Below are 140027 nucleotides of genomic sequence, written 5' to 3'. Positions count from 1 at the left end.
CTTTGCTATGGACAGACTTGATTATTCCCAAAATCATGTGATGCACTTACAGACTTAATGTAATATGTAAAGTATGAAAACTCTGCAAGAAGGGAGGGATCGGAGACTCCTGATAAGCCTCCAGGATTTGATATGACTTAGAGTTGATCTTCAGGTTTAACCTAAAAAGCCTCAGGCTCAGACCCGGCAGACTCAAGAAACAGGCTCCAGGCAAAGGCCTTTATCATTCAATTCTCCAATATTTAGCAGACGGCGTGTTTCCAGAGAGGGCATGTGGCGGGGATGAGGTCCCAGGTCAAGAGGGGCTTCAAAGATCAGCCCCAGCTCGGTTGGTGATGGAGCACTTGGGCACGGAGGAGGCTCCCTGACAGATGCACACCCAGGCACATGGGCTGGGTCGTTATTTTTCTATCAGTGGTCCATGAAACAATTAAGCCAGATGACTGAGGGCATTTTAGAGAAGCCATCCATGCTCATATAAGCCAGATACAGCCACAAACAAGAACAAGGGAAAAATAAGAGTAATAACAACCATAAATATAACCTGGTTTTAGTGAACGGTAAACAAAAGCCATCAACATAATGATTTTTTCCCCTGAACAGAGCAGTTAGGTGGTCTCTCAATTAAGTGACAAACCACTGAGAAATGCTGCTTGAGAATAAGTAATATTCAATTATCTGACAGCGGCGTTTCTCAGAGTGCCTCGCAATCTCGTTCATTTATTTACAGAGCCTAAAAAGGGCAGTAGGTACTTGAACAGTAATCGATCATTTCAAGTAGGACACTGAAACCCAGCTCGCTCGGGCATCTCTGAAACCCTGCCTGAACGGCTCAGCCGCCCCAGGGCTCCCGGGGGGGGGTTATCCAAGAAAAAGCCCCATGATGGGACCTGGAGCACATGAAATGGAGGTGGCATCGCAGCCCCCTGGCTCGGCAGATGCCACGGTTCCCCGGGCACACACTTACCCACACCACGTTGTTATTTACAGAGGAGCTGGGCCCAAACATGCTGTTATCTAAGTGTGGGGAGTTTGCGCTGCTGGTCAGGGGCGATTTGGCAGGATCTTCTAAATCCAGCAAGTTCCCTGTAGCTGCTGCTGTGAACAGAGCGGAGAGGGAATGAGGCAGGGGAGGGGAAAACAGAGATGACACAAAACCAAGCCTTTTTGCAGTAATCGCTTCCCCTCAAGAGGGGAATCAAAGGGTTGCATCAAATTCCTTCAGAATGGCCCCAAACCTTACCATGGAGGAGCTGCGTTCACCCCAGCGGGGGCCATGGTTTCAGCCTGAATAATTCGTGATGCTCAGATCAGGCACCCGAGACCCTCTCGACAGGGACGCAAGGGAGGATCGGCCGGCTCGTCCCTCCAGCAGCCATCAGGGGAGGCTCCTGGGTACCCGCTTACATTCAGGATGAGTCAGGATCAGGCCCAGGCAGAGCTGACCGGGACATCCCAACCCCACGGTGGGAACAGAACCCGGGCGGTATCCTCAGCTCAGCCCACGGCATCGATTCAGCGTCTTACAAAGATGCGTTATTATTTTACAGGACCGAGGGCAAATCCTGCACTGGGTGAAGAGCAGTTTGTAGCTGGGGGGCTGCCGGTACACCGCAGGCTGGGTTGTTTCAGGGAAGCCTCAAATCCTCCCCGTCACCCTGCAGTAAGGGTGGATGCAGAAGCGCCTCAGCTGCGGAGCATCCCCCAGGCAGACGCCGGAGCCCATTCCTACACCCGCGGCAGCCCTGGGCCTCACTTATCCCGGTGTGCCACCATTTGCGACAGATTCCTCCAGTCCTGGGCCTTCACATGAAGAAATGAGACGTGCCGGCCTGGAGGGAAGCCCAGTTGAATGCTATTTTCCTCTGTGCCAAATCCTCTTATCTCCGTGGCCAGCATGGAAGAGATTAGCCTTTTGTGCCACTTCTCCCTGGCTACACGTCTTGCATTTCAGAGGCAGCAGAGGACCCACAGCCAGGCACTGAATTATGAGGGGCTTTACTATTTAATTGCTTTATTTTCACGCACCTCTCCTTCCTTAGGGGAGCCGGAGGCAGAGCGGCACCTGGACGTCCATCTCCTTCAGCCAATGGGATGGCAAGTGTTTTGGGTCCGAGACAAACCCAAAATCAAACTTGGGATGTGGGGGGTCCACGCTAAGCTCACAAGGACATTACGGCCAATTTGCCTGGGGCAGAATTAAACAGATTTGGGGTGGCAGCAGCTGTGTACGAGGGGCTGCACAAGATATTTAAGGGGGAGAAGGAAGGACTCGGCAGGCGGCCGCTGCATCCCAAACGCTCTGCCGAGGGCAACATCTCCGCTACGACAAAAGCGTTTGCTCCTTACTGGTCTTCAAAGCCCTCCCAGGAGCCTGCCCCGTTCAGGGAAAACCCCGCAGACCTCAGGCTGTTCCCTGTCCCCGAGCCCGAAGCAAAGCTCTGCTGTTGGTGACTTACGTGCGTCGGGGTGGGCAGGGGCTTCCGAGCTGGGGCTGCTCGTCCCTTCTCCTTCCAAGACGGACCTTTCCCGCTTCTCCTTCTCTGCAAAAGAAGGAGACCCCGTCACTGCCCGCAGAGCGCTTCCCCACAAGCATTTAGGGAGGAGGGACAGCTAGGAGAGGCCACCAGGTCTCCTCTGCCCACAGCAGCCCACGCTCTGGGTGCATTTTATAATCTCGTGGAAGGTGAAAGCAAAAATCCCAACAGCGGCAGGGCTCTGAGGCACCACAGACAAGCACCAGGTCCTTCACACCCCACCTGCAAGAAAGGAGCGCAGCCAAAATTTGGCTGGATTTACAAGGCCGTCGAGCGAAACCTGGAAGATGCCTTAAATCACACCAGAGGTTGGACCAACCTTAACAGCAGCCTGGAAATTTGGAGGGCAAGGGGAAAAAGCACTTGAAAGCTGGAAAAAACCCAAAGTCATCCCTTGAACTTTCACGTGAAGAGTGGGAAGAGGAGGAAAAAACTCACCTTCCTTAGCCGCTTGCCAGAACTCAAATGCGATTTTGAAGGCCTGGGCAACGGTGAGGGTGACCGCTTGCGCCTGGAAGGACAGTGGTGAGGCAGCATGTTAATCGACGGGTCCTCGTGTAGCTTTAAATCATTTGGAGGTTTTGCTTTGCAGATTCATGTTAACCCGGATCCAACCAGTCCTCCGCTCTGCGCTCCCCGTCTGGCTGGGGAGGGGTAATCAAATATTGATGGAAGCAGAGACTTGCTCCGTGTAGGACACGCAGCTCATTATAGATACGTCTTCAGGTGTAATGGGAAGGTGGAGGAGGCAGGGACATGGCTGTCACAGCCATCGCGCTGACCGATGGGGAGAGAAGAGCTGCTCCTGACCGTGGGGCATGCGCAGCTTTTCCTGCACCCCACACCTAAGTGTGATCTAAACAAGTGCAAGTGCTACACGGCCCCGGGCTCGTCCTTGCAGCTCCCTGAGGGATCTGGCTCCCCGCTCCAGGGCTCGGCTGTGCTGCACCCGCCGCAGAGCATCACCCACCAGAACGACCAACATCTCAAAGGGAATCAGCGCCCGGGGCCGAGCCCTGGACCACGCCGCTGCAGGCCATACCAGTGCTGGGGAGGGATGCGCAGAGCCGCGGTCCATCCCTCCCCAGCACCGTGCACGACCGCATGCACGAGGACGCTCCGAGAGCGACAGGGTAAAACGCCACAACTTTGCAGCTCTCTCCAACGGGGAGCAATCTTAGAGGCAGGACAAGAGAGATCCCAGGGTCTTCCCCTGGTTCTCCCGAGCTAAGCTGGGGTCTCGCTGGCTTAGACCAACAGCGTGGGTTTGTTTTGCAACAGCCAGGGCCGCAGCAGGAGCAGGGACACCTTCCCCTTCAGCCCCTCCGTTCCTCACCAAGCCAAGAGCTTGAGCAGCATTAAAAAACCCCACCACCTTAAATAGCCCGAGTTGCTGGAGATGTATAAATAGTGACATAAATGCCAGTTTCATTAGGAGAAGGCAGAGCTCACGAGCAGTTTAAGTGCAAGGAGATAACGAGTAACACCCTGCAAGGCTGGCGCGCTGCAGGAGCCCTGAGGCGCGAGTTCGTTTTACTAAGTTGCAAACTAAACAAACCCAGATCCGGGTCCGTAACCCGCAGCCCCCCGGTAGCTCGGAGGATGGAGACGTGGCGGGGGGGGGGGGGCACGAACGGGGCACTGGCGTCCCCCAAAAGCCAGGCGCTCCTGTGCGGGAGGGGCAAGGAGACCTATCGGTGCCAATTAAGCCTCGCAAAGCAGGAGAGCTCATTTGAATGTCGGAGCTATTTACATCTTTGATGGAAGTGCAAATGCTTTATGGCAAAAACTTAAATATGGTAATTAAGTATGAAACTCCTCACAGCTGTTTACAATTTAAGCTGTCACATCTGAATCAAGTTTAATAGACCCAGCTACCGTTGAGAATTACCCATGAACTAAAAATATGGACTAATTATATGCCCGTGACTGGTAGCTGTGCGCACATTCAGGGACCCTGCCCTGGGGGCAGGGACAGTCCCTGGTCTGGGAGCAGGGCATCACCTCACCAGCATAACGTGCACGCGTTTTAAAGGGAAAAAAAATATATATATATTCCTAGTTTTTGCCACAAAAGGCCTTGTGGAGAACTTTATTTGGAGGGAGACACACTGAGCTGATGTACCACTGAGATAATTCTTTTAGCACTGGAGAGATTTAAATTTTAATTTGCAGAGCGAGGCTTATCTTCGCCGTGCAAGGATGGGAGCGCACGCTGCAGAAAGGAGAGACAACTTGTAGCTTCCATTATTCTCTCCCCGGAAAAAAAAAGTCAGGAGAAGCGCAGAATATTAACAGAGCTGCGGTGGCCGCGTCCCGAGCACAGGGATGCTCGCAAGGACCCAGGAGTCACCACGCCGGGATGCACCGGCTGGGAATGGCTCTCGGGAGGTTTGTTTCCCTGCGGATTTGGGAGATCCTGTTCTCGGCTCGGGCCCCGCAACGGGCACCAGGGGAAGGATTTCTGGGGGCAGAGGGGTCTGACCTGCCCTTCCTCTCCCCTAAAGCCCCTTCCTGCCACAGGGAGGGGGCTCAGCCCCAGCCCTGGCTCCACTGGAGAGACCCCCAGGGCTCTCCTTGCCCAGCTTGCAGCCAGTGCCCACTTCTCTCCCTCGCCAGCTCGTCGGTGCTGGGTCCCTGCCCATCCTGATGCACTGAATCAGCAGGGAAAAAATCCCACAAGCGGGTTCAAAGCAAGAGCCAGAGACCGTTTTCTACACACAGGTCTCTGCTCCAAGCCCCATCCTTGGCATGCAGCGGGGTCTCCTGCGCTGCTCCCGCGGGGAGGACATGGCCCTGTCTGCAAAGACGCTGCTAAAAATTGGACAAGGAGCTTCAAGGGCAAGAAATGTGAGGAAGGCAGGGCAGCGAGCCCAGAACCACTGGCTAAATACTTCCCATCAAGGAGGCCGCCCCTGGGCACCTCGCTGCCAGCCTCCCCGGAGACCTCCCTGCCTGCCAAAGCCTCTCCGCACGCCGGGCTCAGACCGGCTCCAGCAGCCCAGGGAAGTGGATGCTGAGCGGGGAAGAGTCCCAGCAGCTGGGACCGCAGCACGGCAGGGGTGTTTCAGGTGCCGGTGCAGGGCCAGGTCCTCTCACCCCTGGCCCAGACCTTGGGGCAGAAAGGCTTTTACCTGCCAAGATGGGCTGAATCCAGCCCGGAGTTACGCCTGCTCAAGAGTGATGGCCAGGCACTGGGCAGCATCGCCAGGATTAACTGCCTGTGGGCAGGCGGAGGGTGGGTGCTCTCCCGTGGCCGTTCGCTGGGGCAGGGCCCCCCCTCGCTCTAACTAGGGGCAGAGCTGTTATCTCACCGGCGCAGCCCCTCTCTGCTTCCTCCTCCTACAGCCACATCCCCATTTCTTCCTCTGGACTGACCATTTTCCGTTTGGTACAGAGGAAGGCATGGCACTCCAGGTTCTCATTGAGCTGGTTCTGGGCAATGTAGGCAAACACTTTATCGTGGATCTTGTCTGCCGTGCAGTAGGATATCCTGAAAGACAGAACGAAACGTCTTGTCCGGGGCACTGTGTGCAAGGGAGATCAACCAACCCCTCCTCTGACCTGCCAGCAAGCGCCTACCCCAGGGCTTCCAGCTCCGGGGCCAAGCAGGGAAGGCAGAGGGAGCGTGGGAGCGTTACCGGGCTTCAGTGCACCTCCTTCCCAAAGCAGAGGAGTCGATGCCACTGGCTTGAGCGTAAGAGAAGCCCAGAGCAACTCCCGCAGCCACGGCGTGAACCACGTGTATCACACGCAGAGGCAGGAGAGAAGAGAAAATGTTTCACCTTGTGGGAAAGGACAGGTTAGAGAAGGTAAAGACTCTGCAGTGTGCCAGCCTGGGACTACACCTGATAAATGCTCTGCCTTCAGAAGAGCAACTCCGGAAGATTCTCTGTGGAGGATAAGCTTGCAAGGAGAGAGAAGGACTTGTTCTCAGCCTACGATTTAATCTTGAGGCTCAAACCAGGGAAAGAAATTGATGCAGGGGTGCCCAAGAAAAGCTGTTGGAAAGGCTGAAATTCAGGCTCCGAGATCCGCGGTAGCAGATGCACGGGATGCTCCGAGACCCCTGAGCACATGGGACACGGGGAAGGAGGCTCGGCCGCCCCGGTGGAGCATCCCCAGGATGGCCGTGTCTCTCCCAGCCCCCGGGCAGGGCAGGGCTGACTCCGAAATGCCGAACAAGACTCTGGAATAGCAACAGGCTGACCTGTTTGGGGAGATCAGGCTGTGACCGAGGGCTCAGCTCCCTTCTGCGGGGCAGCGGGTCCCTCAGCATCAGCCACCCCTGCCTCCCGCGGGTCCATCTGCACCAGGAGCTGCAGGACTGAGCGTCTCGTCTGAAGCCAGCGAGCACAGGCCGGAGCAGCCCCGGAGGTTTAGTGCAAGGCGGCAGGCGTTAGCAGCGAGCAAAGCCTCTTCCCTGGGCACGCGACAGATCAAACAGGTGTTAAGGAAAGAGAAAACCCAAGGAAAAAGTGGGACACTTCAGTAAAAGTTTTCCCATGGCCCCACGACGCCCATTCAGCTCCTGCTCTTGCTGCCCCCAAGAGTTTGCAGGGAGGGGACTGGAAGGTCCCAGTTCCCAGCAGGTGCTGGGACTTAACAAGCCACATTCAAAATTTACTTACACTGCATGAGTTTCTTGTTGCGTGTGAGGATGCCTCTGCTCAATGGCCTATATTTTGTCTTCCAGAGCTGAGCTGTGCTCTGGGTTAAAGAGGCACTTGGAAGTTCATTCCTTCCTCCCGTTTGTTCCCAAAGCGGCGTGGCCACTCTTTTAATAATCGTGACGAAGCCGCAGAAGGTCGTCTGCACAGGCACGTGGCCCTTCCAGCAACCCCCAGCGCTCAGCTCGATATTCGACGGCCATTAATTTCCAGGGAAAGGATAACTCACACCTGCCTCTGAAGCGAGCCAGTTTTACGACAGAGGCCTCTGGCAGCGACATGTCCGGTGACGGTGGCTGCGTTTTAGCCGCGGTCACCCCGTCCTGCCCCAGCACATGATCCGGGGCAAGAGCTCAGAGCCAGCATCATCCCGGTGAATAGAAGAGCCGAAGAGAAGACAGTAGAGGTGTTAAGAGGAAAGCCCTGGGACCGCCACTGGTGGAGCACGCTCGCAGGGTGGGGAGATGACCCCCCACGCACAGAGACCCCAGCTTTCGCCGTGATCTCCACTCCCACAGTGCCAGCATCTCCGGGGAACAGCATCAGTCCCCACATCAACAGCCTATTTAGGACACGCTGACTTCAGTCAACCGGACCAAGGGGACGCTCGTACATGAGCACTGACGGGGGGCACAGCTTTATCAACGGCTGTTAAAGCATCTGGGGAGAGTTTAAGGCAGCATCTAAAAACCCCGGCTCCGCAGCTCTGCCTGCTTTTACACCGGCGCAGCGATCCCGATTTTGGCGTGGCCGCTTCACCCAGCTCTGCTCTTTAGCAGCGGGTTTGTCTCCTGGGGAGGGCTGGGGCTCAGCACCAGTGGCTGTACGCGACTGCTTAGTTTGAACTGGAGAAAAGCAAGCGGGTTAGTAGCTGGTTAGAGAGAGTGCCCCAACCCAGTGCTCCCCATCCCGCATTTAGCAAAAGGGGGCAGAGCAGCAGGTGAAGGACAGAAGCAGAGCGTGGGGGATGTAGAGGGAGAAGGGACGGAGAAGATGGAAAGGGCCAGATCCAAGCTGAGCTCTGCTCCGCCAGGCCTGCGCCTGCCTCCAGCCTCTTTGGAAGAAATATTTGCCAAAGCCCGAGGAGCGGATATGGGATAATCCATCCCCGCCCTCCCCACACCGGTACTGGGTCTCAACAACTGTCCCAGCCCGGCTCTTTGTCAGAGCTATTTAAATGTATCAGAGGTGCAGAGCAGCCAGCGAGGGGAGGGCAGCCCCGGCTCCGGCGGTCACGTCCTTGCCCGCTTGGAGATGCTCTGACCATCCTCCGTATTCAACTCTTGCCGTCACCCCGGACGCTTTGGCGTTTCTAGTGCCAATAAGAGGCAGTAAAGCCACGCGTGGCCATGAAGCGCTTGGCTGTGGATCGGTAGACTGCACACACGACACCTCCAGGCTCGTCACGTCTTTCCTTATCCCCGGCTGGACACTTATTGCACCAGACATAAATTTACCTTAAATTTAGCAACCACCCTCCTTCCCTCACCACTGCCTTCCATCAAGACGTGATGGCCAGTGCGACATCAGCTCGGCCCAGGTGGAGACCGGAGCAGACAAGGAGCCTCAGAGCACACACCCACTGAAGCGCGTCCCGTAACCCACCTGTATATGGAGATGTTCTCGATCAGCTCGTTCGTTCCGCTGTCGTTTAACACGATCCCTCTGGGCGAGACTTTCAGAGTCACTTTCTGCAGTTTCTTTCCACTCGCTTTCGCCTTCGGAAGGAAAAGAGGGAGAGGAAAGTTACAGGCTTTTAACACTGATACATCCAAAGCTACGTGAGCAGAGCAGAGATTCCAGATACGGACTACCCAACAGGCATATTAATAGCACTTGTTAGTACTAGAGACTGAATTTACTACCAGGTGTGATAAGGCACTCATTAAAACTCTTCCTTCCCTGAAGCAGTGATTTTTGCTGGCATTAACGAGACAAGGACACGCACCCCCCACCCCATGGAGGTACTTCCAGCCCAGCACCTCCACAAGGATTTCCCCGCGGCCATCAGCACGAAGCAGCGGCTGCTCTAGCCGAGCCGTGTGAGCGCTCGGTGAAACCCCGGGGAGTCTTGTCTTTAGGGCCAGCTCCGGAGCAGAGGGGGACACCAGCACGAACAAGGGAGAAGGACAATCCTGCAGGACGTGGGCTCCCAAGCAGCCGGCTTCGAGCTGTGCTGCCAAACCCCGCTCGAGTGGCAAAGCACCCCCCACACCAAGGTCAGGACAGCGGCTTAAAAAGTAACTAGACTTTTAAGGACCACTTTCTCTTATTTACTAGTCTCGTGCTTTCAGCCTTCGGGTTACATTCAGCTCGCTGTCCAGCTTCTCTCTCAAAAAAACCCCAAACTCGGAAAACAACAAAAAAAATACACAGCTAGCCAGTTGCAGACCTCAGCCCTGCTCCCTGGGGACCTCACTTGAGCCACATCCAGACCAGCCGGCGGTCAGTCCTGCCCCTCCGAGGCTGGCCTCAGCCCTGGGCTTTTATTTAAAGGCTCTGTTCTCGGTCGATCAGAGCAGTCGTGAAGGGCTCTGCCAGCGGCTCCCGTTTCATGCAAGTGCTCTCCTCCCTTCCAGCTCAGCACATGCCAGGAAAGGATCCGTCATTACCCAGCACAGTTCGCCACCCTATTGAGTTTTACGACAGTTAAATGTACAATTGGGTCTTTGCCTCATTCAGTTTTATAAGGGCTTAAAGAAGCGTTAATTTTACTTGGAGCCCAGTGAGCAGGGGCTCCAGGGAGGCTTGGTGCTAGAGGATGGCTGGAAACCGGTCCCTCTTGCATCAGAGGTTACAGCAGGACAGCGGCTGTATTGGCTGGGAATCGGAGCAAGCTGTCCTGCTCCCTTCTCCTCTTAACCCTCCAAATCCCGGGAAGGAAAACCCAGGACTGCATGCCAGCTCTTGGTCATGCGCTGGCCGTGCTCAAAACACTGTCCCTGCCTTGCAAGAGGAGAGATGAACCTGGGGAAGGCTGATTTCACCAGGTCAGAGGCTTCTTCCACACCCAGGGTCACCCAAAGCTTATCAAGGGGAGCCAGAGCTCAGACACGTAACACCAGCTCTCCGCAGCCTGCCCCATCCACGGGCTGGGGCTGGTCCTGAGGGCTTGCCAGTGCCACTGTCTGCATTTCTACCTACACCACCAGACGCCTGCTCACCCCTGGAAGGGCTGGACCTGCAATCCTGACACCCCCCAGCCTGCAGACGGACAGCACTGCCTCCAGACCTGCGGCTTTTGAAACTCCCCGGTGACAGACTTGTTTGAACAGCAGGAGACAGGGCTCTGCTCCAGCACGGACACTCACAGTGGCGACGATCCTTTTGACGGCGGCCGCAGAGAGCTCCTCTCCCTTGGGCTGCTCCACCAGCGTCATGCCCATGTACTTGAGGCTGAAGAGCATCCCCTCCAGCAGCGTCTCGCGGGTATCAGTCCAGTTCTCCGGGAGCTCTAGAGAGGCAACAAAGAGGCTCTTGGATTCCCAAATGCACAAGGATACCCCTTGTCAAGCCCTGAGGGAGGGTTTAGGTACAAGCAGGGTGTTGGTTTAGCTACTGCCTGGACCCCCGTGCCCGAGCGGCTGGGAGCTCACGGTGCTGCCACGGCTCTCGTGAGGCGCTGGGGGAAGGAGACGGGGCAGAGACAAGAACAACCCCACAAAACTTTTTCCACGAGCCACAGCAAATGGTAGCGACCCTTTAAGATCCATCAGCTCCTCAGTTTAATCGTGAGTGCCCAGGCCCACACCATAACCAAGGGGATCCTGAGCATCAGCCCCAGCCAGGCGCAGGGGAGGGCTCGGTGCTGCCCCGCACACGGCAATAACCTTACCCTGTCCTAACCATCGCCTACCCACAGAGGCTAAGATGGGATTTGCCGCTAGCTAAGCCCACGCACAGCTGCAGGGATCCAGGTGATGTGCTGTGACTTGCTAAATCCGTCACCAACAGCCCATTGCGGGGGTGAAGCTTCACCAGGGAGAGGTCTCTGCTCTCCCCTGAGATTGCCAAGGAGGCCACCAGCCTCTTCCCTTACGTGCTGGGGGGTGGGAAGGAGGGTCCTAAATAGAGAGATAAGTTTGGGACCAAACTGGAAGTCAGGTGGTTATTTCTAAGCCTGAAATTGCACCATAGGATCTAACCCCCAGACACAGAGCTGGCAACCCAGGACCTGCTGCTCTCATGTTTAAGGAAGGTCTCGCTTTCAGCAGGAGGCAACAAACTACAGCCTTCCCAAGGTGCCCGCGGCCCTGGGGAATGATAGCGCTCTCGGAGAGGAGTCTCTGCTTGCTGCAGACAAAACACGTCCCTGAAGGCTTCGCTGCCTTGTATTCAGCCTCCTTCGGCTGCCTCCAAGCAGCAGGGCCAAACTCTGCAGCTTCCTGCAAACGTGCAGCACCGGGAGGGCCAGACTGCGGGGACGCAGGGTGGGGGGACGCGCCCCTGACTTAACCCCCGGTTACTCAGCCTCCTGGCGAAGGTGAGACAGGAGATAAGCCATAAACCCCGGCACCACTCCCAGCGTCGGGCGTGGGTGCCAAGCTATGAACCACCCCAGCCAGCCCGGCACTGGCTAAGGTGGCAGTGAAGCTGGGTGGGAGAGGTCCCCTGCAGAGACAAGAGTTTGCAGCAGGGCAGGGGCCCCGCGCCCGACACATGGCAGCAGGTCCCAACCCTGAAGAGGGAAAGGAAAAACCAAGGACAGGCGGGATGCTGCATTTACCTCGCATCCCAGCTAGAAACAGAGGGTGCCAGCGAAAAGCCTGGATTTCTCAAAAGCCAAGGGTGCTGCCGCTGTCCTCCCGCCCTCGGCGGCCAAAGCTGGGCGAGCACGCTGAGGTGGAGGGCAGTTTGCATGCGATGGACGGGCAGCTGCCTGCCCCGCGCTCCCTGCCTCGCTAGCCAGGCACGGCGCATGCCCCCGAGTCCCGTATCCTGTGCAGGGCAGCTCTGGGCCTCACCGAGGACGGGGAACCCCCGAGCACCCCACGCTGCCTAGGACGATGCCAGCTGCAGCGAGGCCCCGGGGAACCAACAGCTTGCGCTGCCCCGGGACAGAAACACGGGTGGTTTAAGTGCAGCCACCGAAGTACTTTCAGAAAGGAAGGAGCACCCGAGGCAGCACACAGACAGACGGACGCTCCTCCACACATCCTGTTCTGCATCGTTCACCACCACCTCACCCACCCTCCCGTGAACGCCAACGATTGCACCCAGGCCCAGGGTGCGTCCGTCCCGTGGGGCGGCAGCGATGCCCCCCCACCCAGCGAAGGGCACGGGGGTGCTTTGCAAGGTCACTCCGCAGCGGGCTCAGGGCGAGTCCCAGGGCTGCCGCATCTCGAGGGGCCTCTCTGCCAAGCATGTCCCGCAAGGCCACGTTGGGGCGGCCCCCCACGCCCCGAGGCTGCCCTCCAGCCGGCTGCCCCCTTCGCATCCCGCAGCTGTTGGCCCTTAATCCTAGCGAAAAGGTGTAACGACACCGGGTCAATCTCATCAGATTAGTAAAATCAAGGAGTTTGATCTCTCCTGCGGGCAGCAAGGGGTGCCGGCAGGGCAAGGCACCCTCCCGCTGCCCACCGCGATGCTCGGGGCTCCGTGGCAGGGTAGGGGTCAGCCGGGCTTGTCCCTCCCTTCCCCGGCTGCAGCAGGAGGACGCCTGGCAGGGGCCGAGTGGCCGCTCGCCCAGGGGCCATCGATCGCATGATGGAGCCACCGGTGGGACGAGGCCAGAAACCGCCCGCCGGGCTCCTCCGTCCCTCGGGGGGACGGGGGGGACAGGGACAGCCCCCCACCCACCCACCCACCCATCCATCCATCCCACCCCACTGCTGCACGGGGGAAGGGGTGCAGGGGGAAGGTGGGTGCAAGGGGGGGGAAGCAAAGTGGGGGGCAAAAAGGGGGCTAAAAGGAGGGGTGAAAAAAGGGGTGCGAGAGGAGTAAAGCAGAAAGGGGGTACAGGGGGGCATGGAAAAAAGGGGGGTAGAGCAGACAGGGTTAAACCTGGTTAAACCTGGTTAAGAGGGGGTGCAGGAGGGAGGAAGAGGAAGCTCAAAGAGGAAGAAAAGTGGGTGCAAGAAGGGTGAGAGGCAGGATAAAGCCGGGAAGGAAAAGGAGGGGGGGGGGGTGTGCAGGACAAGGGGGTGTGCAGGAAGGTAAGGGCGGGCGGGGAGAGGCGGGTCGGCGGGTCTCACTCTTGTGTCGGCCGCCGGCCCAGGAGGGTTTGTGGACGCTGGGGCTCCGCAGCAGGGCGCGACCCGCCGACTTCAGCGCGTCCATCCCGCCGCCCCGGCCCCGCTCCCGCTCCCGGCCCCGCTCCCGGCCCCGGCCCCGGCCCCGCCGCAAACTTTCCTGCGGCGCCAGCGCTGACCGCGTCCGGGGGCGGGGCCCGCATGCAAATCCCGGCGCCGTGACGTCGGCTCGGCCACGCCCTCCCCGCGGCCACGCCCTCCGCCCCGGGGGTGCCCCCAGAGCCCCGGGGGTGCGGTGGGGGGGTGTCCCCCGGAGCTGAGGGGGTGTCCCCCGGAGCTGAGGGGGTTGCCCCTCGCTGTCCGCCAGGGCTGCGGGGAGCCCCCGGGGAGGGACGGGCTGCCCTAGAGACCCGCGGGGGGGGAGCTGGGGGTCCCCAGAGCGCTGCGGGGACCCCGAGACTCGGAGAAGACCTGGGGGGGTCCCCGGAAAGCTGCCGGTCCCCCCGAGATGCGGGGATCCGCTGCCCCCCCCACAGAGTTTCCCTGCTGGAGACACGGGAACCCCCGAGGTCCCCCGAGCCGCCCTACAAACACCCGCGGGAGGAGAGTGGGGGCCAGCAAACACCAGCTCCGTGGGGGGCCCCACCTTTCCCATGGGGGTTCCACACAGATTTGGGGGGCTCCATGACCGCACGACCCAAATGGCCCCCCTTCGGCATACTCAGGCGACACCAAAAAAACCGTGTTTGCCCCAAGAGGTGTTTGATTGCCCCCAGCCTGGGATGAGAAAATGTGATACGATATTTCAGTATCACGTTTGATAAAGGGTCACCGCGGCCGCCAGCGTGCTTTTAACTCAGCCTGAACAGAACTGTGTGGAAGATTAAGGCCCTCAAAGTCTTTCCCAAATTAAAGGGATAATAACGAGGAGGTTAAACCCCATATTTAGGATTTGTAGAATAATGCTTTACAAAGCCTATTATTCACAGAAACATTTGTGTAATTGAAAATCCCTTTTTAGTCAAATTTTAACGTTCCCCTTTCACGTTTGTAGCCGGGAGCCAATGCGCAGGAGTCACCAAGCCGAACCACCGCTGGCCTGTTCCCCTCCGCAGGACACGAGCGGGTGGCGGAAGGGTTAGGCAGAATCTCTCTCCCAAAAAGCCCAGCCTGAAACAGGACGGTGCCACTGGTACGTCTCCATTTAGTGCCTGGTTTGAATCTGAGCACGCAGAGGGAGAGCCGGGGACAGTGACCGAAACTTGAAAGAAGAAACTTCCCCCTGAGGGCTAACCTCGTTGGAGCGGCTCTCTAGGGGCAGCAGCACGCAAATACCACAAAACCTGAAAAATCGCTGTGTCGGGAACAAATTTAAGCATATACATAGACCCATCTCTGTGCAGCAGCTCACTTAAGTATCTGCGCTTACTGTAAGCACATGCTCAGACCTAACTGAAGTCCAGGGCTTTAAGCACACGCTCAAATGTTTCCCTAAATTGTTGTTGAAGCTCAGCTCCCACCCAGCAGCCTGCATTTCACTGGAGGGCTTCCCGCTTGCCAATATCTGATGAGTTAAGGCAGACACCTTTGCAATTACTTCATTGATAAACTAGCCAGAGAAAGCCAGCCGGCAGGTATCGGACACATCCGTGATTTATTTTCCTATTTCTGTATTTTGCACCACCACTGGCTAAACGTATCACACCGTGCTCCGGTTCGCTCGGGCAGCGGCTCCTGCACTTGCGTGCTGCTCTGCTGCTTCCTTTCTCCGCGGCAATTTCACAGGGCAGTTCCTGGCCACGATCCCGACGGGGAAAGATCCGCAGCGTTCCTGCTGCTGCAATCCTCCCTTGCTACAGCCACTCCTGCACTGACCTTTGTAACTCCTTTCATGGCGCACGAGGTGCATTCCTGTTCCTTTGGCTGTTATTGCAAAGGGTGCGAGACCCAGCTGCAGCGCTGCCTTCCCCTGCTGAGTTTTCCCACTGAACCCCAGCACCGGTGTCGACGTTTGCCCCTCGCTTTGCTGACTGTGCTGTCTCGGGCGGGCGTTGCTGCATGGGAGTAGCAGAACGTATTTCTTCAAGTGTCACCGCTCAGGTTGGAGACCGAAGGACCGTGACAGCAGCCTGGGAGAGAGGAGTCATCAAACCAAGGTCTCGAACACGGCTGTGCCATCCAAGCCAGCCTCCCTGAAAGTCGTAAGTTTAAAAAAAATCCCTGTAATGGTAAAAAACGACCAGTGTCATCTCCCCCCAGGAAGGCAGAGCATCAGGCGGCTCAAAATCGCAGCTCCGCACCCATCTACCTGCTACCGCGCTGGGAAGCCCAGGCTTTTCTCCCACGGGCAGACAGGTTCTGCGGGCCAGGCAAGCAAAGTCAAATCTATTTATTTATGTCTGAGTGCTGAGCATGGCACAGCAGCGATTTTTTGGAAACCTTGCTTTCTCGCTAGCTGCGAGCACCCCGTGGCTGACCTCCCCAGCCCCGCCGCGCTCGGGCCGATAACCACCCATCCATCTTCCCGTTAATTGTCGTCTCTCCCCTGACGAGCTACCGGCTCTTTCCGCGTGTGCTCTCTCAAGGTTATTTTCAGCTCTGCAGCATCACCGAAACACACACGTTTGCGTCTTCAGTATTGCAGCAGCAGGGCTGCTCCTCTCCGCTGTTTCTAACACCCGGCATCATCTCTTCTGTCCAGGAAACACAAAGAAATCCTCGCCACCGTTCCTCCCCGCCACGGTGTTTGCATCCACGGATCACAATGAAATAAATGCAGCTTTTCAGTGAAACTTCTGCGTTTTTTTGTAACGCCGATGTGTTTTCCCAGCTGGCGGGGCCACAGCCGAGCGAGCCAGCCCCGATTTCTTTGGAGCAATCTTTACAACGCACACGCAGCCCCAGACACAAGTTCAGTGACAGTCATTATGCTTTGCTACGAGGGTGGGTGTTCGTTTGCTCCCTGCTTTGATTAATCAAGTTAGCAGAGCCGTGCCGATCCCCTCAGCCAGGGACAGTGCACGCTCCCGAGGCTTTACTCTCACTTTACTGTCTTCATATTTACAGCAAAGTGCGTTTATAGCAAATTAGCATATCTGGGGCTGGTTAAGAGGTGATCACTAATGGAAATCTGCACTCCTTCCACTCCGTCAAATCCGTGCGAGGTTTGCCTCCTAATAAATTGGCATCTTTGCTGGGAAGGCCTGTGTCTAACGGTCTATGTGATAAAAGACCAATTGCTGACATTTGCTGCTGTTTTCCCTTCCGTTGACATTTCATTAAGGAGAAAAGAACACCAGCAACTACAAATGTGCTCTCGTTGACGTTTGTTGGCCATAATGTTGCGAGTTGCCCTGATTAAGCGAGAAGCTGGCAAGGGGGGGAACATACCCCGTCTCCAGGATGACAAAACTCCCCCTAGTCCTCCCACGGCCGTGCAGCATCTCAGGGCTTTGCGGAAAAGGCTGAGCCGCTCCCCGTTAGCTCCCCAGCTCGGAGAATCGCCTTAACTCACCCCACTGCCACGAGGCTGAGCTGTAACCAACCCAGACCTCGGATCATCACTTTAGTCCGTCAGTAAAACTTCCAATTTATAGGCGTGCTTAGGATTTAAGTTACCATAGTCATTAACACTCGTTAATGAGTCAATTAACATGCTTTGGGATCTACAAAGGGCATTATAAATATGCACAGTATCAAATATTGCAGAAATAAGTATCTGACTGTACCGGCATTCGGCCAGGAGCCGCTGTTGGTTGCAGCGAGTGTACGTCCTCCGCTTGGTCACGGGGGATGGGTCACAGCAGCCGTGGCGTCACCCGTGCAAAGGGCTCTCCAGAGGTTGCAGGTGGGACCAGCTCCAGCATCACCGCGCACGCCTCCGACGCCGGGATGCCCAGGATCAGCGCCGGCGGGAAAGCAGCATCAGGCTGGAGATGGGAAACAAAGTCTGGCGTGAAACGCTCGTTGTAGCAGCAGCCAAACGGGTGCTGTTAAACACAGCATGGGGCTGTGTTTCTATCCTGAAGTTTTTGCCACCCAAAAGTAAGGTTTTTAAGCATCCTTAAGAAGCCTGGAGCTGCATCCACGCCAGAACCGAGAGCCTCCTCTCTCAGAGTGAGGGATATCCGATCTCCCCTTCCCAGATCCCCAGTCTGGCTCGTGCTGCTCCTCGCCCTGCTCCGTACAACTGTGCACAAACACAGAGAGCAAAGCCCCAGCTGCTCTCACCTCCCTTACAGCCCCCCACAACGCAGAGGGGCAGCAGGTGGGCTCACCCCCGGTGATGCCAAATTAACACACTAATTACCGTCATGCCCTCTGCTAGCACGATCCTCACATGCTCCCCCCAAACACCGTGACCTGAATTTTCTATTTTTTGCGACCTCTTTTGTATCACGCTCTCGAGCTGTTCTCGCATCTCCATAGCCCGGCTGCTTTCGCCTGGATCACCGATAAAATCAGGCTGACGGCTGCGCACGCTGAACTGCCTGTGCTGATGGAAAACAGGCCCAGGGCAATGAGTAGCAGCAACTTAATTGCAATCAAGGCCTGTCAGCCTCGTCAGCGTGCCCGATCAGCTGCAGCTGATGGGCCAGGGCTGTGAGCTGAGCATGCAGCAGGGAAACGGGAGCTGCGTTTGAGAAGGCTGCGGAGATGGGACTGCCAGCGCTGCTCCAGCACACGCACCACCTGCGCAGCATCTTGCTTCCAGGGATGCTCAGTGCCAGATGCTACAGAGGAGGGTTCAGGAAATCTCCGAATACCTAGTAATTAGAGGCTGGCTTAAACCTGAAAGCGTAAGACTTAATGTCTTTTACCAAATTTCGTATGTTAATTAGCCCAGCTCTGTAGACTCTTGGGTACCAATAAGTAAATCTCACTCTTTTTTTGGAGCTCTGCACGCTTTTTGGTCTAAACAATGTCCTGCACAGGAAATCCCACAGCCTAGCTGCTCTCTATGGCCAGCGCCAGTCTGCAAAAATCTGACGCCGAAGGAGCTCTCGTGCTTTGCCCTGACAGCAAATTGTAAATGAGGCAGGAGCTCACGAGAAAAGCAGCCTCCCTCCCTGCCCTGCTGCTGGGGGAGGCAGTAGGTGCCTTGTACGCCCCGTCGCTGAGACACGTCCCCCTTCTTCGGAGGGAAGAAGGGCTCCCGTGACCGGGGAGGAAGCCGAGCTGGGGAGCTGAGCGCGATGGGAGGGATGAGGGATGGAAAATCCACATCAGCATTGCTGTCGTCCAGGGAAATTGGAAGCTGCGCTTGTTCCCAGTGCGTGTTTGTGGTTTGTTCCCCTGCAGACTCGCTTTTCTTCCCTCTGCAAACATGCGTTTGCACACCCAGCACATCGTCCCCTTCTTTCCTCCGGGTGGCACAGCACAGCCCTGACTGCTTGGCTGAGCTGCAGGAGCTGAGCGTGCCCTGGGAAGCTGGGAAACAATCCTGACCCAACGGGCAGCGGCCGGGGGAACAGATATCCTGGGCATCCTTTCCAGCTCCATCTCGTCAATGGCTGACAGCAGTCTCGGGAGGGGCTGGAGTGGTCCTTTCCCGTCCACGTGGCCGCATCTCCAGGGTCACGTCTGCTCCTGCACGCCGCAGCCTCCCAGGGGACAGCCCTGTGTGAGCCCCCCCCCCCAGTTTTCAGCAGATGGCAGCCGAAGTGCCGGAGGGTTGAGCACAGCCCCAGGGCAGGCAACTGGGAGCTGGGCAAGGACGCTGGTCCCTGGCCACGGTCTGGCTGGGCGCTGCGGGCTGCTCTGCCATCACGGCGTTTAGGATAAGCCCCCGTCACGCTCACGGGCCACCAGCATGCGGGGCAGAAGGGGCCGCCCGGCTCCCAGCGCCAGCTGCAGCCCATCTGACCCCTGCAGATGTTGATCTGCGGCAAAGATCAGAGCTGGCATAAAGCGCTCAGAGACCTTGGCTCAAAAAATACCGAGCGGCAGCAGCGGCTGTAGCCGCCGCAGAAGGATTCGGCTCATTTTCGCTGCCTGTGAGTTAGACGTCCAGTTGGAGCTAATTATCTGCTCTCCCTCTGTAGTTCGGGAGAAAGTGTCATCTGCAGAGGGTGAACCAAACCTCAGAGGAGACGAACACTCTTCGGAGGGGGTCTCCATCTTCTCTTGTTGACTTTGCAGCCAGGCCCGGCGCTGAGCTTACATCACATTTTGCTTATTGACCAAAGCGACGAGGGGCACCCCGGCTCTGCGCGTGCAGCCGGGAGCCTCCCACCACCTCCTCACGCCTTCTGTTTTTCGTGGTTTCTTTGGCCAAAGTGATTTGCCCAATGAGCATCTAATTCATGAATAGTTTAGTTCCCCAGGAAATGTCTTATTTCATGGTGAATTTATTATTCACCAAAAAGATTGCTCAGCATTAACGCAGGTGGAGAGGAAGAGTTATTCCTCATGCGACTTCTCCAGTGGCTTCACCAGGTTCAAAGCTTTTAGGAGGCTAAACCACGGGGTACAAATTCTCCTGGCATATGCCAAGGACGTAGCTGAGAGTGAAAGTTAGCTCGTGTTGATTTTAATTAATTTTCCCAGTGTAAGGACAGTGGGACCAGGCGCTCTTTGAGGAGTTTAGTCACTTATTTGGGTTAATTCTGCTTTTTATCACAAGGAATTCAGTCCTCATCTTAGGCTTGTGTTAAACTGGATTAGTTTTACTGACAGTGCTGGAGCTTTCAGATTGACACCAGCATAGCTTAGTTCTATAAAACAGCAAAGATAAAAATACATCAGGGTAAAGTATCAACTGTTAGAGGAAATAACTAGAGCGCCCACACATTTAATGCATTCTGAAGAAATGGGGAGAGAAATCACGGTACTGTAATGCACAGTGTTCTGGGGCATCTTTTATCAGAGGATATCAAAGCACTTTACAAATCATTACTTATTTAAGCCTTGTCACATGCTGGTCACAGAAGAGAACAATGCTGGAAGCAGGGCATGAACCCAGGAAGCATCAGCAGAGACGAGGAAATATTTAAACGAAAGAGGTTTGCAACGGGAAACGCTGTTTCACCAAGATTGAAACATTTTGCTGGAGCATACTGATGTCAAGAAAGTTTTTGACAGAACAATTTCAAAGCAATTCAGCATCAAAATGGGATCTTGTGCAGTCAATACGTGGGAGAGGGACTGGAGGTTTTATTTCAGTACAAGGTTTACTATGTCATGTGTACATCCCGTGTAAATAATTGTGGCTGACATTAGCTAAATGTTTCTTTTCAGTCTGGCTAGTTGCCTGTTTCTGAGCGTAACTGTTCCGAGTATTTATTTCCATAACTTGGAGGAAGTTGCTGTGTATTTTCAACTTGACTTGAGAAAATAAACATACTTTGCAATATCAAGATGCCCCTTACAGCTTCAGTAGATGTTCCTTCCTAAACCCTCCTCAAAGACCCCTGTGTAACTCGCTGCACTTCTCTGTACCCCGAGCGGGAAAGGTTACTTGCTCCTATGAAGACTCCAGAGTTTAATTCAGTTAAAACTGAGATCCTCTTTCCAGGATCTTGCATCCATGTGCTGACAATTTGATCCCTTAAACTGCTGTTTTTGAGGCCCCGATCCAATACCCCGACCTCTTCAAAGACAAGTGGATCAGGGGTCTGCAGAGGAAGAGGGGAGAAGGGATGGTGCAAAAGACACAGCGGGGCTTCCCTGGAAAACAGACCCCATCAGTCACGACTCGTTTGTGCCCACTATCAAATCTCAACCACGCTGCCTGCTTCTTATCCTGGGAGGGCGTTTACTTCTCGTTCCCTGATGCACTTGTGGCTTCTGCTTGCTGGGATTACAGTTCAGCTCTGTCTATTCCTCTGCCAAAAGCCCAGCGCTCCCATCGACCCTGCCTGCACCGGGGGGAGCATCCCGGGGTGGTCTCCCAGCACCAGGTGCTTGCTCTTCAGCCCACGAGAGGGGTTTTTTTTTTGAGATTAAAGGCTGCACAACGTGACTCGGGTTCTCACTGGCATGTGACGGCAGATTAAAATCGGGCACCCGGACCCGCCACCGCACCCAACCCTGCCCCTCTGCCAGGCACTGCCGCCCCGGCAAACCCCTCGCATCCCCCTTGTGCAACGGCTCCTGAACTGCCGTAAATGAAACGTCCCCGCCTCTGGGTGGTCACATCCATCAGCAGGACGGGAGCACCCAACAGCCTGATTTTAATCCACCAGCACATGTCTGCCGGGGACCTCTGCGAGGCCAACATAAATCAGCGTGGTTCTCTGGAAAGGAAAGCGATGCTGTGCTGATTTACAGTGGCTGAAAGCATCTCTCTTCCCTGGCCCTACTAGGCGGTGAAAACTCACCGCAATCAGCTGCAAGGCTGATTATCACCTTGCCGCGGAACAACCTTTGTGATTGTTTGATTAAAGACAGAAATGGCTTGGCAGAGAGGGAGGATAGAAGTCAGGGGATGTATTTCCAGCTCTGCCCCTTACCTGCAAGGTGATCTTGCTCGAGTCACTTGAACTGCTCGTTTTGCTTCCGCCTGTCAAGCCTGGGGTTCCGAACACGCCAGGAGCAGGTTTCCAGGTCAGACTGAGCCAAAACATCAAACCAGTTCCCAGACGCGATCAAGGTTCACTCGGGTTTTCAGTGACTTTCGGAAGAAAGAAAAAGACAACGGTCATTTCAGAACGGTCTTTTCTTAGGGCTATTTAAGCTTTTTAAACCTTTTAAATTATTCACCAGGAGCAAAACAAAAAGTTCCGTTTTGAGACAACTCTTTGAACTGCCCAGCCTAAAAAAAAAGCGTCCAAAAAAACCCGTCCAGGCACTGAAAGTCCCCCGTCCTTTCCAGCTGAAACCTTTCCCCTTGTTCGACCCAAACGACGAAGGATGTTTGCAGGTACAACCCAGACTGCCGGGATTTCGGGCTGCCCATGCTCTACTCCCCCAGAGGCCGGCTCTTGCCGTTAGTGTCGTGCCTCTTGGGATTAACCATTAGGGCCTGGCAGCCTGATGATGTGGCCACGTGCCTTAGGGAGGTGAACACACCCTGCACCCACGTGGATGTGTTTATGTGTTTTGAAAGAGTTGAATATCATGACCTGAAAAACAGCGATGAATTCACGTCTCAGGAATGGTTTAGATACGTACCCCCCTGCACGTACACCCCCCCACACACATACAACCCTCCAAGGTTGCACTGGGTCCAGCATCTTTCCCTTTCAGAGGCAAATCTTCCCCTAGAAAATAGCCCCATTGCTGAGATGAGGATTTCTTAGGAAAGAGCCTGCAAAATCCACCCCTTGATTTTTATGTATTTCCTTTGAAAAAGGTTTCATCCTCTTCCCATCCCCTAAAGCAAGCTCCTGGCAGATTCTCTACCCCCCTCATCTCACGTCCTTTGCTGATGTGGCAGCCCTGAGCAACATTTCTCTGTCAGGTTAGAGCAGATGTGGATAAGGGAATTTATAACACAAATGCCAAGGGAGTTGGTTTGAACTGTGCAAAAAGCCACGACCGCCTCATGTGATACTACCACTCAGCTCAACTTAATGTGTTCTTAATTATAACCATTTTTCAGTTTTTCCTTCAAGAAAACCCCGTGTTGCCTTTTCTCTGCCCAGCAGTGCTGTCTCTGTCCTCTCTCCTGTTACAGTACTGCATTTAAGGTGCTATTTCTCTCTCTCCAAGTGTTTTTTGCAGAGCCCTTCTTCCCCAGCTGCTTCCACCCAGCCAGCTTCAATGCCTCCAGCGCTGCATCATCAGTGTCGGATTTTGCTATTGCTGGTGTTGCTTTACATTTAGGTTGTACCAGAACATCAAATTTAAGGTGCAAACAGGAACAAAACCATCGAGGCTGCGTAGACGTAAAACAACAGATGGGCAGTGCCTTGCTGCTCTGGTTGGGCAGATTTTGAAGCTAATAATAATTGTAAACATCTCTCTCTCCATCTTGTTTAATCCTTATAATCTCCTTACCCTCCAGTCCAGACTGTTGTTTTCTTTGTGTGCTGAGATCGTTCCTTGTAGCCGGGACATCTCTGCCAGACCTGTATGCACTGCACGTTGCCTTTGGTGAGGTGTACCCAACCACCCAGACAAAGACTTCATCAGGGATTTCTTTCCCAACAAAACATCCTTCATCCTTCCCGTGAAGGAGGGTCAGGCAGGGCTGTGGCAGTTCAAAAGATGCCAGCAAGTTAAAAAAAGAAATAAACATTTCATGACAAGTACACCCAGAGAACAGCGGTCACATTTTATTCCCGGTTTTGCTCTGCATGCGCTTTGGAGCTTTTGGAGTGGCCGGTTCTTACAAGCCTTGTTGTTTTACACACAGCCCCTAGGGTTATGTTATCATATTACAAGTCTTCCCTTCCATTAAAACAGGAGGTTTCTAGATTTTTGTGGTTGAAAATATGAAGAACAGAAGTTCAAAAATCCAGACAGCAAGCAGAGAAAACTGACTTACTTTTTTTTTTTTTTTTTTTTTTTTTTAAATCTTTAGACTCGGGGGAGGAGCTGACTCTGGGTTTTTTGAGCTTTTAATAGTAATACTGGAATCTGGTCACGTGGCTGGTGAGCTTGGCCCTCCCAAGGCTGAGCACTCGGGTCTCAGCTGACCGCGAAGGGAAGGGCAGGCACTGACCGCTCTAAAAAGTCTCCGAATCCTTTTCTGGAAACCAGTCTTGGCCTCTGCTGGCTTCTCTTTTTTTTTTTTTCCCCCGCTGTTGCAAAGCAAAATCACTTTCTCATTTTCAAGAGGTTTGAGATCCCTGTGTGAGAGGTGCAGCACTCAGCGGTGATAACGAGCCCGATTCTCTCTTCTTTCACCTTCAAGCAGAGCCAGGGATGGGAGGCGTCACCATGGACTCGGCCGACAACAAATCCACCCACTCCGTATCTGGAGCGCGGTGTTACGGGGAGCAGCAGCTTGACCAAAGGAGGCTCTTCAACCTGCGAGACAAAGAGATCTCATCCAATTACTGGAGGATGAAGCTGGATAAATTCGACTCAGAATAGATTTGGGTTTTTTTGTTGTGTTTTTTTGGTTTTGGTTTTTAAGAATGAGGGTAATTGGCCATTGGAGGAATTTATCAAGAATTGGGTTGGATCCTTTAGCAGTGGAAAAACTTAAGCTAAGCCTGGATGCCTTGCTGAAAGGGAGAACTAAGTCCTGTGGGTTCTACCCTTCAGGAATTCAGAGTGGCAATCCCAGCCTTCCCCTCTGACCTTTTATTCAGTAAACTGGCTGCACGCTGGGTTTCGGGGTGTTCCATGCCAGGTACATCTGATAAACCAGTGTGTTCTGAATCCAGCTTCCTTTTCCCGCGGCTGCTGGTCTCCTGGCCGTACGGCAGAGCTACACATCTACCCGTGCTCCTGAACTGCTCCTCTGAAGGCTGCTGGTACCTGCATCGTCTTTACATCCTGTGCTTCGGATAGCGCCGATTCATACTCCGACTTGATGCTGAATGTCGTTCTGTCCTCGTTTGTGCTGAATCAATCACATTTCTCTGGAAATCTATCTGCTTTGAACCCTGCTAGGAGGTATAACAAACCAGAATATGGGTATTGATAATTCCATGTTAAGAACTTAACAGAAGAAAGAGAACTGCCCTTGAGGACAGTTATCCCTGTCCAGGGATATGTCCAGGGCAGGGATTATCACGTTTCTCATGAGCAACTTTGGCACAGAGGAGCGGTCCCTGATCTGCCTGGCCTGAACAAACCTCTGCCATGGCAAATGATGCAGCCAGACTCTGGGTCCTCTCCTCCAGCACTAAGACCAACAGGAGCTTTACTAAACCCCAAAGGAAGCCGGACTGGTCCCTGCTGCTCCTTTTAGCTCTGCCACTACGCTAAGACAGCAGCCACCCTGCGTGAGTCCCGTCCCGGGGCTAACACCGGCTCCCTGCAGCCCTGGGGGATCCGCCGCCCTGGGACAGGTCCTGGAGACCCCCGCCCCAGCTCCCCAGGGACTGCCTCTCCCCAGGAGGTCCCTTCCTACGCTCTCCTGCAGGGAAGGGAGGATCTGCCACACTGTAAGCAGTCTGGGGCAGTGAATGCATGTGTAAAGCCCTGCTGCTATTTATGGTGCTGTTTCCAGGCCAGATAATAATAATAATAATATCATGCGACAAGTGCGTGACCACCCCAACAGCAACTGTGGGGTTTGATTTGCAGCTTTAATTTGAGACTGGCTAGTGCCAAATGCTGGCTCTTCACATTATGGCATGCTCAGGCTGCCCAACTCGGATGTTTGGGGATGCAGCAGAGCATGCGAGAACAGGGATGGACTAATGTGGACCCTCTGGCCCTCCCCGGCCCTGTTCCCCGCCGCCCAGCATACCAGGTCCTTTCTGCTGCCTCTCTTCTGGGAAGTCCCTCCGGCAGCCTCAGTCCGATTGCGTGGCTCCTGATCCACCAAAAGCAGATTATTTCTGCTGTACCGTATGTAAAAGCTGTCTATGTATTTACAGAAGTCCATTATTTCCTATTACAAGCTCCAGCTCTCCCTTCCCACCCCGCTCCCCAGTCCAGCTTTTCCACCACATCTGAGCAGGAAAATAAAAGAACAAAGAGAGTTACCTGGAAAACAAACAAACAAAAAAAAGGTGAAAACCAAGGTGAGGCAGGGAGACGTCAGTCCCATAGCAACAAGAGGTTTCAATTAATCGCATGTAAATCGGGATGCAGTGTAATGCGGGAAATACATTCGGCAGGGTGCTGGTGGCGAGTCCTCAGCTGTGTGCCTGGCTTAGAGGTTCCACTTGGAGAGGAGAGAAGTGGTGTGGGAGCTGTGCCCTGACTCTCCTCCCTCTGGCCATCAGCCCTGGGTTGCAGGGGGTCACTGGCCACCCTTCAGCCCTGAAATACGTGGCTACATCAGGTGCAGCTTCTAGTCAGAGAGCAGAGCTGACCGGACGGTCTGTCCTTGCAGTGAAAGGGGCAACACGGCACCTAAGCTCGGGAATACAAAAAATACCTGCACGCCATATCCTCAGGGATGAGGTGGTTGTTCTGAGGAAGAAGTACGCAACTGCTGTCTGTGCCAGCATGTCCGCCCCAGCAGCTCCTGGATCCAGCAGCTGGTTTCACCCCTGCCTGGCAGAGCAATGAGGTCCCAAAGACACTCAGTACCTTCAAGTTTCAGGCACCCACTGAAGATGGGTGAATTCATCTCTTCTTGGGTGCTAGAGCTGGCAAGGCACAAGCCCTGGGGAACCAGTCCCTCAGCTGGAGCAGGACATGAGCATTTGCCCCACAGCTACAGCGGCAAAAGTGCCGAGCCTGAGCCATACCCTGGTGCCCCCAAGCAGTGGAGAAACCCCCAAAGCCACGCAGCCACGCTGGGAGATTTCCCCGCTGACCCCGGGGATGGGGTGCAGGGCTGGCTGGCGGGAGCCTGGCAAGCTTTCCACCCAGGAGGAGGGAGCTCCTTTTACTGGCGCTGCACGGAAATCAAAGCAGGCCCCACTATCGCAGGTGAAAACGTCTTTCCCGTTCGTTCAGTGCTCCCGGAGGAAGCCGGGGCTGCGCAGCAGGTGACAGGAGCGCTTGACTCCCTTTTGCTGAAGTCCCGCGGCGTTCGGTTGTTTCCAAATGTGGCATCTCCACTCGCCGGGAGCTGCGGGTCAGGCAGCGCGTCTCCCTGCGGGCTGTAAACCTCGCTGGCCTGCCTGCCTGGGAAGGTATCATAAAATATTGATTATTCTCAGCACATTCCTGTCCTCCAGACATTTAGCAGCTCGCTCTTCCTGCAGTCAACAGCAAAGCAGAGGCCCCTGCTCCTGAGCAAATCCTTGCTGGGTGAATGGAAGTGCAGGGACAGGTAGCTCGGTGAATGCAAGAACAAGAAGGGCTTTGAAACACATAGGTCTGGGTGTTTTAATTTTAATGAGGAAAGAAATACAGCAGCTGAGAAGCTGGTAGGGGCACTGGACAGTTGATGTGTGTGGGGGGATGTAGTATCCACAGAGCAGCAAAGTACCTCGTCTGCTTGAAAGCGGGACCAGATGAAGTGTCACCATCTTGGCGCATTAACCGCTGTCCGCACGGTCTTTGCGGTAACGCTGCTTGCACCAGTTACCAAATTGCTGCTGTGTGTGCAAAGCAAGGGCTGTGCAGAGCCGGGCCACGGGTGCCACGGGCTCTGATGGCCCTGTGTTAGCCCCAGCTGCAGAGGACTTCTTCAAGTTCTCAGCAATCAACAGTGATGGAAGGGGTCGTACAGCCCTCTCCTGCCAGAGCCAGCCCTGAATGAGATGCTGATGTCCAGCGTACAAGTAGTTTCTTGGAGCTATGCTTCTCCAGCCTCTCTTGCCACATCGGGAGTGACTGTATCCTCCTCCTCGCAGGTTCCCTGGGGCATTCGACACCTGCTTGTGTAGACAGGAGCGCTGAAGGGACTTGTCCTGGCCTGCCAGCCACCGGCACAGAAAGTATCTCCTGGGTTGCATCTCTTGCTCTAGCCCTTGGGCATTTCTACCTTCCCAGCTGCTTTCCACAGATCCACCCTCAGTCAGCATGTAAATCGGCTAGGAAGTCAGCCTAATCCTTTTGGAAGAGCCCAGCTTTGCTGGAAAACTTTGCGGTGTGCAAAGCAGCCGTGCCCGAGCCATCTTTGCAGCCGGGTGCGCGAGTCTCTCCGGCTTGGGTGTCCTGATGCAGGCTCTTCTCCTCCACACCCTGCAGTCCTGCTACTGGTGAACAGCAGCAGTATCTCCCTGGGGAATTTCGGAGCATCCCAGAGCGGGGAGATGAAGGGAGAGGAGAATGGAAGTATTGCTGCAAAACAGTCTCAGGAAAAAGAGGTCAAAGCACCTGCAAATGAGACAACACATGGCTTTGCTTTCCCTCTCAGCCCTGCAAACTGCTGTGTAAGAACTGCCTTCTTTATTTGGAAATGCCACTGTAAAATGGGTCCCAATGGTGTTTTGAAAGCTCGTGGCTTGGCTATGAGCAGGAGCGTCAACAGAGATTGCTGGGATTCCCAGATGGATGGAAAACCTGTTTATTTCTGCCAAGGCATTTTCTACGTGCTCTCTGCATTAATCTTGTAGGAAGTGGCAGCGAGACAAGAGGAGAACGCGTTCAGCGGGGGCCTGGCAAATCCGCAGTGTGGTGTTTCTTCCTGCTCCAGCCCCGATCCTCTGCTGCACAGCTTTTCATCTGCAAATTCTCTGATGCTGCTGCCAAAAGGGAAACCCAAAATTCATGGCCAAGAGGACGAGTTGCAGTGACAGAGAAGTTGTTTTGTATTTGACTGCAGCAAGCAGCTGTGCCAGGCTCTGGGCTTTTTCCCCCTGCTACATCAGAGGCTCGTACATACTTCTGTGCTGCCTGGAGGAGCTGGGAGAGTTGTCCTGGCAGAGGTATAGAGGTGCTCAGCACCCAGCCCTCTCCTGGCACGTGCTGACAGTCAGTGCTGAAAGCAGGACCAGGGCACGCAGGCTGGACTAGAACCACAGTCCAGGATGAGTGGGACTGGGCAGAGGAGGATGGGGGCAGCTCCCACGAGGGGCACCAGCAGGCAGCAAGAATTTATTCAAGCCCTTTTTTCGCAGCCACTTCAGCTGCTTACCAGCACTTATCAGCTGTGGTTTGTAGCAGCTGGTTCTACCTGGCTGGGCAGGACAACCCCCTGCACATCTGCTGCCACGTGAAGCTCCTCTGGAAACATCCCCCTCAGTCGCTTTGGAGATTTAGCACACAGCTTGAAGGAGGAGAGAGGCTGCAAGCCAGTGGTGGGGTAGGGACCAAACAGCAGCCCTTGATACAGGTTTCTAGCTGTCTGCAGTGCTGCAGGCATGCTGCAGGAGTATGGAGACACAGAGCCTGCCCCAAAAGGCTCCCAATCTAATCCTTAGATGCGATCATGACTAATAAATGATGAAGTGATGAAGAAAAGATGTTAAAAAGATGACAAAAGACCAAAGGAGACAGCAGTAATCCTGCCGACTTGCTCAGCTCTGATGCGGGCTCCTTTTGACAATTCAATTATAATGTGATGCTAATTACCGAGTTGATGGTATTGAGCGCCAAGGCAGAAGGGCACTACAAGAAAGGGATATTGATAGGGGAAGGTGGCAGCAATAGCGCTTCTCGCCCAGGGAGATGCCAAACTGCATCAAGGGAGCACTGAAAAGGAGCCAAGATCTGGGGTGGAGTGCGGCGGGGAACAGTAACGTTGGATGACAGCTCAGAAAGGGAACGATAATGAATGTGATGGTTGTCTGAAACAGAGGCTGATCTTGCACAGGCAGAAGGCAATTAACCAGGAGAGGGTTTCAGATCCGGGCTGGCATAGACGCCTCTCTGCTGTCAGCCCTTTAAAAGCCTGCAGCTGGGCATTTGCACTTCTCAAATCTGGTGCTCCCAACTGAGCGTAGTCACCACACAGTGGTCAGGGACCAAACCCAGACCTCTGACATGCCAGAAAAGAGCCGAGGGGCTTGTTCTTAATCAGATGAAAGCCACTGAAGGGTTAAAATCACTCCACTGTGCCTCAAGTCCCATTGCTCTCTGCAACGTGCGTAACAGTGCCTTCCCTGAAAACAGGGTCACCAACACGCTCACTTTCACTAATTCCATATTTAAAACACGGCTTCTCAATCAAAGAGATGCTATTACCCACAAAGCAGCTTAAATTGTCCCTTAGATTTAAATACAGCCTGTTGCATAAAACATCTTTTTATCAATTTCACTTAGGGCTGACAAGTGCTCCCCCACGCACATCCTTTTAATAACGTCAGTGCGCTTCACAGAGCCCTTAAGTGCATTCCTCTGGGACGCAAATACCCTTAAGGGCACCTTTTGTCATTGTTAGTTTTCTCCAGTTGCTGAAGAGGGACTGTGCCGAGAAGCGCCGGGCTCCTATTGCATCACGTCGCATTTCAGGAACAACACTCTTCGTGCAGTTTCCAGGAGGTGGGTGGAGGGTGCCAGGCTAGAAGAAACATCCTCAGCTGCCGTGCAGGGCACGAGAAGGGATATTTTGCTCCTCGTCCAGCCCACCGTCGGCCCAGTGAGAAATCCATGTTTGGTCTGTGCCTGGTACGAGCAAGCAGAAATTTAGAGCATTGTTGTGGCGAGGACAGACCTTCCTCCCCAAGGATGCTCTCAGCACCAGCAAACCTGACACGGAGACTAACCGCTACAGCCCCAGTTGCCCATTCTTAGCAAAGGAGCAGCAAATCCCCCTACCCCGCGCTCCAGTCGCTGTGGCTCTGCTAGTGCCGTGTTACTTACCGGACATCAAATGATGTGCTCTTTCACAGAGCAAGAGGCACAAGGTTTTGAGGTAGGTTGGGGAATCATTTGGGAATCATTTGAGTGCAGCACTCTAGCACTTCAAGAGGAATCAAAGGGAGAAATAAGACTAATTTTATCAAATTTTATAGGGAGAACAGGATGGAAGCAGTGTTACCTCGTGGTTAGTGCGCTGGTCTGGCATTTGGGGAACTGGTTTATTTTGGCTTCTGCAGATGGGCTCGATGGATGACAATTGGCCAAAATGTCGGTCCTCTGTGTTTTTTAGCTTCTCCATCTGCCAAACGAAGAGAACAAGACAAAAGAACTGATGAAGAGTGCTGCATAAGAGAGAGATTATGTGGTTAATTAACAATGGCAAGAGTCCAAAGGTACAGACTTTCATGACATTTTCTCTCAGGCACTCTCCTTGCTGCATGCTGGAGGACTGGGTCAGGAGCGAGCCCAAAACCTCCCGCTGCCAGCAGCTCGGTGCTGGAGCTGGCTTCCCATGCGGATCATCCCTCCGTGCGCCGAACCCAGCCTGGCTTTCTAAGCAGGCTTGATTACAGCATCACAGGCACTGCCAGCGACTGAGGACCAGACAGAAAAGGCATTGACTACGCAGGCTGTTAAAAACTGCTCGCTGCTGGCGCTGCAAACTTGTACGGCATCCGGACATTGAGTTGGACTTCTCGGCAGCTGCTGTACGTTCAGGCTGGAGATGGAAGGGATAGGAAATACAGGAACCCTTTTTAAACTCAAATGAAAGGAGGCCTTTTTAAAAAGACAAAAAAAACCCCCAAACCAAACACAAACGCCACAAACCTCATTATTTAAAAAAAAAAATCTGTCAGAAATATTCTGGAAAATCTGTATTGCCTGCTGTTTAGTTAAATGGCTCCCATCTTGTCATCAGCGGCTAGAACTCGGTTTATCAGAGGAACGGGGCACCTGTAGAACGATTGCTTTCATATTAATGCCCACAGGCTCCCTGCCAGGGAGCTGTGCTCTCCATCAATTTTTGACCATCTGTGTCCCCTTTGATGCTTTGGGGTTTTTTTTTCCTCCCTTTCCTGAGCTTCAGGCTAACATTTGCTCTCTAGGATTAGGAGGTCACCATCTTCATCACTCTGGGAGAAGGCTTTTCACCCCAGAGTCTCCAAGCCCAGCTGCCAAAGCATGAAAATTGCTTGTGAAGGGACGCTGCGAGCTTTTAAGCCTCACTGCAGTTGATGGCATGTGCCAGACAGAGACCAGACAACCAAGAACACCGCGAGACTCAGCTGTGAAGCCCGCTTACCACGTACTCCAGCCCATGTGCCAGGGTATCCTTGAAACCATCCTGCTAACAGGCCAGCCACTGATGCAAATGAAATGTGTTCGCAGCTAAAGTCCAGCAAGCAGTGTCACAGCTTTCTTTTGGACGGGGGCTGAGGCTTGGCAGGGCTAAACCTTTGAGAAATCAATTTTCTATTCTTTTTTTTCCAAATCTCTGTGCATCTTCCTCTGCTTTCTGGCATAGCCAACGCCGCCTGCCATCCCCCTCTTTAAATCAGCACCCCTGTTATCATTGCAGAGGTGCAGAGTCAACACAGCAGGAGCATAAAACAGACAGATTGGGGTTAGCACCAGCTACAGTGGCTAAGTGGACTGACGGATGCTTTTAATAACTGCAAATGCTATTCTTGGTGCTGATGATTTAGCAGTTATCATAAGATACAGAGGGAATTAAAATGAATCTAAGGAGAGTGCTTACTTTTCATCTATGCCCGCTTGCTGCCTGCTGGCTTGGCTCTGGCTCATGCTATTACTGCAGGGAGATATCACTGCCTTTCAGCAGAGAATCAAATCCACAATCGCTTGATTTAACAGCTGGAATATTGCTGTCTTCCTTCTGCATGTGGTCATCCAAGGTCACTGAAAAACATTGCAAAGTTTTTTGTTTTGACTTTTGTTTTGGCCTAGAATAAAACCTCCTCATCCCAGAAGCAAACCACACAAAACACAGGCTGAGCTAAGTTAAGTCATTAGTTATTTGGCTAAAATGCATTTTTTTAGTAACTCTATTTGAGTATGAGTGAATTTTTCAAACACATAATGGGTTGCAGTGTTTCTTTTTAGTCTAAGAGAGATTTTCAAGCCAATCATGAATGGCGGAGTAGCCCCTCTACAGGTTTGGGTGAAAAACATAGGGACACAATCCCCTTCGTGCAAGCATGAACTGTCCGAGAGCCAGAGCCCCAGCTCCCCGACCACAATTCTAGCCTTCCTGGATGAAACTTGCTGCCCTCAGTGTTAGCAATTGGGGTCTTCATAAAGATCCCCTAAGGCAGCAGAAATCCTTGCACTGAAAGGTTTCAGAGAGCAGAGACATTAGGTCTTAGGAATCCATGAAATTTTAATTTTCTTTTTCCACCAGTTTTGAACAGCATGGGCCCAGTCAATCTATTTCTACTCATGCTCTGAGCACTGCAGAAATATCCGTAAGGTCCTTGTCTACGTGGCTAACAGCGCAGGTTTTTAAGCACGCCTAGTACTCCAGCAAAGGCAACCCAAAAAACGAGGCAGGGGCCACAGAATCAAGAAATTGGGCAACTGCAAGAGAACGAACGTGAAGCGAGAGACTGACTGCAGGATCACAACAAGCACAGCTCTGCAGGCAGAAACAGTTTGTGTTACAGGACAAGCGCAGCCAGAATAGGACGAATGTTGCATCTCAGCCATTAACACCCATAAGTGTGCAGGATACTGGCTTGCGGGTGATCACGTTTCAGCGGCTCAGTAAATCCATCGGCTGATGCTCACCAGCGGTGCCACAGTAGCTGCCTGAGCTCACAGGGACCCATTTGCAAGGTAACACACCCAGGCTGTGGGGAGCAAAGACCAAGCCGTCGCCCAGCAGAACCCGCCTGCCGTCGGTCGGGGTGGCTCGGCTGGCAGATGGCACCACGCGACCAACCACACGCTGTTGCCTTCAGGTGCGTGCTTGTAGCCTGCAGATGGGACTACCTGAGAGCAGGCAAGCCAAGACTTGGCTACAACTGCTTATTCCTTTAGAGATTTACCAGTACTGGCTACATGCACTAAATCTGCAAGTGCAATCCCGGGGCAAGTCAGGCAACAAAAGGTTCATTAAAATAAAGTGGGTTAAAAGGTCACCTTTTTGCTTCACATAGATGACTGAAAGGGGCAGGGAGAACCCAGCTTCCAGGCATTTACTATTGTATTTTTCATTGCTCTCCAATAATTTGAATTTTTGCATTCATTAAATCAGCATTATCAATTCTCAACATTACCGCTTGCCTCATTTCCTCTCTCATACAAGATCTCAATTTATTCCATTTAAATCCTCAGAGGCAGCCTCCTGTGTCCCTATTCTAACCCTCTTTAATGTTTAATTCTTCTGGTACACCCCGAACCTCCCAAGGAGCAGGGGTCACAAGACTTGCCGCCCTGTGGATCCCCAGCCCTTATATCTCTGGATGGGGACAAAACAGTCTCTTCCCCCGACCTCCAGCCTGTGCTTTCCTTTGCCTCCTGGGTTATCTTCTCCACCCGCAGCCCCCTGTGCCCTTTCTCCACGGCTTAGGCATGAAGCTGATCTCTCAGCTGTAATAAAGGGGAATCAGGTTTCGCACAGCCTGTGGACACAGCCCCATCTCCCCTCCACTGGGATATCTTGCCATTGTCTATTTTGAAAGAGAAGGAAAATTGTGTTTGGAACATTGAAAGCATCTTAAAAATGAGGTGACATTGTCGCTGCTGGTGCTTCCATGGCAACCTGCATTTGTTTCTCAGAGCTGTTTCATAATAATTAATACACCACTTCCATTCACGTGGCCCGTGTTCAGAGTGCACAGCACAGCCCCCACTGGGACTTTCCTGGGTCGCGTGAAATATTTATACCAAAGAATCAGAAGAACGAACTTTTCTGGTGCGTTCTGGGCACTGGGACAAAGCAGTGACACACAGACATCCGATCAACCCTTCGCTAGCCCAGCTAGCGGGAGCACATTTGCCGACAGTAGCTGGGCAGAGCCCGGAGCCCGTAATGACATCCCTCCCACGCGATGACAGGGCAGCCAGAGAAGCCCCGGTCCTGCTGATGACACCAAGACGGAACAAGGCAGGGCTTGTTACACAGTCACAGCAACGAATCCAGGACTCTCCTCTTCATGCACTGGCAGACGCAAGCTGCCCTACCTTGCCACGCTGTGCTGACGTGCCTAGACGTGGCCAAAAGTGAGGGGATTCGGGGAACCGCACCAGCAAAATCCTTAGGCACAGAGAACTCGCATATCTTGCATTCCCTCCCTGCTGCAGGCTTTGGGGGAGTGTTCAGCTGAATGTGGGAGGGCGCGGGGGAGAAGCAGATCAAAGATGCGGTCGCCTGCCGTAGCAGTAATAAAGACAAAGCTGCGAGCAGAGCCTGCAGATGTACTGCCTCTGGGCTGCGATCCTGCCGGATCCCACACGCGAAGAAGCAGGCTCTCAGCTGGCAGAACCCAGATAGGGATTGCCAGAGAAAACTCAGGTGCTGCAAGCTGTGCCTAGGAAAGATTTGGTAGGTGCTACTACATGGCCTTAGCTCCAGCAGGGAGTCAAGAGCATCTCCTGCTCCAGCGACTCCAGCCTTTCAAGGGATACATAAAACCGAGTGGTTGGACCCAATATAGCTATCAAATATCCAATGGCATTTTCACAGGAGGAGGAGGGTGAGCCCAGGGTCCTGGCTAAACTCCAATTTAGATAATTACGTTCTGCCAACCTTCATTCTTTCTGCAGCTTCAATTGGATACGGGATTTGGAGGCTTTTCTCAGCTGAGATGTATTTCTGGCCCTTTTTCCTGCTGACTGGATTCTTAAAAAAAAAAAAAACAAGAAAACCAAAGCCAAAAACCAACCAACAAAAACCCACCAACCCTTCATGTGCAGCCTGGCCTGTACCCCACCGCCGTCAGTCTGGGAAGAAATCAGTCATCTTCCTCGGCTCTGAAATGCACTTCATGAAGGCACTCACATATGAAATCTGGGTCCCTCTCTGTCACTTGCTGTCCACATCCTTCCATAAACAAGAGGCTCTGCCACAGACAGCTTACAAATACTGACCTACTCCACGGCTAAAATACTGACATCCTTCACCAGACACTGTAGAGATCCACAAGTGTCGACACTTCCTAAAGAGCCTGGCATTGCAGATGTGCAAGCCAAGAACTCTGCTCTCCCTTGTTGACCTTTCTTCTTCCGAGTGAAACGCTTGAATGAGGGACATTAAGTGATCAACAAGCGTAAATTAGGGTAGCGAAGGGGAGAGACCTCTCGCTGGAGCTGTGCCTCGGTATCATTTAAACAGGCCTGAGAGGCTTAATTGTAGGCTCTGGCAGAGTGGAAACAGGCTGCTTCACCCCGCGCTTGTGTAGTCACAGCTACGAGCAGGAACCGCCCCAGCTCCCGGCGTCCCACAGCCATTCACTGCCTAGCAGTGCTGGTGTAACTGAAACATTCCCATGTCCCTGTGAATTATAGTGAAAAGAGGGCTGATAAATCTCAATTGGCTGAATATACAAAACCCCTGAAGTGCCAGACAGTGTGTGTTTGTTTCTCACTGCTGCGGCTCCTTGTTTTCTTGCTGCTGCGGCTCCTCTTGTCAGAATCTGTCAGGAGATTTCTCTCTGGATTTCACTACGATGGGAGCATGTGCAGCTTGGATTCTGCTCAATCCCCTTTTATTCACTTAATTTGAAGCTGCAAAGCCAGGGGCCAAAATCCCAGGAGATGGAAGCTGTTCCTTTGAGCCTGCCTATGAACATTTAAGAGGTTAATGAAGAGATCCTCAAAGTTGCAACAATTGCAGGGACAGCGCATGAAGTGCAAGAGCTTTCCTCTATCAAAGGGTCAGAATTATTTCAGTTCTCTCCCACCTGATGATCTCTCACGATCCTTTATCAGACTGACAGGGCTCCTCCTGGTGCTATGTGTCACAGGAGACGTGTCAGCAGTCCTCATCCTCTTCCTCCTGGGGAACAGCGCTTTCATAGCAGACACTTCCAAGGCCCTTGCCAGTTCTGAAAGGTAAAGCAGCAGCTTTTATTTCTTCATGTCAGCAACCCCCCTTTCCGACTCTGCTTTTACATACTGGCTGCCTTGTTTACTATAAAGACGGTTCTTACGTTGTGTCCCTTGTTCACTTGAGGTGTAGTTGCACCAAAGAGCATTTGGCTGCTCCCCTCCTTTTTGTTTCTGACTGTTCACCCCGGCAGAGTCTCACCTCTTGATATTCCCACTCTTACTACATTTCCTTTTGCAAAGCACACTAGTTTCATCCCTCTGATGAAGCAATGAGCTAGGGAGCGTCTACAGGGACTTGCAACATTATTAATGCCTAAAACCCAGCAGCTACATGCAATGCTTTACTCAGAGGGTTTTGTTTTGTTTCAAATTGTAAAGTTAAACATCCTTTCTCCTCATGACTACAGAACTTGGCAGCATTGTGACAACGCCCTTCCTACAAGGCTTTTGATGGTTTCTCTTAAGGTTGCACGTTATCATCTTTATTTCAAATAGGAAAAAAAGTTCAAAGCACAGACAGGTCAAATGCTTTGCCCGAAACCACAAAGAAAGCAAGTGGCAGGGTTGGAAAAAACTGAGTCTCTGCCCACCCTTAGTACTACCAACCATCATCTCAGGAAAATCAAAACGTTATGCTAGATTCTTGATGACCTTTCCAATTAACTTTCAGCAGAGGAAAATAGTCAAAGCCTAGGATTCAGTATTGAAACAGTCACAGACTCTGGCTAGCCTGCAGTTAACCTGCCCCTACGAGATCAGATCAGAAAGGCTCAGCAGCATGCCTTAGACCTGAAATTAATAGAGAAGATCGTTCTTCAGCTGGAGCAATGAGACGCCCATCTCTTTTGGGGAAGGTACCTGCTGGTGCCATTCAATTCAATTACACCTGAAGATCCTATATGGGCAACTGCACACAGAGGTTTCGGGATGACACCCTCCACCCCAGCCGCACAGCAGGCTGAGTTTTTGCAGCACAGATTATTGCTAGGCACTTCTGGTTGCATGTCGTTTCAGCACAGATTATGGGCGTAAAAAACATAGCATCCGCTCATTTCCTTTGCATATCTGCCACGTGTTAATTGAGCTCTCAGGAAACCGCGTGCAGCGCAACCCTTTGGGCTGCAAAACACTACAAACCGCCCTCAGCCTGAGGTTCATTTTCAGGTAGGGATACAGAATGAGGTGCCCGTGCCTCATTCGAGGAAGCACAGTACCAGATGTAATTGCTCCCACTTAATTAAAAAGGGTGACCTTTTGGGTTGCAGCTGTCCTATGGCAAAACAGCTCTTCCTCCAAGCTCATTGTTTAGGATGATCAGGCGGAGTGTAGTAGAGAGCCACAGCGCATATCATGAAAAGAAGGTAATTGTGCTTTCACCTGCTATTACAGAGACAGGTTTTCTACTCAGACTTGCAGATGACCTTCTCCAATCAAACATTAACTTTGCAGCAAACAATCATTAGGGAGCATTTGCAGGCTTTAATAATTAACGCTTTTATTAATCCATTGACTCCACTTCAAGCAACAGGTGTCTCTGAAATTAATTCTGTTGCCATTTAGGGGAGAAAGAAGTGAATACCATTTCAAGGCAGAGAAGGAAGAAGGTATTTAGATTCCACTACACTTTCTAAAGGTACTGGATCTGCTCCTAGAACTGTAATTACGCAACTTATTAACTGAACTGCCAAACATAAGGCTAAGTAATTTTCAAAGCCTGGGCTTTGAGAAATAGTATTACTGGCAGCCATGCAATCCAAAATCCAATCAAGAAAGACCACAAACTTTCAACAGGCTGAAACTCCGTGAGCTGCTTATTGGCTGCAAAAAGCAAAGGGGATGAAGAAGGAGGTCCAGCTAAGCAAATTACCTCCTTTAGAATAAGGAGGTAAACCTTCTTCTAAAGAGCCAAGCAATGAGTGGAGGGAGATCTTCAGAGCTGTACTGCACAGAAAGCCCAGCTGGGAGGGAATAACTTTTACCTGTCAAGCAACGTATCTCAGCTCAGCGAGTGCTTTGGCTTGTGGGACTTTGCAGTTGTCCCGAGAGCCCCAGGAATTTTAAAGATCCAAAAAAAGCAACAGGGACCCCAAAGCATGACATTGCTCAGTTGCCAGTGATGATTTTGAATCCCTGTCCAATAGCTCTTCTAAGTGCTATCACAGAACAAATAAAGTTGCTGTTTCACAAGCTCACTAGCGAGTCAACCAGATCAGATACACAAGCTGGGAAGAACTCAGTGGTGTTCCTTACCCTTGATGTGCTTCCTTGGATCACCATCTATTTAAGAGCAGGGCAGGCACACGGCTGGCGCAACTGAAATACAAAAGAAATTGCAAAGCAAACTCAGCTAAGGGCAGAGGGGAATCAATAAGTGTTGGTTAATGTAACTACTATTAAACATGCAATGCTGAAAAAAATGAGGAGGAAGTGCTGAGAAAAATCTCCTGTTTAATCCTTCTCCCTCCTGTGTCTCTCCAGATCAGTTTCTACGGGGCAAGAAGCTGCCTTACCATTTTTCAGTTAAAAACACCCTTTTTGCAGCAAGTCACAGTGACAGGGCTGGGGCAGAACCTACTCTTGCTCAGGGCTTTGCAGAGCTCTGCTTGAACCACGAGATAACGCTCCGTTTTGAGTGGTTTGGTACACGTGGGATAATTGAACAGGCTCCCTCTGCAGTGAGTAACTCTTGCCTTTGTGTTTGAATACTTGAGGAGCATTTTGACTTCCAAGTATTGCTGCCATTTAGAAACACAGCATGAGAATCAGACTGTTAATGCATTACTTCGTGCCATAATATGTAGTAAAACTCATGGTTTCAATTTCTCCAGCTTCTCCCCTGTCAATGCCTAAGGGGAGTCCTGCTGTTCTCCATCGCGTTACTACACTTCCCTCTTTTCTTCAGCTATGGTAAATCAGAAACAAATTAAAAAGAGAGGGACCAGAAGATATCAGACTCTTTTGTTAAAAATATGCATATATTTAAGTTTTCCTTTTATTGTTACTAAAGTTTTGCAGCTGTGGGCAAGATAAGACATAGGAGGAAGCCAAATATTTTACAAAATATCTGCCAGAGAAATTCCTACCTGTAAATTACTACATGCAGCCTCTGCATTCCTGTGTGTCTGAGCCCGGTGAAGTCCCCCTCAGAAATACTGAATATTTTAATAATGCTCTAAACATTTAAAGCAGCAATAAATATGGAGCGAGCTTTAAAATGTTTCCCTGAGAAGTCAAGAAACAAAAATCCCATTTTACAGATGGGTAAGCAAGTAGAGAAAAGTTAAATGATTTCCTCCAGGAATCTCGTCATGAGAAAGATGGTATTAAAGTTACAATGATCCTGATTTCTTGGCATCATTCAAAATTGGCCGTGACCCTCTAAAGCCCAATATGCAAAATAAAATTTTTGTAGCAAATCAGAGCAGATTAGATCCTTCAAAAGCAAAGCACGAATGCCAAGACTACTGTCTGAGAAGGAATAACGTTAATTCGTTGTCAGCCAAGCCTTTTTGTTTTAACAAGTACAACTTGGTTTGTTTTAAATAGCCTTTAACACAAAGTAGTTGCACGAGTGCACTAACTTGCAGTATCTGTAGTCCTGTGGATATGGGTCTCCTGATTTAACTATAAAGCCTAAGAAGACTCGACCTCTACGCAGAGCTCTTCCTGCAGCAGCTAACGGTCTCCCCCTCCTCTACTCAACTGCCTGTTTTCTCAAAGGTTGTAGGAGCTTGTGTATCTTTAGCATTACTGATTTGCTGCCCATTTTCACTGAAATTAGCAAACTGATTTAAAAATTAAGCTGAAGTAGACAGACAGACACCCAGCCATTTACTTATATTTCCATATGAAGACCACGTAAAAGAGAGTAGGAAATATACTTTCAAATTTCTGTATTAGAGCCACAAAATGAAGAGTATCAGGCTTTATCAATCTGCACCTGTAGGGCACAGTTACCGGCACTCAGAAATATATGTTAAAAAGATTATCTGTAATGTATAGAGTTTTTTTTTAATGCAATGACAAAACACAGATGAATGATACTCAACAAAATTCAGCAAATTCAAACAGGCATATGGAAAAAACGTGTCCCTGCAAAACATTAAAAGGATCATTTGTACCTGGTAAGCCAGCTGTCCACTGATGGAAAGAGCCTTAAGGTCTCACTTTGCTGCAAGTAGGTTTGGAAAGTTGTGCTAATGAGATGTAAAAATGCCATTATGAAAGGGCAGGTCCATTTTTATACCCTGCACTCGCATTGATATACTGACTCCTTGGAGCAGCGGACATGAATCTTTAGATGTAGCAGCAGTTTAAGCCTGAATTGCTAGGTCTTATTCAAGTTGCCAGCTCAGCCAAGGCCTTGAACCTGCCGAAATTCACACGGCAAGATGAGTTTTGCAAAGAGCTCAGCTTCTGTCTGGGCACCAGAACGTTCACTGAACTCCTCTGCAAACCTGGCCCCAGCAGAGCGGTCTTTGAGGCGGTGGAGGAGGGGAAGCAAACCCAGCACCTCGCTAGCCAAGTTGTAAAACGGGGACGCCGCTGTGCTTCTTGTTTGATTGATTTCTCCCTCTTCTCCTGCAAGTCCACTCAGGCTCTGAGCACTTCAGGGCAAAAAGCCCCCTCGTTGTCTCTATGCATGTAACACAAGGCGCAAATGCTCCGAGTTCGGTCCAGACTTGTAAGCGCTGCTTATAGATTACTAATATAAGTAATGAAAAAGGAGTTTAAAAATAACTAAATGGAAGGGGGAGGGGGAAAAAAGGGGAAAGCAAATTCATTCCATAATCCTCCTCATCTTCTTAAAAGAATAGCTTCCCACCCGCCGGCCCGCTCAGTCCTGCTGTACAGCTGCGTGGCGATGCGCGCTGTACACACCAGACAGTGAGACACAGCACAGAGTTTAAAGGAGCCGGCGTGGAGAATTGCATTTAGCTGAGGAAGCCAAAGGAATGAGCTAATGAAGGTCAACTCCACAACAACAGGCTGGTAACAGGACATCTTACAGCACTGGTGTGGTTTCTCCCTGCCCCATGTTAAAACTTGGTATAAAGTGTTAATTTGTCTAAGGTTAAAAAAGAGTATTTGTAAACATGGAGTATTTTTAATGTAGTGACTTTTGATGCTGGGCATCTTTCTGATCTACTGAACTTTAGTGAGAAGAATTATGCTCAACAGAAATCTAAACCAGCTCCCCCGCACCAGTCAAGATACATGCTGTACCCCTTTGCAAATAGAGGAGAGTTTCAGCAACTTGTTTTTAGCCCTAAGAAGCCAGATACTGGATCATAAACTAGACTTTGGCCCAGGACTAAATGTTTTTCACCTGCATTTCTAAATAATACCTTTCTTTTACGGGAGGTGACAATTCTATGCTTTTGGATAGCAAAGACATAATGGCTTGTAGGATATCACGAATAGCCATGGATCTTTGAAAAGGTATTTAAGCTGTAACATTAGTGTTCCCGAGGCAAGCTGCAGCTCAAGCAGGCAGGCGCCCAGTAAAGGCAGTTCAGCAGGTAAGAACCATCAGCACGGACAGAAGACGGGTGAAAAACTATAGGCGAGTACGCTGTGGAAAATTTCCTGTATTTGTGTCAAACTTCAACCAAGGATCTATATTGCTTCAGTTTCTGCAACAGAAAGGCTTCTGGATATGGAGAATAAAGCAAAGCCTTCTTTCTTCCCTTTCTTTGAATCTCTATATAGTCTCACACAGAGAAAATGTCTGCATATTGATTATACTTTTATTATCACACAAATCCATGTATTTCTGAGCTCTCTGGGCTTCCCAAGATGAATATCCTATTCTTTCACATAACGGAAAGACTACGAAATAACATTCAGATGTCTGTTTAAAAAGAAATGGAATTTTTTCCAGTATGTTGGTGACTAATGGTCACGATTTGCTCTCTAGGCAGGGCCAGGCTCACTCCGGGCATCCTGGGCCCTCTCGTGGCTGTTCTGGAGAGGACACAAAGTACTTTTCCTTTCAGTAAGGTCTCACTTTCAGAAAACTCCAAGACATGTTCTCTTCGGGCCCTCCAGATCTCAAATATTTTCACTGAAAACTGCTATGAACCACAACATTGAGTTTCAGATCCAAATTTACTTGGGATTTAGGGGTATTTGGATTTTTTTTTTTTTTGCTTCAAGCTAATCACCAATAAAAGACTACTTCACTTCTAATCTTTTTCCCCCATCAAAACAGTTCAATATTTTAAAACTTAAGTCTCTAAGGATGGCGTATGATTCGGTTTCTTTACAGATGCGGGGCCCTGCTGCCCTCCAAAGAGCCCCAGGGGCCTTGCAGACAGAAATGCATTCCCATGGGTAATGGATGCACCCTATATAATCGCTTCGGTTTGCTTTTTGATACATGGGACTAAAAGCAGATGAAGCATAAATCTTCTCACGATCAAAATTGCTTGCAATTATTCTATATGGCAGTTAATTCATAGAGAGGTCTAAGAAAAAACCCGAAAACTAAGCCTAGTTAAAAAAAATTACAGATAAACAGATGGTTTTAAGTGACAATACACCTGAAGAGGTTACAAAAACCCAGACTGCTTAAAGAGATCATCAAGAGACCAAATTGTTTAGTCAAGGTTAATGAAAGTTAGGATATCGTGGCAAACGCATGAGGAAACAGATCAGATTAAGTGAGCAATTACGGAGATAAAGATTGTAAAATGCCAGTTATTTCAATCTTGTAAGAATCCCTTGGTTTTAGCACCGTCTTAAATTGTCTTTAAAATGCTTGTCATGCATTTTGCATAAGGAGTGTTTCAATCAGACTTTGAATGGAATGGCTTGAAAGCAAAGGATAAGAAAATTCACCTGAAGCCGACACTTGGTTTATGATCAGGATACTGCATTACAGCTGTATTGCTTAGGAAAAGGAAATTGTTAAGCTAATGCTTTGGGGTAGGGCAAGAAAAAGCTGCATTTCCCCACCAAAACTGTACTACTCCTGGAGCGTTTCCAGAAACGTAAAGAGAGCAGGCTACACTTTCACTAACTGCCACTATTATTTTATTATAATCAAACCGTTATTGTTCATAACAGCTAAATTTTGATGGGAAATAATTTCTTGTTAATTATGTAAGACATATAGTTTAAAAATTTTCATTGTAAGCAGTAAACCCCAATATTTTCTGAACCTGACAACATGCTCTAGAACAGCATAATTACCACTCAGAGAAATTATAGGTAAATGAGCCACTTACATTTGAACTTGATTGAAATGGATTCTTGCCCTTTTTTCTGCCTATTCTCCCTTGTTAGAAATGCTTTAGTCAAATGGTTGTGTATTATTTTAGTGCATCATAGAAGCTGATTCAATTAAGGTACTGTGGCATCTGATTTCATTTTTATAATCAATTACGTATTAACTTGCTGAAGGTCTATTTCTGACCTTGACTTCCACATTGCAATACAAGAAAAGGAAGTGCCCAGTAGTAAACACATCCCCCACTGCACGCTAACTCCTACGTGAGTATTTAATAGCCATTGAGCTTATGACTAAAACTTGTAAGTTTAAAGAAAAACAAAACCAAAACCCCCAAAACCGCAGCAACTTACTGCTGCAGATGATCAAGTTGCTGCACTACAGTGGTGCTCAGTGCCAGTAGTACACAGACCTGTTTGGACGAGCTCAAATGCAGACTTCGGGTTAGACTCTCTTTCCGCTCGCAGATGCTAATCTTGGGAACAGTCTTATTCTCAATAGCAGGCACTATTGGTAAAGGAAAAGGGTTAAACTTTTTAATAGAGTGTTTTCTATCAAATGCTATTGGAAGGAGTCCAATTTTTATTTCGAAGTGCAAAAAAAAAATCCCCCTCTTGCATACAAATGTCATCAATAACAACGCATTCGGAGCAGCCAGCTCCTGGACACAGTAACGGCAGGATCAGGAAATACCAAAAGGCACGTTTCTTTTGGTCTGAGAAACCGTCTGGGAGCCGGTTACTCTAGTGCGCAATTCCAGCGCGCTTAAGGCAACGCTGGGGTAAGCGAACAACTTCCAAATCTGATTTAACTATTAAGAAAGAAAAAGGAAAAACAAACAACAAGTTTGTTCTGCTTAAACACTTCCGAGGAAATAGCTACTTTAAGGTAGATGGAAGTTCACCTGCTTTCCGGCACTGAAGTTGGTATCTCCAGCTTCATTTCCAGCTGGCCATAGAGGACGTTTCAGTCAAAGCAGCATTTTTTTTTTTTTTACTTTCTGGAAGTTATTTGATGAAGCAAGACTGAGTTCAATACATGCATTTAAGCCCTCCCTCCCCCATTACTATGAAATATGCTAAGAAAGGGGAGCTAGTTCATCTTAGCACAGTTATAGATTCTACGAATAAAGGAGCTTTTTGTTAAATATTAAAAATAAAATTACATGCTGCTTTCCGCTCCACTTAAAATTTTAGCGAGGATAAACCCCGAGGTGCTCAAAACCATTACATAGAAGTCCTGTTGTTCCATTACCTTTTCTTCCTAGACTTATACTGGCTGGAAAAAGTTCTGGATATTTCAGTTTTTCTTTGGCAGATCTCTCCAGAGTATTTATTCCACAGTAATATTTCAGAATTGACTGTAGAAAAGCCAAAATATCCTAGGTGACCCTTCTGCAGTCTTACGTTCTTAAATTCCCCATATATTAATCTTGCAAGTACAATTTATGATGAGTCATTAAGATATTTTCCATTTCAGACATTTAAATATTTAAAGATCCAGAGGTTGGCTGGTATAAGATTTGAGTGCTTAAATTATCTCTTTCCACTCACTCCACTTATCCCGCATGGCGGACCGGTGCCTGCAAATACTTTCACCTTTCCTAAAGGAACATTTCCATTTGAACCGAGGAGGCTACTAGTGAATGCAACTTCTGCTGCACTGCGACGTGGTCTGTTAGAATGGCAAACTTATCTGTAATGTATTTTGATTAGGAAATGAACTATGTGTATGTCAGACTGGTGGTGGTTTGAGAAGAAGAAAAAAAAAAAGTGAATGTGTCCTCAGGGAACCGCGCGGTTCTGGCAGTGCTTGCAGCAGAATCACAGAATAGTTGAGGTTAGAATTTCTTGGTACCTGAAAAATTTTACCTGGAGGCCTAATGCAGTCAGAGAAGAACACCCATGTCAGGACCAGCTACAGCAGGAGCCAAAGCAGAGCTGCCAGAGAGCTCCTCTACCCTGAATACAACTGCAGGATTCCCAATAAAAAAAAGTTACAACAGGAACTGTGGCTGCTAAGAGAATTAAGCAGATACACTGGAAACCAGGGACGAGTTGTTCTTTCTTTTTGTCTAGACAAAGACAATGCTTAAACCTCCAAATCATCCATCTCGGCTTTGCTTTTGCAGTAAGGAGAATGGCAGGAAAGGAACAAAAGCTAAACTTGGACATACTTTTGCAATTCTAAAGAAATTTACCTTTTTTTTTTCCCCCCAGAGCCCACAGACAGGGTAACTTGCTAAGTTTATACATTGAATAAAAAAAAAAAAATCTGTTCTTCCTTCTGTTTCACAGAAGTGAAGCTCTGTTGCAAAAGAGAAGACTTACCTGGAATAACAGAGTGCTCCTTAAGCAAAATGTATTCTTTATACCGGGCTAAATCAGGTCAGTTAAAAAGGCAAAAAAAAAATTATTTTTTTTTATCTGCAAGAAAACGTTTATTCTTTGTAAACCCCACAGAAAAAAAGAATGCAGCCAAGACCAAGTATTGAACGAAAATTGTGCCAAAGTAGGCAGCAAAACGGGGGAACCTCAACACAAAAAGTCAGTGACAATATTTCATGTTTTGCACAAAGATGAAAAACCTATGACATTTCTGAGTAACACTTTTATGGTGACAATTATACAAGATGATTCAAAAATGCAAATGACAGCAACATGCACACCTGGCTAAAGCTAGAAGTTTTATCCCAAAAGAATATCTGTGATTAAAATGATAAAACTTTAATACTTCTATCGACTTGCGTGTCCTACTTCATTGGTTTTTTTAATGAGGCATACATGCCAATTAACATGAAACTTTTTAAAAAAAAATTATTTTCTTTTAAGAAGAACTTTGTCCTTCCAGAGTCCACTGCATGTTTGCAAAATCATAATGTTGGGTTTGTAATTCTGCCGGTTTCCAATGTAATTTTGCTTCCCACCCCTCCAATCCCCACCCTCAAAAAATCTGAAACACTTCAGAAGTTGCCAGTGCAAACACTTTCTATCAATGTATAATATACATTTTAACTTAAACCTTTGTGCAATTTATGAGTTTCCTTTAAAACTCCTTAAAAACTCCTTGGCACAACAGCTGAAAAATATTCAGCTCCATTTAAATTGTCAAACACAAGGTGATATAAAGTGTAAATCACAGTTGAATAAAATAAAAAAACCCAGAACTGCAGCTTTTATTAGCCAGCTTTACAGTCTCTTGTATACAGTACATTGCACAGTTCCGCCTTCACAATAACGCTTCCTGTATTAATATTGTGCCTTCCACGATGCAGTATAATCAAGGCAAGTTACAGAACACTGCTGAGTTTATATCAAAAGAAACAGAAGATGTAACCTTGGTTTATAATGAACATCCAAATTACCATGTACAATTTGCAGTAGACTCTGTAATGAGCTTGATATATAAGCTAGATGACAGTGAAGGGGGAAAAAATAGTTTAAACTATCAAGTTTCCTCTTGAAATGTCTTTTCCCAAGGCACTGTGAACAAGACTGTTAGCAATTCTCAATGACTAAAAACACCAATGGGAATATAAATATTTCACACAACAACCACCGTCACATCATCATCTATTCTCTTATTCTTTCCCTTAAACAACGCCCCTGAAATTTGTTTGGTCCTTTGAGGGGTAATCAAATTATCTTCTGCAACATCACATATTTGTATTTAATACATCTATAAATCAAAGCTTTGTTAGATTATTTAACCCTTTCACTGTAAAAACTAAAAGTTTTTCCTCACTATTTCTGAATGAATCTGCAAATTCAACTTGATTATTAAAAAAAAAAAAAGAAGAAAGGGTTCAAAATCAAGCAAAGCCCTGTATTTTTCAAGAGGAAACCATGCAAGAGTACATAAAAAGGCAAAATTGGCTACTTGAAAACCAAGAACTGTTTTTAATGCATTGGCCAAGGAAAATAAATTGCAAAGTTCTGTGAGGTTTTCTAAAAATTTACAAGAAAAACTGATGGGCAGTTCTAGTCAATCCAGATGTTCTTTTATCCTGTTTTAAATGACAACGAATACAGTCTCACACAATACAATTTCATCTTGACTGCAAGAGACACTCCTGTGTGATGCCTTCAGCATGACAAAATTACTGGGCAAAAAGAAAATTGGCATTCACTTCTTCAAGGGCTGATAAACAGAGGCATTGGGATCAAGTCCAGAAGGGCTGGTCTCCACAAATTTGGAAGAGTAATGTGGGGAAACAGGACTCAGAGTGCTGGTGGCTGCAGTGTATGTTATGCTGGGCATTACTGCCATAACTTCTGCAATCTTCTGTTTTAGGTCCTTGATTTCCTGATCTTTTTGAATGATTTGCCCTGAAAACAGCAAATAACATCACTTAGAACCAGCAGCATGTTTTCACCCTCCACCACCTGTTCAATGATAAGAGCTGTTGAAGCGAAACACCCAGAAGACATTCAGCGCTCTAACACGACATCAGTAAAAGCACAACTCGCATTAACTCCTGGTTTGTCTTGAGGAACTGCGTTTAATTACCTCTAGTTACCATGTAACACAACTAGACACAGCACTTCCATTAGATTTTGCATTGTTTGGATTCACAGCTGCACCATACCAAAAGATTATTTCTATGGCTCCACTTTTTTCTGTACTTTTCCGTTCACATTTCACAAGCACCTCACAGGAGCACAAGTGTTTGCTTATCAAATGGGTTATTTATTTTCAAAACTGTCCTATTCTCACCATTTTTCTAAACCCCCTTTATGCACAATCACAACGTCACTACAGCAATTTAGGAAGCTACGTAAAGAGAGACACCGATGAAACGAAACAAAAAAAGTTCTCACTCTAATCAAATTTTCCTGCAACCAAGCAAACTTCTGCAAGGAAATTAAACGGGTCCTAAATCAAAAGGTTGTTTAATTTTGCTTCATGGTTTGCACAGCTGAACAAAGGACAGACAGTCTGGGCAGGGTTTTACAGTCTGGGCAGGGTTTTATACTGGCTTCGTGCTCCCTCTGGTGGCTGCAACACCAGCCCAGCACGGACACCAGGGTCCACGCTTACCTCACCAGCGTGAAGTTTAAAACAGGTTGGGTTATTTCCCACACACACACATTTAGGTTGTATTTACTTCAGGGGTATCAAAATATTATTAGGATTCAAGGACAGGGGCTTAATACATGGCAACTATTATTTTATCTTCTAGCTCTTTAAAAGAAGTTCTCCAGCTTTAAGGTAATGGTTTATAAAAATGTAGAAAATCATCATAAATTAACTTAAACGCCCATCTTGACGTTTATTGTCTTCAGTTTAATAGCTTGGGGAGATTAGGTCAGCTGGACTGCTTAGGCTCACATTCACAAAGCTGTAAAAGACAAAAACCCACCGAAAGCTGAAACGCTGCATGGGGACTGTAGCCCACCCCTAAACAAAAAGGTAGGATAATCTCTCTGTCATATTTTCACTATTTCAGTCAGTGCTACGTGTTGAATTAAACTCTCCCGTATTACCTTGGGCAATCTCAAGCTGCCGTTTTGCATCTCCTAATGCAGAGAACAGATCCAGCTTGATTCTTGTCTCTGCACTCAGGCTGTTCTCTAAGTGCTGTGTTTTATCCTGCATGGCTGAAAGTGCTGACATTAACACCTCCGTATCCTTCTCATTTTCCTTGTACTTCCGCAGCTCCTGTAGGAGTAATTAGGACAAATGTTACTCTCATCGACTTTACACATGAGATACACTGAGAAGTCTTTCTCTTCCCCACAGCACACCACTGGGCCTGGTATTAATACTGTAAAATTAAAATGATGGTTAATTAAGGACACCGTAATATTACCTCCAGTAATTATACATGAACATCATACAAGTGATTAAAGCCATATGGTACAATGCATAATTACAGTGTGGTGATCAAGTACCATTTACTCTGCTTCTCAGCCCTCTATCATCTGTATCGAGACCCTCCACCCAGAAATCCTCCTCAGCACTTCCAAGCGCCAGCTAAGCAGCTGCACAGTACTCTTAGCCGAGCTGCGGAATATGAAAACACTTCCCACAAGCAAAATGGCTGGAATGGGGACTGATCTCTTGCTAGACCGCTTAAAGTGATACTAAATAAGCTTTTTAAGCTATTTCAATTGGCTGATGAGAGGGATTTCTTTATCTCGGAATACTTCCCACATTGAACCTAACTGTACTGCAAACCCAGAAATTTAGAAAAGAGAAAAGGAGGGAGCAAGTATTCTGCACATAAGAGACAGGCACCTTGTGGCTGGGAAGTATGCATTAACATTTTGACTAAGAAAAAAAGAAATACTATACACAAAAAAAAGTTCTATACTTTTCAATGAAGAAACAATAATACAACAGGGGAAATATTAACGCCTGTAACAAAAAGCTTCTCTAACACTTGGAAGATGGTAATAAAATTAAAAAGCTTGATTATAGCTGGTTTTAATTATTTGAAAACCACGCTCATATTCTCCATGGATAAACCACACTTGTTTGCAAGGGTTTGGTAAAACAGGAACAACAAGGCTGCCTATGTTTTTTGGAAACAAGTTCACAATAACACCAGGTGGAGTTTGAAGTGTCTAAAAAAAAAAACCAAAAACCACAAGACATCAAAAATACATATTCATGCAAATTGTCAGTTGACAGTCCAAGTACATCTTTAGGAACAGACATTTTAAAAGAGTAAGGTCAACTTCAACTCCCACATTTGAGCTCTTAAACTCTAACATGCCAGACAACGTCTGCTACAAGTCTACCACAATGTACTTTCAACATTCAAGCACCTTCACCAAAAAAAAAAAAATGTCTGGCCAGTGATTAAGACTGCATTGAGTAAGCAATCTTACTTGCTAGCAGTGAAATTTATAATGATACAGACTGGCAACAAACTCCTCACATTAGAAAAAAAAAAAATGTTGTTGAGGGGATTATATTCTCAGCCTACCCAGACCATTGGTTCGGGGAAAAAAATTCTAATAATTTAAACAATTGAGTGATATGGAGCTGAGACTATTAACCTTTCTCATACACACGTTCTTACAAAGCCTGATGCAAGACATGCAAGACAGACATCTGAAGAGCGTAATTCTTGAAGGTGTTGATTGCCTTTTATGTAGATCCACCAATTTCAGAGGGCTGAAAGCACTCATTGTGATGTTGATCTAAGCCCCTGGTCCTTTCTCATTACCTGAACTTTCATTTCTAGTTCTCGTATCTGATCTTCTTTCAGCTTTATGTCAATTGTTAGCTTCTTGCACTCTGTCTCCAGCTCTCGGATACGATTTCGTAAAGTTTCAGTACATTCTCCTCTGCAGAAAAAACATTAAAAGAGAAGAAGATGAAATAAGAATGAGGCTGTCATTCCTGAACTGTTTAGAACATGAAAATTAATATAAATATTGAAGCATAAAAAGAGGAAGCTAACTTTGTTCTTTTCAGCAAGAGAATTTCTTTTATGGCAACAAAGCAAAAAGCTGCAAAAAGTTACTCAATGTTATGCCTCAAGTATTAGGAAATTTGGAATATTTATGAAATATGGAGAACAGAAAAGCAGAAATAATTCTTTTTAGACATTTGGAGCACTGCAGATTGAAGTCATCCACACCTGTGCCACGCTTTCATCTTGAAAAACTTCCCACCTATACACCTATGTTACTACTGAAACACCACTGTGCTGAGCACTGGTAGTCATTGGCTAGAGTAGAATATTTTCAAGATGCAAGATCAAGACAGTATTTTGGCCGACGTCATTGCACGAATCCTTGATTCACAGTCCCCACATGAAAGGCGATGTTCCTTTTTTTAAAGCAGGCTGACCCATGCAGGGTACAACATCTCTCTGTTAGCACAACCGAGGTACAGCAGATAATTTAGAGCCTATTCATCCTTTACGTCCTGTAAACGTAATGTATGTGAGTACTGAGACTCATCTTCATGGAAGAAGGTCTCCCAGTCCTCCCACTGCCTTAAGACAAATAAACCTCTTAACACAAATAAAGCTTTTTTTAAAAAATCAAATACAGACTACTCCTTTATGTACAGAAGGGTGAAAAGTGCCTCCCCCAATCCCCCCAAAACACATTTCAGTAGCAACAGCTACATTTCAACAATTTTCTGGAGCTGAGCTTGCTTCTGGGGTAGAACAAAGTACCTTGTAGCAGCAGCAAATGCGACAGCACGTGCAGCAGTTGCTTCTTCCAACTTCTTTCTTTTCTTTTCTTCCATTAATTGTTTTTCTACAAAGGCTCGTGCCTCCTGCTCTGCCTTTAGTTTCTTCTCCAACTGGCTGATCATTTGTTTGTCTTTTTGTTTCATTTGTACAGCATTGTGTAATCTGGAAGGTAACAAGTATGGGATTTAATGGACGATTTTACTTACTAAAAATAAAGTGCTGTCAACGGTCCCAAAAGAGTCTTGCTGGATTTGCAGACAAGTGCCTCAAATTTTGTAGAGTCTTGGCATAATACTTCCCCTTTACCAGACTACAGTCATCAGCAACTAATTTACACAGTTGTGTAGAAACACATACTTGTTCTGAAGCAGTTCATTTTCTTGCCGGAGCTGTCCAATTTCAGATCGAATTCCCCGCTCTGTGTTAGTCAGAGAACTGATCTGACTACGTAGCTCCTGTTCGATCTGCCTGCTTGCTTGCAGGTCAGCCTTTAACTTTTTAATATCTTGTTCCAACCTAAGAAAGACAATTTTAAAAGACAATTTCAACTTTATTTCCCAGTTACCCAAAGGTTCAAGCACATTATATAAAAATAAGCAGAGTAAACATCATACCATCTGCCAACCCCCTCAAACCCTTGATTCTTAAAATAATAAGCTCTCAGAAATTAAGTCTATCCTTGCTAAATAATAATAATAATGTTTTATACAGCCATACATATATAGCTTTATGTATAGCTATACACACGCACTTCATAACCTCCCACAGGAATTTCATTTTTCTCCATGCACTGCAGAGCCGTAAAACAAATCCTATGGAATTTTATTTTTCCTCTTCAAGCAGAAGTGAAATGGATAAGTCTGAAGTTGTAAACAAGGACAGATGCACATATGAACAAATTTTACTTTTCTCAACAAATTATGGGTTTCATTTGTTAGTTATAGCTGAGCTACGGAGCATACTGCTGAATTCTCACCTAAACGGTTTTTTTCTTGAAGTACATGATGTGCATGTTGAACAAAGAGTACGTGTTAAGTCATCCACAGTTCAGGAGTCAGTAAATTTAGTTTTAATTGCTCCTGAACAGAGACCATCTGCTATACACTTAATTGTAGCTTTAGAAAGTTCTCGAAGACTCATGCAAGCTTATTAATTAAAATATTTTCAACCAAAATTGGTTAAATAAAACCCAAATTTCTAAAGAGAGGCCCCCAGCTCACCTTCATTTTCTCCCCTCATTTTCAAGATTATTGATTCTTAGAATAAAAACACATCACAGGTGAATAATCAACCATTTTTTTTTTTTTATGAGCACTGTGTTACATACTTATTTAAAGCAAATATGCCTCTCAGCCATTCACACATAATCCTCATTTGCTCCGTCAGTTATTGATTTAAGTTTTTAAAATGTTCATAAAGATAAAGATGTTTTTATTTCCTAAAGTTCCATACAGAATTAGTGGTAGTCGAACATTAAGACTTGGGGAAAATAGTCACAAAAGCCAAAATGAACTGCCCTTATTGACATTCACTAGCGCAGATGAACGGTTATAGCTTTTTGTCCTCATAATGAAAACACTTTTGGGCTTCAGTGCAGGAAAATCTCAACCTAAAATGCGAGTGAGAGATGTAACGATATGAGGCGTAAGAACAACCTGTGTGAATGAATCAAGAGGTTAAATGTGGAATCATCAAGCTTATGGAAATTCATAAAAGTATGTCTGTAATAGGCTAAAACTGCACCGAAGAGGTCTACTGGGTAAATTAACAGCAAGAAACAGCCTATAAAGGAGCGTAGTCTATAATTCATTCATATAACTCAAATGCTCAGATCCCACTTTCCACAGCTGTACTAAGCTGCCTTTCTAGTTATACTTGAACTGCCCTACTGGTAAGATTAATTCCTTTTAATATAGTATAAATTGTGGTCAAATGTACCTTTAAAAAGAAAAAAAAAACCACACCCAACTTATACTTAGTAGGCAAATGGTGATATGCAAAGCAAATACACATTTCATATTGAAGACCACAAATCATTTCAGCACCTTGTACTCTGTTGTAGGAGGAAAAGAATTTGCAAACCTAACCAAATATTCATTCGACCATGTAACCATAGCACACAAACCAAAAATGGAAAACCCATCAGCAGACATTATTAGGTATGTATTTTCATCGTGTTCAGTATGTTAAGTGATAGAGCTGGACAGTCGTTGGGTGATAACAGTTCAATTTAGTTTTCCAATAAGCAGTAACTAAGTGTTTTAGAGCAAACTTATTAATTGAAGAGTAAGATGCTGCAGGAAGCATTAACAGACTGTTGTCTGCCAACAGCTGGTTGGTTTTAATATAGGTTTTCAGAAATAGGTGAAAAAATGGTTGGTAGGACAACGTAAAGGAATACACATAAATCACACACACTTTACATTGACAAGTACACATAAATAATTTCAACATACATTCCTACAATAAAGTGATAACTGTGAAAATAAGACAGCTGTAAATAGCCTTTTCCCTATAACTAAGACCATGTCAAACTTGCTCAAATAAGATATACCAGGATTTCTTTTGGGTATTTAGTATTCCAGGAGAAGAAGCACTGATCGGGTAAAGCCTGAATAAATCAGAGGTGCCTGCACAGGACAAGCTGAATTTGTATTTTTGGCAACAGAGTATTGACATTAGTTCAAACTTCTTAAGCCATCTGGTTCATGGCATTCCTGCCGGTTTCAGTGAGGGCTCTGTACCTGCAGCGCTCATGGGGCTGGTCCAGACTGTGCTGTAAAGAAAGATGAAACCCGCGGGATCTGTAGGGCGCACACAAACATGGCCAGAAAGGATGCCTACTTTCCAAACCAGGAGGAAATATATGAGGCCACAAGCCACAGCCTTCCTTTTTACTCAGCATAGGTAAAAGTGTCCAATCAGAACTGCATACATTAAACTTGTGAGAATCGGGAAGCATTGCACGCTCACGACAACGTCACTCAAATCCTGCCTGAACACAGAGCCAAAGCCTCACGGATGCCCCTTCCGCCTTAACTTTTCAAGCATACTCCAAGCGTCAAACATTCATCCTTTTACTCTGAGGGACCACAGGGGACTTGGGGTAACTTTTACAGGAAAATGAGACCGACCTGCCATTCATTATGACTTTCACTGTAAATTACAAAGAAGTCAGGATTAAACTCAACAAGAATTGATCGAACTCTGGGTGCTTCAGTTGTTTATGAAAAACCAGTTAGCCACACCGCTAAAACGCATCCAGACAGACCACGTACCGGTAGAGTATTACTGCCTATGAGCAGCTGGCACTGGTCGCCTGCAACCCTTCATTCACTAAACGCTGCAGAGAGGAGTTTCTTTTTCTTAGAAACTGCTAGCAGGTGTAAAGTGGGAACTATATACCTTGTGCGTCCATTAAAACACAAAGACTCTCCGATTTACTAGCCACCACAAACGAGCTCACAGCAGGCTCAGGAATGAAAGAGTGGCAGCTTAACCGGTTCGACTTACTGTAATCAAAGGATTCCAGTACTTCTGTACATCTGAATTTTTCAGGCCACCATGCAGTTAAGAGTTTTTATTCTGTTGTGAAACAATTGCTCCTATCAGTACAGATGACCTAACTTAAACAGTCAAAAGACAGAATAACATATGTTAAACATGATCAATCTATATACAGTGAGCGATCAACTATTGTACTGCAATTCCAAAGGGGCAGAATAGAATTAATACAGAGAAAACTAATCTCTTTCAAGTCAATGGCAGAGAAAACCATTGGAAATTTATCTATCGATGGACTTGTTTAGAAATAAGTTTTAAAGTAAGATTTTTACCAGATTTTAATTACACCTTTTCATTATGCTGTAGTTTTTGCTATAGCTTTAAATACCAGAGCAGACATTTTCTGCAATTTATAGAGCAAATAAATGCTCCTGACTATCTAAAATTAGTTAGGAAGCTAATAATCCATCATAATGCAAGGACCAAATGTTTCCTATATGGTTTCACAATTAGCTAGAGATCCAACTTCATTTAAAAAAGAAAAAGAAAAAAAAAAGCATGAAGTTAGTTTCCCCTCAAAACCACATGTACTCCTTGTATTCTCTGGTGTGTAACCATGTTCTTATCCATCTTATGAAGTCCAGTCAAACATTTTCAGCCTAAAAATTTCCTCCTGTGGAACAGCAAGTCAAAGATCTTCTCTGTATATAGACAGAGAGGTCATCCATCATTTTCACGGAAATACAGAGAGATTAAAAACACCTTTCTGTTGCCCCTCTCTAAAATGAAAACACATCAAAGTAAACCAATACAATGTCATAAAAGAAAGCTTTGCTGCTACGAGCACAGACTACTGCGTGGCGTTTTCCCTCCTCCCCTCCGTAATAGTCTGCACTACTGTTACAATGATAAATGACCCAATAAGACAGCACTTTCTTTTTTTTATTATTCTTATTATTCTTTCTACCATTTCATTTTCTGCTTAAGTCTCTTATTTCCAGGCTTATTGGAAAAGTTATTTACAAAGGGTGTGTGTGTGTGAAGAAAACTTGAGTTCTAGAAGATACTTTTCTCTATTGCTGCACAAACTACAAGTCATTTTGACACATGATTTTTGTTTTTAAAGTGGGGGTTTAGGTGCAGATTATTACACTGTGCTGTTTATACAACTAAGGCAAAATTTCTTTCGGTTTGTCATCACTATAAATGCAGATTTACCCATTTTCTTTTCTCAGCACTACCTCATATCATTCCTTATCCCACCGACAAAGAGAATTAATCGGTAACCACCTCCAAGACTAAGTGTTTTTCCAAATGCTTCAGGGAAGATTGATGGGTCAACTTAAAGACAACTCAATTCAGCTTAATCCTCCTAAGTATTGATAACTGGTGAATAACACATCCTTGTTGCTTAGTTTACTCGGTTAACACAATTCCATAATCACCTGGCAATTGCACACAAATGAAACACAATTTATATAAAAATTAAAAGTTTAAAAGACCCAGAAGGCACTCAGATGCTTTTTTAAGAGACCCATTTTTTCCTTTGTTCTGTTCCAGCCCAATCTGTTGGCATAAGCATTCCCCGCAGTGAACCTACTTCTTTGAAGTAGCCAATGTGATCCCGCAGCATTGAGGTTCTCTTGCTGTAACTAATATGCTGTTCCTCAGAGCATTTTTCATTACCAAAAAGACAGTAATCCACAGAGAGAAAGCGGAGTTACTTATTTTTCTCCTACACAGAATTCATCTAAGTAGCTGGCATTTCAAGAGGTTATTCTGTTTCTGAACAGTCCAAGCACTATGTTGACAGTGCCTTGAAAATGGTCTGCTAGAAAGATCATCTCCCAGATTTCTAATTTACATTCCCAAGTCTTTTGCTTTTCTATTCTATGCTTTCCTTCAGTCCCATCATATTTCATGAAACACTGACCATCTTCCCCACTGCAGGTGACAGCAGAAAGCCTTCTGGTATACTAATGCCATTTCAGGCAGGGGGGATAAGAAGCAGCAGCAATCACTCTTAGGACATCAATGGTGCCACAAAAGATGTACAATAATTAGCATCAAATGGACACAAATTTACATTAAAACCTTCAAGTCTGTCTCTGCAGGTAACATCAAATTTTAGGAAAGCAAAATAAGATGTGGTAGACCAGCCCTTGGTTCACAAATATTTTTCTTAGTCCAACTGCCAGAAGATGTCATCATTATCTCTGAGAATAATTAGTACATAAGACAGCTTGCTTCAACACCTCATGTGCCAAAGGCAAGACCTCTATGGATACAAACAGTTTCGCCAAGCTGCACTGCCAGTTTTTTTGTGCGTGTTTTTTGGTTGTTTTTTTCTTTAAGGGTGCAAGTAGCTAGAGGCAGGATATGATTATTACTATGTAATACGCAATTAAAAAAAAAAATAATTCTGCAGCAATTACAGCTTGGACTCGTTCCATACATCGAGCCCCTAAAACACGAACTGCTGCAGCTCAGAAGTGACAGTGAAACAGTAACTAACAAGTCAACTTGCTCTGTACCTACTGACAAACAATATTGAGTGTAAAGGGATACCAAGTTTATCCCTCCACTAGATTCCAGATGCATCCCTCCATTGGCCCAATTACCATAGTGTTGGGAAATAAGCAGCTCAGATCACTGAGATTCTATTACGTGCTTGACAAACAAACAGCAGATTTCAGCATCCGTCAGAAGTAGATATTAATTTCAATTGTAGGAACAAAAAAAACTAAGGCAGAGATTACTTTCAAGGCTGATCAGCAGGGACAGAGCCTCTTGAATCCCTCTGCTCTGGCTATCAACATGACAATAACATAACATTATATTTACTGAAATACCTAGAGATGGGGATCAGTGACTTCCTCTCCAAAAAACTAAACACATATGCACATATGCATTTACCAGACAGAACAAAAATAAAAACTTACTGTTTCAAATAAAAGTAACATTGTACATACAAAATATAAACTTAACTAGCAGTACCCTTTCAGATACAAATGTCACATCAAGTATTTAAAAGAAAAAAAATTAACAAGCATGCAAGACTGTCTCATTCTCAAAAAAACCCAATCTTTACTGTCTCGAATAACCTCTATTAATCCTGAGTCCCTAGCAGTCATAAGGCATACTTTACATTTAATACTGGTTAGTCAGCTCAGGGAAATCTTTTGTGAGCACAAAAGGAAAGCAGCTTGGTTTTGACATCCTGCTGTGAGTCTGCTGGACAAGAAGTTATAAAAAGCATCTTTATTTGGAAGCTGAGCAGGTCTGATCTGAAAGTCAGACACAAATGCAGGACTTCACACAGCCCTTTTCAGGGTACAGCACTGATGCAGACTAAAAGTTTAATAACAGGAATGAGTAATACTACTGGAAGTGGAAAAGATGAACAAGTGCCTTACACTCCAGGGACAGTATAACTGACAAGTTAAAAAAAATAAACATGAATTTTTAAATTTAAGTGCATTCCATCCCATCCAATTTGTCAGGTAAGTTTATGCTTCTATTGGTGTAGGAGTTACATTCTCAATCTGAACTGAAACAAGATTTCATGAATGATTTCAGTCATCTACGTTTGTAAGAAACTGAGCAGTGACACACGGGAAGTTGGTGTTTTAAGTGCTCTTGGCTTGCCTGTGCGGGGAAATCACTGCACAATAAGCAGCTGCATGAATTTGTAGCACAACAGCCACATCACACCCGCGCATCACATAGAAACACTCGACAAACAAAACACCGAAGTAGCGTACTTCAATTTCAGGACAGAGTAAGGCTACGTTGCACAAAGGCACTTTCAGAGTATGCTGATTGTGTACTCCATCCCCACCCAGTGAATTAGAGGAGCTAGAGTTCTGTAAGGGCACAGTCTAGTTTATTGTATACTCACCTCTGCATTAGAAAACCTGCTTTGGACAATTACAATGACCACCTGGCCTAAGGTCACATCACAGCATATAAAAATTTCAATGTGTAATTTAAAACTTAAAACATATGAGGCTTACATCTCATTCCTTGTCATAGCTACACAGGACAAAATTCTTAGTCTGGCAGGTCATTCTATAAAGCGCTTCCCTTCTCTTTTCTCAGGACTTACGAACCACATTTTGAACTGCAGCAAAGCTGAACCGACCTCTTCAGTGAGCAAAGAAGCCATGTAAAGAGTATAGAGATGCCCGTCTGAGACTGGCAACATACAAATACAGCAGTCATATACGTGTTTATTTAGACACAGCTTTGCTGAAGACAGCCATCTGCATCCCATTAATCTTGGCTGAATTTGATTCACAGACTAGATTGATTAGCTGGTTTCTTATTTGCTTCATACAAGTTCTCTACAGACATGAGGTATCAATTAGTCTGGATATTTAATTGGCAGAGGTACACCAATCAGTGGCAGAGTGATTATCAGAGGAGAAAATAATATTTTCATTGAAGTAATTGTATTCACATAGCACAAATTCTCAGAGACAGACCGGAGTCAAAAGTCCAATTATCAAAAGGTACCTGCAGGGAAAGCGAACCTGATCTGCCAATTAAGTTAGCCAACGAGGATTTGTTGGCCAAAGAGCGTTCAGCACGTGAGAAAAGGAAAATGAGACACATAAGCCAGGAATGGTAAGAAAGTGTGTAATTGTGCAACAGTTTTGTTCTAGACGTACCTCTATCCCCATTTTGAACAGTTACACACTTTCTTTCTTACAAGTACTTGTTTTGGTAACGTACGACAACACTGTATGTCTCAGGACTTACATGCTGTAAGTACTTAGCTATATTTCATAAATACACCTTTATTTAAACTTCAGATAAGCATATGTAAAGATGTGACTTTTTCAATCTTTATAGTTTACAAGGCAGCTAAATTAAATCCCTGTGACCTGTACTTAAACCAGTAAGGCAGCACGTATGCAAGCAGGAATCTGAACTTATCGCTTTAAGGAGTTATGTAGTAGCTGATACTTTGCATCTATACTTGTCAATTGAAGATTAAAACAAAAGCCAAACATTTTCAAGGGAAAAAACAAAACAAAACATTAAGACAAAACACCTATTCAGGCACCATCAAACCCCACTGAATTCCCTGGAGACGTAAAGGTCACCCCATGGAAGATTGGTCAAGAACACATCCCCTGAGCTCTGTAATAATGATTCTCCACATTTCTCTCATGCCTTCTATCAAATGATTGTCAAAGCTATTTATTATGCCTCACAACACCCCTGTGAGGTAGGTAAGTACCATATACTGAGGTAGAAAGGAAGAAATTTGCTCAAGGCTGCATAGCAAAGCAGACGCAAAAATCAAGAACAGAACCCAAAAGGCCCAACTCCTAGTTATCTTATTCCATTACTAGACAATTCTGTCTTCCTTATGGGATCATAAGTTACATTTTCCTAAGGAAAAAAAAAAAGATACGATGTACTGGAACGAAGGGAGGATAAAACAGGCTGTTACACAATGCTCAGATCAAACTTACCTTACCAGTGCATCTGGTTTGCTTAGCTGGTTATTAGGAATACAATTTTCCATTAAGTCCTTATGCGTGCTTGGGCTCTTGCTAGCACATTTCTGTTTTTTCTCATTTTTAGTAGATGAGGAAGGGATGCTCCCGTTAGTTGCACTGTGACTGCGAGGTGAGGAGTTCACAACTCCGCTGACATTTTTGTAATTTTTGGATGAGGCAGTGCATGAGTCCTCTTTTAAGAGGTTTTCTGTACTTCCTACAAGATCATTATTTAATCTTTTACTATTGATATGGTTTTCCATATATTCAATTTCTTGTATTTTAGAGTCTACAGGTTGCAAAATATTGTTATTTATTCCAAGGTTGTGTTTCTTAGCATCCTTGTCCTTTTCTTTCCCTTTTTCTCTATATTCTAGCTCTGGCAACGTTGCAGATAATTTCTTATTGGCTGGAATGCCTCCATTGTGCTGCAAAAGTATTGAGGAATCCATATCAGATAATCCTTTGGCTGCTGCAATATCAAAATAAAAAAAATACTTAGTTCATTAAGTCAATCAATACTCTGACATACAAAGAAAAATCATTAAGTACACATCAATCACTTCTGCAGAAAACAATCATCATTAGAGTCTATTTAGAAAAGAAAATCAGAAGTCAGATATTTTAAGACTTTTTCCTCATTACAGGCAGGAAACAGTAACCAAGGGATTTAATAATAAATACTAGTGCTTCACAGAGCACCGACTGACTAAACAGAGAGGACATAATTCATTTCTACTGTCATACTAACCACTGCCAAAAATAATTTTATTTCTGGCTCCTCTGTTTCTAAGTTCACTCTACTTTCATCAAAACAACATGGACTAAAGAAGCTCTTCCTTAGCGGGCTTTTTTTTTTTTAAATAGCAGATAATAGCAAACACATTAAGTATAACTTGCCTTCCTCTGCCTCCCTCTCTTGCCTTTGTAGCATCTGCTGTTCTGGGGGCAGAGCTTGCTGGAGAAGCTGCATGTAGAACTCATTCTCTTTCTGCACTTCTTTTTGTTTTCTTAAACGCATTTTGTAGCTGACGTAACTTTTGAAGCCAAAGCCCAAAGTCACAACAGGGTAGCCAATACTAAGAAAAAAAGCAACATTATTATTCAAAATGTAACCATAATAGCAAATTAATAAATTGTAATGAATATATAGCTGTGAATACATCTGGATTACAGCTTTTCATAGAAAATTATATATAAAATGTTTTTTGCTGTACTATAATAAAGCTACAGTTCAAAAATGTAGGCACCTCTTTATCAAGATAAAATTACAGTTCATTACAGACAGCAATTAACTGTTGCATAGATTAAAGGATTACAACAATGCAATTGCACTACGCATAGCAAAGGCAGCTTTTAGACAAGCACCAGACTAGGAATTATGCACCTTTTAAGGAGATAACAGCCAAATACAGCAGAAGTTCCCAAGTTTTGTTCCTAAAGGGCCATGTAATATATAAGACATTAAACTGGGAGATGTATTAACAACATTCATCCAGAACAGTGGAAGGAGAAACTGATCCTCGGCCCCATCCTTTTGCACTCAGAAATTAAGAGCAGATCCCTTTTCCACCACTCTTTAAAGGTGAGACAGAACAATGGTTCTCCAAAATACCGCCTCCGCAACAGGCCCTGCGATACCTTCTCGCTGCAGCACAGGCTGAGAAACAAGAGCTGGAGAAGCCGCTGGAACACAGCTTTGGGGCTACTGCATTCCTGGGGGGGACCAAGTCTGTGAGCCAAAGTGCCGTCACCCACACCTGCTACTGCTAGAAGTGACCCTGGAGGTAAAGCCTCAATAACCATCTGCCTCTGTTGAGGATGGCCACAATTAAGACATCTTCTGTGGGCAACAAACAGCCTTTGGAAATTCCTCGTTTAGGAGACTGACCTTGAAGCTGTAAGCGAAAAACATCTAATCTCTGAACTTAGTTCTTCCACTTATCTTACTGACAGATAAGATATGAAGAATTTCACTTCCAGCCAGACTCTGCTGTTCCATTTCTTGACGGGGATGACAGAAGCGTAACAGAACTTCAGAATTATTTTTTTGTATATCAGCTTCATCATGCAGAATTTAAGTATTCTCATTAGCTTGTGACAACTGCACCAATACAGAATGCTAACAAATTGTGCTAGTGTATTTATTAACACGGTTACTTGATCAATGAGCAAACGCCCCTGTATAAAAATAAATATATCTTTGACAAGTATTTTAACAAAGCACAGCGAAGTTGCATTTTAAAAACTGAAGGTGTCCTAGATCAGGGGAAAACTCAGATGCAGATGACTATTAACCATTAAAATCTTCTCATTCTTTGCTCAGTAATAGCACTGTGCAAATTGCATTTCTAAGTTAGCTGCCAGAATGCAAGAATCATTTGCATATGCATCTGACATTATCTCTGCCAATGCTTCTTTTGTAATACTGCGTAAAGCCAGCTGTAGCTACAGTTCTAAAACTCTGATGACAAGCTGAAATGTTTGCATCCAATTCAGCAGCAGAAAGACCTTTCTTCACAGCTCCTAAAGTGCTTTTGTAACCTACTATAGAATTTAATTAGTGTTTAAGGGATTTATTGTACAATGTAGACAATATAGATTAAAATGACAGATGTCTAATTTATCGGAGACTGTATCAGGGAACTGGACCAAATGACTCCAGGAAAGACAGGACACATTTTAAACGTAGCCTGATCAATGCATACTACACTAAAAACTTGCAGAATAAAAGTGCATTTCTTCCAGATATGGATACTCTGCAGTTAAGTCTTTTGCCTGAAGTCATTCTTATCACTTCCAAAGAAGTAGTATAATAAGTAGCGTTTGTTTTTTATTTTCTGTCACAATTTTCAACCTGAAGTTTATTCACTTCCTCTGGCGAATTATGAAATCAGATGCTCATGAGAACCCTTCTCACTGGAAGGGAAAGAGGGGAGTGCTTTGTTACAGGAAAAAAAAAAAAGAAAGAAAATTTTTTTAATGGGATACATAAATTATCAGTGAAAATATTTTTTTCCTACTTTTACCATCTATTCATTATGTAAATACAAAATTTGTAAATTGATGACAAGAATTTTCAAGAAATGCTAGGAATATCCATGCTACAAATTCCCTACGGCTCACAAGCACTGTATCTTCAGAAAGGTTGCACTTGGTTAATGTCTAGTGTACATTTCTCATGGAATATTTAATGGCAGATGTGCAAGGGGACAACTGAACAGGTGTCCTGGTTTCAGCTGGGATAGTTAATTTTCTTCCCAGTAGCTGGTACAGTGCTGTGTTTTGGATTTAGCATGAGAACAATGTTGATAACACACCGATGTTTTAGTTGTTGCTGAGCAGTGCTTACACTGGTCAAGGACTTTTCAGCTTCCCATGCCCTGCCAGCGAGAAGCTGGGAGGGGGCACAGCCAGGACAGCTGACCCCAACTGGCCAAAGGGATATTCCACACCATACGACGTCATGCTCAGTATAGAAACTGGGGGGAGTTGGCCCGGGCACGGCAACCGCTGCTCGGGAACTGGCTGGGCATCGGTCAGCAGGTGGTGAGCAACTGTATTGTGCATCGCTTATTTTGTATATTCTTTTATCATTATTATTATTTTCCCTTCCTTTTCTGTCCTATTAAACTGTCTTTATCTCAACCCATGAATTTTACTTTTTTTTTTTTTCCAATTCTCTCCCCCATCCCACTGGGGGGGGGGAGTGAGAGAACGGCTGTGTGGTGTTTAGCTGCCTGCCGGGTTAAACTACAACAGCAGCGAAACCCTGAACCAAAATAAAAAGCCCTGAATACTAATTTCCCTGGTGAAAAAAAGGTTAATAAGAAAAGGAGAAAAAAAAAAACACCACTTACCAGTGTGCTGCAAATGGACGACAAAGGTCTACATGGAAGTTTTTTAAATCTTTAAATCTAATGGCTGCTTCAATATAAACGAAAAGTATCCACAGTGATACTGTTGGTAAGCACACACCCCTCTCTATTGAGAGAAGAGAAAAAGAGAGAAAGACCTTAGTAATATATTACAAGCAGCAAATATTTTCAAGTTATTTTTAAAACATTCCAAAAGTCAAGGGAAATTTTCAGACAGACACATAGGGAATTGTAAGAGGGTTTTTTGAGAATAAAGTATCTAGGATGTCTTTATTCTAAACCAGCTCTAAACTTTTGTCTCTTTATCTTGCTTTATTACTTTTACACGGCACCAGTGAAAAATAACAGATGCACAGCTAATGAAATAGCTTGGCACAAAACCCTCTACAGAAAAAGAACACAAATGGAAGAAACTGCAGAAGATGAGGTAATGTTACAGCTGATGATCTTTGAGTCAGAAGCGGTAAGCTTGGACTACTTTTTCACTCCAAGTTAGGTATGTCTTAGTAGCAGCAGTGAGCAAATCAGCTGAGAAAACAGGAGTGAGTAAGCACAGTACTGGTTACTCCATATACAGTAATGCAGAAAACAGTCTGCAACTCAAAACTCTCCATCAGGGGAACATTTAGGATGCTGTATTGATTTCTCTCTCCAGCACTACTGGTGAGAATGTAAAATAGTAGCCAAGCAAAACTAAGGTCTTAATCCTCTTGGCCAATGGAAAACGCCACTGTTGCATGCAATATAGCCACTGTAAATTTCCACAAATCAATTCCAGTTCCATGCCACAAGCTTCATAAAAATACACAAAGTTCTTGATCACATACTGACATCAACATATTGTGTGCTGATTTGGAAACAGGTCTTAAATTCGAAACTAAAAAGAGCATTACTCTGAGGCCCTGATGTTATTTACTGTGGTCTCTACTTTGGTCTCTCTTGAATAGCTGTGCTCTGCATAAATGAGAAACCTATAGCAGAAACTGTCAGCTTAAAGGGACTCAACATTTCAGCTAGGTAGACATACCACCTAAAAAGATCATAACTTCCTAAAAAAAAGAGCAAGTGCCCATCGACTTAGATGAGCATTTAAAAAGAAGAATCCCTAAGGTTGCAGTGAATTAAAATATTAAACAAGCTCAATAGCTACAGTTAAAACTGGCCCATCATGTTTTTTCCTTTAGGGTTTCTAAACATCAACTCTGAGAACAACTTCAGATAACACTTTAACATCTTAATACAACCCTAAAAATAACTCCAGATTTTTTACGTATTTTAAATTGGGCAGCAACTGGTTCACAGTATCTTCCATTAGCTCCCACATTGTCATTATTATAAATGACTAACTTGTCAGAAAGATGACTGCTTTCACCAGTACGCTGAGAAATGATCCACGCTATCCTGCAAATTCTTGTGATCTGACGACAAGTCTAACATGAAATATTACAAAAGCCCCAAATCCCAAGGACTTGGGTAGGGAAAAGTTACCTCTAAAAAAAAGGAAAAAAAAAAAAAAATCAAGTTCTATTCCTAAATTTTTTTGATTGAGGGAAAGACATATACATAACCCATGTCAAGTGTTGGTGCTCATGCAAACTAAACCACCTCCCCCAATCCAACTGCTGCCCCAAAACCCCAGAATCCAAGGATTTATTAAAAAACCCCCAAACAACTAAGGATAAAAAAAAAGGGGGGGTGGGCAGGGAGAAGATTTCTCCACACATCTCAAACTGTTGGGGCAGCCACTGGTATTACCAGCCTTTTTGCTCAGAAACTGAATCCAGTTGACACAAAGATTTGACTAATACGAATTTAAACTATGACAATATCCAAAATTAACAGCACACTAATCAAGTAGTAGGAAGAATGTAACACTGTTTCCCAAACTTTTCCTATGTGCTCTGCATTTGTTGAATAGCTGCAGAAGTGTTTTGAAATCAGGAAAATACTTTTTTTTTTTCCACTGCTCTAGAACTCCTGTTTATACACCTTCAGTTCCATTGGTCGAGCTTTAATGGTTACTACAGGATCCACCCAGACATGTATCAAGTGCAAATCAGCATACTAATGAAAGCAAAAGAACATTTTTCAACTATAACAAAAGTGCATTAAAACAAACGTGGTAACAAATAGAAGAGGGTTTCTGCATGCTACTAAAAGCTGTAAGATAGATATTCAAATCAGTAAGTTGTAAATAAAAAAAGTGACCCACCTGTGTGCCAGACATACTGTACCCAAACATACGTGCTGGCAGCAAAAAACAGCCATTGTATTGGTATGAAGAGCAGACATATTATATTTGATGTGAATGCTACACAAACAAAAAATACTGAAAAGGCCTAAAAGAAAGGAGGGGTGGGGGGAAAGAAGAGTGTTTTGGTTTATTCCAGCAAATATTACCAGTTTATTTATTAATGGTGACACCACAATGATTTCAACATAGAAACACTAGTGCTGTTTATAATCAGGGCAAAGAAATGGAGCAGTCTGACCAATGAAAGCAGAAACTTAGCCAATTAAGGGAGAACGGATGCAACTTGAGAATCTGTGCCCATCCACTCTTCCAACAAGTCTCCAAACAGCTATATTTATTCCTTATATATTTTGTTTGAAGATTTTCACTTACACTGTTGATACAGTATTATATCAACTATATTCTCCTTCTGGGAAAAAAAAAACCAAACGAAACAAAAACCCCAAACAACCAGCAGCATCATTTACTCTCTGTAAGAGTAGTAAATATCTAAACAGGCAAGGGCTTCCATTTTATTTTAAAGAAAACCCTGTTATATAGGGATCTAAACCAATTCACTAATCTCAGGAATTCAAGCAATATTTTCCTATTGTGAAAATTTGATAGCTATATATTTCACTTCCACTTGCCACAGATAAAATAGGCAGGCAGAGAGAAGAGACTTGAGGCCAGGTCACCTAGTCACTTGAAAATTCCTCCTCTCGTGAAAATTATCATCAGCACCATTAAGTTAGTTGTACAACATGGAATATGCCCTGAAACATTGCAGGATTTCCCTTCAAAGGGACAGTAATTTTGTGTCATACTTACCAAACCCTGGTATCTGAAGGAATCGTAAACACTCCTGATGAAGAGCCAGAATGGCCACAGATACTCAAATCTGAACTCCAGGACAAAATCTGCCAACAGTACTAGGGCCCACACTACCAGGAACTTCAGATACAGAAAAGTACTGTTAAAAAAAAAAAAAAAAAAAAAAAAAAGAGAAAGGTAATTTCAGGTCAGTATTTCTAATAGAGACTTACTTTTTTTTTTTTTAATTAAAAGTTCAGGAATAAAAACTATAGACAACTATAATACAGGTAAGAAAACTTCATCCAAAATAATTTTACAACATTTTTTTATTATTACATTAAAATCAGGCCTGGTCTAATGAAGTTAATTATATTCAACTGCATTTGTTTTTAAAGCAGCAAAGAAACAGAAGGCTCACTGCTCTTACAAGACATTCAGCGACAATCTCCCTTTAGCTTTGCAGTGTATTTTTACAAAGTGAAGCCTTGCCAACAGGTACGCTGTCACAGCTGAAATGCTTCTCTTCTAGTTTGCACTCTTGTACTTGGAGCTCAGGAATGTCTGTGTTCCCTCTCCTCAACAGACTGCAGATGTTCACTCCTTTTCCGCGTTTAACACAGACAAATTGCAACACCAATGAATTGAGATATATTTTAAGCCTATAACTATAGCAATTAGGAAGGCTGTTTTGATACCGAGTTGTCAGACTTATATTTGAAAACATCCACATTAAAGTAAATGCATCCATTAAAAAAAAAAACCCACAACAGAAAAATGGAGGCACATGAGACTTGAGACCAGACAGTCTTAACTTCTATTTTTTTAATTATTTCAAACCCACATTCTCTTATTCTTAGTCCTGCGTTTTGAACCATTGATGATCCTTCTTGGCTACAGAGCTCAAAATATTTTGAGATCATACCTAACTAACACAGGAGCACTTAAGGGATCAGCCCAATCCGTTCTGCTAAAAAGGAGGAGGCAAAAACCCTTTTCCCCCAAAACCCAGCACCCAGAGATCTAGTATGCCACTCTAGTACCCCCAAAAGCAACTACCTTGTTGCACTGTATTGGGTTATAACAAAGGTGGGGTTTTTAAAATATATTTTTATTTTTTAAATCAAGGGCAATTTTTCCTTTTAGTAACTTATTTTTCCTCCTCTATCATACTGCCCACAAAACCAGTGGAACTTTGCCCTGGAATGTTTACTGATAAGTTGCCAAGAGTTTGCATGCACAGTGCCAGGTAGGGTCAAGTTTCTGCACTGTTCATGGACATGCGGCTTTTTTAGGAAGTTGTTCAGAGCTTCAGAGAAGATACAAAATAGAAAGCTTCCATGAAAAGTGTTACGTACCAGCAGAGGCTTAGAAGCAACAGAACTACTCGTGCAATTATCACTCACGTTACACTTGTCACACGAGGTCAGCTTCCAAACCACACCGCTGGGAAAACACTTTGATCTCTCGTGAATCAACGATTAATTGCATATGCCTGAAAGTGACCCTTATCAACTGTCCTGGCCCTACAGCTTCCCCCAGTGGAAGAGTTTTTGCTTAGCTTTTTCACTTACTGTATGTTACCAGGCTCTCCCCTAAAAGTCCAATGCCAAGGTTTTCACTGCGACTAGACCCCCTGAAAGGAACTGCTTCAGTGGAACTGCTTACATAAACGCTCTCAAATGTACTCGCACGAGTACGTGCTTTAAATCAGCACAGACTAAAGAAAGACTTCACAGAAAATACATTTTTGGAGTCTGAGACAAATAAGCAACTATTCCTATGTTAAACCCACCTCAGCCTCCCCCCACCCATCTTTTTGACTATTCTGTATCTGGAGTTTAACCTAATGGGACTGAAAAAAAAAATGCAAATAAAGAGGCTAGAGGAAGCACTTTAATTTAATGGAAACAAAATTAATGACACACACACAGTTGGAAAAGTTAATGTACTGCTTTTTTCAGTTTTTACAGAACTATCCCCAGTCACTTAGTCAAAAACTACTCTTGGAGAAGAATGAAACTACAGCATGAGTATTAAAAAAACCCCACAACAAAAACCAAACAAAACCCACCAAAAAACCTTAAACGGACACATCTGTCCTGGCAGATTATGCTCGCATATGCTGCTGTTCTCTGTTTATTTAAAGTTTAAATCTTCAACAGAAATCTGTAAAAAGCAGCTGCATTCAGAGAATACTTAGACATAAAAGGTGACAGACATTTGGGTACGCAGTCACCACTGTGTTCGTTTTGACCATGCTGTTGAACTGTACATGTGCGGCTCTTAAGATTTGAGAAAATATCTAAAGGCATCACACCTAGGCAATCATTATTCTGCCTGTTTAGCTGGAAAAGCAGTTGTGCTGTGTAGGCACTTTTTCCTGGGTTAAAGTTATGGCTATTGTTTATTTTTTGTGCCACTGAAATACATGAAGAGACTACATCTTTCCTAGCAAATTAGGGTTATCAGAACTAATGCTTTTCAACTGCTAAGTGCCACTCTAAGTTAAAGCATTTGCTGAATAAGAGTTTTGTAATACAGCCATTAAAGTGATTTCTAATATTAAGTTCATATCAATCCGAAGGTCATGGTGACATTTACCACCTTTTAAAGTGGAATTGTAACAATACAACATTTGTAATAAGGTTTTCCCAACAATATTAAAGAGCCTACTTCTCAGTCATCTGAAGGACTCAAAAGCAATTTAGAATTTAATGAGTACAAGACTAAGACACAAGAAAGTTATTTCCTTTTATAAAAGACTTCATCCACTTATGTTGGCCTCAGCAACAAAGTTCACTGTTGTGTAATATATTCTACATATGTATTCAGCTGCATGAGTCCACATGCATACACACACTTACAGAAAACATTTTAAAGGTACTATACTCCATTTTTTTTTACATCAGGACCCCCTGCCCCCCCCCATTAAAGCATGCAGGACTGCAGAGTCAGAGACTGTAACTAAACACTCTACCCCAGCTTTAAAAATTGGCATTGGTAGCAGCCTAAAGACATCAGCTCCCTCCTGGAAATGGGCCGTTTTTACAAACTGTGCTGAGCTTCCACGCTGCCAGAGTTACATACGCAGCTGGGTTACAACCAGCTCGGGTGCCTTTGCAGCACACTGCAGTCTGCAGATGGCAATGAGTCTTTGTAGGTGGAAGAAAGGAACACAAATCTCGGCTTCTCTTCTTCCATAAAGGTATGCTGCACACCGAGATTTGCTGTTCCTGGCAAGCACACAGTTCATCAGTTAATTTACAAGTGCTTAGTGAACAGACACCTCTTCAGTGAACACTTAAATTAGTGATAGCTGAAAAGTGTCCAGCAAGAATTAAACCCCAAAGAAAAACAGGCTAACGGACCTCTGGTTTGGACAGGCTAATCACTCTTCTGCTGTTTTGTTTCGTACGACAGACCTTTCAAATAAGATCACGTGAATGAAATGACTAACGAAATTTAGCAATAGCCCTCATCCATTTCTCTGCTTTGTACTAGCCACCTTTACTTCATCTTTGCTCTTCAATCCCTTGATTCCTTCCAGACACCGTTCTTCCCTTCAGCGCGTTTCTATTGTTATCTTGTCTCTGTCCCCACTGCGCCTCCCCTCCAACACGCTCATCCTACAGCCGAGACAGCCGGTGCTCCTTTGGAATCCAGCACCAGCCATTTGGTGTCTGTGAACCTCTGATAGTCATTGATCTTTCTGGGCACATCCACACATTTCTCCAATTTTGATAGCTGCTGCGTCAGTATCCTCACTTAGAGATAATATTCACTAGGCAGAAGTGCTTTCTAACCTCTGTAGCCCTTATATTAGAAAGGCTGAAACATATTCCATGATGCCAATTATAATTCCAAGTTTGTTCTCAATACAGGGGAAGATTGTTGCAGATAAATACCTAAAATCTGGGTTATCCAATTTTCTGACACATGTCAAAAAAATCTGACTTCAGTGATCTGAAAGAGGTTTAAGGAGGACAGGGCTTTCCCTATAAAACTAGCATATGGTATCTAAGCTTGTAGGGTAATACAAGACAAGGGGGAAGGATGGACACGTTCATGAGAAGAGCAGGGTACCGAACGGGAAGGAGCAGTGATTACAGTGCTGCAAATTCTGTGAAAGGTCAACTGATTGCTATTGTATACTGAATGTAAAGATTTATTCATAACCCAACAGTGGCTGTGCTCCCCCTTTGAATTTTCAAACAAATAATTTTCCTCCTTATTCTTCCTCCCCCCCTCAAGTGCCAGATGCCATTTCCTTTTTTTTTTCCCCTCCTGTTCTTTGTTCTCTTTTTACTGCCCCACAGAAACAGACAGTGTGCCTGCCGTAAGGTAAAAATATTTAAAAAAAAAAAATCACTAGAAAAAAAAAACAATTATGTGCCCCAAATCCACACTGGTAGCAAATTAAGCCTCTATTCCATCCCATTATTATGAGCAAGTCCCAAAGGCTGGAAAGTGAATCTTAGCAGAATTGATGGCATGTTTCATTTTGCAGCCTGACGCAAGACAATGGAGTGGAAGGCATCTTGAGGCTGGCAGGGCACCAGACGCAGAGGCAGGCTTTAGAAAGGTGAAGTTTAGCATGTGTGTGAAATTACCAAATAGTCAACCACCACCACCTCAAGGGTACCCATCCAATGCCAGACAGAGCACTGGGGATGCTGACTGAATATCACTGGAGATTTTCAAACAAAAAAGCTTTAAATATGTAAATGCACAAATATATATATATATATGTAAGATTACTATTAGTGGACAAAAAAAGTAGTACAGAATGAGCACAGCAAGTGTGCAAGAGAGAAAACATGACTGCTGGGATGTGGTATGCATATCAGAAACTATTATGTGAAATACCTGCCAACTAAATTTTTGAAAAGGAAGAGAGACGTGAAGAATGCCAGGAAACCTCCCTGACTACTTACTCAGTGTCTTGATATGGCATAGCATATATCAATCACCGAACTATGGAAATGTAAGTAAAGGAAGACAAAATAGAAAACTTTTACAGTAATTCTGGAAGCAAGTGTAATAGACTGCTGAGCCACAGGCATGTAATCAGCAATCAGTATTGTAGTACTGAAACAAGAGAAACTGTTAGCCCACTATGGTAACTCAGCTGAAAACACCCGAGTCCAGAACACATAAAATAAAGCTAGAGGAACTGCAGTGTGCAGGGAATGAAAGTCATTGGCAGAGGAAAGCAATATTACATGTACCACTGGGGTTGACACAGTAGAACACATTTAAATGTAAGCTAAATTAGATCTGAGACCTGAATTTAAGTTAAAGTCATAAAAGGTAGCACTGCTGGTTTGTTACAGACCTCCAGGGCACGTTGAGAAGAAAATGTTTTTCCCTGTATAGGAAGCTTATAAAAAAAGTGCCAGAATAAATCAGTAGGAAGAACCATTATGGATTTAAAAAAAAAAAAAAAAAAAGAAAGAAAAAGCCTTAAGAAAAGGCCACATTCCTGGAGTTAGTAATGAACTGTTTTTCCTTACAGTTTATTTGGCTGTCAGAGTCAAAAATCAAGTCCTTGGAAATAAGCCGTATCAGAAGGTAGGTGGCATACAGAACCACATGAGTACCTTAGCAAAGGGATCGTGGTATCAAGAAATGCCGCCCAGTAGGAGATGCCCAGGGGCACCGACTGCCTTTATGCCATCAGTGGGTATCTCAGTAACCACCTGGAGATTGCAGACACATACACATCCTCCCAGGCGTTCACTTGGCTGCCAGCCCGGGTAATTCCTGTGATAAAGGGCAATATATATATATATATATGGGGCTAAAAAAATCCTCATTCTAAAGGAACATACAGTGTTTAAGGACTGTTGTCAGGAAATCCATGATACATAGCATAAGTCAGCCGATGTGACAGCACTAAGTTAAGCCAATAACATGTGGAATTCATCTTGAAACTTAACCAGCTACAAAATTGGTACCAAGTGCCAATATGACTCAGTAGAGCCAAAACAAGCAGTATCAGCAATAAACCTGAAGGATTTTAAGTAGATCAAGGATGAGGACTGGGAAGACTTGGAAACAAGCAGTAACAAGTAAACTTTAATTGCTTAACTGATGGCAAGCTGCAATGAATACTTTAATTAACCATTAAGGTTTTAATGCATGCACAGTGTCAAAGGTATAAGTTGTTAATCACTCAAGCATTGTAAAACAATGGCAATGGATAGCTTAAAAAGTGAAAAGGCAAAGTTTTGAACATACACTGCTGTTGTGGTTTAAGCCAGCAGGCAGCTAAACACCACACAACCGTTCGCTCACTCCCCCCCAGTGAGTGGGGGAGAGAATCAGAAAAAAAGGTAAAACTCGTGGGTTGAGACAAAGACAATTTAATAGGACACAAAAGGGAAAATAATAATAATGACAAAAGAATACACAAAACAAGTGACGCACAAAGCAATTGCTCACCACCCGCTGACCGATGCCCAGCCTGTTCCCGAGCAGCGGTCCCCCCGCCAGATTTTCCCCCAGTTTATATACTGAGCACAACATCTTATGGTGTGGAATACCCATTTGGTCAGCTGGGGTCAGCTGTCCCAGCCGTGTCCCCTCCCAACTTCTTGTGCCCCCCAGCCTGCTCGCTGGTGGGGTGGGATGAGGAGCAGAAAAGGCCTCGACTCTGTGTAAGCACTGCTCAGCAATAACTAAAACGTCCCTGTGTCATCACATTATTCTCATCCTAAATCCAAAACACAGCACTGTACCAGCTACTAGGAAGAAAATTAACTCTATCCCAGCCAAAACCAGGACAACTGTGGAAATAACAAGAGATCTCACGATTCTTACCATTAGTTTGTTGGTTTTGGAGATCTATTGAAAGCACAGTTATGTTTTGATTATAATAATGTTCTTTCCACAGATACTGTAATACTTCTAAATAGCACAAGTCTTTATTGTGCTTGCACATAATATTAGATTGGGATTCATCAGGTTTTTCAGAGTACAGGTAGCAATATTCACTCGAAGCTGTGATACTGCACCACTGGCATTCAAGGCTTCAGTCGCGGTACACAGGAGCAAAGCTGCTAATGGCAGTGCTGGCGCGCCATGTTACCCAGCGCTTGCACACAGCCTGAAGTACCTTAGAGCTGTAGATGGGGAGTAAAAACTAAACTGGAAGGGGAAAAAAAGGGGTAAAAAAGGCAGAAAGCAGAAGGAAGGAAAAACAGCTGAATGGAAAAAGCAGTCTAAAGAAGAATAGGGAGGGCAGCTGTGGAAAATTTGGTGGGGAAAGGGCAGGGGGGAAGACTGGTCAGGAATAACTTTGAAAGTGTTTATCAAGGGCTGAGGCCAAACAGTCCATTTAATTTAGGTAGTGAATGTTGGGGAAAGTACTTTAAAGAACTACAGTTGTAAAATTTCAAATAAGAAAGGTTGCGAACCCTTAGATAAACTTGTTAAAAAGGATACTGCAGAAGTTGGCAAAACATTAACATTCAGGGAGACAGGATATTCACATTTTTGAATGCAACCCAGGATTTTACATTTCTAACTCTGTTCTGTGACTAGAAATTATTTTTCTATCGCTCCTTATAATTAGCTTCAGATTTACACACGTAGAGAACCCTGCCACCAGAGTTTTACTGCGGGACAATTCCTTCGTTGCTTCATCTGCTCAAAACTCTTCAGCTTTGCAGCTCTCAACTACGCTCACGTGTGTCTACCAGTGACAGCTGTGCCTAGCTCTGCATTGAAAGACGGGAGAGGGAACAAGGATGGGAAGATTGGTCTTAATTTAAAAAGCAAACAAAAATCCTACAAGAGTTAAGTATCTCAATCATGCTGTTTGTTCAGCCTAGCTGCTTTGCTTAAAACACTATGATGCTACCTACTGATAACTGTATTTACTGCGTTTGTGTAAGCTGGTAGTGACAATTAAGATAAGTTGAGCAAATAACTATAGTAATTACAAGAATTTAGAAATCTATAGTTACATGAGAAGCTACCTGTATGTAATCTCTCTGAATTATGGGGGGAAAGAAAAGGAGGGGAGGAAGGAGAAGGAGGAGAGCAAAAGAAACAAGAGAAAGAGCTACAATCCATGTAGAAGTACCTCTCCCTGGTTAGATTTCCAAAGAGGCAAGCCTTCACACTAGCTTCTCTTTTCCTTCTGTGGGACAATACTTCGAAGTCACTGACTTCTTCTGTTTATCAAAATGCCATGTGAAACAAAGGCTAAAAATCCTATTTTTGAACTAAAGCATTCCAGGAGAAGTTAGTACAAGAAGCCAGATGTCTCTGTTAACTGTTCACGCAACTACAACGGCTCCACATGCTGAACACACTCATCATCTGGTGTTCTTCTCATCTTTTTCTGGTTTTCCTTCCTTCTCTCACCCTACCTTTCCAGCCAGTCACCTCAAAGGTAATGGAGAGCATGTGATTTTGAATGACTTTTGAAAATTAGCTAATTATATAATGAATTGCTTACATTTGAGTTATTTTCCTAAGACTAGTCATCTTTAATATTAACTTCTAACATCTATGGATGTTTTTTTCTTTAACATTCCAAGCACCGTTTTCTCAAAACCTGGGAGTCTAAAGCAACAAGATGCCCTCTAGTCTCAAGCAGAGATTCACTACAACTAGGATAAGCAGTATATTGTCACAATTTTATTACAGTCAGAGCTCACTATCAACTGTTTCCCTTATGCAAAGCCAACATCTGCATTGTATAAGTTTGCTCCAGCTTCCAGCCACTGCATATGTAAACCTCAACTGAACTAGAAACAGAAATGGGACATTATGCTTACTATAACTTTCAAAAGCCAGCTTTCCAGCCCCTACTAAAACAAACTCCTCTTTATTCAGAAATACATATCTATTGTATTTCATACAAAATTTGGTATACTTAGATACTCAGGAAGGCAGAGCTCTAAAACAATCTTCAGAATATGCTCACAACAAGCAAATGCTTCGGAATCTGTGTTTTGGTGCGCTCTGCATGTAAACACCTGGAAAGCATGCAAGACATGGGTGAGGTACATCCCGTGCCTAAGAACGTGGATCTCATTTCACTACAGTTTCCTTTCCTATTTCGTAGGCCAGAGGCGAGTCAGATACCCACTGTGTTTCCACCACCACAAGGCCATCCATCCCCGCTCCAGGCGTTACCCACACAAGTTCTTGCTCGCATCCCTCGCTGCTACACCTATCGCTCTCGTCTGCTCCCACTGCAGAGGCCACAGCACAGATGCCTTCGCCGCCACGTGAAAACCAAGTTTTTTAACCTTAGCGCGAGAGGCTGCCGCCTGCCGAAAGCCGGCAGCCCAGATGTTAGCCTGCTCTACCACGCTGCCGTTGTCGAACCACTGCAGCATGCGGTTCACAGGTTTAGCACCTCTGGGAAAGCCCAGCCGCGAGAACCCGGTCGGGAAACCTCCCCCGGGAGACAGGGCGGCGAAGGTGTCCCCCCCCGCCCCACCGCACGGTGCGAAGCCCGGGGATGGCGGGGGGAGGCTCCCACCGGCTCCTCGCTGCTTCCTCCAGGCAGCGCCGACAGGACCTTGGCCAGCAGCTCCACCCACGCCCCGCGCTCTCCCCCGGCCCCGACGCCTCGCCGGAGCCGGCAGCGGGCGAGGGGGCGACGGAGGGGCCGGCGCGGCCTAGCGGCGGCGCGACCAGGCCGCGGGGCGGGGCAGCGCCTGAGGGGAGACGGGGCGCCATGTCGCACGCGGCCCCCGCTGACAGGGGCGGGGGGGGCGGGGCGGCGGGGAGCCGCTGAGGGGACGGGGGTGCGAGGGGACCGGGTCGGCGCGTCCCCCCCCACCACTACCACCACCACCACCACCATCCCCCCCCCCGGCGGCCGCTCGGTACCTGCCGTAGATGCCCTCGGTGATGCGGTTCCGCTTGAGCGGCCGCCGCAGCTTGCTGCAGTCCGCGCTCCGCCGCTTCATCCTCCCGGCCGCCTCCGGCCCGGCCCAGCCCAGCCCAGCCCAGCCCGGCCCGGCGGGCCCCGCCGCGCGTCCCGGCCCCGCGCTGCCCCGACCCGCCCCGGTCACGGCAGCACCATCCGCCCCCGCGGGGGGTTCCCTCGCGCGGGGCTTTTTTTTTTTTTTTTTTTTTTTTTTTTACCCCGGGAAACAAAGAAATAAAAATAATTCCTGGTCCGTCCCTCCCCGCCGCGTCCCCCCGCGCAGCCGCCGCGCAGCGCCCCGCCTCTCCCAGCGCTGCCCAATCAAGCGGCTGACCCCGCCGGAATGACGGCACGCTCGTCCAATCGGCAGCGGGGAAAGGCAGACGGACGGCCGAGGAGGCCCATCGCGGTATCGCAAAGTTGGTCCCGCCCCACGCTACCGGGTGGCCCGCCCACGCCCTTGATTGACGGCCGCGAGAGCCCGTCAAAGAGAGGGATTTGTGAATTGACGGCTTGTGGGCCAATCCCTGAGTAGCTTTTGTTCTTCTCCCGCCTACTGTCCTTCTGGGCTGGTTCCCGCCCCGTATTGTGATCGACAGCAAGGCTGCCCAATGGAAGAGACAAATAAAAATAAAAGGACAGCTCAGCTATCCATTCGGAAACGGAAGAAGGAGGGCTCAATTTCCTCTGTCACCGTAGGGCTGAAGTACCGCCCCTCACACTTGATTGACAACCTCGCTGGCAAATAGGCTGTTGGGAAAGATAAGTCTCGGGGTGCAACGGTAAAGAGGAGGCAGCTCGTCGCGCCCTGTGCTTCACCCACAGCGCAGCCCTGTCCTGACGGCTTACCGGAGGAAAAAATACCCTCAAAGTGACTGATGGACTCCTCCAGCCAATAAAGGACGCATACAACAGAGTGACAAGCGATTGGTCCAATCGTGGAGCAGGAAGCCGGGGGGGGGGGGGGGGGGCGGGGGGGGGCGGGGAGGGGGGGCGAAGACACGGGGCGACTCGGCCTCTCTTTCCCCGATCCGCCCAAAGACGGACGGTGGCTGGAGATGGGCCAATCAGAGGCCACGAGGGAAAGCCAGCCTTCGGCCAATGGGAAGCTAGTCCCTAAGGGAGGCCTGTTGGGAGGGGCGGGTGCTCAGCCAATGGGAGGCGAGGGGCGGGGCGGTCCCGCCGCCGCCGCGGCCACCGCCCGGGGCTGCCTAGTCACGGCCGGGCACCGCCCCCTCCCCGCGCCGCCGCCGGTTCAGGGCCCAGGGCCCGGGCTTTGGGCCTCCCCAGCCCGGGGGCCGCTCGGCAGAGCCCCCCCGCCCCAAGGCCTGTTGGCCCCCTTTGGGCCGTGGAAACCGTGAGGAAACCAATGGCGGCCCCCGAGCCTGAGGGAGGCCGCCAACGCGGCCCGGCCCGGCCCGGCCCCAACGCCCGCCCTCTGTCTGACTGGAGGGGGGTGGTGGCCGGGGCACCCCGCGCTGCCTTGTCTTCTCCGGCCTCGCCCGGAGCTGGGCTGGATGCCACGGGCCTGCCAGGCCTCTCGGGGGGATAACGGGCCTCCCTGAACGAGGGTCACGTGGTGCTGGGCTGAGCCTGAGGAGTGTGGGTCGCGATACGGCCTAAAAACTGGCACGGGGGAAGGAACGTGGGGCCTCTGGTCCCCTTGGCTGAGTCGATGGGGACGTTTTGCTGGTAGTGGAGCTCTAATTTGTGGGTTATGTTGTATTTCACCCTGTCAGAGATCACCGAGCTCAGGCCTTTCTGTTTGGGAGGGAGTTTAAGCTGGAAATCCGAGCATCAGCATTTACAGCGTGGCATGTCATCCTGAGGGAAAAAACATGGGTGCGTTCCTAGCCTTTGGTGCATTTTCCCTGAGTGTTAATGCTGACGGGGGATTTGGTAACGAATGTCAAAAGAGCTAATTGTGTTCATTTGACCATGGCGAAACGGTGGAAGGAGTTCTGGATCATTCTCATCCTGGGTATGAGTCCTAAGGGTTTGTCTTGCAGGAAACAGATGAAAGCTAATTAGATATACTGGATTTATAAACCGCACAAAGACAATGCATCGGTTAGCTAAATCAATTTCTAGGTTGCTGTTTCAGCTGTTACCTTTTTTCTTGTCTAGAGAAAGCTCACCAGGCATTCTGGTTCTGTCTGAATTACCCACGTGATCACAGAATTCCCATGAAAAGGAGCTGAATGTAGATCTTTCTGCGTCGGGATTTTTCTGAAGTCAGGGCAGCGCTCTGCACGTCTGGGAAAGTCCTTTCAACGTTGTTTGGGAGTTTCTGAAAAGGGGGTAAGGATACTTATGGTTTTATTAGGCCTAAGTAAAAGCTGGTAAAGCAATTTGATACTGCATGTGAGGAAGGTGCAAGTTGTCACCACAAATGCAAACCTTTCACAGATGGCTTGAAAACTACTATTGTGCCACGTGGCCTGGGTTTGCAGGAGGAATGTCCTAAAATATAAGGGAACTGGAATTTTTCTGCCTATGTGTTTGTCTGATACATATTTCTGTCACCAGTAGGTGGCTTTCTGCCCATTTGTGTGCATTGTTACTAGCTCAAACCCCAGCATGCAAGCACAGCACTCTGAAATGGCCTCAAAGTAGAAAGTCTGAGGCACAATTACACTACTTTAATCTCCTGGACTACCTGAAGAAAGAAGCGTTCAGTTTACCAAAAGCACAGTGAATATGAGAAGATAGTAATGTTCATATTACGGATTCATAAATTGTCCTCAACGACCAAATAATCTTATCTAACAAATTATGATGTCTGTGCATAGGGATATACTGAACATAGTTAGCTTCCACCGTATAGCCCTGCTCATGTGCCCAAAATGCTCACTCTAGTGCCTCCTCATTTAAAAATCAACCACAACAACTAAAAAAAGCCTGTGCCTTACCAAAAGGCTCGGAATCCATAAGACAACGGGTACCTTATAGCCACAATGTGGTAATAGAAGTTGATACACTTCTGGATGAAGGCTAGGTCTGAATTAATTAAAGAAAGAATCAGGGGGGTGTAGGTCTGTGGTTTGGTTCTCGGTGAAAAGCCTGCAGCACTCTGAATGGTGCTGTCTGCCTGCAACTTCCTGGCCTGGGGATTACCAAGGTCCTCCAGAGCGTTCGCTGTACCTGGTTCCATAGTGTGCTGGTTTCGGCTGGGATAGAGTTAATTTTCTTCCCAGTAGCTGGTATGGGGCTCTGTTTTGGACTTGTGCTGTGTCCTGGTTTCGGCAGGGATAGAGTTAATTTTCTTCCTGGTACAGTGCTGTGTTTTGGATTTAGTATGAGAACAATGTTGATAACACACCGATGTTTTAGTTGTTGCTGAGCAGTGCTTACACTGCTCAAGGACTTTTCAGCTTCCCATGCCCTGCCAGCGAGAAGCTGGGAGGGGGCACAGCCAGGACAGCTGACCCCAACTGGCCAAAGGGATATTCCACACCATACGACGTCATGCTCAGTGTAGAAACTGGGGGAAAGCTGCCCGGGGGGGCCGCTGCTCGGGGACTGGCTGGGCATCGGTCAGTGGGTGGTGAGCAACTGCATTGTGCATCACTTGCTTTGATGATGATGATGATGATGATGATATCATTATTATTATTATTATTATTATTATTATTATTATTATTTCAATTATTAAACTGTTTTTATCTCAACCCACGAGTTTTCTCACTTTTACCCTTCCGATTCTCTCCCCCATCCCACCGGGGGGTGAGTGAGCGAGCGGCTGGGTGGGGCTTAGTTGCCAGCTGGGGTTAAACCATGACACATAGCCATACTGTAAACAACAGACCCATCTTACAAGTAGCATAGGAAGTGCTACATCTCCTTTACATGTCCAGAGATTCTTGATTCTCTGGCGTTGGGTTGGATTCATCGTGTATGAGAAGGTTTTGTCGTGGGACACGGGTGTAGAGCTATAGCCTAACCGAGCCGAGAATCACACTGAGAATCTCAACAGGACCTTCCCCGACCTTTGTGTGAAGGGACTTGGGTCTAGGATGGGTACGGGCAGTGTAAATAAATAATGGGTTTGCATAAACTTCAACATCCTACTCCTATGAGTCCATGTTCTTCTTTACTTGCCATTTAGCCGATACGTAAGGCTCAAGAGCAGCTGCAGTGCTGCATGGATGGTATCCTGGAGCATTACAGTATTGACAGCTTGATATGGCTGTGTTCGTGAGTCCTTTTTAGTTCAGTCCATGTCAGTTGCGGTAAGTTTGGGCTGGTAAGTTTGGGCTCCTGACGTGTCACAGATAAGGAACTGTTCTTTGCTGACGCCTCTTGGGCTTTTTATCTCTCCGAGTTTTTATTCCTGCCCCCCCACACCTCCTTTTCTATCGGTTTGAGGTTACTGGAACAGTTTTATAGAAAAAAAAATTAATGTGTTTGTGCTTAATGTAGCGTAGTGCACAATGCCTTCAAATTACCGCAACTTCCGAAACAACGTGCCGTGGCTAATCTTTTTTCTGGAAGCTGTTTTCATCGTCCTCTTTTACTTTTTGTTCTCAGATGATGGTGCCTCCAGATCAAGCATCTCCTACCCAGGTAAGACCGGTAGCCTTGCTGTGAAAGGAAGGGTTAATGCCTGCTTTTATTTCGCAGTGCAATAGAGGTGGGATTCAGCAGGTTTGGGTATTTGTTAGTGAGAAGCAGAATGTTTTTACTGCCCTATAAGTACCCTGCCTTGCCATGTATGGTGTGTATTTATTTATGTCAAAGCAATGACAGTGAACGAAGACATGAGTGATACTAAATTGCATTGCTGGTCTGTTTGTGGTAATCTTGACTCCTACGAACGTAACAAACTTCTGAGGGCAAGCGCTGCTCTGTGTTAAGTGCCTACCTCTGTGAGGTCTTGGCAGGCGAGGGCGTTGCTGCGTTACAAAGTGGGAATCCAGGATGGCAGTATTTTCCATTTGAATGCTTGATGTAAATAAATGAAGTTAATACAGTGGAATTACGGGTCCAATATATTCTGGAGAAGTCTGTTGTGCATTGATCAAAGGAATGTATTAGCAGATTATGCTACGGCCATAGTGTGTAACGTTATCTACAGTGTTGTGCAAATATGAGTTGATTAATCCTCATGACATTCTTGTGTTACCCTCCCTGTTTTATAGCTCGATGGTGCAGCAGCAGTGGTCCTGGTTTCCATACTAAACTTTTTCTACTGCTATTTCTGTTCTTTCTACCCAGATGAGGCCATCATACAGGTTTCTCTGTAACTCATTTCTTCCCTAATGCCCTCAAGGAATGAATCGGCACTAATTCCCAGCAACTCTCCTTGAAAAGTCTCTTTAAATTCACCTCGGGAAAAATGAATGTCCAAATTTCATTGCTAAACGTACTTAATTTCTGTCGTGCTCTTTGACCCCTCAACCCCCATCCTATAGCATCCATTGTGATCACTTTGCAAAAATAAATTCAGGGTCAAGGGTATTGTTTTTCTGATTACTTATGGGTTGGAAAGCAAGCTCTGGAGTTCTTTACAAGTACTAAATAATAATGGCACCTGAATTTTTATCTGAAGGCTTCTTAGTTAATTGTGATATTTATTTATTTTGTTAACCAGAAATCCAGTCTGCATTAATAACTTCACTGCTGTCTTGGTCTTTTCTGTCATGCAGCTTTTCAAGACGTCAGTCACATGGTGGTTTTTGGATTTGGCTTTTTCCTGACGTTTCTGAAAAGATACGGGTTTAGCAGCACTGGATTCAACCTCCTGATCATCGTACTTGGTGTCCAGTGCTCCGTGCTGACAGAAGGTTTATTACTTTTCCTTCTTCAAAGGGAAAACAAAGGTGGTCTGAAAAGGTAATTAGTTTGTGTTAGAGTTGGAATAATATAGAACTGCTGATTGCTCTTTGTGGAAGATAATGCCTTGTTACATGGACCTATTTGTGAATTAGCATGGTCATATTTGCAGACATTTTAGAAGGCTTTGGGTTTTTAAGTACATTTTACTGTCTGTCATTCTTTCTTTATTGGCCCTGGCGTGGTCCTGATACAGAATTATTTTTTTCTTTCTTTTATTGCAGAATAACAAAGGCTACTGTGAGTACGACTGCTGTGGTCATCTCCACTGGAGCTGTTCTTGGGAAGACTAATCCTGTGCAATTAATTCTGATGACAGTTGTGGAGATAATAGTTTTCAATATGAACAGATGGATCAACAAGACATTCCTGCAGGTACTGTAGTATGGTTTCCAGGCACATGGGGAAAAATTTCACTGGGACTTTGGAATGTTGCCTTTTGGTGGTTTGTTAGTGCTCTGCTGACAGGAACATCAGTGTGTTTTATCTCATCTCAGTTAGATCGTGGCTATGTTTTCGTTAAGAGATGAAGTCTGACTTTGGGGCTATACTTAAGGACATTGAACTCCAAACCCTGCATACTCTATATCTATATAATTGGCTATATCTATATTCTTGGCCTTAAAGGGTGAGCTGATCTGATGGATTGGGATGTAGTGCATTTGGCTTTGCCCATGCCCTGACCATCCCCAACACATGAATGAAAGCCTTGACCTATGCTAAGGCACTAACTGCCTTTAAAGTTTATCCCCTCCCTGTGTCAGTTCAGTCGGGAAGATTTCCAGTGTGAATGGTATACCAGCCCAGGCTGGACAGCGGAGTCAGACCTGCATTTAACGTACAACGTAAGCGTACCCCAAATTCTCTGTATATGAATTGTGTGTTTATGAGCTGCACTGAATTCAGATTAAGTTAATCTCGCATAAATAACTCATGCATAAACTGAGGGACTGTGAAAATAAATTGCTTATAGGGAGGTTACGTGAGCAACTATATCAGGAACTGCATCAAAGGCTTCCTGTGGCCTGAAATAAACCACGAATTTGATTATTCTATTGATACAGGTTCCAGACGATACCAGCATGATGCATGTTCACCTGTTTGGAGCCTACTTTGGTCTGGCGGTCTCCTCACGTTTCTCTGAGCCATCACCAAGGTCTGAGAAGAATGCGAGTACCCCGAAGTCAGATTTATTGTCAATGTTGGGTAAGACATTTGCTTTAACGTCTCAGCTGGAAGACGGGGTTGCAGTGAGAACATAAGGAATGTTTTTGGGGGCTGGCCACAGCACACTGAAGCTTTTGCATCCGAAGTGCAGGTCTGAATGCAGCCAAGCATAGAAAACTGCTGCTGCTGTGGTTCATGGTTTCTGACAATGAGTTGGTGAGTCTCAGCATGTTTCCTACCAGGCATATAAGCCGCTCCTGCAACGGCTGTGGCTTAGTTTGCTTTCGCCAGCCTCGGCATAAAGGCTATGCCAGGTTAACCGTTCCCTCTCCCAGCTAAGTTGTCCCGTTTGGGCTTGTATAGGCACGTTGGTAAGGGACGTATGCACTAAAGTTAAGGTCATTACTTCTATTTCAGTAGTGGTTACAGTTCCCGGCTGGGGCCAAGGCTCAGTTTTGTTTTGCAAGGTGGTGTATGGAGATATAAAAAGGCAGTCCCTGCCTAGTAATGTAAATGAAAAGATAAAAGCCTGATGAGGAGTGGGGAATATGATAGAGACAGGCACATGAGAAAGGATCTGAGTGATGATAGGCTGAATGTGTGGGAGTTCCATTCTTTTTCTTAAAGAAGCAATTTGGTTTCTTTTTTATGAGTTCTGTTCCGTAACTGCCACCAGCCGAACTAAGATCTTTCTGTGAAGGCCCACAGAGTCTGATTCTTGGTCAGTCTTAGCCCGGTTTAGGGAAAGAGAAATTTAAATGCTCCTCTTTTGAGTCCCTGGAGTTCTTGCTTTGCTGGAGAATTCGAGGAGATTGGTATTTTAATCGAACTCATCAAGACGCTGTTACGCCTTCATTATAATTTTTGTGCAGCTTGCTACAACCAAGTGCTTGCTATCTGAAGTAATTATGTTGCCATGTCTTGAATAATTCCTGAGGTAACGTGGGTAGAACGGAGCAACTGAGCAGGCAAATTCCTCATAGTTCCTTTTTGTATCCTGTTTCTGAGGGCTGCGACTCTCCGAAAATATTGCGTTTGAGTTTGGGATAAAATTACAAATGCTTTTTACTTAGCACGTTAGTTGCTGTAGTAAATATGCTGTAGTGAGCCTCACAAATGTCTTTTAAGAGTGAACTCAGAGCACTGACTGAAAACAACCTGCATCCAGCATCTGGCAGGGAGGTTTGCAATGCCAAGATTAGAGCTGTAGAATTATCTACAAATTGGGAGCACTGCTAATAAAAAACAAAACAGAAGAAACGTGTCCAGACTGTCTGGATAGACTGCAAGCACTGAACTTGTGAAGAAGCCGGTTTCTCAAGGGATATCCTTGATAGAAATAGCACTCCACTTGCAGAAAACATGAGCTAGGAACATGATCTGGTGTGCTGGTTTTGGCACGACACCTGGCTAGATAATGCCACTTTGCTGGGAAGCCAAGGTTCATGGGCCAAATATCCTGTCTGAGAGGCATGGTTATCACCTCCTTGGTGCGCTGAAAGGGTGAAAATTAGCAATGGCAATTGGATTTCAAGGAGCCAAGATAAGCTTGTACAAAAGCAGTAGCTGGCAGGGTTGCTAGAAGCTGGATTTAACCATTGTGCTTTATAGTGACAATGCGTTTGTCACTTCTTAATTGACTTGCACAAGAACACTTCAAATTTTACTGTCAGGTGAATTGCACAGGGGTCTGGCACCTCTGTGGCATGGAGAACAGAACATTAGCTATGGAAGTTGACTGGACAAGGCGAAATAAACTGTTGCTTGTTTGTGTCGTCATCCGTGCACTTGGAGCTATGAGCAACGCAGGGAGCAGAGGCACAGATTGCAACTGTGTGGTCCAGCTTGACTTCGCGTGAGGCCACCTACTTCCCTCTGCTGGTTGGAATTTGATCTATGCATGTGCATCCATATGACCATAGGAAAGACGTATCCTGCCAAGCAGTGAACTTGTTTTATAGAGGCTGAGATTCCTAAATGCTGACAATTAGGGCCCAGGCCATAGAAGCAGAAGAACCTGTTTTCATTCCTATTGTTAGCGAAGCCTATGTGGGCATGAAAGTGTGACGCTGTACAGTGATCTTACAGGAGGAAAGTGAATTGTTCTTTTGGACCCATGTACTAGGGAGTAGCTATTCGGCAGATAACTCTCACAAATAGCAAGGAAGTTAAGCTGTGTATAGCTGAGTTGGGGGAGCATGATCACCTCAGCTCAAGCTATTGGTCTTTAGCCCTCCTCTGGAGTAATGCTAGTAGACGTAGAGAGGATTCTGTTCTTATGATCCAGTTCATCCTCTTTTTCTCTTCAAACCCTGCCAGGAGGCAAGACAACCAGTACCAGTCATACTGGCAGCCAAGGTAAAAGACATTCCAAAGTGCACTTTGGGTTTCTTTATAGTGATTTGCACCATGTGAGCTGTTTTCTCTTCCTCCTTGGCTTGCTTTCATTCTCTCTTGCAGCTGGTTTTGAACAATTATTCCACAGTTCCATGAAAAGGAGCAGAAATTTTGGCTGAGGAGCAAGCCCCCGGTGCCTGCGCAGAACAGGCAGGATGCCGACTGTTTGGAAATCAACAGTGGAATTGTTCCCACTTGTATCTGAACCTGCGTTTAAGGGGACGATAGGACAAAGCTGATGTTACAAGTTTGTGTCCTTGAAAAGAGCATCCTACCTTCAACTCTGCGAAGGACCAGCCAGATGCCAGTAGAGCTGTGCTTTGGCTGTATGTTTGACATTGCCGTGGTGTGTTTCTGGGAAGGTGTTGGTGTAGCAGGTAACTCTCGGGGCTGTCTGCACTGTGAAGTGTTATCCTTTGTTTACCATGTGGGAATTACAGTGAACGCAGAATGTGGGCCGGAGCTCTCCAGAGACAGCCGGTGATGGATTCACTGTGTTTTAGAGCAGGTAACGATAGCTGCTTGTCTTTGTCTCCAAGGTACTCTCTTTCTCTGGGTATTCTGGCCAAGCTTCAATTCTGTACTAGCTGTGAACAAGAGCAAAGCAATCTACAACACCTACTTTGCCCTTGCAGTGAGTGCTGTAACTGCCTTCGTGTTGTCTGTTCTGACCACAAAGGATGGAAAATTCAGAATGGTAAGACATGAGAGAAAATCACTGCACGGAGAAGATCTTTTTCTGTTGCTCTCAGTAATACACCGAAAGTATAATAGCTATTAAGTAAAAACAAGTCCAGGTTTTCAGCCTGACAGTCATCATTAGCCTCCCAAGCAGAACACTGAAGCTGTAACTTAGAAATTATGTTCTCAGATTGTAATTTACAGTATACAGAGGCCCAAATTCACCCTAAAGAGATTGCACTTGCATGAGAATAGCAGTCTATGATATCGGGCTGCTATAAGCGATGACTGAATTCTCACTCCGTGTTTTTGTTGTTTTATTTTACAGACTCATATCCACAGTGCAGTACTAGCTGGTGGGGTCGCTGTTGGTTATGCAGAACGCAGTATCGAGTATCCTTGGATTGCAATGATTTTGGGTCTGCTTGCCAGTGTGATAACCATATTAGGATCTTGCTGTTTACAGGTATTACTCAAAACCTGAAATTGTTTTTGTATAAGCTGTATAAACTTCTTTTCTGATGTAGGATCCCTCAACGGAAACCTCTCTTTCAAAGAGATTAAAGCTAGGAAACCTGAAGTCTTTTGAGCAGAGCGCAGGATTGCAACTTTTAAGACCAAAGTTCATTTTCTAGGTCTGCGATAGACAATATGCTATTATCAACTTGTGTTTCTGTGTATCAATTAAACCTTTTCTTCTTCCCAGAGATGCTTGTATCCTGCTCTCAAGATTCATGATTCCTCTGGAGTTCATTTCACTTTTGGCTTGCCTGGTGTGCTTGGAGCTCTTGCCCAGGTCGTTCTCTTAGTAATAAAAAACTGGACTAATTTACCAAGGTACATAAATTCTTGCTATTAAGTAACAAGCTTAGCTCATCATTATTGTAGTATGCCTTGAGAAGAGTTCTCAGACATACAGAAAGCCTGAACGTCACCACAGATAAATCGTTTTATACAAGATAACCCAAGATAATCTCTGAAGTCCAAAAAAGTCAGTAAAAAAGACTTTCAGAGTTGAGCAGACATTGGATCCAAACTTTAATATTAGCTTTTGGTCCTGCTTTCTGTCTCTCTTTTTATTTGTTACTAAATACAGCAGACTCAGGAGATGAAGGCTGGGGACGTGCGTCCTTCCAAGACTCATTTTGGCTTTTGTGATGTGTTTTGGGGAGCTTTGTATGCTAACACAGCGGGGGGCAGAAATCAGCATTTCTCTTCGAATGAGGCTTTAACTCTGAGTCAGGGGCAAGAATGCCAGTTTGGACTAAAGACAGTCTGGACACTGATCTGGAAAGTATACTTGGGGAGATGCCCTGCAAAAGCTGAAGGGCTCGGTTAAGGATATTCTCCGTAGGTTGTTTTGATCTGGCCCTGGCATCTCATTTTTGCAGATCAAGCTCATGCCGTGTCATACAAGAAGTGCCCTGATTTGCTCAGGAAATTCATTCCTTTACGCAGGAATGAATCACAGTGCAGCGTAAGGGCCTTACGCTTCTCGTCATATTCTTATTGAAACAAACAAATTTAATGAAGTTTTAGTACCGCAATGATGGTTTATAAGGGCAAAACATGTCGCTCTGAAGTCTGTATTAGGCTTCTGATAGGATCTCTTAAAACATCTAACTGCAGCTGCAGAGAGATTCAAGAAGAACAGATTTTTTATGAGAGGTTTTGATGTAAAATGCTGTGTAGATACAGATTCATTCACAGTCTTATTGCTAAATTCAGCAACTGTAAAAGGTGAAACACTTGTTTTGCTTTTCAGACTGGGTTATTTGTTCATGATTCACGTCGGCGCCTTCTGCCTGACCATCAGTGTTGCCTTGATAACGGGTTTCATTACAGGTCAGTATTGAAAAACACGTTTCAGTAATATCTTCCTCATTTCCTCGGGGCAAGGGGTATGTCATCTCATTGCACCTGCTATCGTGTCAGTGCAACCCTTCGCAGAAAGAGGCCGGTTTAACTGGGGCTCTGAAGTGTGTTTCTACGGGTAAATTATTTGTAGAAGCAGCCATGGGAAACGTGAATGCCAGGGGCTCTTCAAAGCCAGTCTTTTGAAGAATATTTATGTATTCAACGTAAATAGCCCAGTAGCACCGTTCTTTCATCGGTGAAGTTTATTTTAACAGATGCTTAACAGCTGCCTTCAAATTTCAGACTGGAGATGTGCGAGGATGAAAATAGTTTTACATTTGGGGATTGTCTTAGTGACAGAAAAATGCTATCTAGAGCTTCTCACCTTTTAGGCCAGTTGGTATAAATCTGCAAAGTTTCACTAACGGCAGTAGCTCGCTTGCATCAGCCAAGCACTAGGCCTTTGATCACTAGTGGTTTGGGATCACCAGGGCTCATGTGTTTCTCATGTGACATTCTGTCAGGTTTACGGCAGCTGCAGTTTTTCTATAGCTGTTAATTCTGTCTGGAATAAAAGAGAAATGGCAGATGAAGATTGCTGTGAAATATACTCTGATTTTTTTTGTGCTTTAATTGATCTGAAACCTTTGCACTACCTTAAGTGTAATTAAGAAGTTGAGCTAATCAAGCAGATTTTTAAAAAACATTCAGCTAAAATAATCAAACATTCAGCGTTTTAGCAATTGTTTACAAATCTAGATGTTTCCATCCGAAATCCCAAGCTAACAGTGCTGATAAGCCCGACTGCTTTAAATACACAGGCATTTTTCATGCAAGAAGTTAATGATTTTTGATGTATTTTTAGAATCTGGCAGGCTGTTTAATGGGGTTTTACCTAAAGTAAGTAATTTTTAATAACACAAGCCTTGATCCTGGCAAGCTTCTCTTTGTATTTAAGGTCAACCTGAGTCAAGGGGCTCTGCTGAAGCATTTAGTTCTGAATTGGTATTTTGATCTATGTTACATTTGGATGCGCGTTACTAAGAAACCTCCAGTTACACACAATCTTCCCCTTTCCCTGACGTCTGTATTTATATTGGATATATGTGTCTTTACAAATAGGTTTAATCTTAAACCTCAAGCTGTTTAAGACCATCCCTGTATCAAAGTACTTCGAAGACCAGTTTTATTGGGAGGTAAGTTTCAATGTAAAATTAACAGTGTGGGAGTATATATAGCACCTTGTTGACCTTGATGAAGAACTCCGGGTATTCGAATTACAAAAAAAAAGGGGGATAATTCCATTTCACAGTACGTTTTGGGTGCCCCGTTTGAAACGGATGAACTGTTCCCACAGTTGATTGAGAGCCCGAACATTATAAATGCACGCAGTCTTCAGCTAGGATCGTCAGAGCCGCTGGTGGGCGCAGGGCTAAGTCTGAAATGACGATCGTTTGGTGTAACACGTAATCTTAGGTGCTCAGACATCCTCTGGGATTGACAGCCCTGGCCTCCGTGCTTCGTACACAGTCCCCGAGGAGACTTGAGCAGCATCTGAGAGAGGGATTTTTAGAAGCCAGTGAGCGGAACGGAAGGTGCTTTTTATGAAAACAGACCAAGCCTCCTGGCCTTCGTGGCTGCAGAGCGGCTATTCAGTCTGATGCACGAACACAGGCCTTGGGCACCTTTAGGTGCTGAATGTGATGCTCTGAATTACAGAAAAAAAGAGATGGATGAAAATAACCTTCTACTAAGGTTTCCCATTGCCTTTTTCGTATGATGATTCGATGCATAAAATGTTCTGATGCCAGAATGTTTGTCTTCACAGTTTCCCCGTTTGGCTGTTGGATTTTGAATGGAGGAACCCAGATGACAGATTTGACCAAGATAAGCTTTTCCTATTTGTCACCAGAGAAAACGAATAGCTATGATGGGTTGAAAGAGCACTTAAGCGTCAATTCTCACGCGCAAAAAAGCCATCCCAAGGGACACGCAAAGCATTAGTAAAAAAACTGTTCTAGTTATTCTTGAAAGATACAGGGTGTGAATTTACAGATGCAAACTTATAATGCATTTTGCTTTTCTGCTTTGTTGGTCTTACCTTAAGTATGTTTCTGTAGGATACGTACAAAAAAGTTGGCTGCATTCATTGCTGTAACGGCTTATCAATCAAAACGCTTGGAAACTTTAAACTATTTTTAGCTCCCAAGTTTAAAAGCCAAAATATATGTTTTAAAGTATAATTTTTCAAGGAGTACGTACTTATTCTTATCTAGCAAAGCATTAAAGTACTTGTTTTTAAGCTAAACTAACTCTGGTGAAGGCCTTGTTAAGCAAGGATTTGATGAGTGAGCTGGATCAGGGCCGGAACTCTGTGTCTTGCCAGACTGAACTCTTTGAGTTACCTGACTGCTTAAAGAAAAATCCTAATTACTTGGCTCGGGCTAGCTATTTGGAAGTTCAAATGGCAAGAAGTTAAATTGTTCTGCTTGTGGATGGCGCCCCGGAAATCAATGGTATTACTTAAGATTCGGCAGCAAACCTCGGAACAGCCTGTCTGCGCAGCGACAGTCTGCACCACCGCGAGCTCAGCTGCCCAAAAGGCTCTGGCTGCCCTAAGGGTGCGGACAACTGGAGAGACCGGGGAATAGTCCCTGGTGCCAACGCCAGACCCAATTTCCAAAGTGTCTTATGTCGAGCTGTTTTAGTCTGAGACGAGCAGGGGGCTTTGGTGCACGAGCTGGGGCCGGATCGGGCAGAGGATTCTGTGCAAACGAACCCTTGTTTTTAAATGGATTGCAATCCTCAGTGTTTCTTCGTTTCGAAATAGTTGACACAGAAAAACTCTTTCAAAAATGCTTACCTAATAAAAAAGTCACAATTGGATTGTTTTTTATTTATTCAGCACACTTGCTTAAAAATGAAGTAATAAGGAAGAACGTAACGTTGAAGACAAAGCATGAGTTCTTTGATGCTGACCTCAATTCATTCATTAGGGATTAAGCAAAGTAGATCACTACGGTTGAAGGAGCATGAGACAGGTTTCACGTAATTTTTCATTACTTGACACCGAGGAAGGGCCAGTTTTTCTTATTTCCAGGTCACAAAAGAGCCAGTGATCTGCCGAGTTTATCAGCTGCCCACGGCTTCTGCCAGCTGACAGTGACACTCAGCCTGGATACACACGTACACATTTGCGTTACCTCACGGTTAGCACACCGCTGCCTGCGTGAGGGGGTAACCCAGGCTCAACTCGTGCACTTCACTTGCCAACCTCCCAGCAACCAACCACACCTAACTGCTGCAACGCAAACGGCTTCTGCTGTTTTCTAGCAGGAGCGCTTTTAAGGAATAGTATTTTATTCCCTCCCTTTTCCCCACGGGTCCTTTATCATTGATTTCTTGAGCAACGAGCCTAGGTGAACGCAGAGGAAGGGGCAGATACAGGAAGAGCTATCTCACCTTTCAAGTGAGTATGCTGCAGGATCAAAATTCTCCCCGGCAGTGACTGTCCCTGGTCTGAAGAGTAGGCTTCCTGAAGACAGAACTCTGATCCGGAGAGGACTCTTCCTTTGTTTTACAGCGGTTAGAAAACAGTTCACAGCAAGTTTTGTGGATGAGCTACTTCCATCTAGAGCCACTACCTAATTTATACTTGTGCCTCTACAATGTCACAGCAACAGTAAGTTGTTACTCACCAGAGACTTCCTCATTATCGTCATAGGATAAATTAAATATTCAGGGAGGAGGGGAAAAAAATCCCCAAAGCAGCATAGTTCTATATGACACAAGAAAAGCCACACACCAGTAAGTTCTGAAATTGAAGAAATGGTTATATTGTCCAGATATAGGAAATATTTAATAAATATATGTTAAAAAGTTGTTTTAAAGCATTTTTAGGAAGCCTTGGATTGTAAATAACATCATAGAAACAGCTGGTTAAATACATCCATTTTCCACTATACTATTTACTTGTAGCAAACATCGTATCATAAAAGTGACTTCCATGGTTACTGGTAGCAATTTTACGTTTGTCAAAAACGTTACAACATTTAAATCAACATACAAGAGTAAAAAAACTAAACAGAATAGAACCAGAATTTTTACTGCTATGATTTAAGTTTTCCTTGTTTCATCTTTAGACACAATTGAAGGTCACCGTTTACAAAATGGCTTTACAAAATTTTGGGAGTGTGCAGTTAAAAAACCAGCATGGCCAATGCACTTCCACAGGCGTGTTCATTGCCACAAGTCTTCCGTGCGACCAAATTTGAAGACCAGTCCTCTGTTTAAAAGAGAATAAAGGGACATGAGTACCTAATGGAGCCAATCAAATACCTAGTATTTTAAATACATGATTTCAGGGAGCAAGTTGTAGTGTTTGTAAATCCAATTCCTGGTCCTGCAAGGAAACCTGTGCAGACAGATCCCAGAGATCTACTGCCTTTACCAGCAGTTTATCGACCCGTGTCTAGTTACAAAACAGGGCTTAAGAAAAAACAGATTACAGCACGTTTCAGTTTTAATCACTAAAAACAAATTAGGTAAGAAATGAACAAAAGAAGATAGTCTTACCCAAAAAAGATGAATGCATTCTGGAAAAACACAGCTATTCCTGGGTATACTACTGGTTTTTCTAACAAAAGAAAAAAAATCTCCATAATTTTTTTGGAAGTCACGTTCAAGAATATCCCATCTCTGCCATTTCAGAAACACTACGCTGCGCTACGATAGCGGAGATAACCAGTGTCATTTCAACACGAACATCTGGAGTCTACGCACTGTGGAGCAGCGGTAAGGAGCCGAGTTAGACAGAGGGGTCCGTTACAATGTGGGATTCCCGACTAGACAGGGGGTGAAGTGACAACAAACATTTAGCGCTGTTGCTACTACATAACAATGTTCTCGCGTGGAATGAAGACAGCACTATGCAGCTCATAAACCCCTTTCATTCTCCAACAAGGCGGTCCCCTCCAATCTCTCTTGCTCAGTTGTGTGACACAGAAGACAAGCGTAAGCCTCACCCCACTGGAAAGTTAATTCAATGGCTTTTGTGCCCCCCCCCCCCAAATCATTTAGCTTCCCAAATAAAAGAAGCCTCGCCTGTTCTCTAACCAAAAACGTGCCTCTCAAATGCAATGCTCGTGAAGACTGTAATTATCACATGGGATTGCACATCCTGTTTGGAATGCACGTGTGTGTAAGTATGTATACATATATATTCATATGTAATGACAATGTACAAAATGGGAGTGCACGTTAGCACTACTACGCAACCAATGCACCTAGGCTTCCTTGAAAATCCCCTGTGAATTGAGCAAGGCCAAAGCTGACGAGAATGTAAATTAAACGAAGCCACCAGTGTGCCCTGACGAGTCTGAAATTCACTTCAGCTCCAGGTACAAGTAATATCTTTACATTTACCTGAGCGGCCTAACTTCCTTTGGAAAAACAAAGACAAATACACTGCAGTTTTCATGTCTTTCTCAAGACTTGCCTTCACAAAAAGTCACTGTGGTACGTGTTAAGGTATGAATTTAAACAGGCAATTTGAATTATTTTTTTCCCTTTCGCTAATTTAGTATACAGGCTTTGGGAGCAATTTGCACAAAATCAGCAATTTTTATTCTGGGAATAAGTGTTCACCCAGGGAATTATTCCCATGTAACTGCAGCAGTGTAATTCTATCAGCACAGCTCCCAGCTGACCAAGACCTGTGTTTCTAATGAGGCCAGTTGGAAGTTTGTGACTTAGAAATAGATAAAATCCACCCCAATAATAGTAGATAGTATGGAATAGTGGTGCGTAGGGAACCAAAATATTAAAACTGGGCCTGCCTAAAACTATCTAAAAATAAGTGCTAAAATTCAATAGTCATTTAAAATACTTTGAACTTCCAAAAACTGATCAGGTCACATCCCATGCCGTATCTTACCTTTAACAACGTAGCCTCCAAAAAGGATCCACATGGAAGCAATCAGAGATCCAAAAGCCATCATAAAACCGATGAACAGCCAGATCCGAGCACCTTGAAAAAGACGTAGGGATGTTTTGTGCCTGTGTCCGAGTACAGGCACTTGTGACTTTCCGCACGCTTTTGTTTCAGAGCACCTTCTGTCACACCCCAGAGCTAGGCACAGATACACAGCGTGCACCCTGGTACAGCTCTTGCAAGACTTAATGGCTTCACAGATCTATCGCTATACAATAGCCTACACCGCCGTACCTGTTTGTCCTAGACAGCCTTCGCTGTAACTGTCACCCCGCACTTGTCCATTAGACACCGCATTGATCCTGTACGAGCAAAACAGGATAGAACTGGGTAAACATAGGTAAAGCAAGAAGTAAGTGTTTACAAAACAATAGGAGAAACTTCTCAGAAACCTATATAAAAAGGATGATGTTGTGGGGTTTGGTGGTTTTGGTTTTTTTTAAAAGAGGGACAAGGCTAAAACTTAAAAAGCATTTCTCCAAAGACTAATAAGACTTAAGCGTGTCTAATAAGACACAATTTTTTTAAGTGGTTCCTTACTATAAATATCAACAAATATAAGAAAGATATTAGAGATACTCAGATAGTAACTCGCTTTGTTATTCTTAGTTACCTCTCCATTTAAAGGCCACGCGTTCTTTTATTAATTGCATAAAATAAGTTCTAGGAGTGTGTAGCTCTGATTGAGAAATTACACTTACATTAGGAATGCAATAGTGGCTATAACCCCACAGGCATGGTATGAATGGTTGAAGTCTTCCACTTTAGGGTATTTTACAGCTGCATCTATGATTATCCACCAACCTGTAAAAAACTATTTAAAAAGAAGAAAAAGCACAATAGCTTAAAATACGGACACAAGCCTTCTAACAATATATAAGATTACTCTAGAAAAAGTAACGTTAATATATAAAATCATTCTTACAGTCTCCAACCCACAGTCAACTGATAGCATAACTAGTTTTGCCATCAACTCAGGAACAAGGTTAAAGGCAAAGCCAGAGATTTACCTACTCCCAATAGTTATTACATGGGTAGAAGCTGCAAAACTTAAATAACACGTGGATGCAAGCACCCAAAACAGATTTTGTCGTTAACTCTGCTGCTACATACAAGGACAACATATCCCCGTTCTTCCTTTTACTTCCAAACAGCTAATAATTTTTAGCTCATCGACAGCTAACTCCATCTAAAAAGCCCGAAAGCAGCCTAAGAGAAGCTGTACGCACCAGCACTCCCGCAGCAACAGAAGCGATCGTGTTTCGTTTCTCTCCCCAGTCAACACACTCCGAGCACCTCAAGCTCTCAAGAAAACCTGACATTTTTCAGCGCTCTGAAGAACTGGAGAAGAAAAAGGGACGTTACTTTCCAAGAGGAAACCCATCACGCATCAAGGGCTGGCACGCAGCAATGCGCATCGTGCGAGGCAGGTTAAAACTGCCACGCGCCACCCGAAAATCCCACAGCCGGGGCCCCTTCCCCAGGGGCGACTGAGCAGAGCAGCCGACGGAGCCCGGCCACCGGCACCCACCCGGGAAACCGCCGGAGAGGCGCCGGCCTCAGAGCTGAGGCGAAGACACCGCCGGTCAGCGCACCCAGCCCTCGGAGGGGGCCCCGCCGCCCTCCCGCGCCCGAGGCCGGGGACATCCGGCGGGGCCGCGGCCATCCGGGAGAGGGAGAAGGCGCCGGCCAAGCATCCCACCCTGCCCCGAAGCGGCGCCTCACGCCGCGTCTCCGCTCACCTGAGGGCGGGGAACGACCGTTGGCCGGCGGCTCACCGGCGCGCGCGCAGCAGCCCCAACCGCCGCCAGCCAGCCGCCGAGCCGCGCCCACCGCGCACGCGCGGCGCTCAGCTGATGTGCTCCGGCAGAGTCACGAGACGGGGAGGGGGGCGCGCAGGCGCACTGGGTGCCGGCGGGCGTCCTAAACGGGTCCTTCTGCGCATGGGCTGCAGTACGGGGAGGGGGTGGGTGGGAGGGGGAGGCGATGGCGGTCAGTGCGCATGCGCGGGGAAGCCTCTGGCCCTCTGCGCATGCGCCCTGGTTCCCCGTTACGTAAGGGGAGGGGGTAGTTCTGGAAGGTTCTCGGCCGCCCTCAGTCGCTGCTGGGTGGCGGGAGCGAGCGGCGGCTGCTGTGAGGGCTGCGTCCTGCCGGGCCTGTATCGCGGCTTGTTTCCTGGGTGGAAGGAGCCTGGCCGATCGCTATGGGGGTGACTCACGAAGCGGGGCTGTCTCCTCGGGCGTCGCCACTGGAGCAGGATCCGTGCGGGGGAAGCCCGGCTGGCTGGAGCCGGTGAGTTGGTGGGGCGGCTGGCGGGGCACGGCCGGGGCAGCTCCTCGGAGCCGCTGGCGGGGGAGGGCTGGAGCGCGCTCGCAAAAGGCGGTTATTCGGGGCGGGGAGAGGCCGTTACTCGTCTTACGGTGAACGTGTTGGAGGGTTGCCGTTGCGGGGTGGGGGACACACGTTATTCACGTTTTTCTTTATTACAGGAGCGCCCTGGTGGCTCACGGCAACCAGCACCGGGGGTGTCCGGCGGCTCCCAGCGGTAAGTGCTCGTAAACAGCCTCTGACGCGAATCTCGTCCCCGCGAATTCAGCCCGCTAACGCGTGGGTGGAGGGGACCGTGTTTTCTGCGTGGTTTGCCAGGTGAAGGCCAGTTGTGTGAGAGTACGTGAGATGCGCTCGATCTGTACGTTGTTGGAAACGGTGATGTCTAGGTAGCTTAGCGGTGGGAGGTGGGGGTGGCGTTTGAGGTCAGATTTAATCAGCTGCTTCGTCTTAGCTGTGCCTTGTATAGTGCTTGTGACCTTGACCCTTGTTTAGAAGCGAAGTAGTGAAACTTTAGCTTCAGTAGTAGCAAGGGGAATGCTTCTTACAAACTTGTGTAGAACTTTGTACCCTTCATCGATTTCAGTAAGGTTTTAAGACTTACTTGGTAACTTCGGTTTACATGAGCACTGGATAGAAATCTTGTGATAAAGCAAGCTTCCTTAAACCATAAAGTGGTGACGTAACTCAGGGTTTAAGTATTGGTGATAAGATAGTTACACCCTAGAATACAGTAACCTTTGTAGATATAAAATGGCTGCCACTAGAGGGACAGCCATTTTAATTATTAATACATAACCTTAACAAGTTGTTACATCCTCTACAAGTCATATCCAGTGAATCGTTAACTGTATTTCTCACTAGTTACGTAGAATGTTTTTAATAGTAGCTTGCTGCATACGCTGCTGGGATGTGTGGAGCTTTGTGCAGGTAGTTTTGTAATATGGTACAGTCAAGATCTTGAAGTGGCTGCTTTGTACCCTGAAGGTACTTCCTCCCCCTCCACCCTGTTGGAGGAAAACAGTAAAACTTAACCTCTATAGAACTGCAGAAGAAAACTATTCAATTTGTACTGATCTGGAAGGCAAATGGTTATTTTGCATTGTAGATGCAATAGGCTGCACTTAGAATAGACTGAAGATAAAATACCTTGCAAATTCTGTTTGGAGGAAAAAAAGTATTAACTCATATCCTTTTCACAAAAGGTGTGTGCTTACCTAGCAAACGAAGGGTATTTAACTTAAACCCCACACAAACAAACCTCTCTTCAAAATTCCACACAGAACTACTCATGGTTGAAATGGAAGCCTTTTTTTATTTCACATACAAGACTGACTACAGGAGAGAAAATGATGAAACTTAAAATTGTCATGTGCAAAACATGCTGATAAACTGGATGGGAATTGTTGGTGTGTTGAATTGTCCTTGGACTTTTTGCCTGTGTGTCATCATGTTTGTTGTTGCTGTATAAATGATTTGATGCATATAAATGATTAGCTTCCCCCCTCTGACCCACAACAGGAACAGAGACCGGGTATTGCAGAACAACAATAAAAACAGAACCAGCTTCTGAAAGTACCTGCATGGAGAAAATGGTGGTTAGGAAAACTGATGATATGACAGATTTCATGGATGATTTAACCCTCAGCTCACCGAAGAAAAGAGAGTCGTCTTTGAGATCCAAGAGGAGTTGTGATAGGTCATCAACAAGGTCGTCTAGCAGATCCTCTTGCAGTTCACAGTCCAGTTCAAGTAGTTCCTCTTCAGCTTCCTCCAGGAGTTGGAGTCGGTCCAGGTCCAGATCGAGGTCATGGGCTAGAAGAAATGGTTCCCGAAGGTACAGAAGATACTCTCGTTCATATTCCAGAAGCCGGTCCAGATCACGCGGCTACATGAGGTACCGAGGAAGGTACCATGCCAGGCACTACAGGAGGTACCAATGCTCTCCTCCGAGGTATAGGTCACGCAGTAGGTCATGGTCTCGTGGAAGATCATACTATAGAAGGTCCTATTCGAGAAGCAGATCACGTTCAAGAGGCCGAAGATACTATGGATTTGGGCGAACAATATACCCTGAGGCTTACAGGAGCTGGAGAAGCAGGTCACGAACAAGATCTCGTAGTAGGTCACCTCTCCATTTGAGTGAAAAAGGTACTTTTCTTGAGACTCTTATTGTGTGAGAACCTCAAAACATACAATTTACTTTAACCAGTCAAATTCTCATCTGTTTACTTGCTTGATAGAGCATAACTGATAATGGCAATGTGGAAGAAAATCTGTGTGGTTATAAAAATGTATTAAACAAAAAGTTAGGCAGTTCAGAGCATATTCTTTGCACTTCAACTGAAGCTAGAGCTCCCAAGTTCTGAGGAGAAATTGTCACAGTTGATGCTTACATACATGCAGTGATACTAAACCTGCACGTTTTAGGCTTGTGTGAGTAGGTACATGTTGATTTAAACATAAGAGAATGACACTTTTTTTTCCTCTTGTAGACAAGAGGGAACTACTGGAAATAGCAAAAGCTAATGCTGCGAAAGCTCTGGGAACAGATAACATAGTCTTGCCAGCAAGCTTGAAGATCCTTACTCCTTCCAAAGAGATAAAAAATGAAAAACAAGAGCATGAAGAACCTGGAGAGTCGGCTGAGGTAAGTATGAACTGGAGTATTCTCAATGAAAAGGTAAACACTTAAAACTTGTCGTCTGCATGGATGCGTTACAGTTTTTAACGGTGGAGTTTGCGATGATGAATTCAAACCCTTGAACAAAAACTTCAGTTTTACCAGAATGCTAAAAACGCTGTAGACTGTGTTAAGCTGAAAGTACTGTGGACTCGTAAGAGGTGGTGGATCCACTGAGTACACGCAGGCTTTCCAGCAGTGATAGGCTGGGAAGGAGAGGTGAATGTAGTTTGTTCTTCTGAGTTGTTCTTCTTGCCCATTACTTAGACTAGTTTATGTGTTTCTGACCTAAAACAAGGAGTCTCCTTACCAAACCTAGTGAGCAGTGTGAGGTTTTTTTAAAGGTTAAATCTTTCTACCCTTTTTAACTGTTAAAAGCTTTTCATATGCAACAAACTTGTATCCCAGAAATTACATACCCAAGCACACAATGCATTTTACATACTTTATTTCTGTCTTATAGAAATCATGACTATGGTTCCAGACATGATGAAGAAAATCTGTTGGTAATTAAGGGACTTGTGGGCTATAGCTGCTGTGAATTTAAGGGAGGGAGAAACTTGAGCAGCTTAAACTGAATTTGAATTTTAGTTTGGCTCTGTTGTTACGGTGTCTTAGCCTGATTCGTGGTAAATACAAAAACTGCAGTAACTGTTACATTGATCAGATACCGCTATTTCAAATGGAAGTAAATTTACTAAGGGTTTTAGACAAATGGTACAGGCATCCCTTTCATAATATATGCAATATATTCCAGATGTTGAGAGAGTACAGAAGAAGAGGCCTGCATCACTTGCAGATAAGTTTATTGTCGTTATCCAAAGCTCTGCAGGATCGATATGCAGAACTTAATGCAACTTAACTCTACCACTGCACTTCATCGTGTGGCAGTCCATGCTTGAATCCTTTTTAAAACTGTAACTGGGGCATGGATATGAGGTCACGGGCATGGATATGAGGTCACGTGTGAATTGGCACAATGACATTGATAAAAACATTGAATGTTTTTCAAACGGAGTTCAACATTGATCTATTTGCATATTTAGTAGCTTACAGCTACTTTTGATGTAAATATCAGAAACGACTCTACCAGAAAGTTCATACTCTCTAGTAACTGCCTTAACTGGCACGGAATAACGTATCCTCCCACTTAAGCTGTCTGTGCTCTTTTCTAGCAACCCGGAAGACTAGCAGAAGACGTGACCAAGGGCGGAATGGAGAGAGCGACCATACAGAGAAGCATTTCTTTCAGTCCTAATGTAAGTGTGATTTCCTGAGATGGAAGTCCAGTACTTCATCCCGCCTGTGTTAGGCTTTTCCCAGCGTTGGTTGCCAGATTAAAGATCTTATTAATAGTAACAAGTTGAATGTAATGGTTCGATAATGACTTTCCTGGAGGAGTTAGGTCAGTACTTCAGCAGTAGAGCGCTGTAAACACACTACAGCAGTGTGTTTAAAGTAGATGTTTACCTTTCAATGCTTATAGCGTACTACAGACTCAAAAGTGTAGTCCAGAACTGGTTTACACTGGAACTTATTTCAAGTTACATGTTTGGATATATTTAAATAATGCAGAACTAAGGAAAAAGCAACTTCCCTGAATCCTGTGTCAGTTAAGCGTGCGTAGTTGATGCACAGTAGGCATCAGGTCTCCCGTGACCTGAAAGAAAACGTTTCTTACCGGCACAGATAAACCCCTTGAAGTTGGCAGGTCTTAGTACATTCCTTCTCGTTCCAGCATTTTGAGAGGAAATTTCTTTTTCCAGAATACAATGGCAAAACCAGTACTACAGAAGCCAGCAAGCCATGTTGTCAAAGAACCGGCAATTTCTCCAGGAAGAGAAGAGGACAGAAAGGGAAGTCCCTATGGGCAATGGGTTCCTGTCAAGAAGGAGGAGAAGAAAACATTTTTAAACTTCTCACCTAAAAGCGTACCGTTCCGGGCACGCTAGCGTATTTTTCTTGCCGTCTCTGACTGCAGCATTATGCAAACTTCAGTAGTGAGGTCTGAAATTTTCTGGTCAGGTTGAAGACTTGTTAATACTGAGTATTTATTTTGAGATCTTAATTTTGGAATCTTAGGTTTCTCTTTCAGATCTAGAGCACAGAGATCCAGAAGCCACAGATGGGAATCTTGTGTATATTTGTAAATATTTTTGTATTGCTTTAATGGACTAGAACTTACAGGTGGGTAACTTTTTCTAAATAATAGTTCAGTAGCTGTTATTTTGAACACTTGATTTACATTGTGTAACTGTTTACTTCAAGTCAATAAACTTTAGTTTTGCACTGGCTTCTCAATGTGTCAAGTGTTAGACCTGCGTCCGGTAGTAAGTTGACTCTGTCCTGTAAGCGGTTACTTCCAGGTTTAGCTCTCGCTGACCCATCTGTTCTCGCCAAGTGCAGGAGAAGAGAATTTTTGCATTGTTCTGAAAGTGGACCTTTACACTGGAATTGTTCCTGCCCAGGCTGGGGCTAGTTCAGGGCCTCCGGAGTAACTTCCCCAGATTTCCACTTGCAGAGGGCTAGCTTGTGGTGATGGTGCTCCTGGCTGCTGCTTGTGAAGCCATCGCCATTCTCACTGTCAAGGTGTTGCGCCTGAGCAACTTCTGACCTCCACTGCTGAACTTGGCTTGTGTTTTGATTTAGGTTGCTTGAAAAGCAGCCTTTAAAGGCTTGCTGCGCAAGGCAGTAAGCGAATGGCGAAGGAGGAGGCTTCACGATACCAACGGTACGGGTTACGCCGCTCCAGAATCGAGCGGTACAGTGCCCTCCGCTCCGTGGCTCACCAAGACCTCTACTCGAGGGAGAAGAGTGTGCAAGTCAACAAGCTGTTGTGGGGGTAGTTCTCTTTGACACAGAGGTCCCCTGTGTTCCTTCAAGCATTCTTTCACTTTCTTGCTAATCGAGTGTTTCCGGGGACTTTCCCAGTCTTCAGCTACTGCAGGATGAAGACAAGCTTTATTCTAAACTGAGCGGTAAATTTTGTGTTTATTTAGAACATGAAATTGCACAAGCTGGTTACTTCTGCAAGTAAGCACTATATACAGCTGAAGTTACGCAAATTACTTCCATTACATTAAAGACACTATTGATTCTAGAGGTCTACAAAGCATTTTTTTTGATACAACTTAAAATTGCCTGCAAAATCCCTATACCAAACTCGAACAGACGCGTAGCAGGGCTTTGCCCGAGAGGAGGGTTCAGACGGCTGTTCCTCTCTCCAAGTTCTGTTTGATCTCGGCTGTGTACTTCCCGTAGAACCTCTCCGCCTTCTTATTGAACTTGGCGTTTCTCTCGTTGATGTAGTCGATGTCGGCGTCGTCGTTGTAAGGCCGTCTTCGACTGTATTTTTCACGCTTTTCAATTCTGTGAGACAAAGGGCAGTGTTTGAAGACCGGGGGGTGAACCCTGTGGATTTGATTACACAAAGCTGCTCTGTGTCGCCCACTTCTGCATTTTATCACCGTGTTTACTTACTGTTTTTCAAGATCCGCGACCATCCTATCAACCCCTTCCTTAGACGGCACGTGAGTTCCATGGAGGAGGCTGTCAGATGTGGGATAAAGCGCTTCACCGCTGGACAAGAGTAACAGAGGGGCAGCAGTTTACACAACTATCGACGGCTTTGAGATTTCCCTGCTTCTGTATGACTCTTAACCTAGCACTTCAAAGCACTGAGCTCAAACTGGGGGACTCGAGGATTCAGGGGAGAACGTGCTGATACTAAAAGCAAGCGCGCCCAATTATTTCGAGAGGGGCTAGCACACGCCTACGAAAGGGCAGAAACCCACTGAAATTCTAACTCCCCCTGGATGCGAACCCGGCAGGTTCTCAGCTGTCGGTCAGCCTGTTCCCGAGCCACGCCAGGCTGCTTAAAAACCCCAGAACCTACTCTGAGAAATGAGAGCAATCCTCTCCTGCGCTTCAATGCAACCTAACTGACAAAATACTTCTTCAAACTCGGTAACGCTGAGTTTGAAGAAAGTGACCTCACCGATGACACCACCGGGCCTCTTCCCTACTGAAGCAGGGGTTGCCGAGTAGATTATCAGGGAGGCCGTGCGGCTTAACATCGTGTTAAAAGGCTAATTAATAGCACAGTGCATGCGAGAATATGTGCGTGCTGAAAGGAGGAGTTTTAAAGTCTTTAGCGTTTGCCAAATCGTGTAGAAATACCGCAGACGGTATCGGGTGACCGAACTCGGAACTCACTACTGCTCTTTCAGCTTCTCGTACTGCTCCAGGTCAGGTTTGATCTGCCGGGTCAGCCTCTGGTACTGGCGCAGCTGAGCAGCCGCGTAATCTTTGGGAGAAAACGAGTTAGTGTCAAGGTGAAGGCTTTTATTGCACGGTCCGGTTTGCCGCCGAAATGCTAACTACGGTGTTCACTGCGAACGCAGACAACTACGTAGTTAAGCCGTTACCTGAAAATCCCAGATCTGGATTTTTCCTCTTCTTTTTCCTTTCCCATCTCTCGGCATCCTCGGCACTGATCTCTAGCAGTTTAACTCGCTCGTAGTCTTCTCCTCTCGCCGCACATTCCTGACGCAGCACAGAGAACACTTTAGTTTTAACAAGAAGACAGTGGCCAAGCATCAAACTTAGTTCTAACTACGTAGACCGGTCCAGTCAACCTCTAGCGCAGGACAGTAATTCAGATAATCGGGAGTCTAATCAGGAGATGGATTTTTGGGAGGTAACATCTGTGTAAGCTCCCAAAGCCGCCTGGCCACCGGGAAGCGGGGCTCGGCATCGCTGCGGGCACTTGGCCTGAGGCCCAGCAGGGTTACGGGAAGCTGTAGGTGTGTGTTTACCTTCTTTTTTTCCTCCACCTTCAGCTCCCACTCCAGCCGAGCTTTTTTGGCTTCCCAGTTGGCTGGCAATTTCAGTCTTTTATCTTCTTCCACCACTTCTTGGTGGTTCAGCTTGCGAGCCTCGTTCTAGGAACAAAACAGGTTGTTACTGAACTCCACAGACGCGCGGCAACGCCCGACCACAGAAACAAAAAACCCCCCCAAACCCCGGAGCGCCCCGAGGACCGCAGGCGCCCGTCCCGGGAGGGGGCTGGGCCGCCGGTTCCCGATCCCGCCGCGTAAAACGCTGCGTTTGGCGAAGGGCTAAAGAAACCATCGCCCGTGTGTGCCGGGTTGGGGGGGTTAAGCGGGACGGGGAAATCGCCGATGCGATGGGAGCAGCGAACCGGCGGCACAACCTCCCCGGGACCACCGGGCCGCCGCCGGCCTTCGCCCGAGCTGGGCCGGGCAACCCCCGCCGCCTCTTCCGCTCCGCTTCCCCGCGCATCGGCGGCACCGCTGGCAGGAACCCGTCCCGCTCCGGCCGCCGCCGCGTACCCGCTTCATGTGGAGCTCGCGGAACTTGCGCAGCCGCTCCTCCCGCTTCTGCGCCGCCGCCGCCGCCGCCGTGCCAGGCCTCGCCTCGTCCTCCGAGCCCGAGGAGCCCTGAAACAACCCACGCTCAGCCACCGGCACTGGGAAGGAGTCGGAAAACCCGCCGCCGCCTCCTCTCCGCCCCCCCCCCCGCCGCCGCCGCCGCCGCCTCACCCCGCCATCGGGATCGGGAACCCCCAAACCCCCCAGCGCCGACACCGCCGCCGCCATCGCGCAACGACAAACACTTCCGCTTCCGGCCTCGCCCACTTCCTGGCCGGCGAGATGCCGCCGCGTCCGGGCGCCCCCCAGCGGGCGGGAGGTGCTGCCGCTCCTTTCCGCTGCCGTCCCCTCACCTCCTGAGGCGGCCGCGGCCGGAGCGGGGCCCGGGGCTCCCCCACAGCCGAGGCCGAGGCCGCGGCCTCCCCTGCCGCCATCAAACCGCCCCTCGGTGCTCTTCGCTTCGGCGCCTGCGGGGCTTTCCCCCCCCCCCCCTTAGAGCTGGAGAGGGTCCGAGCTCTGCTCCCCGCCAGCATCTGGTAGCCGGGTTTGCCGCGATGGCCTCCAGTCGTCGTCTCCCCTTTCCGCTGCCCGATTTAAAACGAGCCCGGGGTCCCGAGGGGCTGTTCTGAGGCGGCCCCGGCCTCGCCGGCAGCCCCGGTCGCTGTTGCTCTCCGGCACCCTGGAGTCAGCGTTCTGGACGTGTGGTTTGGGCTTTACGGGCTTAATTTCTGTTACGAAAGGAGGAGAAGCAGATGAAAAGCGATGACTCTCCTTTTTTATCTTTGGAGGCAGATTTAAAGCCTCGCAACCGCATCTCGGAGCCGTCTGGAAAGCAATCTTTAAACTACCCCTGTATTCCAGACACTAATGTCCGGGCAGGCAACCTGCTGCGGGCTTGAAGTGACTCCATGGTTTAGTAAATGCTGTTAATCAACCTTTTTTTCTTCTACCAAGGAATCAGTGGGGTGGTGCAAACTTTATCGTGAGAGTAAGGAAGCAGCACGTGAACGAGACGAACTCTGCTGTGCCTCAGCTCACCTGGAAGCACCGGCGAGGTCCAGGGTAGAGCCTGGCGTAGGATGAGAAACCAAGAGACAGCATCCCTCTGTCTGTGCCGTCCGTCCAGTCGGCCCCTCCGGGAACCACTCGGGTTACCCACAACAGGTTTGCTCAGGGAGAAAGTTGCAGCTCCCACAGAAAAACAAAGTGATAAAGGTTTTGCTGCAACTTCTGAGAAAAGAAAGTCAAAATCTCCGTAATATTGCTGCAGTGGCCAGGATATTGCAGCCTTACAAAGCCAGATGTAGATGATTTATAAGGATTTGTCAGTAATATTGATATACACATACAAATGCATCTATATGTGTGCATGTGTAATGTCCTTATATTTGTACAGTAAAGGTAGAAGGGTTCAGGACTTTTGTTTTTCTTTGAAGAAACGATCCAAATCCCAGAAGGTCAATAACTGCCGGCCGACGATATGTTTTTTAAATTGACCTTGTCAGCTGCGGCTCGTGACTTTCCAGCAGAGGGAAATGCAGCACAAGCGATGAGGGGTTGTGGCAATGGCAGGCAGCCCTGGCAAACGCGAACTATCTCTGTTCTCTTTTAACTTCACTTTCTTCCGCTGCCAAATTCTGATGCATGCTGAGTGATTAAAAATATCAAATACAGTGTCACCCAGCAAGGAGTCGAGTCAGAGGAAAAAAAAAAAGAAACCCCAACCTAGTGAAGCCAGTGCTGTAAAACTGAGCAGACGGGCAAAGAATGGGAGGCAGAAGGCTTTTATATAGCCCTGTTAATAATGTCTTAAGAAAAAGGAGAGGATTGTCCCGACATGGTTTGGTTTTTGGGTGTCCCCCCTCACCTGCCTTGTCCGTACCCTCATGGCTTGGCTGGGAGGCGTCAGATCGCCATGCGCGTGGAGCGAGCTGCCACCACACTGGGGACAGGGACCACTGGTGCTGGAAGAGGGGAGGTTTCTGAAAGAAGCAGCCAGCGAAGCGGTTGATGTCGTTGCGCGGTAAATTGGGCAGTGTGCTGTCAAAAACGGAGTTACGCGCTCGGGCCACGGCTTTACCCGTATCTCTCTGCTCCGTCTGGAGCTCCCGGCCCCTCCGCCCTGCGGTTGTCCCTTAGGTCCTGCCCTCGCTGGCTGTGAGCCCTTTGCGGCGGCAGGCCACCGCCTGTGTAGGTGGCCCCATGGAAAGGGTTTTTGGCGAAGGTGATCAGTGCACGACGGGAGCAAAGGGAAGCTGAGAGAAACATCTTACCGCCACTGCAGCAGCAACCCTGGCCGTGTCCCGCCTTTTATTTTCTGGAGCATCCAGACAATCTCCTGTGACACCCGAGCACTCGGTCACTCCTTGCCTCCTCCGAACGCAAGTTAGGAGCAAGCAGAGGGGCGAGCGGCAGGGGAGGGGGGTGGGCTCTGGGCAGAGGCTGCCCCAGATATCTGCTCTGCTCCGTGACATGGGGGTGGCCGCAGCGCAGCTGCAGAATGAGGCCATCGGCCGCTTGCGTACTCGCTACCCTTTTATTTAATCACGGGAAGCTGGATGGTTTTTATAGGTTTGTGCAGTTTCTTGGCCCAGCCAAGCCCTGAGCTTGGTGGAGCCTCTTTTCCCTTCTCACTGCCGTAATGCAGTTATAAAATAAACCCAAGAGGTTTCCCTGGCTTCTGTGGATTTGCTTCTGGGTCCGATGCCAACTCAGGGAGCCCAGTTCCTGGTGCAGGTGCCGAGTGCCTCCCTGGCTCGGTGGTACTGCTGCGAATCCCAACCTGGCCCAAAAGAGCAGGGAATTCACCCAAACCCGCCTCGCGCCAAGGAGCAGGGACTGGTCCTGTGCGGGCTGACAGTGAGTACATGCAGATCTGCTCTTGCTGTCACTTAGAGTTAATTTATTTTTAGATTAAAAAATGTTTTTATTTCTCATGCGCACAGAATTGGCACTGCTTTTTTGGGTCGTAGCTGACTCCATTGTCTTCTCCAGTTATGCCTCCCCTGCAGTGCCGAAATGAAAAATTCCAGTTACATATTGTACAGGGGATGGGAGCTCGGAGGAACTGACTCATCTCAGTTATATTTGTCCTTTTCAAAGGGGAAGATCCTGGTCGAGGGGTGGTGGGGGAGCAGCGTCGGTTATCTCCCATCCACCGCAGCAAACGTGACATTTTTATCAGGGGTCCGCAGGGCACGCAGCCAAGTGTCCCTGCGAAGGCACCCGGGCGTCCTCACAGCGTGAAGCTCCTCGGGCTGCTCAGACAGTCGGGGCAGCGGGGAAGGGAGGGGCTTGTGTCATTTCTCAGAAAAATAATTGTGGCTCTGGCGTGACAGAGGCCACAGCGCGCTCCCCAGGACGTGAGCCAAGCCCCCGCACGCCAGCGCCGCAGGTAGCGAGCCCCAGCCCTGGGGACATTTCCCACCCACGAGGGAGGGTGGATAGGGAGGATAATCCCAAGCTGGAGCTGAAGCGAGGTCTGCAGCGCGCCCGGCTCGCTCTGCGCGGGTAGCGCTTAAACACAACAGCCGGGACACCGGGACGGCCGGTCCCTCGCCCTGAGCCGGGGCATCCATCAGCGTCTCTTCCCTAAAGGTCCGCCCTCGCTGCCTCTGCCCCACGGCACAGCCTCCATCTCCCACCCGCCGGGGCTGATCCGCTGCAGCACCCGGCTTGGCGGCAGCAGCGGCTTGAGGCGGGTGTGCGGCGCCGTGGCCGGACCTGCGACACCAAAGCGTGGTTGTGCAATGCCGTGGTTTGAGTGTGCAGTGCTGTGGTTTGAGTGTGCAGTGCCGTGGTTTGAACACGCAGTGCCATGGCTCGGGTGTGCAGTGCTGTGGTTTGGACGTGCAATGCCGTGGTTTGAACACGCAGTGCCATGGCTCGGGTGTGCAGTGCCATGGCTCGGGTGTGCAATGCCGTGGTTTGGGTGTGCAATGCTGTAGCTCAGATATGCAATGCCGTGGTTCAGGTGTGCAATGCCGTAGCTCAGATGTGCAATGCCATGGTTCAGGTGTGCAATGCCGTAGCTCAGATGTGCAATGCCATGGTTCAGGTGTGCAATGCCGTAGCTCAGATGTGCAATGCCGTGGTTCGGGAGTGCAATGCTGTGGCTTGAGCGTGCAATGCCACAATCCAGACCCGCGATGCCACAACTTGGACCTGCACTGCCGCCGGCCAGACCTGCAGCGCCGCGGGTCCTTGCGCTGGGTGTAGGTGCTGCTGGAGAGGGCAGGAAGGCGCGATGCTCTGCTGCGGCCAAGGACAGCTCTTCTCCCCCTGGTCCCGCAGGGGAGCTCGCCCCTCCCCAGCCGCCGCGTGTCACATCGGTGCCGTCACATGCAACCTGCCACATGGGCTTCTCGCGTGTCAGAAGGGAGCCGTGAGCGTGCTGGGGGATGTGATAAGGCCCCGGCATGCGGTGGCGTGAGTACAGCTCTCCTGCGCGGTCCCAGCAGCTGCAGGAGCCGCTTCCACTTCCTGCCCGTCCCTGCCTGTGCAGCGCAGCTCCATGCTGTTCAACAGCTGCCGCGCTCCATCCTGTTTCGTGATGAAAGGTGCTTTAGAAGCGGAAGAAAGTTATGATGATCAGGAGAAATAATGTACAGGCAGGGCTGGAGACAAGGCAAGCCTGCGCTCATCCCGGTCCCAGCCCTTGGGATGGGTGGTGGCGGCGGGGGGATGGACATCCTCAGCCGGGCAGCGGCGTGGGGACCCTTCCCCACCTCTGATTTTGGGGGAAACCACAGGGGTGAGCATGGGTGGCACATACGGGGTTGGTTCGCCGTGCTCCCGCTGGGCCGGCTCACTGCAGTGCCATCCCGGTGGTGTGCCGACATCTGGGAACCTCAGACCCGTGGCCAAATCTCCTTTGTCACCGAGATGAAAACTGGGGGCAGGAGAAGAGGCAGCGCCCGGGATGCTCACGTGGCCGGGAGCCCCGGGGCTGGGATCGGCGGGGTGCTGGGATTGACCACGCTGGGAAGCCCTTTGCAAGCAGAAGCGCTGGTTTGGGTAAAGAAGAAGAAAACCAGACCTAAAACTTGCCTAGGACTGAATGAAACTTGCAGTAACTGCATTAATCCAGCGAGATGGGCGACACACTAGTGTATTGGAAGATAAGATTAATCAGAGCATATTTAGTTATTGGACAGATCTAATGTACCGCTTTATTGCGTGCAGTCATTAACCATGAAGAAATTTGGAGAGAGGGGAAACATGAAGATTGTTTTTTAGGTAGAAGAGAAGCTGGTTTTCTTTCAGTCCGGTTCCTTTCAATCACAGGCTACTGTTTGTGTCCTGTTGGGTTGCAATTATAATCTTTCAGATCAGACACATAATCATTGGGCTGGAGAGCAAAAAGTACCTGGGTAATGCGCTTAACAGAAATTAACCTGGTTACGTTCGTACTCTATTGAAAATGAGAAAGTGCTGATGGTCAAAATCAATTCCTCCCCAACCAAATTACTGCAGGGCTGGCTTAGGGTTTCAGCTAAATGCTCAACCCTCAAAGAATGAGCCTGATTGTATTGAATTAGGCTCCTGATCATATAGTTCAAATGATGGCAATGGTTTGCCTTTAATGCTAGCAGCGAGCGGGTAGGCAAAATGGAAAATCCACCCCGTTTTCCCTCCGGGACCGCGCGGAGGGTCCCGCTGGGTGTCCCCGGTGCCGGCCAAATGAGGGGCTGCGGGTGAGCTTTGCCCAAGCCTTCCCTGTCCATGTTACACCCCATCGGTCCGGGATCGTAGCTCAGATTGGGACGATGGGCTGGGGGACGTGGGGTGGAATGGTTTGGGATTCGCAGCCCTAAGGGCCGATAAATCACAGCCTTCCCGGGGGAGTTGATGTTTCTTTTGGAGACTTCTTAAGTGCCTGGAGAGCGGGGCAGCTCTCTGCAGCGCTTGTCAACTCCTGCCCTGTTACATCTTTTCCCTTAAAAGCCGGAACCTCGCGGAGTTTCCTGGATGAGAGCACCTCAGTCATTAACCGTGAATTTCAAATGAAGCAGACTTACAGTATATATCACAGAAATATGCCGGTGTGAGACAGCAGGAGAGCGGCCCGGGGCGCTCGCCTCTGCGTTTCTCCCCTCGCCGGGCTCTGGCTGGGAAACGGCTTGGCCGATGTGCTGCCCTCGAGCATCGCCCGCCGGCATGGCCGCCCCGGTGCCGCGGCGCAGGGCTGCGCTCCGTGCACAGCCGTTTCAGGAGGTGCCAGGCTGGTTCTCCACCAGTCCCTGTGGGATAGGGATGCCTTCGAGGCTCCCAAAACCCAGCAGCAGCAGGGATCGATCGCTGGGGGCGGACGCTTCCCCGGGGGAATGTGACAAGTGGCAATTAATTAGCTGTCAGTAACGGGGAAGGATGGGACCTGTAGTCCCGCTGTTGCAATTAGGGGGAGAAGGAGACTGGAGGGAGGGATGCTGTGAGCTGGGCAGCGTGGCAGGGAACACTCCTGCTGTTGGTCCTGGCACGAGTAATACTGAGTCCACAGCACCACGGGGTTCCCGAGAGGCTGCCCTGGACACTGGGGATTTGCTTCCCTCCCTGCCGTGGGACATGGGGCTGTGCCCCAGGCATGTGCCAGGATGGATCCGTCTCCAGCAGGCAGCGGGGCAGAGGGTGGCTGCGAGGGACCAGTCTCTCCGGGCATGGAGGGAAGATAACGTAACGTTTCCCCCGATCAATGAAGATTTTGGTTTGTGAGTTATTAGGCTGGTGTCATAAACTATCTCAAAACCACAAAAGTAAAATAATAAATCTCCCTGTTTACCTCCTGTGCGTTGTTTTTAAGTACCAAAGTCCCTCCGGGCATCTGTTCAATATTGCATCGGCCAAACGTGAACACAAATCACGAAGACGGATTTTGGGGAATATTAGTCAGTCTTCGCTGTTTTCCAGCACTTGGCGGTGTGCAGGGAAGCTCCCGTGGGCTCGCTGGGCACCGTGAGCAAGCGCCGACCTCGTGGTGAGTGCAGGAGGGCCGGGGCTGAGCAGGGCCGGGGAAGCGCTGGGCGAGGGTGACGCTGCTACGGCTCCAGGGGACGTGTCCCTGTCCCATGTGGGCCCCATCGAACATTTGGGATGCCTCTCACCCCCGCCTTGCTGTCTCCCGGCCTGTGCATTTTTGCCACTGCAGAGATCGAGCTCTCCCAGTCTGACCATCGCTTTCTTGTAACCCCGCGGCGAGCCCCCCTGCGTGGGAAGCCCACTTTAGCCATCATTAAACATTAAAGGGCAGCCGGTGCTGGTAAGCAGCAGGCACCTCACCCCCACGCTGCGGTGCATCGGCGATGCCGGGGGGACAGGGGCCAGCTCCGCCCAGGGCTCCCAGTTCTCCCAGTACACCGCCCCTGGGTGCAAACCCCGAGGTGCTGGGGGTCCATGGGGCATCCATGGCAGCGGAGGGGCTGTGCCCTCCTCACCCCCATCCTCTGCCCAGTGCCCTGGGGAGCCCGGAGGTGTCGGGGTGTCTCCTGAGCGCCCCCCGAGCCTCCCTGCCCCTCCTGCCAGCCACAGGTTTTCTTTTTAAAGATGCTTCTGGTCGCTCTTCCCAGTATTTTTGTCTCCTGGCCGCAGCCGCTGTATCCTCCCTCGTCATTAACTGCCTGGGTTGGGTTGCTCCATGGTTTTCCCCTATCCCAGCGGTCTCCCCCCTCATTACCCACCAGAATAAACCTTTCAAAGAAGAAAAAAAGAACGGTAAAGGCTATTTCAGGCAGGGCAAGGGCCGGCAGGTTTCCCTCCACGGTGCTGGGAGCCGGATCTGGGGAAAACTTCCAGCTGCAAAGAGAAACTCTGCACCTGGCCGCAGCCGAGAGCTGGGAGGAAAAAGCGGATTGCAAAGGCAGGGGAGGATGGCCGGGGATGCAGGAGCTCGCCCCGGAGTGCTGCACAGCTCCAGGGAGGGATGCTGGAAACCCAGCCTGCATTTCAGGTGTGAAGCAATTAGGGTTGGGGTTTGATGGCTTTAATGAGGGGAGTTCAAAGACGAGAAACAGGGCCACAATGTCTCTTTTCCAGGGAGATGTGAGATGCGCTTTGCTGCTCACCGCGGAGCAGTCGGTGACGTGGTGCGTTGGGGCATATCACTGCACGGACGTCGCTGCACGTCGTGTCTGCTAACGAGCACCGGGAAGGAGCCGGGGTGCAGGCTGCTCCCCGTGGGACACCCCGAGCCCCGCACGCAGCCTCTCCCTTTGCAGAGCAGCGCTGGCAAATGCATTGTTTCCTGTCTCGACACCTGGATTTCAGGAACTCCCACGCTGTTCAAAGCCGGAGAGGGGAGGAAGCCGGCCCCTTCCCTGACCACGGGGAGCCGGAGCGGAGTCCCGCTCCCTCCCGTGCACCACAAAGCCACCCCACGGCCAGTGCAGGACTCGGGTTCACGGGGCTGGAAAACCAAAAGGAGCCGAGGGGGAGCATTTTGGGGGTGCGAAGCTGAGCTCCCCCCGCTCCCCGGCCCCACGCTGCGCCCCGTGCTCTCTCTAGCGACTGGCAGCAGGATGCTCCCGTGTCTGACACACCATAGCAAAGCCCTGCTACTCCACGAGGGTTTGTTTTTTTTTGTGGTTGCGGAGTCAGATTCTGCAGGGATGTAAACAGGTGCAGCTTATTGGGTTTCTTCCGAGGCCTGATTTTGGCCCCTAAAGTGTTAAGTGAGTGCTAAGACCTATAAAATTACCCTTTCAGCTACTATTTCTGCACAAAAGGCTTTCGGCGACAAGATATGCCAAGGCATCTGATGAAGTAATATGTCTATTCTCATTTGTGACATTTATTATTAACAGGGAAAAGAAAAAAAAAAAAACCCAGCCAGAAAGAACTCTTAATTGAAGGACTATTGTGCCGTGGTAACTGCTATTAAATTAATCTGCTGCATTCCTTTCCACCCACACAGTTTAAAACTTCCTGGTTATAATTAGAACCATTTAAAACCAATTTGACACTCCTTGGATGATGCAGTTCAGCTGCTTAATATGGTGAAACTTTGGTGAAAGGAGCAGAGAGGGGCTGTGAGCAAGCTGGGTTTGCTCAGCTCTTGTGGAGGATCAAACCCGGGAGCCGATGCTCGTGCACGGGGATGTTCGGTCCCGTGGGGAAATGCAAGCTCGGGTCCGCTCCCTTTCGGTGCCATGGTCTGTCTCAGTCCTCTGCAGTCATCCCATGGGAGATGCTCCTGTGAGAGCTGCCCAGAGCATCCTTCGCCTGGGGGCACCCACGGGTGCTGGGAGGGCTCGGTGATACTGGTCTTTGCTGGGGGGTGCAAACGCCTTCCCCTTGTTTTGGGAGGTACCTTGAGCGGTCGCTTCCTCCTTTGTGCAAGAGGATAAACGTACGAAAGCAAAAAATGCACTGATGCAAAAATGTTTGGGCATTTGAATGTGGTAAAAAGGCATCTAACTGCAGGACCCAAAGGTGGTTTTTTGGCAACAGGGGACTTTAGGGGCATGCTGATGCCATGCACCTCTGCACCAACACTCCGCCTGCCTCGAAATCTCGGTCGGGGTTAGGAAACCCTCAAAGGGTGCTAGTTCAGGGCTGGATTTGGGAAGGCTTCTCCGGCTGCGTGGGAGCTGGGGCGTAGCTGTTTGCTGGGAGAATAAACAGAGAAACCACCAAGCCCAGCTGAAGGCTGGTGCTGAGCCCCGGAGGGTGTCACTTCTGCAAATCTGTTCCTGCTCGGCCGCCTTTATCTGTCATTCTCATAACCACCTGGGTGGCATTTCGATGGTATCTGCAGGGCCGCCCGTAGCTCTCGAGCACATCCCCGACCACCTCAAGGCAAAGCCAGTTCCTCTAACTGGCCCTGGAAGATCCCGTTAGTCACGGTATCTTTACTGTCACCTTCTGTTTCCTTCTCCATTTGGCTTTCAGTTTTGCGACATGTGTTAACCAGGACCGTGTGCCGGATCCAGACCCGGCCCCGCAGCTTCCTCACCCGCCGCTGGGACGATTTCCTCCCGGCGCCCACCTTGCACCCGTCCACCCAGCAGCCAGGGGTGTGATGGCTTCAACTCTTACATTCTGGGGGAAAACATGGTGTTTTGTGCTTTATACCCTCCGTCCCACGTGTTTTTTCCCTTTGGGGAAGGGCTGCGATGAAAACCTCGAGGGCTTGAGCGTTGCCCCAGTTCCCTCCGCTGCAGCTCAGATTCAGGTTCCCGCTCGGCACCTGGGGCTGTGGCTTTTCGGATGTGCCATGCGCAGAAATTTGGGCTGCCGTGGTCCCAGCGGCTCTGCAGAGCCCACCCTCTTAGCGGGGGCCGGTGACGGCTCCTGGTCCTGCTTGCTGCTGCTGCCAGCTCACCCCCTGTCCCGTGTACAGCTCCAAGCACGTAGTTAGCCATTCTGACCAGCGCTATTTGCCCTCCTTTTGGGGCCAGACCCCCTCCTGCCCATGCCAGCGCCTTCCCTTTTTCTTTGACCTCACTGCTCTCCTTCTTGCTGACGTTTTAAGTCTCTCCCAGATGCCCTTAATCACCCTCAGCTCGTTCCCGTCTCCCTCCCTTGTGCTGCCCCGTCCAGGGCTCAGCGTGGTGGCACGAGGTGGGGACGCTCTCGTGCCCCATCCAAGCGAGTGCCGGGGCGGATCTGCCAGGAACGGCAAGGAGAAGGAAATGTGGATTTTTTTCCCCCAAGCAGGCCCCCGCTGTGGGGCAGGGACCCCGGGTTGGGGCTGGTGATGGGGAGCCACAGCCAACGGGTCGTCTCCGCCAGGATGGAGCATGACGGGCTGGCCGGGGCTGGCGTCACCGCGTGTGCGGGTTTGGGCTTTTTTTTTTTAATAGACAAACTCCAATTTTTTAGATTTTGAATTTCTTCCCTCCTTCTGTCCTCCCCCTTCTTCCGCTCTGGAGCGCGATCAACCCCCAAAGAACAGAGGTTATTTATGCATTTGTCTAATCTGTGTTGGTTGGATTTGTAGGTTTTTTTTTTTTCCCCCCTCTTGCTACTTCGTAATTTTTTCCCAACTTTGGAAGCGCGACAGAGTGGCCAAAGGAAAAACAAAACAAGGATATTTCTGCTACCCTGTAACTTTGCAAAAATGCTGCGTGCCTGTGCTGGTGCGCGGCGGGGGGCGTAACGAGAACCAGGGGCTGCGAGCTCTGGCCAGACGGAGTAAAATTAGCCGAGGAGGCGGGAGAGGGGGAAACGTCTTCATCCCGGGAAGCCTCCGGAGCCCAGATGGGTTTGTACGGAGTGAGCGGGATGCAGACTGCGCTCACTCCTTGCAGCGGGGCCGAGCTGAGCCCAAGCGTGATCTACGAGTCCCCCCTGAGCGTTTAGCTCTGCTCGTTAAAGCCTCCCCATCCGTCTCCCTTTGCCAACTCTCCTCCCTTCGAAACCCAAGCCGGGGCCGGTTGTCTTTTGCTTCCCTCCGAGCTGCAGCGTTTCCCTGGCTGCTCCCCCAAACCGGGCGGCTCGATCCCATCCTTGCCGGGTTCCCAAAGCGGAGCTCCTGGAAGGAGCCGTGCACCCTCCACCACCTCTCTCGGACTCCCGGCCACCTGGGGCCGAGGTGAGCCCGTGTAGGGGAGCAGGAACGCCGAGTCCTCCCCGACAGTTGTTTCACTTGTTGTTTACAAGCGGCGTCTTGGCAGGAGGCGTCAGCTTGGCGCAGCGGCTCTGCCAGCGTTTGTCGCCGCGCTCGCGCCCGCTGCTCTGCGGTGCCGTTGGCAGTGGCCGTCCCTCTGCGTCCCCGCAGGCGGCTCGCCGTCCTCGGGCAACAGGCGAGCGGGGGTTTGTCTGCGTGTGCCTGTAAAATGTACTGATGCAGCTTGGATTTGGGTCTTCAGGAAAAAAAAAAAACAAAATTAAAAAATAATCCAGGCTGTGTATTTTTAGGCATAGAAATCCCTCCGGGTCCGTGACGCGGGGCTGTGCTGGTCCCTGACGCCCGTGCGCGGCACTTGCTGGGGGCTCTCTGAGCATTTCTGAGAAACATGACGGGCTGCGCTATTATTCATATATATAAATGTCCATTAAAGTAAATGTAGAGATTAGGACGTGGCCAAACGTGATTAGGGAATCGATGCTGCCCGATCAGAGGTCCAGGCAGAGGACTCTACTGGAACTGATTTAGGCATCACAGAGGGTAATTGAATAGGATAAAAAGCCCATGCTTGTTAGCAGGGGGGGTGGTAATTAAGACATTTGGGTGCCTGGGCCGGTGCACGGGTGGCACCGCGGTGCTGAGGGTGCCCGGGTAGCAGTGGGAGCAGCGCGGGCGTAGCACAGCACTTGCTTCCTTCCTGGGAATGGAAAAGAGGGATGGGTCGAAATCAAGGGGGACAAGGAACAAAAAAAGCCTGTTCAGAAGCTGATTCGATCTGAGATGGCCTTCTGGGCTCTCCGAGTGGCGTTTACTGCTAAAGATATGGCAAAGAAAAGAAATCTTCCGGGCATGACAGCTTACTTTAATAAATAACATAACGAACCGCTTGGCCGAGCGGGATGGGAGGGTTTCGGCACGGGAGGCACCAAAGTGGGGCTGGGTGATGGTGTAGTGGAGGGTTCGCCTGCCCTGCTGCTGGGCCCCGAGGGGGGGGTGGGAAAAAGCTAAAGCAAGGAAAAAAAAGAGCAACAAGTGGACACTTGTGATGAGAAGCGCGAAGGGGTTGGATCCAGGCTGCGCTGTGCAAGGAGTTGGGCAGACCCTGCCGAGGGCGCGGGGTGGGAGGAAGATGCTCGATCGCTCGCCTTCCCGCGGCTGGATGCGCTTATCGCTCACCGCCACTCGCAGCCCAGCCTGGGGCAGGCAGAGCTGCCTCCCCGGACGGGTCGCCTTCGCTGAGCTCCCCGGGAGAGGGGGATAATTTATATTTGAAACAAGGAGCTGCTGAAAGGGAAGGGGCCGTCGCCGGGAGCGTCCGGGCGCTGGGACACACGGGGATCTTGCGGCATTGAAATTCCCAGCTGCTCCATCCTGCCAGAAACCTGGGAAAAGCCCAGACCCGAGCATTTAAATAAATTTAAAGACCAATATTCTTGTTTTCTCCCTTGGTTCCAGCCCCACCACGGCGCTGGGACCCTGCAGCCCTTGCGGAGCTGCCCCGCATGGGTGGATGCTCCTGTGCTCCAGGAGCCAGCACATCCCCTGGGCTTGCAGGAGGCAGCTTCAGCCCCTTGCTCCCTTTGGGGCAAATTTTCCTTTCCCGTGCATCATGGCAGGGTAGGAAGGGTGCAAAGTCAGTGCTGTGCTGCACTCTGGCCCCTTCTTAAGTCCCTTTGGGGGTCCTGTGGATTCAGAAATGAAGCCCAGACCCGCAGTTTGGAGCTATGGCACAATTTGGGGGGTGCCAAGAGGCAGGGTCAAATGCCTGGCACCCGAGCTGCCCCGCAAGGCAGCTCCAGCGGGACGGGGTGGAGACAATTAGGGATTAATCAGCTGCAGTCGGTGGGAGGGAGGGGAGGTGATGGCTGCCCGGGACTGTGGCTGCGCTGCACGCCAGCATCTCTCTGGAGAGCCGGTGGAGGGGGCTTTTGGCTGCTCCTGTGCTGCAAACCGCCGGGGCTGCTTTGGCAAACATGAGTCTTGAAAAGCAGTTGCTGCTCCTCGGAGCTGTCGTGATGCTGAAATATCTCATGATACACTCAGGGTCCCCGTGTGTCAGAGCCCTGGGAAAAGCAAGGGCTGGCAGGCAGCAAAATTTGGGCTGCCCTGGCCCTGGCCCTGGCCCGGGGCTGGTGCTGGGGAGCGGAGGAGGAATCAGGTCGTCCCCTGTGGTCTCTGGCCCAGCAGTTTTTGGGTGTCTCCGCACAGTGCTGGGATGGGGTGGCCGGCAGCTAGTCTTGTATTTGGCAAACTGGAAATACCTGCAAAGCTTTTCAGCTAACTGAAAGAAAAAAATTCAAAGTGTTTTCTTTTGGGCTGGCTGGAAAAGGCTTCTGGGCCGCTTTACAAGGCTGCTAAGGAAGCATTTCTACGCCAAAAAAAAAAAAAAGCCTTCCCCATCAAAAAGTGGGAGCGCTTTATTTTGAAACACTGACATAACGTACTTGACAGTTTTGACTTTTAAGACGATAGCTCAGGAAACAGAGAGAAACTTGCAGAGCATTTGGATGTCACTACACGTGCAGGTTCAGCCCGGCAGCTCCCGCTGGAGCATCATCTGCAGCTGGCGTACAGGGCCGTGCCGAGCTGCTCCCCTGGCTCTGCCAAACCTCTGAATGCGGCGGGGGGCGGAATATCAAGGAACCCGCTTATTTGTTTGAACAAGGCTCTTTTATGGGGGCAGCTCCGTGACGTACTTGGGCTGGAGAAACTTTCCCCCTCGCCTCCGAAGCTTGGCCGGTCCCGAAGTTTGTCACCCAGCACGGTGACACTCGAGCACTTATTGGCCTGCTGTCGGTCCCCAGATGAATTATTTCTCTTTGCTTTTCAGAGTCGGATTCTCTCCATTTGGTCTATTGATTTGAATTTTAAGTGAGGGGGATAATGCTGTTTTTATTGTGCTGAGCGGGGAGCCGAGGACACTGGCGGGGGGCGTGGGCACCGCAGAAATAAATTGAATTATCCTTGCCTTACGGCGAATGTGAAGCTGCCGTGGTGGGTGGTGAAGGTGATTTGGGTGGTTCAGCCTTGCAGCGCTTTGGGGTGGTGGGATGAGCTTTTCCCCGCTGGGAGCCTGGTCCGTGCTGGATGTCCATAAATCCCTTTCATCCCACGTGAGGACCACGGGAGCAAAACCAAAGCAACGAAGCCCTGCGCACCTTGGGTGGCTTTGACATTAAATATATATGGGGAGAAAATTAGCTTAATCAAGTCAAAACAGAATTGATTAATATTTTAGTAAAAATGTCAAACTCATGTTTAACATACTGGTTAAATCTCAGCTGGAAAAAAACCACTGTGGTTCTCCACCGCCTTTTTTTTCTTAAACCCAGGCTGGTTTCCATGGCCCCGTCTCTGCCTACGGGGGCTGTTGGGGCTGCCGACCTCCAGTAGGGTTGCTGGAGAGCATTAGATGCACGCAGCTCGCCGAGCTGTTTGCCCTTTAGCTGAGCAAATAATTAGTAGCGGTTTAAAAAGGCCTTTTCTCCCCCCTCCCCGCTCCCTTTTATAGGTACAATAATCAGATAAAATATTTCTGGAAGACTATTTACAAACTTGCCCATACCCATCAATCTTACCGTTAAGAAGGAACGGAGGAAGATATCTAACCTCAAGAAGCTGCTAATGCAACCGAGCTATTTAATGGTGGGGTGGATTTTTTTTTTTTTTCCTGCTGCCATTACTATGGAATACATAATAACATCAATAATTAAATATAAATTGGATTTAATATTTTATGCTGGCGACATGTAATTTACACTCTACCCGAGAAATCAAAAGGTCATGTCTGAAGTAAAGGCAAGAAGTAAGGGGAGATGGGCTTGTCTGTGAAATGAGTCCTGCCGTCGTTCTGACGGGCCCTAACCCTGCTGAAAGGGAGGCTCAAAAATTTCTCCAGGGAGGGAAGCAAGAGCTTTGTTTGGGGTAGAAAAGGCGAGTTAGCGGTCGGATTGCAGGTTGCATGATTTTTTTCCTGCTGTATTCGGTCCTGGATCTGACGGTTCTTTGGTGCAGTAACGCTCTTATCTTGATTTTAAGTGACGATGGTGATGGCCGTAGGGCCGGGCTGAGAGGTGAGCGTGTGTGCTCACCATCGCGGCCCCCGTTGCTGCTGCAGCTGAGCATCCTCGAAGAAACGCTGCTCCGCAGTCCGAGAAGATGCCGACGTTATGGCAGGCTGGCAGCGCTGTTGCTGCATTGATTTTTGTGGGATTACGGCAGATTTCGGTGACTTGCCAGCGGAGCAGTCTCCATTAACGCGGTGGTAATTCAGGAACTGCCTGTGTTATTTCTGGAATGTTTGAAATATTTTCATTTTTTTTATCCCCCCCCCCCCCCCCCCCCCGTCATTGAACCTTGTCTAATTTTCACATTTGTACGTGGGATTTTGTACCAGCTCTGGGGCTCTGCAGCCCCGGCTCTCTTTGCCATTCGCTTTACATCTGTAATTAATTAAAAATAGGAAGAATCAAACATCCTTTTGGCAGATGTGGGGTCTTCCAGCTTTCCAACCCCCGTTCCGCATCTCCTCCTTCGTTCCCCTGGGTTAGGAGCGAGCTGACAGCACCGTGCCCTGTTTGCAGGATGAAGACCCCCTTAATAAGACCTTATAGCAGCTGGATGCACAACCAAACCTCGAGCCTTCCTGGGGGCTGGGCTGCGCTCGGCTCGCTGCGGCGTGGGGCGAGAAGATCCCCATTGTGGCTGGGATAAATTATTGCTCAAGATTGCGGGCAGAGAGGTTTGGGGCTCGTCTGGGCTGCCCCAAGCAGGTTTCTTTGCAAGTGAGGCTTCTGCTTTTTTTTTAGAAGTTGTGCAATGCATCTGGGCAAAGCCATTCTTAATTATTCCTCTTCTTCTCCCTGGAGTGGGTTAAGCGCTCGGGTGAGATGAGGAAGTCAGGGGAAACCAGCCCAGATGGTGGTTGCTTTTGGTGTCTCACCTGGCACGAACGTGGGGGAGAGGCAGGTAGCACCGGGACGGGGCTGCACGGAGAGAGGCGGCGCCGGCTGCCGAGTGATGGGAGCTGCTTGTTTTGTGGATGTGAAAGGTTTTGAACCTGAAAAACAAAAGTTGAAGGTTGAGGGGAAAAGAAATCCCTTTTGTGCGTTGGGGGGCGGCTGCCCAGAGCTGCTGGCTAGGATTTGGCTGTCGCCTTGTGCAGGATGGAGTTCAGCTGCCCACTGAAAGGAGGGCACGGCCGAAAGCGTGCGGGCAGGCTTCGAGGGAAGCGCTTCAGGGAGACCATGGACGGGCGAGGAAAACCCATCGATGCACAGGCACCGTTGGGTGGCCCTCGCAGGACGGGCGAGGGTGGCACATCACCCATCACCCGCTCAGCTTTCCTCGTCGGGGAGCCTGGGATGCGATGCTAGAAATGCCTGGATTTTATTTCGGGTCTGTTTTGTCCAGATTTAGTTAGTACCATCAAATCGACGAGCGGAGCCCGTCCAGGAGGGTGTGCTGCCTGTGACCGAGGTGGAAAAATCCTCGCTGATGCTTGTGTTAATTGAACGTCTATTTTGTTTTTTTTAGTCTCCACAGCCAAGTTAAATAAAAGCCCGCGATAGCCGACTTTCCACACCCTCCAGGAGTTATAAACCCACGTTATAGTCGCTCAGAAGTGGGCAGAAAATGCCCTGTTTAATTTGGCAAGCCGCGGATGTGGCCAAAACGTCTCCGTTCGGCTTTTCGCCGAGCCAGACCCCCACCAGCCGAAAGGACTTCAGGGCAGCCCAGCCCCGACGGAGGCATTTGGGAAACCGCGCTGGCTGGGAGGGCCGGATCCTGCCTCCGGACCTGGATCCCCTGCTGGGGTTAAGCCTGATTTGGCTTTTTGCATCATCTGGAGGGTGGCAATCGCTGTCTTTTAGGGGCAAAGCCATTTCGGGTACCTCGTCGGATGGCGCGGTCCGAGCTGAACTGCCCCCAAAGGCACTCGGGGATGAGGTTTATAAGGTCATTCTGCTTTCGGTGCCTTTTTATGAGGCTTTGGAGTCCACTTGGAAAAAGAGCTACTTGTTTTTTTGTCGGGGCTAAATGGTTTTGATCAACAACGCGGCATTTTTTTATGCCTCCTTCCCTTGCCCGACCCGCGGGTGAGATCAGCACCTGCCTCTGGAGGAGGAAGGACCTAATGAATTGCAAAAGGATGCGACTGTACCTGCCTTCTTGGGGCTACGCTTTAGTGGGCTCCTTCCATTTGATTTTTTTTTCCAAGTCAGCTATGGAAAATCTATATAAATCCCCTATTCTTGCAGCTTATGGTGCCCCTGAAAGTGAAAACACCTGGTTTCAAAGGGCAATCCTGACTCTTAATTGCTCTTAATAGCATATTTTGATTTTATGGACAGGATAGTGCAACTTGGGAGCTTGCTTGCTTGGCAGAGGAAACACTGGGCTTTTCTGATGCTTTGAAGTTTGAGTTGAGGAAGGTTTTTGGTGGAGGAGCGAGGGCCCTTCCCTGCGTGTCTCTGTCCCCTGTACAGGCTACATCAGCTTTTCAGGGACACAACCACAACAAACTCATTGGGGACGGGTCAGACAACTCTCAGACTATACGTTGTTCCACTTCTAATGCACCAAAATCCAGAGGTATCTCGTGCCATCCCCATTTTGAAGGGCCTGGCAATTTTAATTCTTAAAAGATTAATACAGCAAAGTTGCAATAGCATTGATACACTATTGTTTTCCATCTTTATTCATCCCCAGGTGCAGCAAGAATGGCTCCCTTCAGGCCATTCATAATTGGCAAATGCTTTTAAGACCTTTAACAGTCGCACGCTCCGTTTTGCAAGGTGCCTGGTTTATTGTCGGAAAGAGTCGCTCTGAGAAATTACTTCACTAATGTTTTGCAAGGGACCAAACTGAGTGATTGATGGACAGGATTCAAGTCCCTGATAGCCGGTCACTTAATCTGCAATCAGGACTGTCCTGATCAATTTGAGAGGCAGCGGGCTCGTGCGCAGCGAGGAGGAGATGCGGAGATTTACCTTTGCCGCAGCGGCTATCGAGGGATTATCGCCCAGAGCAGCCAAAACCAGGGCCAGGTTGTCTGTGGGAGTGGGTGAGGTTAATCCCAGCTGAGGAGCTGGATTTTTGCCTTTTATATTTAGGCTGAGGGATGCCAATATCGAAGATGCTCTACCACGTCTTTAGCTGTGCCAGTAGCACAGCTCTGCTTACCTGTTGCTCGTGCTCTTCCTGATGCCCATAAACTCTCCTCACCCCAGGTAAAGGCTTTTCCATCACCTCTGCAAACTCCCCTTTGCTTTGCAATGAGTCTTCGCAGTAGAAATTACTTGCGGTTTGACTGCCCTGTTGCTGTGGAAAATGCCCGGGCTGAGATGAGCGGGCCAGGGTGCGCGTGCAGACCCAACGGCTGGGCTCGTGCCCGGGCTGCTGGATTTTCATGTTGATTTTCAAAAGACCACTTCAGAGGGGCTGGGGGACAAATTCCCTAATGCAGCACCAATGCTTTGTCTCGCCCTTTTTAACTGAGCCTCAAAACCAGTCCAATTTGCCCACAACCCTTTAATTTAAAAACCAGCATAGGGTGCGGGTAGCCGAGGATGCTGCAGCTGGCGTAGCCGGAGCCCTCAGCAGCCCCGGGGAGAGACGCGAGGTGCAAATCCATCCCAAAAGCTGGTGCAGGAGGGACTCGATGCCGTACCCCTATCGCAATGCGGGCACAAACCCAGCCGGAGACTTTCTGCTGGTGTTTAACTCTTCTTCCCCCTTGCAAAGAGAGACAGTCCCTGGCTGGGATTACTCCCGGACAAGAAAAGTTCAGCAGCTCTTTGTTTCGCCGCTGCAAGCTTTTGCAACAGAAGGCAATTACAGCTAACGGCTCTAAGGCTTTACCTCCCCAACTTGATTTGCCTTGTCACGTCCCATTAACTTTGAATTCAGCACTAATCCCTGCCCTGAAATATATAATGAAAGACATTCAAAATATATCAAAATGGCATTGGTATTGATTTATTAATGCTAGGGAATGCTGCCCTAATTGAATTTAGGTCCAGGAAGTAAGTTAATGCAGCTGACAGTGATACAGGAATCCAATCTCCCCAGCGCACAGAGTTAGGACTTTTTTTTCTCTCTTTGTTGTCAGTTGGATAAATAACAAATCAATTTAAATTTCAACAAGGTTGCTAAAAACAAGGCAGCACCTGCCTGGGCCAATCACTCGGCCGGGGTTTCGGCTGCCGGTGAAGGTCAGGGAGGCTCAGCAGGGGATGGAGGACGTCCTCGGGTCTTGCTGGGGGTTTCTTGGTGCCGACCCCTCCCTGGAGACTGGGGACCGTGTTTCTTGCTGGGGTCCAGATTGGTGACTTTGTGGATAAAAGCTGTTGTAGGTAACAGTTGTTTTCCCATTTTCCCTCCTCCAGAGGACTCGGAGGCTTTTCCTCCTCCAAATGCCACCTGGACTTGGACCTGCAGATGCTGCCCATGGGGGCAGCAGTTGTGGGGCTGTGCTGGGGCAGCGCGGGTCCCTTCCCTGGGCTCCGGGGTTGTCTCTCTACCTGGCTTGCCCAGAAACTCTCATCTTCCCTTTTTTTTGGGGTGCAATCAGAGGTCTCTGCAAAGCAGCAGGAGCTGCCGTTCAGTGCTGCCTCTGGGAGATGCCGCCAGCATCCCTGTGGTCGTGCCTTGACTTTTAGCCGTTGAACACGTTCGTTAACACTCGGTTCAAGTTTAGGCTAAACAAGTCACAAATGCTTGTTGCTAATGGGTTTTGGGACTAAGCAACCAATATTGCTACCCTGGAACTGCAGAGCCCAGCCGTTCAGAGTCATCTTTTTTAAGTTCTCAGGGCTTTTTTTTAAGCCCTAAGAAATACTCATGGCTTGTGTTTGAAATCCAGCCCTGCTGGGGTTGGTATGGTCAAGAAGGCAGAGGAGCCTGAGTTAATTAAATCAACAGCTAACAGTGGAGGTTACCCACAAAAGTGAACCTTGGTGCCCCTAAAACCACTGACCAGAGAATGGCTGGAAAAAAACAAAACCACAGTTGGAGTGAAATGGAAAAAGAAATCTTCAGCTCTATATCACTTCAGCTAGCCACAGGTATCAGAATATTAATTGCTCTTTGACTTGATTTTGTTGTGGGATTAAGGGCACATTGTGGCTTATTAAGATATTCTAGGAGCCACAAGGATGGATGCAAAATCCATCCGTTAAGCATTTCTTTGCCTGCTGAAATCCAGAATGCTACTGCAGTAGCTCCAGCCTCCCGCTGCAGCCGCTTTCCCGGCACGGCCTGGGGCACCGAGCAGCCGCTTCGGCTCTCCCGAACCGCGTGTTCCCCTCTGACACCTCGAAGCTCTTTGTCCCTGGGGGGGGCAGATCGGGTACCGAGTGTAATTCTCCCTAAAGTTTCGGATGCAGTATTGATTTGCTGGCTTTGCCCACAGTGAAAACTCATCGGTGGAGGCTGGTGCTGGGTCCTGCCTCCTCCCTCTATTCCCAAACGCGCAAATTGCTGATGGATGGACCAGCGTGGAAATCTGCAGGGAGGTACCCGTGGCCGGGAGGGTACCAGAGGCTATAAAACACATGGGACCATTTGAGACTGGGGTGAGCTAGCTACACAACAGGTTTTCCTTTCTCCTGCAGCAGGCTGTCCCCCCCTCCAGTGCTAGCTGGTGCTGGAGGACTCGTCCCCTCTCCCTGGGCATCCTCATTCCTTCTCCCGGGCCTCCCCGTGATGCTCTGCTCTGCGCCGGCCGCACTGCGCAGCGGCACTGATGGATGTAAAAAAAGATCACAGCCCGAGCATCGCTCGGGCCAGCGTGCAGCCGGCAGCGGGGAGGTTTCCTGAGGACAGAGGCAGCACGGAGCTGCTGAGCTGCTAACCGAGCTGCCTCCGGCCCCGTGTTTGCCGAGCCGGGAGCCAGTGGAGCGAAACGGGCACCTCGGGGCCATGTGTCGCTCCCTGCCCAGCGGCTGGGTGCCGGGGGCCGTCGCTCTGTGCCTTTTTCAAACTCATAAATCCAAGAGATCAGAGCAGGGGGATCCAGTCCAGCCCATAAGTCACGGGACGTCAAATAAAACCACGGACGTTAAAACTTTACTGCAGTGAATAGTTTTAATTTCCTGGGTATAACAGCTCGGTTGACGCTAATGGCAGATGAAAGCGGAGATTTCCCAGTCGGTCCAGCCCCAGCCTGGACGGACACAGCCAGGAGCGCGGGCTGTTAACAATGCGGCTCTTTATCCCCTGAAACTCGGATCCATTAACCCCGGAGATGTTAATTACAACAGAAATTACCTATGAAAGACCTTGCTCAGGAGCCTGAGCATTTGCAGCCAGTAATAACTTTATTTTTTCCATAATGCTGGTGCCATTTGTTTGGTGGGGTTTGGGGTTGTTTTCATTTTTGGTTAAGGGTGTTTTGTTTTGTGGGGCTTTTTGTTGGTTTTGTTTTTAATGTGTTTTACTAATGTAATAATTAACATCTTCTGCCTGGCCCTGACTGTGGCCCAGAGGCTTCGTGCCCGCCGTGGGGGTTCGCTACGGTAGCCTTTGTGCCCTGCAGCGGCCTCAGAGGAGGATGAAAAATGGGTATTTGGAGGATAGAGTAAAGAAAAGACATTGGGTGTTTTGGGGTTTGCAACTGCTGGGAGCTGCCATCGAAGCGCCAAGGGGGTTTGTGCCGCCAGCTACACCGTGGGTGGCCCGTGGGGATGCTCTGCACGGCTCCGTGTGCAGCCGGAGCAGAGCAGGTTTGGGCTGGGCTGGGGTCGGCGTGCGGCGCCTGGGGAGAGCTCGGTGTCTCTGGGAAGCCTTTAGGGTCAAGCGCCTGCCCTGAGACCCGTCCCCGATCCATATTGGGCCCTTTGTGCCGTGAAGGACTTGCCCTTTGCAGGGGTTCCACAACCATTTAACAGCCGGGATGAGAGGGAGCTGCTCGCGTCCCGACTCTCACCCAGCCACTTCTTCTCTCGTTGGGATTTTATTGCTTCTTTTCATCTCAAAAGCCCACGGGCCCCGGGGAGGGCGTGCAACCTGGGCTGTTTGCCAGCCCGGCACTCTCAGCCGCTCTCGGCTCCGCTGATGGCGTGGTACCGCTGGAGCTTGTGACTGGGCGATGGCAGTTGCGTGGGGACACCTGATCCAGCACCCTTTGGAAGAGACGGAAAATATCCAGCTGACGTCAGGGTTTGGGTCAAGCCCTCATTCCCAGCCTGTTCCCTGCTTTCATTTTTTCTCTTGGTTGGGGGGGCTCCTCCCAGACACGGGGGATGCTCAGAGGTGACTTGCTCTCCTGGAAGATGGACCAGACGGCGGGTCGAGGCACTTGCCGAGCCCATTCCCCCCACAAGCAGAGAGGATGCTGCTTATGGAAGTGGGAGAAGAGCCGAGACACTAAAGAAGAAGTAGGATGTCGGCAAACCACCTCGTCTGGCTTTGTCTCAAAGCGCAACCCCGAGAGGCGGCTGTGCGGTGGGCGACGGTGACCCTGTACGCTGTGTGCTCAGCCGGCGGAGGCGAGGGAAGTCGCATTGGTGGTCGAGGATGGGGTTTGGGTTCACGGTGGCCCCGTTGTGCCCTTGCCCTGCTGAGCAGCCTCGGGTGATGCTTGGGGCTGGTTCCTCTGGGCAAGGGAGATGAGAAGGCCTTTGCAGAGGGTGCCCTGCCAGCTGTGCTCACCCTTCGCCCGTGCAAAAGGAGCTGCTGGGAGTGGGAAAGCCATCAGGTCGCGGCACCTGCGGGGCTGGGGACTGACGTTGTCTCGGGCCAGGAGCAAAGGGAGAAGCGGGGAAAGGCCACCCCGCAGGGTGACTGCTGCAGGGAACAGGAAAACAGAAGCAAGGGGCCATCATGCAGCTGTGAGAGCTGCCGGGACCCGGTCCCTGCACCGGTGCTTTCCCTGCTCCAGCAAACGGGGTGCAGGGTTCGGCACAGCCCGGTGGCTGTGGCTGCAGCCAGCCTGTCCCGGGAGCAGCACAGTGGCGAGGGCTGGGTTGGTGCCGGGTGGGCACTGACTCACTTTCCTGAGGTTTTCCAGGGCTGAGGGCAGCCTTTGGCCCGGCTCAATGATCCTGGTGACTTCTCCTGGCCCGGGGGAAGGAACCTTCTTGTCCCTGTGCCACTGGGGACAGAGAATGGGAGAGGTGGCACAGAGGCAGAGATAGTCCTTGTCTAATTCTTTTCTTTGCTCTCCCATTGCCACTGGCTTTTCTTGGGTGACCCTGCAAGTCCCTGCGACTCCAAACCTGGTGCCAAGCAGAGGTGACGACGTGCACCCAGCCCTGCCCTCCTCAGATGGGCATCGGCGCGGTGGCAGGCGATGCCATTTCACGTCCAACCCCTAATTAACAGAAAGGGTCTCTAGCTCCCGGGAAAAGGGTGCGACGTGGACCCTGGAGGGACGCAAGATCCTTGAAGGTGAGGCAGAAAGCGGTGGCCCAGGCTGCGCATGTCTTGCAGAACAGGATGGGCTCTGCCCGCTCTCCTTGCTGGTGAATAAAGGCAATTCTCAGCCAGCACAAACAGGCTGACGGATGTACCCCATCATGTTTCGTACAATATTACCCTGTCGTTGGAATAGTATTGCAGCTGGTTCTTCATTAGGTGCTCCTCCACCTTCCCATATGGCTGCAGCCTGCTTCCCCAGGTGCTGAAGACAGGTTCTGGGCGACTTTGACCCCGCTCGCTAACGGCTTCGAGGCTGCGGGACAGAGACGCCGGTACCAGTCTGCACCCGGCAAAGCCGTGATGTCTCCCCCATCAGAGATCCTGGCGTAAGGTACCGGCCCCAGTAAAACCAGGGAGGGTTCCAGCATGGTGCAGTGCTCAGCACCCGATGCAGAGCTGCACTGGCTAAATCATCAGTGGTTGTTAATTTATTTTACCTTGTGAATTTTGGCTTTTTTTTTTTTTTTTTTTCCCGGTAAGTAAAGTTTTGCCCCTCTGGCCAGGATCTCTTGCAAGGTTACCTGTGTGCCTGTGTTAAAATTGCGATTATGCATCTGAAAGTTGGCAGACGGAGCCACAGCACCGCCACGGCCTCCTGGTTCCGGATGGACGGGTCAGTGGCAGGATTGGACCTTCCCGCTCCCTTGGGCGATCACCTCATCCTCCAAACGCGCTGGATATGCCCCCCACCACCTGGTGAGTGATCCCTGGTGATTTGGGGTGGTTGAAGGGATCGCGGTGCTCCCCGGCACCGTTTGGGTCCTCCTGGCTGCTGGAGCAGGGCAGCAGAGCCCGGCTTGTCGCTTGTTTTTAGGCATTAACATCTACGATCGCAGAGTCCCCGGGGAGCTCAGAGTGGAAAATATTGTGTTCCTCATCCCAGCCCACCCCTTGCTTAATGAGCGCATTAACAAGCAGCCCCCGTTTATTTATATCAATTTCAAAATCTCCGAAGACGCTCCTATATATAAGCAGGGCATCAGATCCCATCCCTGTAATGGGTCATTAATGTATTTTAAGCGAAAGAGACAAGTTCGTGTTGGCAGAGAGGAGGATCAAAAATGCTTTTATAGCAAAATGACCAAGAGTGCCTTTTTGGTTGCCTCTAAATTCCCAGTGAATAAATGAATAATAGAAAAATAAATGAATAATAGATATATCAGTGGATTAGATATTGTAATGCAAGGATAATAAGTCACCCTGTACCCCTGCCAGAACATTTGTTTAACAGGACAAACTGGGAAAGTCAATACAGAAGGTGTGTGGGGACATGATAAAACTCTCCCGGTCGCGTCACTGTAGGAGACAAACTCCAGGTTCGGCTTCAGGCGGGTGGTTTCTTGGGGTCCCGTATCCAAACTGTGTCCTAGGAGGATGGCAGCCTCCCCTCGGATGCGTTCCCCTGCCTCAGGACCAGCCGGACATGCCGTGAGTGCTGCCGTTACGCTGCTGCCGTTACGCTTTGCTCCGGGGAAGCGGCGCTGCCGGCCGGTGCTGTGGGGTGCAGCCAGCGCGGGTGCAGCGGCCAGCCGGCGTGCCAGCCACCGGCCTTGGGGCTCTGGCCACGTCCAGGGGTGCCCCAGCCGGCGCATCCCATCGCCGAGCTGCTCTGGAGCGATGTGCACTAGAGGGAGACAAAGCCCCACGCTCCGCTGGTGGGACCTGGGTGCACGGTGGGACTGGGTGCCCCATGGGATGGGGACCCCAGTCCTGCCACCGCGGACACGTGGTGAGCGCTGCCGGGGCTTTTCCCAGCACAGGGTCCAGCTGGATGCACCGAGGATGCTCCCGTACGGGGCCGGGAGCTCCTCGAGGGCTCAGGTCTGGATTTGTGGGTGAGCTGAGCCCGGCCCCTTCACACCCTCGGGGACGGCGGATGGGGTGGCACCCACTGCTGCAGTCCTTCGGTAGGACGCGCGATGGCACGCAGCTTTCCCGCGCGGTGCTGGTGCCCGGCCTGCGGCGCTGGTGCCCGGGCTGCGCTCCCCGTGCCACCCCACGCGGCCTTGGCTGCTGCACCGGCGATCGATGTCCCCAACCGCGGCGGCACCCTGCGGGGCCCCAGGTCGATAGGCATTAGGGGCTGGGAGACGGGGCCGTTTGTGGCTTCGCCATCGGAGCCGCCGGCCACGGCCAGCAGCAGCTTAAGGCTCTGAAGCCACATGGGAAGCGCGGTCGGGGCTCCCGCAGCCGCCAGCACCGTCCTTTCCCTCCCAGGGCACGGATCCCTGCCTGCCCATCCTGCCTGCCTGTGCTGCCCGCACACCAGTGGGGTTTTCCTGGGGTCTAAAGGGCTGAAAACCTGCAGGATTGGGTTTCTGCTTGGCCCACGAGAGAGGCGATCCCTTGGCAGAAGGCTGTCCCCGAGTGATGGTTTATGACTGCTCCGCCAAGGGGACGCTCTTTTTCCAGAGTATGTTTTATTCCAAATAAATATAATAGGTACGGGTGAGAACAAAAATACTGCTTTTTTTACTGCAATCCATCTCCACCCACCACCTCCCTCCGGCGCAGCGAGGCCGCCCTCCTACCCGGCGCTTGGTTTGCTTGTGTGTAGATTGTAGATTGCATGATTAAATGCAATATTTTATTTATTTATTTATTCTTTATGCCTCTCCCCCCCCAAAAAAAAAGCCCCTAATCTAGAAGTTACTCAAGGAGGCGGCATTTCCCACCGCAGTGCTCCCGGCCCCCCCAAACTCGGGTATAAATTCAGAGCTTCAGTGAGTAACATCGGACGTCGCTTTCTTTGACTTCAAGGGGGGCGATGCTGATTCCTCCCAGTGGAGACCTTGGCTGATGGCTGGATCCTTTAACGAGATCTTTTACATCTTCCTGCTGACAAGTTCACCGGGGTGGGATTTGTCAGCAGCCCATTTCACGGCATCTCCGAGGCGCGAATCGTGTCTGCGGGGACGTCCGCTGCAAGAAACCACGGGCAGGGGCCGGGCTGTGCACGTGTTTCGGGCTGGAAAGGAGCAGAGCCGGCTCCGAGGAGCCGCTTTCTCTGATCCGCAGGGGGTTTTGCCATCGGGAAAAGGCTTCCGGAGGGACAAGGGACGTCTGCACGGGGAGGGCTGGAGCTGCACCCCGTCTCTGCACCCCATGTCTCTGCTCCGAGCTCTCCATATGAATCTCTTCGGAGTGGAGGGCTGTTCTGCTGGCAGTACCAGATTCGGTCTGAGCCTGTCCCATGCCCGAGTACTCTGTTTCAGTGGGGTTTGTTTGTTTGTTTTCTTGCCTTTTGCTCTATTTCTGCTCCATAGAAAACCCACTTTCTCTTCCTCAGGCCGCAGCATTGCCACCCTGCATGCTCAGCCACCCAGGGTGGCCTTATTAAAAAAAAAAAATCACCAAGAAAAATAAGTAAAATAAGCAGAGGCTGTTCTCCTTAGCACGGCTGAGCCTTTTCCCTTCCCTTTTTCCACTCTTTGCCCGTGACCGCAAGGCCAGAAACTGCCTCTCATTTCTGAACTGCTGTTAAGATGCTCAGGTGATGCTCTGCTATGGGGCCACGGCAGCTCTTGCATCACCGCCCCGGTGCATCTCAGCAAAATCCCGCTCCACCGTCTGCAGGACCGGGTTGCAGCGGTTCACCTTGGCACGATGCAAACCGAACGCTGCCGGCAGTGCTTCGCTCCTGCAAATAATAATTAGAGCAACGAGCGCATCCTCCGTGCCGCGGCATCCAGGCGGGAGAGGTGGAAATGGCCCTCGGTAAGTTTTTTGGGGAGGGTTTTGAAGCGGCAGCTGACAGCAGGGTTCGGTCCAGGTGTTAGACGCTGTCGCTGCGTTTCAGCTGAGAATATCCTCTGCGGTTTGTTTGAGGGCTGAGGGATGCAAACGAGCTCTTGCTTTAGTTTATTTATTTGTTTAGAGCCACGGTCTGTCTTTTTCTGGCATCTAATTTGGACGCGTCCAAGCAGCCTCATTTGTTTAGACGGCCCATCTGTACCAGGGCTTGAAAAAACACTTTTTCTGGGACGTTTTTCCTAGTCACTGAGATCACCCAGTGAAGCCATCAGCTCCTGCGGGCTCGGCGCCAGGCAAGTGCCAGCCAGGGAGGGCACAGGCTGTGGCGGCTCCTCCAGCACCGGTACGCTGGGACCTGGTGTCAGCTGTGAGTTTTTAGGATGCTTAGAAAAGCCACATGAAAGCCCAGAGTCCCTGCGGCACACGCAGGCGGTTCCCCCCGGCGCCTATCTGGGGCAGTGGGGATAGGAACATCGTTAAGACACCTTGCTAGTCACAGCCAAGGTCCTCAAAGCAGCCTCTGTCGACCACCTTGTGTCCCTCTAGCCGTGTCCTATGGGACCGCCAAGCCGTGACGTCTGCAGGTGCCATCCTGAGGCCTTTCCCATCGTTGACGTGCTGGTGGTAACATCAGGGAGGGGTTTTCTAGCCAACTCGAGTAAGTCGTGGTGATGCTCAACTCGGCCTCTCTGTAGGAGAGAGCGCCTTCGCTGCGGGACCTCGGAAGCATCACCTTGCATTTCAAGGGAAAAATCCCCGCGTTGAGTCAGGGGAGAGGGGAGAAGGCTCCGGTTTTCTGTTTTCTTAATAGTTTGTTTGTACACTTGATGAAAATGGCTGTGTCATTAGTAACCACAGGTTCTCCACTGTTGACATCTCCATTAATGAAGAAATCATTTCTATTTGCAGGTCAAGAGCTGTGGTTTGCAACCAGTTACGCTAATGAAGACTGTGGCATGCCCAGCCTCACCTGGCTCCACGCCAGCACCCGTGGAGAATTTGACCCACGCCACTGAGTGCTTTCCCCAATTAAATGGTGCGGCAGCGGGACCGGCGCTTCCCCGTTACCTCTCGGCAGGAAGGCTGTAGGTTGCAGATGGGTTTCTCACGGCACCCGAGACCCCCGATGCGTCCTGAGCCACGCGGGCTGGTTTCGTGGCCGGTGGCTGGCAGGGAGCAGCTGTCCCCATCCTGGCCTCGGTCCTCAGCATGCCGTCAAAGGAAGGAGCTCCCGGGTAGGGTGAACCAAGGAAATAGTGAAGTGATGCTGCAAAATCAGCTTTTGAAGGGCTTCCCCAGCGTTTGGCAGCTGGGAGGTGGACGGAGAGGAGCGCGGCTGGTGCTGCGCAGCTCCTGGCACCGCGGCAGCTCCACTCATCCCCTGGTGCCAGGGCTCTGCCGCGGCCCTGGCACTATTCTTGCTACCGCCCGCGTGGCAGAGTGCTCTGCCTGCAGGGATGCCCGTGCTGGCCGTGGCCCCGCGTGTTCCTCTACAGCTGGGCTCGGTGAGAGGTTTCCTTTAAACCACCTCATCCACCCTGGGCACGCTGGTGGCACGGGGAGACCTCCATCCATCCATCCAAGCATCCTCCAGGTAGCAATGGACGTCAGACTCGTCCCAGAGATTTTAAAACTTCATTTCAGTCCGCTGAGGACCTCTGCACCTCTCATCTCATTTGCTGCTCCGGGCATGCTTGGAGGTGAAGCGGAGCAAGCTGGGACAGGTCTGCCTCCGCGGGGTCTGGCAGGTCCTGCCCTCGCAGGCAGCCACGGCATGATGTTCCCCCAAACTGCTGGGTACCCACACGGGACGGAAACCAAGCCCTGGCGTTCGGGATCTTAATATTTAAGATTAAACACCAGTCGCCCATTAAACACCAGCTGTGGCGTGTCTTGTGGGGAGGGGTACGGCCAGGGAAGTGGCAGCTCCTTACGTCCTCCGTGAGTGATGTCCCCTCTGAGCCAACAGTCCCCGGGCAGCGCCCCGATGCCGAGACCCGCCAGAGCCCAACTCCTCCGACCCCCTCGGCCCCCCCCCCAAGCGCTGCATTTCCTCGGGCAGAAGCGGAGCGAAGCCTCGACCACGCCGATGCGTTTCTTCTCCCGGTGAGTGATTTGGGGCAGATCACTGGCCCCTGATGGGAAAGTTTCTTCTCACGGTGGGTCAGCGCTGGGGGGGATGTCCGGGAGAAATCTGGGGGGACGCAACAGCTTTCTGTCTTATATCAGAGAATATAATTACGCACTTTCCACCCCGTTTCTTAACACAAAGGAGGAATGTGCAGTTATGTGATCACAGTTTGCTGCAGTGAATTATTTAGTCAATCTGTCCCGGCGCATGTTGTTGAGGCTAATGTTGCTTGTACTAATGTAGGAAATCATTAAAGATCAATAAAGAAATCATTAGCAGTGTGACGCCCTTACCGAACCGCCTGAGCTACAGATATACCACTTAATCCGGCCATAAAAACGGCACCATGAGCTCATTTTAATGGGTGTCAGCAAGATTGATTGGCTGGGGGCAAAGGTTATAACAGCAATTTGGGAGCAGGACCGCTAATGCACTTGTAACTCTTTGGTACACTTTAATGCAAGTTAAACAGAAAATGCCCTAGAAACCGCATAGAGTCCTCTTGTGCAGACGGTTTAAAAGACTTTCACTGTAATGCAAGATTTAGGAATAGAAATAGCACAATAGAGCAGATGGATTTTACTTAGTTAAAGCAAAACAAGGCATAACGCCGCTCAACAGAGACGACTCCGAGCAGCCTCTAGCGGGGCTGAAGCTGCTGGGGACGCGGGGCAGGGGTTTGGGTTCGGTCCCCGATTCGGTCACCCGTTTCCGGGCTGCGATGGGGTTTTGTTTGGTTTACCTGCTGCTTCGGAGGGACGTCGCGGGGTGTTCAGCTCCGCTCACCTTAAAGGTGTTTGCTTTTCTGCAAGTGCTGTGAGCACCCAGGAGATGCCCCAATTTTTGGTGTGCTTTCACGGCTTTTGCCTTTTCCCAGATGCGCGTCAGGCTGTGGGGTGACCTCGGGCAATTCCCTGCCAGCACCTCAGTTTTCCCATCTGTGAAATGGGCTCAGTGACACTTTGCGATGGGTTGCGCTGTCGAGCGGTGTCACCAGCAGGTCACTTCACAGCACTGGTGAACGGAGCTGGAGGTCCTCCAGGCACTGATGCTCCCCTGGCACTGAGATGTTTCCTGCGCAGGGCTGTCTCCCTCCTCTCAACGCTGAAGAAATACCAAAGACTCAGGAAAAGCCGTATTTACATAACGAGGCCACATCTCCCTACAATCCTGACGAAGGGCATTGGATTAAGTAGACAAATCCCAATACCGAGGAGGGGAAATTGTGGTACCAGAAGCGCACTAAAGCAATTAGTGGGCAGCGTTGCCGGGCTCCACCGTTAAATTCTGTGGTCACTCACATTTAATGAAACCCCAGCCCAACGAAGACACATCAGCTGTGACCTCCTCATACTTCACGTTGGCCACAGGCACACCACAGCGGTATCAAGAGTGATTCGAGGCACTAAGGAAAATTACTTATTGCAAGAGAGCGCCTAATGAAAAAGCACAACCCAACTGACCAAACTTAGCGAGGCTGAAATAATGGGAGTGTGGTTTTTCTTTCCTCGCTCGTCAGGTTTAAATTACCGGCGTAGGGATAGTGTCTTCTGTTAATTAGTCTTTTCGTTAGAGGTTTCTTCCTTCAGGGCGAGCGGCTGCTTTGGGAGGTTTTGCCCCGGTCCAGGACGCACTGGGACGGGTTTGGGTTTGGTTTGGGTTCGTTTCCACGTCGCGGCGAGCGCTCACGTGCTGCGGCTCAGTTTCCACCAGGGAAGCATTCGTTCCCTTCCCTGCCTTAAAAAGCGTCATGAAACCCCCTCTATTCTCATATATCCTCTTTCTTGACAAGACCGAAATATCGGAGCCGCGTAACAAGTTGAGCATCAATTTGCACTTAATTCACTCAGATGAAATTTATGGGATTATTCCCGGGCAAGAGAAAAGCTCAGCCTGTTGCCGATCCACGTTCTCCTTCCTAATTGTTTCTTCTTAAGCTGCTGCTGTTCTCGAACGTGCTGGGACTGCCCGTGTGGCTGTTGCTGCTCTGCCTGCCGCTCGGGCAGGGTCTTGGGTTTGCAAATGCTGGTCCAGATGCAACTTTCAGCCTAAAATCTGAAGCTGGCTGGGTCCTTTCCAGGACAGCACGGACCCACTTCAAGGGAAATGTTGTGTTTCGTGAAGGGCTGTCTTCACCCTTGGCAGCATCCCTGGGACGGGCACAAGCACCGAGGTCAAAATAACAGCACAGGGGGCTTGGCAAAATCTGGAGTGGGATGAGCCATCGGCTCATCCGTAAAGTTTGTCTTTTTGTGGTGGGGCAGAGAAGGCTGGTCTTCCCCTGGAAAAAATGCTTCCAATTCGATCAGAAATGAGACATTTCTTTTGGGTTAAAATCAAGTGAAACTATCAGGCTGCTCCGGACTGTGGTGCTGCTGTAAAACGGCCACGTTATGGAAATGGTGCTGCCCGAGAGTGGCTGCTCCATGGGGTTTGTCTTTGAAGACCCCGGGCGCGGCGGGCGAGGAAGGCTGGGGTTTTGCTCTGTGCCGTCTCACCGCTCGCTGCCGCAGCGCCCGGCGGGGATTTTGCCGCTGAGTTCATGGCCATGGTCTTTGGAGAAGCCCGCGGGCGTTACATCTTCCCTGCCCAGAGACCACTTGGCTGCTGAGGGAGAGCTGGAAAAACTGGAGAATTGGTCAAATCGCCCAGTAGCCAAAACCACGGGAAGGTGGTTTTTTGGCTGCACAGCACACATCATTTACAGGAGCCTTCCCTGACCCCTTCTGCCTGATCGCCACTGTTTGTCCTGCCGTATTTTAAAGCATTGAATGTTTAATTGTAAATGGCATAATAATCCATGGCTAATGAAGTACAGAGCCCTGTGGATGCAGCGGATGCAGCTTGCATTAGCTGCTGCTCGCTCCTGATGACTTACTAAAACACTTGTTATCCACTGTCAGCCGGGAGAAAGGTTAGATCCCTGTTTAATAAGTAATTTCTAATGAAAAGTTTCAGGCTGGTAATCAAGGAAATGCACTGGCTGCGGTTGCAAGTGTTTATGAGATTCTTGGTGAATTATTCCTACGGTGTTTGTGCGCTGCTGCAGCTGCAGCCGTCGCTTGGGGTTGGGTCAGGCTGGCTGCTTGTGCCGAGGGTAAAAACCTCCTCGCTCCCCGATCCACGTTGCCCCGACCGGGGATCCATCCCAAGAAAGGAGAAGGGGACCGGGGACGGCCAGGGAGGTGGCCTGGTGCTTTGTGCCAGGGATCTGCCGCGCTTTAGGCTGAGAGAGCTGCCGTTTTGTCCTTGCTGTCATGGCATGGCCGGCCCCAGCGAGGCTGGGGGGCGCTGGCAGCAGAGGCAGCCCTGGTGCCCAGCCTGAGCACCCCGACCCCATCCCCCACGAGCTCCAGGGATGGGGATGCAGCACCAGGATGCTCCTGGGGAGCATGGGAGGAGTGGAGAGCCCAGGCTTGGAGCACCTTTTGGTTTTGGAAACCATCAAAACCTGTTATTTTGCTTTTTGGGGGTTTTTTTGTTGTTGTTTTGGGGTGTTGTTTTTCTTTTGTGATGTTGTTTTCCTTTTGCTTTGTCCTGCAAAGCCAGTGCTGATCTGGGGTTTGTGCCTCCCTCTCTGCATCTAGGCTGGTCCAACACCCTGGCCCTGCGGTTTTGGGGCTCTGCGGTGGTCGGCAAGGGCCACCCCAAGTACCACAGGGATCCGGCACCGCGTCCACCTGGCCGGCAAGGGCAAAGCAGTGGGCTGGCATCCCCCTCCCTGCAACCGCTGGCCCCCACCGTGCGCTGGGGAAGAGAGAAGCAAAGTGCTGAGAGACGGTAATTCAGCATAAATCCTCGCTAGAAAGAAAAATCCCCACTGGGGTTTGCAACACTGGCTTTTCTTCAAGCCCCAGAGAGCTGCAGGTGGGGGGGGGGGGGGGGTGTCACTGGAAGCCATGTCTC

The 140027-nt window shown here is 48.4% G+C and overlaps 6 protein-coding genes across 12 annotated transcripts in view; 2 read left to right on the top strand and 4 right to left on the bottom strand.

Moving 5' to 3' along the window:
- The window catches only part of LDLRAP1 (low density lipoprotein receptor adaptor protein 1), an 18379-nt gene extending 4880 nt beyond the window's left edge, over positions 1-13499 (bottom strand). Inside the window, exons 1-7 of one of the 2 annotated variants that reach the window (XM_076357278.1) lie at positions 13402-13499; positions 10519-10661; positions 8813-8925; positions 5916-6030; positions 2976-3048; positions 2460-2543; positions 968-1098 (exon numbers count right to left, since the gene is read on the bottom strand). In XM_076357278.1, the coding sequence (XP_076213393.1) occupies positions 968-1098; positions 2460-2543; positions 2976-3048; positions 5916-6030; positions 8813-8925; positions 10519-10661; positions 13402-13486 (744 nt within the window). In that variant the 5' untranslated portion in view covers positions 13487-13499. The remainder of the gene's footprint in view (positions 1-967; positions 1099-2459; positions 2544-2975; positions 3049-5915; positions 6031-8812; positions 8926-10518; positions 10662-13401) is intronic. The other variant, XM_076357279.1, reaches the window with a different exon arrangement.
- A 32834-nt stretch (positions 13500-46333) lies between these two features.
- MACO1 (macoilin 1) lies at positions 46334-77986 on the bottom strand. The gene is made up of 11 exons (XM_076357099.1): positions 77879-77986; positions 68039-68180; positions 67187-67313; positions 64957-65080; positions 61997-62175; positions 61070-61568; positions 52437-52595; positions 52059-52241; positions 51096-51216; positions 49405-49579; positions 46334-48246 (listed from the first exon to the last, which is right to left on the bottom strand). Exons 1-11 carry the CDS (start codon positions 77956-77958, stop codon positions 48044-48046), a joined length of 1992 nt encoding a protein of 663 aa, XP_076213214.1. The 5' UTR covers positions 77959-77986; the 3' UTR covers positions 46334-48043.
- Positions 77987-79188: 1202 nt separating this feature from the next.
- Positions 79189-92741, top strand: RHCE (Rh blood group CcEe antigens). 6 transcript variants are annotated; one of them, XM_076357169.1, is made up of 12 exons: positions 79189-79275; positions 80046-80219; positions 82449-82484; positions 83567-83753; positions 83978-84128; positions 84818-84959; positions 87857-88014; positions 88327-88464; positions 88705-88835; positions 89764-89843; positions 90978-91051; positions 91684-92741. In XM_076357169.1, the coding sequence occupies exons 4-12, from the start codon at positions 83587-83589 to the stop codon at positions 91708-91710; spliced, it is 1068 nt and encodes a 355-aa protein (XP_076213284.1). In that variant the 5' UTR covers positions 79189-79275; positions 80046-80219; positions 82449-82484; positions 83567-83586; the 3' UTR covers positions 91711-92741. The 6 variants fall into 6 exon arrangements, with proteins under 6 accessions (XP_076213284.1, XP_076213283.1, XP_076213285.1 ...); XM_076357168.1 differs by having other exon boundaries at positions 79658-80219; XM_076357170.1 differs by lacking the exon at positions 79189-79275 and adding an exon at positions 79537-79610.
- A 926-nt stretch (positions 92742-93667) lies between these two features.
- Positions 93668-97670, bottom strand: TMEM50A (transmembrane protein 50A). The gene is made up of 7 exons (XM_076357174.1): positions 97590-97670; positions 97077-97188; positions 96549-96661; positions 96082-96149; positions 95791-95883; positions 94431-94491; positions 93668-94140 (listed from the first exon to the last, which is right to left on the bottom strand). The coding sequence occupies exons 2-7, from the start codon at positions 97167-97169 to the stop codon at positions 94095-94097; spliced, it is 474 nt and encodes a 157-aa protein (XP_076213289.1). The 5' UTR covers positions 97170-97188; positions 97590-97670; the 3' UTR covers positions 93668-94094.
- A 263-nt stretch (positions 97671-97933) lies between these two features.
- Positions 97934-103152, top strand: RSRP1 (arginine and serine rich protein 1). Its single transcript, XM_076357514.1, has 6 exons — positions 97934-98139; positions 98337-98392; positions 99697-100326; positions 100671-100825; positions 102034-102117; positions 102625-103152. Exons 1-6 carry the CDS (start codon positions 98051-98053, stop codon positions 102808-102810), a joined length of 1200 nt encoding a protein of 399 aa, XP_076213629.1. The 5' UTR covers positions 97934-98050; the 3' UTR covers positions 102811-103152.
- A 678-nt stretch (positions 103153-103830) lies between these two features.
- SYF2 (SYF2 pre-mRNA splicing factor) lies at positions 103831-106497 on the bottom strand. The gene is made up of 7 exons (XM_076357515.1): positions 106423-106497; positions 106213-106320; positions 105676-105801; positions 105286-105403; positions 105074-105164; positions 104339-104437; positions 103831-104227 (listed from the first exon to the last, which is right to left on the bottom strand). Exons 1-7 carry the CDS (start codon positions 106477-106479, stop codon positions 104062-104064), a joined length of 765 nt encoding a protein of 254 aa, XP_076213630.1. The 5' UTR covers positions 106480-106497; the 3' UTR covers positions 103831-104061.
- Positions 106498-140027: the final 33530 nt, after the last annotated feature.

Source organism: Aptenodytes patagonicus, chromosome 21, assembly GCF_965638725.1.
Source record: "Aptenodytes patagonicus chromosome 21, bAptPat1.pri.cur, whole genome shotgun sequence".
In the NCBI taxonomy this organism is placed as follows: domain Eukaryota; kingdom Metazoa; phylum Chordata; class Aves; order Sphenisciformes; family Spheniscidae; genus Aptenodytes; species Aptenodytes patagonicus.
This window is presented reverse-complemented; position numbering and strand designations above follow the sequence as displayed.

Excerpts from the sequence above, each read along its gene's own strand:
- SYF2 (XM_076357515.1), bottom strand. The coding sequence starts at position 106,479 with ATGGCGGCGGCGGTGTCGGCGCTGGGGGGTTTGGGGGTTCCCGATCCC. Across the intron at positions 105,165-105,285 it reads TCCAGATCTGGGATTTTCAG|ATTACGCGGCTGCTCAGCTG; the intron begins GTAACGGCTTAA and ends TTTCTCCCAAAG. Across the intron at positions 104,228-104,338 it reads GTCGCGGATCTTGAAAAACA|AATTGAAAAGCGTGAAAAAT; the intron begins GTAAGTAAACAC and ends TTTGTCTCACAG.
- MACO1 (XM_076357099.1), bottom strand. The coding sequence starts at position 77,958 with ATGAAGCGGCGGAGCGCGGACTGCAGCAAGCTGCGGCGGCCGCTCAAG. Across the intron at positions 68,181-77,878 it reads ACCGAGGGCATCTACGGCAG|TACTTTTCTGTATCTGAAGT; the intron begins GTACCGAGCGGC and ends TTTTTTTAACAG. Across the intron at positions 62,176-64,956 it reads CGTCCATTTGCAGCACACTG|TATTGGCTACCCTGTTGTGA; the intron begins GTAAGTGGTGTT and ends TTTTTTTCTTAG.
- RSRP1 (XM_076357514.1), top strand. The coding sequence starts at position 98,051 with ATGGGGGTGACTCACGAAGCGGGGCTGTCTCCTCGGGCGTCGCCACTG. Across the intron at positions 98,140-98,336 it reads AGCCCGGCTGGCTGGAGCCG|GAGCGCCCTGGTGGCTCACG; the intron begins GTGAGTTGGTGG and ends TCTTTATTACAG. Across the intron at positions 100,327-100,670 it reads TCTCCATTTGAGTGAAAAAG|ACAAGAGGGAACTACTGGAA; the intron begins GTACTTTTCTTG and ends TTCCTCTTGTAG.
- RHCE (XM_076357165.1), top strand. The coding sequence starts at position 82,352 with ATGCCTTCAAATTACCGCAACTTCCGAAACAACGTGCCGTGGCTAATC. Across the intron at positions 83,754-83,977 it reads AACAAAGGTGGTCTGAAAAG|AATAACAAAGGCTACTGTGA; the intron begins GTAATTAGTTTG and ends CTTTTATTGCAG. Across the intron at positions 84,129-84,817 it reads TCAACAAGACATTCCTGCAG|GTTCCAGACGATACCAGCAT; the intron begins GTACTGTAGTAT and ends CTATTGATACAG.
- TMEM50A (XM_076357174.1), bottom strand. The coding sequence starts at position 97,169 with ATGTCAGGTTTTCTTGAGAGCTTGAGGTGCTCGGAGTGTGTTGACTGG. Across the intron at positions 96,150-96,548 it reads GCCACTATTGCATTCCTAAT|GATCAATGCGGTGTCTAATG; the intron begins GTAAGTGTAATT and ends TTGCTCGTACAG. Across the intron at positions 94,141-94,430 it reads AATGCATTCATCTTTTTTGG|AGGACTGGTCTTCAAATTTG; the intron begins GTAAGACTATCT and ends TCTTTTAAACAG.